This window comes from Strix aluco, chromosome 7 (genome assembly GCF_031877795.1).
Source record: "Strix aluco isolate bStrAlu1 chromosome 7, bStrAlu1.hap1, whole genome shotgun sequence".
Taxonomy (NCBI): Eukaryota; Metazoa; Chordata; class Aves; order Strigiformes; family Strigidae; genus Strix; species Strix aluco.
In genome coordinates, this window is record NC_133937.1 from 8,812,233 (window position 1) to 8,956,411 (window position 144,179).

The 144,179-nt window shown below is 40.2% G+C and overlaps 2 protein-coding genes across 12 annotated transcripts; one reads left to right on the forward strand and one right to left on the reverse strand.

Moving 5' to 3' along the window:
* The first annotated feature begins 2,454 nt into the window (after positions 1-2,454).
* FAM13C (family with sequence similarity 13 member C) lies at positions 2,455-59,863 on the forward strand. Of its 10 annotated transcripts, XM_074830401.1 has the most exons (17): positions 2,455-2,591; positions 3,391-3,429; positions 8,325-8,381; positions 10,114-10,312; positions 17,896-18,017; positions 26,326-26,389; positions 33,711-33,861; positions 34,234-34,299; positions 39,567-39,777; positions 40,734-40,872; positions 42,343-42,424; positions 44,787-44,998; positions 50,595-50,678; positions 53,914-54,009; positions 55,252-55,451; positions 56,980-57,081; positions 57,880-59,863. In XM_074830401.1, exons 4-17 carry the CDS (start codon positions 10,238-10,240, stop codon positions 58,001-58,003), a joined length of 1,728 nt encoding a protein of 575 aa, XP_074686502.1. In that variant the 5' UTR covers positions 2,455-2,591; positions 3,391-3,429; positions 8,325-8,381; positions 10,114-10,237; the 3' UTR covers positions 58,004-59,863. The 10 variants fall into 10 exon arrangements, with proteins under 10 accessions (XP_074686502.1, XP_074686503.1, XP_074686497.1 ...); XM_074830402.1 differs by lacking the exon at positions 8,325-8,381; XM_074830393.1 differs by lacking the exon at positions 2,455-2,591 and having other exon boundaries at positions 3,308-3,429.
* Positions 59,659-118,616, reverse strand: PHYHIPL (phytanoyl-CoA 2-hydroxylase interacting protein like). Of its 2 annotated transcripts, none has more exons than XM_074830405.1 (5): positions 118,474-118,616; positions 71,210-71,406; positions 65,507-65,681; positions 64,414-64,531; positions 59,659-60,914 (listed from the first exon to the last, which is right to left on the reverse strand). In XM_074830405.1, exons 2-5 carry the CDS (start codon positions 71,372-71,374, stop codon positions 60,380-60,382), a joined length of 993 nt encoding a protein of 330 aa, XP_074686506.1. In that variant the 5' UTR covers positions 71,375-71,406; positions 118,474-118,616; the 3' UTR covers positions 59,659-60,379. The 2 variants fall into 2 exon arrangements, with proteins under 2 accessions (XP_074686506.1, XP_074686505.1); XM_074830404.1 differs by lacking the exon at positions 118,474-118,616 and adding an exon at positions 96,203-96,490.
* Between the last annotated feature and the right edge of the window lie 25,563 nt (positions 118,617-144,179).

Consider the following 144,179-nt stretch of genomic DNA (forward strand, 5'->3'; position numbering starts at 1 on the left):
TGTGTTTGTGACCATTTAGACAACTGTAGCTTGGCAAGCTTCATTATTCCTCCTTTTTTTCTGGCCTTTTTATCTTGATTGTTGTTCCCTCTCCCTCTCCCTCTCCCTCTCCCTCTCCCTCTCCCTCTCCCTCTCCCTCTCCCTCTCCCTCTCCCTCTCCCTCTCCCTCTCCCTCTCCCTCTCCCTCTCCCTCTCCCTCTCCCTCTCCCTCTCCCTCTCCTCACTGGAAGCTAAGTGATTCGTTTCAATCTTCCTCCTGACCTAGCAGTAATTCTCTTGATGATACAAACCAAATAAAGAATGGAATTTCTGTGCCAGTTTGTCTGTCAGCCATAAATAGGCAATATATTAGTCAAATTTTCAAAAGTGAACAGCAACATAGTTCTGAATCCTGGTATCTCCATAATATATGTAGATGTTTGCTTTGGAGTTCAACATTTTTGTTGTCAGCTGAGAGCAGGCATGTGATATTTATGTTGGCTTGATCAACATTTGGCAAAAGAGGGTAAGAACAAAACAGGCTAGAAAATAGGAAGCTTTCTAACAGAGAAAGTGTCTTTCCATATGTGTGGTATTGCAAAAATATGAATCACTTAAATTGTTCAGCATAGGAAAGGAAAAACAGATTTAAAAGCCTTTATTTTCAGAATTTCAGAAAGATGTATTTTAATGACTTCAAAATATAAAGTCCTTAAAAGTATATCTGCTGCTCAGTGGTGAAATCCAAAGCTTACTTCACACACAGGCATACCATTATTTTCATCGGGACTTTAGGATGATGACAGACCTGACACTTCCTCTGAATGTGTTGATGAAGTATATCTGGCACTGAGAATTTCGGTATGTTGAAGAGTGATGTTTTATAGCGTTATAGGCCTAATTGACTTTAATGTCTATTGAAAATAAGGAGGTAACAGCAGTATTATGCAGTATTAAGCCCCTGTGCTTGGGACTTAGAGGGAAACAGAGATGCAGGTTCGAGCATCTTTGACTCTACCTTGTAAGGTGGGGTAAGGCCAGGGGTTCTTTGTCTGCTCCAGACTCACCCAGAGCACGTGGATAGGAAGCAGATGGAGGGGAGTGGGGTCAGATGATAGGCCCAAGCCAACGTTCTTGGTGAAATAAGCCTTTGTCCCTAAAGAGAAATTACTTCCTTCTGGGAGAAAAAGAAGAGAAGTAAAGTTATTGTGAGTCTACTGTAGGTCCTCTCCTGGGTCCTGCATCCCCAGGAGCAGGCTGGCCTCATCTATCTGATTGGGAGATTAACTCTGAAACTGGGTCCTGGGTTTAGTTGGTCTTTGCTCTAATGCATTTATTAATACTATTCTCTTTCCCATGAAATGGGAAGAAACTATCCAGTAACACTAGTTAAGCACCTTCTTTAAACAAATAGAAGTTTGGGAGTGACCTGAAATAAACGTACAGTGCTTGCCTAGAAGAGATTTAGCAACAGCTGTATAGCACTGAAGTTCAGACAAACAATGGAAAAGTGATGACGTTTTAAACTTGGACCCAGTCCAAAGCATCTCTGTTTTACAGACTGATCTTCAACCATATTCTGTTACTGGTAATAACAACAAAGCCCTGCAGTATGTTTACAGAGGGCATGAACTAGCAGAGAGTTTGACCTTAACTTTTGCGTGTAGAAATGGAGAAGTCATGTTTACAAGACCGTTTTGTGTTCGCCCTCCTTCTTCTGTGGGTGTGCATAGGCAAGTGGGGAGAAATAGCCAGTCTCTCTTTAATCTCTACTTTAATCAAGCTGTGATACTTATGAATATGATTTTGTCATAAAAAGTTGTGATTCCTCCATTCCACACTTGAAATGCTGACTGTAAACCTAGCCTAACCATTAAAAATGAAGAGCCAAGCACTTAAGCATTCTGGAAGGTATTTATTAAAATTAATATCACATTTTTTAATGACCCCCTCTACTCTTTGAACATGTAAATTGAGTTTTTGATTGCCACAACAGCTAGAAGTGTGTCTTTTGTTCAGGTGCTCTCCTGCAAATAGAAAAACAATGAAGAAATTTGTATTTGTATGGTCAAACCCAAGAAACTGGAAACAGGAGGAGAAAAAATTTGAAATTTTAGGTCTAAGGCAAGATTTAAATGCTAACCATTAAATTTAGCTTTTCTGTTCACCCTTCTCTCACAAAACCTGCTACTCTGTAGGGCAGAAGTCCCTATAGACTGGCTGTGATATTTTGGTCCCCAGGTAATTTGTGCCATTATATAAACGGACATATATATATACACACACAAATATGGGAAAGAAAAGAACAAAATAGTGTGTGCAAGCAGGTAGGAAGGCTAGGAAAAGGTGAAGATAAGATACACAGCGCTGTTGGTGGAAGAAGGGAAATTGTCACGGCTTTGACTCCTGGCTGCTGCTGCTGCCTGGGAAATGTGTGTCAACACCAGGCAGCGGCACAAGCTGCTGCAGGGAGGAGGACGCTGCACGTCTCTGCTCTGCTTGGTGCTGTCATCTGCGAGGTGCCATTGTCACAAACAGGAGGGCTCATAAGATACTGGTGTCTGCACTGCCTTCTCCTCCCCCACTCAAACAGAAAAAAAATCCCCTCTTTGGTATGTAGCAGTGAGATTTTTTTTTTTTTTCCCCGCTGCTGTAAGATTTCAGGATGATCCAACAGTGTATTTACTAGGTTTGAGAGGTGTTGTTTGAGGGGGAATTCCATTGCTGCCTCAAAACCAGCAGTTTACTGTATCCTGAGTTGACCCTTACTGAATATATTACATCAGATCTGAAACCTTTTGTTGCAGGAGCACAGCAGCCTATTCCTTTCACAGGAACGGTTTAATCTATTGCTTGCTGTTGTCTTAATAACCTTTTGCTACTTGAACTGTCCTTTCTGCAACATTATTTTTTCATAGATTCCCCTGGAGTTTGGCCATGAGCTGGGTGTGTAAGAGACCACTAAACAAGAAGAAAAATCCTCTAGAGATCTTAGCTGAGCAACCCTATTTAAGTAATAAAAACAACTGTGTTTGATGAGCCAATTACATAGAGCAACCTTTTAAAGGACAGAATGCCAAATGCTTGTTTGTAAACCTAAGCCTTTATTAGCAGCACTGTTAGAGTTATAAAAGAATTATGATCCCTTTCTGAGCCTCACAGACTACCTGCGTCCCTGTATTAATTCAAAGCGCTGCTGGATGGGCTTTGTGTGTTGTAGGACTAATCCCTATGGTTCCTTGATTATGAGCATGTGCAGAGCAGCCGAAGGTACAGTCGTACATGTAGAGCTAACACACAGAGACTTGCTTTGCAATGCCATGTTTGTGCATGTGTTCCTACAACTGAGAAGGAGACAGGGAGCCTGCCTGCCTTGCTGCCTTATCTGATGTTTTCTTGTTTCTGTTTCAGCATTCAGGATAATTCCTTCAACACGACAGCTTTAGCAGAGTAAGTGAACACTTTAAAGATGTCCTTATTTTTAAATAAGAATGATGAGTTTAGTTACTGTAGCAAATAATTGTAAATAGTATGTATGAAGTCCCAGGCTATCTGTCATATATTTTGATTCAGTTTTCTGTAATCTAAGTATTATTGACTGTATGGGAAGGATTGCATGAAACAGCTGCCTTCACATGTTCTCTGACCATTTAGCATTTACCTTTCTGGGAGAATATATGCTTGATGCACATCACACATGTTTAAATATATGATTTTCAGTGTAGGATAAATCTCCTGTGAAAATATTGCTCATTTCTGGTACTGATGATCTGGACAAACACAAGCATGTCAGTTTTCTAAGAACACATGGTCTGTACTTCCTGCAAGTATTATTAGAAAAAAAAATAATTTGCAAATATTTTGGAAAAAATGACTATACATTATTTAGACAAGCCAAGTACCAAATATGTCATTTCTTTGTAATCAATTCCATAAACTCATTAGAAGGCCTTTCATATATATCATGATCATAAGGAGATATATATATATATATGTTGACTTTTGCTGTTGTTTTACAGAGACAACAGAACAGCATAAGGGATAACATTAGAAAGTTAGAAAGGCAAAGGCTTTAGGAACTATTACAGTTGAAATGGTCTTTGTTTTATTTCAGTCTAAATCACCAAAATTTTGGTGTTCTCTATTATTTTGCATGCTTTTGATTGTTTCGAAAAGCTTCTAGGGAAGATTCTTCAGCAGTAATGTGCCCAGCAGTTTCTCAGGAAGGAAATTATTTATAGATTTGTTTGTGTATTAGGTGAGTTTTACACTGCTAATATGCTCATAATTTAAAAAGCCCTAGCTGGACAGTGAGCTGTTTGCCTAAGTGTTGTGGGGACAGGATACATTATGAAAGCAGGCCAAGCTGTAATTGGCTGAGCCATCCATAAGTGTTGTCAGAGTCACTACAGGAAAAGTAACATTTCATAGGGATCCAAATAATTTCCCTCTCTTATATTGCTTTGCTTTATTTGCTTACATTGCCTTGCTTTATTTAATTTTTATTTAACATTTTATCTTAGTCATGCTTTTTGTGTGATTGTGGCAGATATGGCAAGATTTAATAGAAAATAATAAAAATCATTAAGTATTTTTTTATTTCTTTCCTGTGTTCCTATTAGTTAAGTGAGAAATTGTGGTCTGTAAAATTCTGGAATGCTCCCCCTTCACAGAAGAATAACCAGATTAGATAGTACATTTTTCATATTTTTTTCTTCTCTCTTCTCTGTCCCCAAATACATCCATAGTTTCCAGTAGAGATTCCCCTGGAGCAGCCCCTCTCCCTGCCTTACCCTTAAGGTTTCTTGGGACCTGAAGGTGATGACTTTCTCTGTGGTGCTTCATGTGACCAGTAAGACAAAGGCCAGGATGGCACAAAGGCTGACTGCGTGGTGCCAGCGCTGCCCCTGGGGACAGGGAGAGGGGTGAAGGCGGTGCTGTGCTGTGCCCAGCTGAGAGGCACGGCATGGCAGAGCTGGGGCTGGGCCAGGCATTGCCTGAAGGGTGAATCTCCCTCATTTAAGCTGTTGTTGGTTCTGTTTCAGGGGCTTTAAGTTTTAATCTTACCTTTCCAAACATAGAAGTAAAAACATGCTTGTACAAAACAAAGCAAGTGAACAATGACATCTGAAAAGCATTGTCCAAATGAACAACCTTGGTTTCCAGAGTTGACTTCCCTAAATCCTGTTTAGAGCTTCCCCCCAAAGCCTTTTTTGAGAACTGCTGAGGATACACAATTCTTACTGATTTCAGCACTAGTAGTTTGTGCTGGCCATATCTGAAAATAGGTTACTTTTATTTAGCAGAATAAAGAGAGAGCTTGCCATGCAACTTTAGACATCCTCATCTGACAATTTCTGTCTTTATTTGCAGCAAAGGCAAAATCAGGGTTTCCGGAATGATACAAAATCAGTGATACAATAATTTCAGGAACATTTCTCCAGACAAGACAAGTGCCTGGGGTTGCTAAGCTTTCAGCAAGCCATGCGTGCAGCCTAGTTTAGAATTTGGTCATGTGAACATCTTAAAGGTCAAGTCAGCAAAAAGGAGCAGTTTGCAAGTTGTACTGAAATGGCTCCTATGGAAAGGTGAAAATGGAAGAAAGTTAAAAAAGCTAATCCCATTTAACCAGAGATCCTTGGAAGAAAAATAAAGAGGCAGTACTCTGACCTGACTGTGGCCCATGCCGTAAGTTCAGTAAGGGAGGTACTTACTTTTAAGAGACATATCCATCAGTCAGTAGTTAGATTGGGCACTGAAAGCAAAGGATTCACATCACTGGTTTGCTCAAAAGACATAATTTCTGCCCAAAGTAAGCTTCAACCCATATTAATTTATGACTTGAAGCTGTTCTGGCACATTCTCTGATGTTTTAGGAATGAGTGAGATGCTGCTGCAGCTTTTGGGTTGGTGGGAACTCTTTCTACTGTGTGGCCACAAGCTATCACAAAACTCACCAAACTCTTGAATATCCCTCTATCTGTTACCTATAGCTAAAGTTGGACAACAAGATTTACAAGTTACTGGTGAGAAGGGAAGAGTGTGTGCATGTCTGTGTTGACCTGTGCAGACAGGTGGCATGAGCTGCATTTCTTAAAGAAGCCAAGGTAAAAACACTCTGTGCTTTAATGATGGATATTTGCATTATATCATGAATTTATCTTCTTAGAAGTCCTGCTATGGTCTTGGCCTCAAGCACTGTCTTGTGTGAGTGAGCTTTCTTCATTAATATTTGTTCTTACAAAGAGAAACATTTCTATTAATTTCAGAGCGTGTTGCTTCTGAACTTCATCACAATCTTTTTATTACATGATGGACATAGTCTTCTTTGATTCATTATTGCTTATCTTTCCTACCTACTGCTATCCAGTTATTCAAATACATTTTGTCATGCTAACTTATGTTGTTTTTAAGTTCTGTCTTGTTTTATGACTTTTATCAGTTGCTGGGTGCTAAGTTAGGATCTCTACTTCTCAGGATCACCTTATTAGAGCCAGCTCAGGCAAAGCAGCCGCCAGGGCACTTCCTCAAGTTAAGGAGTATGCACACATAGACTTGGCTGATGGACCTGTGCTCAGTCATCCATCATCCCTCCAGAGTGTTCCCAGTTACCAAAATGGTCTTTCAGGACTGAAGGTTGCCAAGTGTGGTGACTGGTGAGAGGAGGGGCTGAGTGAAGCTGGTAGCAGAACTGCTTCCTCCTCTCCCCTCTTCCTGTGGCACATGCAGGAGGGAGAATTTGTCCCTTTAGAGGGTCCCTGGCCTTTGTTGACTGTGGCTTGGCCCATAGTGCACAGCATGCCTGGTGGCATCTTACCCTGCTCTTGTGTCTGTGCTGGGAGCTCTGTCCATCCAACTCTGACCTTGGCACAGTCTCCTCACATTGTATTTCCTTGCTATGTTTTTCTCCCCCTGAAATTTTCCATCATGTTTTCCATCTAGGTTCCAGGTTCCTTTCATATTGGGCTTCCTCCTTCCCAGTATGTCCTATCCTCACACCTTGCTGGTGTCAGACACCTTGATGAGGTGATTAGTGATAGACCAGAGGGGAAGGTGTGACTGGCATCAAGAGGCAAGGGCAACTAGATTTCTACAGTGAATTTATCAATTTTGTACATCAACCCCTGTCTTCTATCTGTGATCCCGCTGTGCCTTGTGGGGAGAACTGCATCCATTGCAGGAATGCTATGTGATTAGGGGAGATCTGCAACTGTAGTCATACATTCCAGTTGCAAGCAGCAAATGCTTTTATTCATATGCTGATGTATTCAGGAAGTGTAAACACTTGAGTGTCCCTTTAAATATTTTCTGCTGCAGTCTGGCTTTTGATAAAGATACTAGCAGAAGACTGGTGGGAAAGAGGAATGTATTAAAAACCTTGCCATCAAAGTGCAATGCAGAGCTATGAATTAATCACTTAACGTGCTCTGTCCTAAGAGGGGCAATTCTTCTGAAAATTTAACAAGTCAGCGGAAGTACAGGCTGTTTCCCTCATAATGAAGAGATTCCTCTGCCAGCAAACTTCAAGTGATCCAGGCCTGCTTAGTGTCTGTGCCCTGTGAGTATGAACAGAGGGTGAGGAGAGGGCCCCGACTTTTCTCCAGAAATAATACTTAGAAGGGATGTCTGCATATTTGTTAGGAGTGTATGCATATATATGTATGTTTATTTGAAGAAAGACTGCTCATAGGCTTTGCAGTTATATCATTACGCAAAGTTCAGCCGTGCTGCACAATATAGTGTTCAACACTGAGTGGTTAGCATATTTATCCAGACTTCTCTTTTGATTAGGCAGCGTTATGACAATTCTGTTGTTTGTAACTTAAGGGATGTAATTGATTATGTTTCTTTTAGGCATCTTAAAATAGTCTGTTAGTTTACTTTTTAAGACTAATGATCACTTTATAACTTATTTGGGGATTCTTTTTCCTGCTGTACAAAGAATGACTGCTCTACTATAGTTAATATTTTTGTGAGTCTAGGAGAAAAACACCCTTAGCTAATTGTTTCTAATTCTTGTTTTAAATGTGAAGTATACTATAAGCAATTAAAATACAGAATTTCTTGTAATCTTCCTGTAATTTTTATTGTAATATCTGAATTCCTTGTCATCATTATTTCCCTCTGGCTGAAAATGATATACCAAATTTGTGCACTTAACATCTCAAATTTTCTTCTTCCTCTGAGATTTGGACTACCATGGAGCAGCTATGGCATTAAATGACCCCAACTGAGGTGTGAGAAAGAGAAATGCGTTTATACTTTGAGCTGCACTGTCATGTTACTAAAAGATAAATTTCTGCAGCTGGCAGAAAATCAGCAATTATTTTGTATCCATTTTCAAGGTGTGACGGGGATTCAGACTCTGTACATGAAGATCAAGCAGGCAGTTCCAGCCCCAGGTATTCTACTGCAAATTTTGTCTGAAATCCATTGGCAACAAATAAAGCTGTCAGAGTGCTTCTGTTAAACCATTAGAAAAAAGCCTTTCTTCTCAAGGAAATGCAGAATTTCTAGGGTATTACCTGCTAAGGTATTAGTAGTTATAGGAAATGCATATTTGTCTTGTATACTTTTGTGTAAACAGTATTAAGTACTCTTGTTATTATATGAGTAAATATGGTCTTCACATTTCATTTAGATGCAGGTCTGATGCTAATACATTGAATTTTACAGTACAGCAGCTGGTACAAAGTGGTAGTAAGAGGAGTTTTGCAACTGTGCAAGGATATGCTCATTGATGAGTGGCTGTGAAAAAAATCCTTCAAATTGTAATTTAACTGAAGTATTCTTGAGGCATGTGTCTCTCATGGCTGTGTTAGTATACGTTGATTGCTAGACGATGCAACTTAACCTTTCAGAAAGATTTTTAAATCAGATGTTACCTTAAAATTAGCAACACTTCTGCACATTGATGAAATGCCCGTAAGATATAAAGCACCCTACCCTGTAACTATAACAACTGCCTTGGCGCACACTTGCGGATGGCATGGGCAGCAATGGTGTTTAGCTCCATAGGCACCCTGCGAGCATCCATCTGGATGCTGATGGGCCACAGATGGAAAGTGAGTTTGGCAGCTCAGGATCCTTAGGAGAAAATGTTGAGTTAGGAAATTATACTTTCTAAAAAAAAATCTCAGGGGGGTTTAATTCAATAGTGCTTGACTCCCTCAGTTGTGGAAGTTTCACATCAGGAGAGTGGTTGTCTCTCAGCTAACCATTAGGATTTTACCAGCTGAAGCTAACATCTGAAATTTCACCTGCAAACTAAGCAACAGCCAGGGATTTCGGAGCAGTAATGCTGAGCTGCTTATCCTGCCAACTAAGCAGGCAGCCTCTCATTCTGCATTGTGGTAGCTTTCTTAATGGTGCCAGGGAGACGCTCCCAGTGGAAGGCATTAGCCCAGTCTAAGGTTGGATTGACTGGGTGAGGATAAGGCTAGCAAGGTCTTCTTAGGATGGGTTGCACTCTGTAGGCTAGGTAGAGATTGAAAATATCTGTCTCAGATTCAGTACTTACCTGAGCATCCATGAGCAAGTTTCTGTTTAAACCACCAGATGTGCTGTTATACAGGATGACCTTTTCTCCAAACTGGGAGCACATGATACTTGTCCCTTCCACCCAAACACATCTCTGACTGTTCAAACCCTACTTTGTATGCCTACCTCCCTCACTCTGTCCAAAACCCCTCAAAACCAGAGACTGTCAGAAGGGAAGTGTGACTATAAGGAGGCATTATTCTGTGTGACAACATTTTTGTGAGAGTACAACCTAGTGTGAATCATTGAACGGGGAAAGGTCTTCTGCATGAAAAAGACAGTTTCAGATTTTATTTGGGGAATATGAACTATAGGGCTGAAGCCAAAGAGTGCCTCTAAAACTAGTCTTATTTAAATGGCTCCACGGTTGAATGTGTAATAATACGAAGAGTAGTTTAGCTTGTGATTTCACAATAAACAGTATCCTCTCAGACTCACGTTACTAACATATGCAGTGTTTGATGTGTAGACTACTCAACTTGGTAAAATTAAAATGCCATGAATAGCTAAGAACTTGTTGCTGTTCTTCCTTCATAATGTTTTGACAGGTGTCTGCAGTCCTGCCTGATGCATTTCAATTTTATTTTCTTACAGAGATGACGATAACAAAGAAAATTATCCGGACAACGCTGCTGTCTTAGAGGAAAGGCAGCTGCCTTTGCAAGACGCTCAGCAGCACAAGCAGCAGGCTGTAATCGACTATGCTCTAAAGCCTGAAATGGGCAACTTAAAGCTAAGAAAACCTAAGCCCATTGCAAAGCTAGAAAATGGAAAAAGCCATGAGGAAAGTCAGGTAAAGAACTAAATTTACTGAGGGTAGGTTTATGGCACAGTGTCTGAGCAAACATACCTTTTGAAATGCAAAGTGGGACTCCCTGGTAATCCAGGATGTGACTGAGAGCCCACAAAAATCTACCCCAATTTTCAGGGACCTGGAGTCCTGGAACCCTCCTGTAACAACAGACAGTTTCTTTCAGACAGGGAATTGCAGAGAGGGGTGTGTTGCAACTGCTGTCAGAAGCAAGTGGAGTGCATAGCTGAAGATGTGCAAATATATTTCTTCAGATTTCCTGTGACTCCTTGCACCAAATATAAAAATCTTGGTAGTTGCTGTACTTGATTGGACTCTTTCTGTTTTGTTTATTTGACTGAGGATATCTTGCACTGGTATTTTGGCTGCCAATGGAGAGATTTCGTACTTTCTTTTTATCTCACTTTCTCTTTTTTCTCATCTTTAAATAATAAATCTACTCCAGTGCAGATTCTGTTACCAGTGCTCTTGCCCACAGGCTTCCCAGGTTGAACTGAGGGGAGCAGAACTGTAACTTTTCTAAAGGCTATCAAAGAAGATTAGAAATGAAGAAGCTTCTGCTGGTGTCTGTGGAGTTACATTGCTATGTAGACTCCAGAGTTACCACCTCCCAGCAGCTGCTGGAAGTGCCTGTTCTCCCCCGGTGCTTCCCATGTGCACTCATGTGCAGTGTAAGGGGTGGAGCTCTGGTGCAGGTCCCCTCAGCTAGAAATATTCTCATAACCAAGATAGTTGATGTTAACGTTGGTAGATTGTCAGCCTGCAGTAGGCACAAGGCCTGACATCTGTAAATACAGATGTCTGTATTTACATCTTTTTTTTGATGTATAATGTATTTGGCTATATTCTGTCTCTCCTCCCTTCCCGTTTGTGGATAGAAATTTGCAGAGCACTTTCTGAAGTGCTTTGAACCCATCACAGACCAGGAATTCTTTTGCTTCATTTTTTCAAGTTTAGAATGGGAATTCATCACCTTGGATGGCATGTCTTACCTTCTAAGTGAGGAATATAATTTTGAATCCCAGAAGAAAAAGCAAAAGCATATGGCATCCCAATGGTATTAGCACAGTCTCTTTCAGAATATCAATGTCAACTTTTGCCCTAATCTTTTTGCATGTTTTTCTGGAGTTCATCCCTGAGATGAATTAATAATTGCTGATTTTTTGCAACCGTATTGTGTTACTAGGTAATATTATTTAGGCTGCAGGGAGATGAGGTGTGCATGTTATCAGCAGATAAGAAAAATAATAGGAAATATTTCTCTATGAAAAACAAGTGGAGGTGTTATCAGGAAAAGGATAAGAGGATAAGTCCTGATACACAAGGGAGTGTATCAGGAAAAGGAGACATGAAGAAGTCATAAACAGGGCAAGATCTGTCTCATAGTTGCATTTTCAACTACTTCCAAGTCTCCCGTCTGCCCGCTCCCTGTGTATGCCATGCCTGCATCTCTTACCCAATGAGAGCTAACACAGCACACATTTGCTGCTCTATGGTATTTTACGTGGCCTGAAGTGGTTAACTGAAAATGTTGATATATGTTCATGGGAAATTTTTTGAGCATATAATTAGACTGCCAAAAAATGCCAGTGCAGCTTAGATATGCAGCCTCTGGAAGGAAAAGCAGTGTCAGGCAGATAATTTTCACGTGACTCAAGGGCTTGAATTAGGAAAGACAAAAGTGGTCCTGGGCCCCCACACTACCCATTGCTCCCATCTCTGGCATACTGGAAGAGGTAAGATGTGTAGGCACCATTTTATCTCACCTTTGATTTGATGGGAACACTTGAGGGATGAAAACTAGTGTAGAGCTTTAAGTGTAATAAAGTGTAATATACAACATAAACACAAAGCAAACATTCCTGCATAACAGAAACTCCACTCATGCATAGATGGAATTGTATCCTAGTACTGAGAAAGACTTTTTGATGGATATCTTATATCTACACTGAGTTCTGTGGTGCTTGCTGTAGAGGAAAACATTTGCCTCTTGGAACAGTTTGCAGAAGGAAGCTGTTTTGGATAAAGCATCTACCAAGCCCTACATTTTACGTAGCTTTCGTTCTCAGTAAGGATGTGCATGCTTCTTGGCCGCTAGTGCTTGCCTTGCTGCATCTTCAGCTGCCTCAAGGGCTTTTGTTCTTAAAGAAGCAAGCATCTGGCTGCTGGATTTGTTAATGGTGCCTATGAAAACCAAGGCTCTGCTTGCAGAAGAGCTCTGCAAAGGGTTTGTTTCTGGGTGGGGGTTCTCACTGGGATCCTTGGTGGTTTATGACCTCCGAAGCCCTATTGTAACTGTCTGGGTTAGCAGTCCTAGTTGTGAACTGGTAGCAATTGCTTCTCTCCGTTTTGAAGCTGAAAGCAAAGTGCTGCTGTGCTGTTTCTAGTAGCTGTTGTTTATACGTATATGGCAGGTAGTTGTTATCTGGAAAAGTGGACCAGACTGATGCTTTGAAACACTGTGCATATACCTTCCTTTTGTGAAACACCTTGGCACCAAGCCACTCTATGAGATAAACAATGTACTTACAAGCAGCTGGTTTTGAGCTGACAAACAGCAATATCTGAGCACATGCATTTATGAAAGAAAAGCATGATGCACTGCACATGGTGATTAAACTGTTCATCCTTGTTTTCCTGAGTTTATGGACAGAGTGCTTTTTCAACAGTCTCCTCGTTTCCCTACCTGAGTCTATGTGGCATCAGAAAGAAACGGTGACAATATTGCAGTGATGGTATCTCTTTTAAAGGTGTTGCTCTGATAGGCCAAGGAAATGTTTGCTACTTGCTCCTATGTGTTATAAGCCCGTGAGCTGCTTTCTCAGAAAATTGTCCCTTTAAAATCAGAATAGGCTATTGGGGGATAAATAAGTTTGTCACATGTGTTGGAAGCTTTAAAGTCTGTTTGGATGGGAACCAATTTTGTGTGCATTTCTACTAGTGCGAATCCAGGGGATTTCCATTGTAGAAAGGTCACTGAGAGGGAACAGACCACTGTGTTCAAGCAGAGCAAAGGTGGCCAACTTGGGGATGATGGAAAGAGAGGCAGGCTGCTGGAATGCGATTACACTGCTGTACTCCAGTTACTGGGTTTCATCTTTCCTATGGTTTCATGAGCTTCTTTAGTAATTCTGCAATGTTAATCTACAGAAAAAAAAATTAATTGGGATTTATTTGACTTCAAGAGGTGAGGAAGCATATGCTCAGAACATACTCAGGGGTGTCAGTGTGAGAACAGATGGTGAGGAATGGAAAGTCTGCTTTCCTTGCCTAATCCTTTCTCCTGTCACTCACCTTTGATGCACAGTCATGAATATAGATTATTAAATGAGTCATCCTCAAATTCCTTATTGATACTGAGAAATACTTATAAAGTGACACTAAACGTGCTACCTAATAGGTAGAGACAGTAAAAGTTTAGTTTTAAAGTCATATAATCAAGGTAAATGACTATAAAAATGAAATGGTGGCTTGAGAATCAATGCCCTAGAGGTGGGAATGCTGAAAACTGCTGTGTGAAATTTTGTATTTTGAGTATAAATTAAGTGGGAAAATTGCATGGATTTCAAAGAACTTCCAGTAAATTTACATTAAAATTGTGGTTTTAAATGCACAGGCATCAGAAAAACGGATTTGATGTTAACACATTAGCTACAGAAACACATGAACATGTCAAGCAGTCTGCAAGTTCAGTTTTTAGGTATACTCTGTTTATGTTTAAGCCATACCTCACATCGTGGGTTAAATCTGTTCAATTCACTGTCCGTTATATGTACTTATTTTCCTGTATGGACTGGCAATTTCAGGAGGGGTAGGAGGCCCTTCTGCTCAGGACTCAGTCCTGGCTATTTTCTGTATTGACACAGCACCATGAGGTATGCCAGGGCTGTGATCCTAAATGCTGGTACAATATTTGCATGGTGCTTGCATTTGAAGAGAGATGGAAGTGTTTGTGTGTTGGATAAAGCATATGAAGGATGCAAGGCACTTTCTGGAGTTCAAGAGCAGACTAAGCTGCTGCGTAAACACAGCAAAGGTTTCTATGCCTGTACTGTAATTCGGATGCTCTGACATAGATGGGTTATGACATGCTGTGATTTTTTCGGGGGAAATAGGTTTTAAAAAAATTTTAGCTTGTGAAACAGAAGCTTAGTTATTTGAACAAGCGTATCCATGATGGTAATTTTTGGTTGCTTCCAAACCCACGTATTTTTTTGTGTACGAAGTCGATATCATGCAGCACTGAGACTTCTCAGCAATGCCTGAAGATTTCCCTCTTCACAGACTGCTTACCAGATACAGCCTCATTATAGAAGCTTCACTCTCTGCAGTGAAGAAGAAACAAAAATACAATAGAAGACAGCACTATACTGTTAGATGCCTTTGACACATCAGGAATGGATTTCATTGCTCTTAGAAATAGAGGTTCCATCAAGGGTGTTTCCCTAAGGTTACTCTTTAACGCTCCAATGACATAACTTATGAACAACAACAAAGAAAAAAACTTAGAAAAGAACAACCAAACCCCCCCCAAGTCCTCAAACATCATGCCTGCAAGTGAGCACTTATTACCAACATATATTCTTGTCCTCAGCTTTCCCTTTCATCTAGCAGAAAGCATCTTGAATTGCCATGTCCTCTGTGCTGATACTGGAGAGGAGTGTTGTGGAAGAGGTTTCTGCTGAAGCAAATTTACCACTTGAATGCAGGTTTGGTTTTGCAACTCAACTGGACTGACTTTCTTTGATTAACTTAAATAGTACAACACTGAGAGGGCTTAATCCATAAGGTACACTTGCTTAACTTGAAATGCTTGTTTCACTCATTTACATAGCACCCAAAATTTTCTTTTTATGTGTATTAACAGCTTTTGCAGTCAGTTTCTGAAGCTAAGCACATCTATGTCTAAGTGTTGAGGCTATTGCAAGAACTCTAGACAAGGCCTTGGACTGCTATAAGTCAATGGCTGTTGACTCTTTTGGTATCTTACTGTATCCTGAAACCCCATATTGTCATATGATGGCATAAAAAGCTGGGATTCAAGTCCTGACAAGAAATAGCCACTAATGCTACTACAGTCATAAGAAAGTCATCTCCTGAACTACGGTGTCCTGACCTCTTCCCTCTCTCCCCCTAGTCTGCATCCCTCAGATTGACAAATAATACAAATTCCCAGTTTCAGTTCCAGAGGTTTTTCTGAGATCTCACTTGTAGTCCTCCTACATGTCTCTGTTATTAAATCTCTTTGAGAAAGAATATTTTCAGTATGCATCACCGTGATGATGCAGAATTCTTTCTTCTAGCTTTGCTGTTGCCCATATAGAAGTTACACTTTTTAGAGAATATAGTGTTATTCTTTCTATTTTCTGTCAGGTCCAATACCTAGCAAAATGTAACCCAGTCCTTACAAGAGATTCTAAGCACGAATGTAGAAAATGCCTGTTTCTATCTGGAGACCAACAAACCACTGAAGATTTCTGGGCAAATAAAATAAGCTGAACTGGTTCAATCCACTTCCACCTTGAACTTTAATAAAAACTGTGTGTTGACCTGTTTAGTCCCCAAGAGCATATGATAATTTTTATATAACTAAGGGAAAATAATGTTAAGATAGTAATGGAAAAACTAGAACAGCTGCAAAAAACTGCTGTCCATTTGTAACCCAAATCATTATCACCATTTTTGGATAAAATATCATTCATTCAATGTTAAACTACATTAGATAGACATGACGAGGGGGGGAGACACCTGTCCTAGAAGGCTCTGAAGGAGAGAAAGGGTAACAAAGGAAAGTAATGCTAATTAGCTGAGTGAGGCTTTCATTCATTTGCCCTGACATCACCAGCGCTTTGTAACATCCAGTCTCTGGTTTGGAAGTCTGTTTTGGAAATGTGCCCCTTGTGGGTAGTCAGTATGGTTGGAAAGCTTGATTAACCTCTGCTGGGTCAGTTCTACTGCAGTGGCTGATAAAAAGCAAACTAACTTAATGTTAGCACAGGTCTCTTCAACTGGCAGGGAAGGTACTTTCAGCCCCAGGGCAGGTCTGCACTTCATAAATGCAGTGCGGACATACCCCACGGATGGGTGTGTGTGTTAGAGTTAGCACATGGCTGCTTCTTCCTGAGCAGCTTCATCACGATGGTGACAGCTGCTTCTTTATAGAGATAGATTTCAGCACTCTTTTTATGCTCATCTCATAGACTAAGTAGGAGGAATTAACGTTCACTTATGCAACAAATATCCTATAGTTAAAATGTCATCATGGAGAGGAAGTAAAATGCCAGTGATGAGACTTTTTATTTATTTTTACCAGTTGTTTGGGTTTTTTTAGTCCTTTAGTCCTTCATCATTAATTCTGAGCAGTAGGCATTGAATATTTCTCCTGAGGAGACCATTTGGGCAACTTTCTTAAATTTAAAACTTTTTATAAAGTTGACAATTTTATAAAAGTATAATTCAGTTTTGTTTAAATACAGTTTATCTCTAAACAAGCTTCACTCATAATCTGTAAAGATAGAGCAGACTGAGAATGAAGTAAAGGCAGCCACTGTTTTTGTAGATGTAGAATGACCTCAGCCCTCCAAGTTCCCATCCAAACAGTTCTATCCAAACTTCCGACTTCCAGGCTTCTAACTAAGCTTTGAAACTGGAGCAAAATCAGACTCATTGCTTTGCCAGTGGAAGTGAACATTATTGTTTTGCAAAACTCATTGTATTTTAATTTATTAGAATAAAATATTGGATGATAAAGGCTAATAAAGAAGTAGGAAAGAGTCCCACTTTGATGATTACATTTTCAAAGAACTTTATTAAGTTACCCCTTTGAAATGCAAGGGAAATATTATAACCCATTTTATAGGTAAGGAAATTAAGATGTGCTGAACACATTTTGTCACAGCCCTACAACTGGCTTTCAAAAGCTTGGAGTAAAATACATACTTTTCTAATTCCTACTCCCTCAATTTGTTGGACTAAATTGGCTTTTTTATTTTCTGTGTGGCAGGTTGGCTGATGTGACTTTTTTTTTTCCTCACTGCCTTTTACTCCTGCAGTAATACTCTATTCATAAAGCTGTGCATATGCTAGGGAAGGGAAAGAGCAAAAGGAAAAGGAAACTGGTTAAACCTTATAAAGCTTGTTTAAGTGAACTGCATTTGCTTTTGTCAGGCAACATTTTTCTGATAATGCCCAAGTAATAAAATATTACTGACTTGTGAGTAAATAATTTCAAATGAAATGTGAATGTATACATATCCAAAAAAATACTGAACTCTGTGTATAGCACCTCCTAGCTCAGATGCTGACATCTATTATCTAACTAATAAACAGGAAATGGATTACAGTCTGCTTTGGTTTCCAAAAATTTTACAGAGAAAGAAGATACTACTTTGTTTAGAACCTTTTCTAGCCTGTGTTTTCCAGTTGTTTCCAGATTATTACTAAAAAATAACAAGCCACAATCAGCATTCCATTTCGTGGAGCTCTTTTTTTCTTAAAGCAAAATATTCAGTTAAGACTGATTGGTAGTGACAGGGCAATCAACTTTCTGTTTTTGTTTTGTGTAGGAGCTGGAAAGTGCATTGCCAGGCCTCTCAGAGTGGCGGGGGAAGGCTGGATCCTCAGCTAATGACTATGCACAGAACATGGCTTTAAGATGCCAGGAAGCAGTCGTGAGATTTCAACCAAGGTAAGCCTTAGGATGAGACAGCGCATTTCAGTTCTGATTAACTGTAGGAAAGGCTAATTCATTTGCTGCCTTTTGTGTAAAATATTCAGACTCCTGGCTCTCATTGGCAGTTGTGTTCTGCATTTATATGGCTAGAACTGCTTGGAGAAAGTGAAAGGGATGAAGATAAGAATGCAAATTTCATCATTCTTTAAACCCCTTACTTTTCAAGCAGGAAGAACATCCTCAGATCAGAAACTTCAATTCCTCTGTGCCAAGTTTCAAAAATATCTTGGCACTTCTTCTCTTTCCTCTAGTGCTGACGTGCCTCACTCTTTCTCAGAGCCGTATTCTCACTGAGAAATGGGAATGCGAACCCGCACACCTGATTTTAGCATGGGTATGCATTTATGTATGGTTTAGACTCTGGATGCAGTGGCAACTGTGCTTGTTCCAATGCTGTGAAGGGTACAGGGTGTTCAGGTCAGGCATTAGCTGAGTCTTGATGGCAGATAACTCAGCTGAAGATGAAGTAACTCAGCTCTGGTAACTGTTGGAAGTCACAGTTCCTCCTCTGATCCTTCGTGGCTGTGCAAAAGGCTAAAAATGGGGTTTCAACTCGTCCAGCTGGCCCAATCTACCAGCAAAGGTGTGTCCTAAGGATAAGATTTCACTTTTACTGGCAGGCTTGGACTGTGTAAATAAGATCATGTTCTTCACAGCCATCAGTTTTTGGGGCACTACTTTACAAATTTCCCATGCTCGGGTGCTGGTTTGGCCCTGCTCTGCTGTGCACATACAGTCTCAGACAGGTGAGCCAGGACTCTGCTCTTTGTTCTCTGTTCTCTGTCTCGAGGTGCATGACAGCCTTGGTGCTGTGTGGCAGAGGCTCTGGCTCTCTTTGGAGGGACCGGGGCAGCAGGTCCCAGGGATGCTCAGAGGGTCAGGGTACAGCTAGTTGACATACAGAGCTCATTGCCTCCAAGGTCTGTTTCACATCAGGACTAGGTTAGTAGTGACTGTTGCCATCCAACAGCAGTTTGGTGCTTATGTGAAATGAACTGGTTGCCTTCACCACAGCTTTTAGTAGGCAACACTGTAAATGATATTAATTTGTGCTCTCAAAGGAAGCTTTAGCAGAATGACCAAGCATTTAATTAGCTTTCACAAAGAACTGCTTTCACCCTCCAATGCTTGTATGTGCAATTGAGACACTGCATCTCAGTGTTTCTAATTAGCCCCAGCCTAGGAAGCCTGCCTTCTCTTTTTCTGACATTTTTTATGCTAGGAAAAAAAATCACATGGATTTCTTGTAAAGAGGAGCATATTGAGTTTGGAATCAGAGAGTTAGACCTACCTAGTGGCTCTGCTGGTAGGAGGTCTGTAGAGGGGTAGATAATGAAATAACATTGGTTAGTTTTGATTGATGAAAGGAACATGATGAAAGAAACATGGACTTTAAAGATAAGAACCAGAGTAGAGTGTGCATGAATAAACAGCAACTACAGCAAAATCCCCCTGTCCACTTCAACAGTTTGGCCTTTTTAGTTTAGTTTGCCTGACATTAAACCATTGTTCTCTATGCTATTTATTCCTGCTTAACACCGGGGTAGCTCCTCTAGGAAGCCTGCTATCCACAAGTGCTAAGTCTGTTAAATAATGGTACCTGGATTTACCAGGCTAAGGGCTGTGAAAGCATAGTGATCAAATCTCAAATCTTGCCATGTCAGTTTAATTATATTACAACAAAATGGAGGCGACTTTACTCTCAAACCAGGAACTTAAAACATGGAGTAAACAAGCATTAATGCATGGTTGCTGGCCTCACACACACACTTTATTTACTTTAACTGTCTTAACTGTCTTTGGAAAAAACACTGCCACCACCCAGCTGGGGCACGGGAGTTTGAATTACATATGCTGAAGTTACCACTTTCAGTTTGAGGGTCACTGTGTCTGGTGACACCTCTTAAGGGTGACCAGCAGCTTGCCCCATCCCTCTGCTGTCAGTCAGCTTTGATAGGGCCAGAGCAATTACATGCCCATGTCTCAGCTCATGCAGATCGCTGGCTGCTGCATCAGGGTCACAGAACTGGCTCGTGCAACAGGCTGTGAAACACAGCTGCCAGGGTATGACGTCTTGCCTTGTTTTGTGCCTTCTCTGCTCTGGGACATGGCAAAGGTTAAGTATTCAGTCTTGGCAGCAGGCAACAATCATAGCTAGATTTTGACAGAACACATCTGCTAGCCCCACAAAACTTGAGTTTTGCTATCTTCCACCCTGGTTTTGCTAGGTTACTGTTAAAATTAGAAATGCTTTGAAACACTACATCTGCCTAGGATCCCTAACTCATAGACCAAAAGCTTTCCGATCTTTTCAGAAGAGGAGATGGCTATACTGCTGCAGGGGTGCTGCTGGGCAGGCTCCTCTGTCTATCAGATGTGTGTGGGGAGAATAGAAGAAGGATTTATTTCTGTCTCATACTAAGAAGCAAGGTTGATTATTTCTAGTGTGGCTTGTTGTTACTTCTGCTTTAATTTAGTTTCTGCAGACTGCTACAAGCTCTGTCATTAGTCTCACTGGAGTTTAAAGGTCTAAATGCCTCTGGACTGCACAGTTTTTTAAAAAATCTGTTCCAGTGAGTGTGGAGCAGCTAAAAACAGGATAGTTTTAATTTGTTTAAATATGGTTTAAAAAATACTGAGTTATGAATAACTTTTCAGTACAGTCCCTGTTAGGCAGAGCAATCTAAATACAAGGGATGTTCATAAACAGATACGTGACAGAGAAGAACAGAACAGGAAATATAAAAGAAAAAAAATCTACAGAAATATGACTAATAAGTATATGTGTTGATTTTTTTTTTGAGGGGGCTACTTTAATTTTGTGATAACCACTTAAACAGTGAAGGAAAAGATCTAGTGGGATTGGAAGGAAATAGACTTGGTGAAGAGGTTTACAGTCAGAAGAATAAGGGAATACTGTCTTGTTCCTGGCTAAACTATCCCTGACCTGTGAATCAAGGATTTTAATTTCAAGAGGTGTTTATCATGCATGATTTATGAACATCAGCATCAATTTAGAATATAAAATGCCATCTGCATGGAAGGAAACCTTTATATTTTATCACAAGAACATGAATTTCTAATGCTATTGCTTGTGATTACATTGAATACTGCTCTAGTCATTGTGTGTAGTTGGATTTGGATAAGACTAATATAATCTGCACCTTTGAGAGATAGAAGTTATATGCAGGCCTCAGGAACAAATGTTACAATAAAGAGAATTGCCTTTTTTTAACAGAGAATAGGAAAGCCAATATGGAACAATATGTATGATTACAAAAAGCTGCTCATACTGATTGCCTTCCCAAGGGCAATCAGCAAAACTGATGTGGATTGCAGAGCTGTGTACACAGTTACCCGAATAGAGGATGGTGCTTTCTTCAGATGCCTGTGACACAGAGAGGGGGTTGAAACATGGGAATCCTGGGCGGTAGGAATGGCAGTGTTTCTGAGAAGGTTGCATTCCAAGTCAGTGTGGGAACTACACTTTGGAGTTAAGTTTTCTGCCAAAGAAAAATTCCTGAAAGCTCCCCCTCTTCCCCATTCCCCAAATAAAATTGGAGTGGTTTCATTTAATAGGATGGTCCCTGGGTTGGTCCCTAATTTCTGCAGAGGCTGGAGGGTGGCGATTGCTGTCAGGGCTATGACTGTTGTCCAGGAAACCTGGAAATGCTGGGAGCCCTGGGCTGCCCTGGATTTTGGGCTCAGACAGTCTCCCTGTTTCTGTGCTCCCCTGAGGGAGCCCAAGCTCTAGCGAGGCTTTCAGTATTTAAGTTTTCAAGGCAAGAAGCTTTTGAGAGTGCAGTTCAGGTGGGGGCTCTCGTAGTTTCCATGCTTTCTGCTGAACAGCTACAACTCAGGGACACGTGGGAGGGAGCAGGGAAGCTGCAGAAGTGCCGATGTCCCCGCGCCATATGGCGGACGCACACGGGTGAGGCAGACCTTGTGAGGTTGTGTTCCTGCGCAGGTGGCCAGGTGAACAGGGAGAAAACTTGGCCAGATTCCCGCCGAGTCCTGCCTAAGACCTGGCAAAAATTCATCACGACAAATATGTGTCTGTGAGTAGCTCTCTGTCAGTAAATCAGGATTTGCTGATGAAACATTGCTTTGCTGGGAAACAACTGAGCTGTTCCTAAGAACACTTTCTTCAGGAATTTTGATATTAAAATATTGGCATTTATGGTTCCAGTGATACATCTTGTATCAAGGCATGGAAAATCCCTGAGCAAGTTCTTGGGTTGCAATACACTTCAAGAAAAAAAAAAAAAAAAAGAAAAAAAAAAGGAAGAAAGAAAAAGGGGGGGATTGAGAAAGGACAGAGGGGCAAAAAAAAAAGCTTCTTACTGTAGCCCAAGTAAGGACTGTGCCTGGTGAGTACAAGAAGCGCTCATAATAAGAAAAACAATTGTGGCCATCCACAGCCAGCCTTTACGTAACTGCTGTGATTGATGAGACAGGCACTGCTACACTGACTCTCTGTCTGGCTGCTTGTTCCAGCATTTGGAGACTGCCCAAGGAGTAGCCCAGGGTGTATCCAAACAGACGTCGGCCCTTATTGGTGGTGTTTCTTTCATTGCAAAAGTGTACTTTATGTTCATCCAAAAGCCTGTTGCAGTTCTGTATTGCTTTGTAAGGAGTCATAGGTATACTTTTAAAGCATTCACCTGCAGCCCTGTGTTAAGGTGGTGACTATGTTTGAATTTCATAATCCTTTTTGCCATTTGTGGAGATCTCAGAAAGGACCTTTTTGTTTTCCTGGCATTGAAGTGTGTTGGTTGTGCTGTAAAAACGTGTGATGTAACCTCTCGATAGGATGAATCAGTGCTCTGATGCCATACTAAGACCACCCTTTCTGAGCTCTTAACCTGGTAGGACACCCTCACAGTGGGAAGGGTGAAGCCGATTGCTGGGCTGGGGACAGGGAAGGAGTATTGGGCCAGGATAGGCTGAAAGTGAATCTGGAAAAGGGGGTTCATCCCACAGCACAGCGTGTGGTTTGCTTGCCAGGATTTATCCTGACATCACTAAAACACTAATTGGCCCAAGACACCAAGCGTGTGTGGCATTGTGGTGCATAAACACATAAATCTCCTGAGGATGGGGTTAGTGTAATCCAGGGTTGGATTGGATTGAGGCTTGCAAATTACAGAATGTAATGCTCCTTTCTGGGTTCTGTCTGGGACATAAGAAGTAAATTTGCTTAGGTTATCTTCAAACATTTTTCCTAGTTTTTAAATGATGTGGTTTTATTTGAATTTTATGCAAGTTTGGAAGTAATATCATGCATAATTCAATAATTCACATGTTCTGGTCTGCTTTTTAAACAGCACACTGCTCATGCAAATTGATCTTCCCCTTGAAGTCTAGTAGGAGCTCTGTTATGATAATTAGTATTTAGATTATTTTTTTTATGTCCACAAACTCCAAATGTATGTGTTACTGGGTTGCATCTTTGTCATCTGTGCCATGCAGAACAGGATAATTCTGCCAAAGCCAGAGTCTATAGGGAGGGCCTTTCATATTTTATAAAGAATGATATAACATATATTTGAGTAGTAGCCACAGAGTGAATTCCATTTTCATTATTTTACATGATGTAAATTATACAAAATAAGGATTGCCTGCAATTATTCAGAATTTCAGCTAAGGCTTAAAATAATTTTAATGTACTCAGAACAGATGGAAAATTAGGGTTTGTTCCTGCTGCTTTTGAAGTTAATGGATATTTTCTGATTGACTTTTAATGAGTAGGATGCAACGCGTAGGTATTAAATAGTAAGCCCTTTGTTGCCTGATGACAGTCAGATAACCTGCATTTGCCTAGAAGAGCAGTTAATCTTGGTGAAAACAAAAAAGCACACGCCAAAACTCTCTAAAGTCAGATCAGCTCAGCATACCTATATGACTGTTAATGTAAATGGTCTTCACACAAAAATGGTTACTCACCTTAATGATTTCAGTATCTTCAGAAACCAAAGAATGCAAAACTAAGAACATCTAGTATTTTTAGTGAAGAAAGAAACAGTAAAATGCTGGACTTCTGCATCCCTGAAACAGCAGACAAGAACATCAGTCTGAATGAGAGAGATCCTTCAGGGATGCTGTAAACTTTTTACTCTCCAGAGTGCAAGACTCATAGAATCACAAAATCACAGAATTGTCTAGGTTGGAAAAGACCTTGAAGATCATCCAGTCCAACCATCAACCCAACATTAACAGTTCCCAACTACACCAGATCCCTCAGCGCTATGTCAGCGACTCTTAAACACCTCCAGGGATGGGGACTCCACCACCTCCCTGGGCAGCCCATTCCAATGCCTAACAACCCGTTCTGTAAAGAAATGCTTCCTAATATCCAGTCTAAACCTTCCCTGGCGCAACTTGAGGCCATTCCCTCTTGTCCTATCGCTTATTACTTGATTCAAGAGACTCATCCCCAGCTCTCTGCAACCTCCTTTCAGGTAGTTGTAGAGGGCGATGAGGTCTCCCCTCAGCCTCCTCTTCTCCAGACTAAACAACCCCAGTTCCCTCAGCTGCTCCTCGTATGACATGTGCTCCAGACCCTTCACCAGCTTCGTTAATGAGTGATACAGATGTGAATTATGTAGAACTTTGTATAGCACCTGTAAGAACCGCTGCTAGTGTTTAGTTTTTTGTTTTATTTTTTTAAGGAGAGTTCACATTTTCTGTGCATTACACACCCTGAAAGGAGTAATCCAAATGAACACTAGAAGTGTACAAATCTGATGCTTGTTCTTTTCTTCCTTTCCTTTATGTTTCGCTCTAGTTTGATGCACTAAATCACTCTAAATGTTTTTTTCTTCATTAGTGAATAAATTCTTCAGCTGTTGGTAGCCTTGCAGATCCTCTGTTATGTGTTACTAAACCAAACTATAAATATTTCACTCTTTCTTATTACATTAGTCCTTTGTCTCTCCCCATGCTTTTTCTCAGTTTTCTTTAACTCTCTTCTGCTGCCTCATACTGTCCTCTCTGCTGCCTAAAAGCTAGAGATAGGTTGTGAGGCATTAACCTTTTCGCTTCTGTAATTCCATTTTCCTTCTGCTCTCTTCACATTATGGAGACATTTGCTATTAATTTTCAGGTGAGATGGCAAAAATAAGATGTATGTGGAGAGCTACATAGAGATGTAGAGAGGTGCTTGTACAGCAGTCAGCCAAGGCACCTTTCTGCTCAAGTATCTCCAGAAATCACTCGCTTCTGATCACGTATATGTGTATCTTGAGGGAGGTGCAGGCTGGCTGGCCTGTGAGACCTCCCGTTCTGGTGCTAGATGTACCACCACCAAAAGGACTCATTTTTGTTCCTATGTGAATTGCACACCTTGGATCCTGTTTGGAGGCAAGTGGTTGTTCACCCTTGTGTAGATATTTAATGTGTCTATTTTCATAAGGAAAGTGGCATATCCATCATTTCAGTCTTTAAATGTCTCATAAATCTCTGAAGAACTACAACAAAGGCCTGCGCATCTGTCTGTACTGTTTTTGAGGTCTCTAGAGACTTTTAAAACTACTTGGTTTTGCTGGGACTGAGCACAATGGGTTGAAAAATATGAATTATTTTGTCCAAAGGAATCTGGGTTTTGCGTTACTTTTGATCATGTCTGTGAGTGAGTCTCACAGGGGCCAGCAAACGTTGCCATCTTTTTCAGCAATGAGAAATCTCATTCTCTGAGACAGCAATAGTTTTCTTGCTTCAGCTGAGTTGCAAGTCAACGTGTGATACACCCATGTCAAAATTGCAAAACAGAATTTAAGCAGAAAGTTGAAGATTGGGAGCCTGAAATACCATCAAATTTAAATATGGAAAGATTTATTCTTTATGGCTCTGATACAGGAAAACTCTTGTTCCTGACTTAAAGCATGTGGGACAAATCATGCTTAGATTTAAACATATGTTTGAGCTTTTTCTTGGCTTTAACCCTATTAGCTCACCAAGATACTGAGAGCTGATCATGCTTCTGTAGAACTTTTTCTGTGTGCACAGTGAGCCTGGATTTTAGTATCATAGTTTCCAGAACCTCATTCACAGTTTAAATATATTATTTAGGATTCTAGTAAAATCACTGTTGTTTTGAATGAAGTATAAAATACAGATGTAGCTTTCATAGAAATGTTATTTTTTTAATAAAACAACTTTATCCCATAACTTGTAATTTATGTACAGACGTGACGAAAAGTTTGAAATATTTGCAGCACAGATAAGCAATCTATTGAGTGAAAATTCTTGTTTTGTTTTGTAGAATAGATGAAAACACATGCATTTCACCAAAAGAAGCAACTGAGCAATTTAACAGCTTAAATGAGGTAAGCTTAACCAAAAGTTGAAATATGTTACAAATTTTTAATTAGATGTTTGGTTTTTGTTAGTTCTAAGGTCTTGGAATAATGTAATCACTTGAGAATCTTAGGTTAGCTTTTTAATGAATCATTTTAGTCATGTTTTTGGAGAAAAGCTTAAAAATATGATACGTGACTGCTATAATAGTTTAAAAGCCAAAAGCAAGAGATTTTTAAAATATTTAAAGCCAACTTTACGCTACTTTCTGTTTGTGCTCAGAAAAGAATTAAACATTCAATATTGACTGAGTGAAATGCCATCTTTCAAGAACATTTGATTTTTTCCTCATATTACAGCTCAAAGTGTTCAGCTATCAAATACGTTTTGTTTAAAAATAAGGACTTCTCAAGGTTGCTACATCCTGCATAAATAAACTATGAACAGTACAATGTAGTCTAGAAGGTACTCTTGTTGTAAGCTGGGAAGAGGGGAGAGTTGGAGTGAAGAGAGGAAGCAAGGAAAGCCAAACACCACCTGTGACACTTGAAACAAAAGCTGTTTTCACAGGGCTTATGCCAGAAGGATGGTGTGAGAGTAGAGCACAAAGAAGCGGTTTGTGTGATCAAGCAACGGATGAGCCTGGGCTAGATTCTCACAATCAGCAATATACTGGAGGCCAAAAGCAAGCTTTGCCATTATTCAAAGTGGGAAACCTTATAAAGCATGTCCCACAAACAAGGGTATCCACATACTAGCATAGAGTATGCTTAGACACTGCAAGGGCAATGAACAGTACTGGACTTAAATAAGGAGCAGACAATATTTTTAAGTGTAGACTAAGACAACAGAACAGCAGAAGCAGTGGAAAAAAAGAAGGGGAAAAAAGGGGGGAAGGGAAGCCCATTTCTGTCAAACCATGGAAAAGACAGCTTTGTTTCCATCGTGAGCTAGAGAACATGTATGTCTATTAATAGATGCCTGACTTTCATTAGGGAAAACCACAATGTGTCCTTTTAAAGGAATTCAGACTTAATCTTCTCATTACAATGAATTATTTCCTGTGCATTTGTGTCATTGTTGTGCAGCTCACTATTGAAAATCTCAATACTAACAAGTAAGGCACATTCCATGACTGGTATAAGGGAGTATACTCAGCTTCTGTCTAGCCAGTTAAGGCCCTGGGAGAAATCATTAAGTAATTGTTTCTTTTGAGAAGCCCCATTGCAAATAATCACCAAAGCTTCCACTTAAAAGCTTCCATTTAAAATTCTTGTAAAGGATTCCTTAAACGTTAAGGTAAAATATTATAAATAAAACCAGTGTATGATATTAAAACAGATAATCAGATCAGAAATTAAAATAAATTGCTAATAATTTATGGGGAATGAGTAAGGGTTACATTCTGGTGCTTTCTTCTGCAAAATCTTAGATTGTATCTCAGGTCTACTGCAAACCCAAACAGACATGTGTCATAAGAAAATATATTCCCTTCTGGTATTAGAGAAAGTGGCGTCTCTCTTCACTGCTCACCCATGGCGTTATACAGACCCAGGGCATATCTTGTTCTATCTTATTGTTGCTTGTTTGTTCCCCATAAAGGAAGTTTTGAATTGAAAATGTCATACGCCTCAAGACACAAATATTGGCATAACAGATACTGCAGATTTATTTATGGTCACATAAAATATGCCTATCTTATTTTAACCTGAAGTCTCAGATTAAAAAGCAAGGGAGATGCTTTTATACATCACTGTTCTAATGTGACATATAAAAGCATTAATTTCCTTAGAGTGAAGAAATTGAACAGGTTGATATTTGCTCAGTTTCTTCTCTATATGAATCACTTCAAAGGCCACTAAATGTTGAAAGCTTGGATTATTCTCCTTCTCTGCCCCATCTGATTTCATAAATCCAGTAAATCCATCAATAAACTGGATATACTAGAATAGCTGCCTTCCTGTCTTGGAGAGGCAGGAGCAGGCCCAGAAGCAAGGTGCAGCATCAGAAACACCGTGTGTGGGGCAGGGTGGTTTCAGTTTATGCAGAAAGCACCTAGTATAGGCTTTACTTCTCCTCCCTTCTCCCCGTCAGCCTCCAGGCTGAGACCAGGCAGGGTCCATGGGTGGGGCAGGCCTATTCACTTTCCATCTTCCCTCAGTTCTTAAATTTACTAGACCTTAGGATGTCCACAAGGATCTCCAGCAAAGGATGCTGATAATAATAATGCTTTATCAGGGAAATAAATAATTTCTAACAGCAGTGGCTCTCTTTTAGCCGTTGCCAGCTATCTGCTCTCTCTGTGGATATGCAGCGAGCACCGATTGATTAGCAGGTTTGGCAGTGCTGTAGCTTTTGGCGCAGTGAAGGAGAGTGCAGGGCTGTGAGGCTCCATTTGGCACGTTGCCTCCCATCAAGCTGTGGCCCCCTGGACGTGCTGACCAAGACGTCACGTGGCGCTGATCCTGTAGGCCCCATGTGGACACCTCTGGCTGGAGAGGGAGTTACTGATGGCACCTACCGAGAGAAAGTTTGTAAGCTATTTCAGGGGACTCCCACTCATTGCCACAACATTTTGGTGATAAATTGGGAGAATTTATTCATTCAGTATCCTGTTCTCCAGAGGGATTTAGCAGTGTGAGTGTAGGTGTAGGTGTATGGTATTTATCTCTAGATGTAAGAGTTTACCTATCATCTCAATAATTCTTTGTCCTAAGGCCTCAACTCTTGATTTCAATAATCACTGGATGGAAAGAGAGATGGTCAGTGGGGTACAGTCTACAGGCTTACTTCTTTGTAAAGATGGTTTCTTTACTACGGGCTGAGCTTCCTCTGAAAATGGCAATCCTTTTGTACTGTGTTTTCTCCAGCAGGCAAGAGTATGATACTTTAATGACTGTGTTTTCTTAAAGCATTAGCAAAAATATCAAATAGGAGACCTGTATCACACTGTCTCTCTTTCCATTTTCCTCGGACTTTCTGTAAATGTCTTTATTTTTCCATTATCTTTGATCTGGAATAATGCAGGATGTTCTTTCTTCTAGTGGAATTGGCATAGCTCAAGTTCTTTGAATTGTCAGTTACTTTAAGAGGATATAAGAAGAGATAAGAAACCTTTGTCCAAGACAATTCCTTCTTTTTCAAACTTTCAAAATACTATTCTTAAGAGGCAACAATATGGTTATTTTTTCAAAGAAATTTAAGGATCCATTTTAAATATTAATATGTCCTTTCATTTGCATTAGCATGGATCAGGAATTACTGCATCAGAAACCCTAATGTTAGGCACCAGAGTAAAGCTGGAATAAGCATCGAATCTGAAGTATTTGAACTGAGATAATTAGCTGATATAATATGCCATAGCTTAAATTACTTCAGTGATACTGGTTTTCCATGTAAGAGCTTACTAAAATTTATGATGGTACCTGTCATGACCTAACATTTCCCTCTCTATGTATTTTAGCTGTTTGTATTTGCTTCTAACATGTTTTGCAACTTCTTTTAAATTGCCCAGTTGGGCCCCAGGGGCAGGTCTGGACTGTGAGAGAGTTTTAAGTATAGCATGTCCACAGGCTGGTTCATCTCCAGATGAGATGTATTGCTGAGTGTGTGCAGCGCAGAAGAGTGCAGATCCCCACCAGTGTGGCAGGATGCCTGCAGTCACATCAGGGCTGTACAGGTACTGGAAAGTATTGGAGGATTATGGGGAAGTTGGAAGGGGTTAGTAAGATTTCAAATGAACTTGGGAGGTTTGAGAAGAGGAAGACAGGGCTCCTTTATTTTCCTCTCTTTTTGCTTTCCTTTTGCTGGCAGTTGGTAGCATGTTGGCCTGCCACCAGTGAGCCCAAGGATAGAGGACCTGCTGTCAGTTGCTGATATATGGCCGTGTCCCCTCCCAGAGCACCTTCCTGCTCTGCTTGGGCTGCAGTTGCAGAAACAGGGGCCTGCACTGCTCCTGCCACAGAGGTCCAAGGCTGACAGGATCCAGCCCTGCTGCTCTGGTGTTGCCAGTACTTCAAGCAGCCCTCTGAGAGTGGCAGGAGAGGACAGGCAGCAGGGTCATCCCTACCATTTACTAGGATGGTCCCGTTGCCCATGAGTTGGTGACCCTGGGCAGCTTTGTGCTGGGCCTTTGCTTAAAGCTGTCTCCTTACATGTGTTCCCATAAATATGTGGTGTCTTTTCACGGATAGTAAGTGCACCGTGGCAGTGCCATAGTACTCAGCTGTGTTTTAGGAGTAAGATGAGGTTGATGGCATACTCCAGATTGATCGTCTCCCTGGTAACATCAAAATGATCAAAACTACTTTCTCTTTTTCTCCCTACATCAAGTCCCTGTCAGGGGCACATTCATGAAAATATATAAGGTATATCTATTATTATTATTATATGAATTTTTTTAGTATTTGGCAGTGACTGGAAATTTGCCATCCACCCACCTTCCACAGATGGGTGAAAAATATCACTTAGAGCAACTGAATATAAACCAGCTGGTGAATTACAGCATAAACATTGCCAAAATACAATGTTTAACAATGCAGTCTGTGGAATTCTTTTTTATAGTGAACTTGCCATAAATATTAATGTATCATAGTGATACAAAGTGAATGTATTTTCTTGGTATGGGATTTTTTTTTGTCAAATGCTTGAAGTAACAATTTGTGAAGGTTAGGTATTTTTGTCAGTTATTTGCCTATGTTCTCCTTATTGGTATGTTCTTCTGGTATTTACACCTATGTTCTCCTTACTTGCCATCAGCAGTTCTCATGATAAGGTCTGGGCTGGGATCAGAGTCCTCACCAGTTTGTAACTGGTATGGTCATCTTTTGCTAGATGACATTAATGACTGTAAAACACTGCCCGTCTGTTGTGATAATTCCATAGCCACTTCATTTGGGTCTAGCTGGGATGAGAGGCAGTGGAAAATGAGGCCTGTCACGTCATGAAAACCCTTCCCAAAACAGTGCCATGGGTATGGTTCAAGTCGGCACCCTTCCCTTGACGAGGAAAATTCACTGCCTCTTGGAAACTGTTGAAGGTGAGATAGTTTCCATCATTCTGTTTGTATACTGAAGAAAGCCCTGTAGAGAATTAAAGAAGACTTTGAAAGTACCTCATAAAAGATGCTCAAATTGATGGTAAGAATTCTACTAAATACATCAAAAGCAGAAAGCCAAGTAAGGTACTGCTGGGGCTGCTGGCTGGCTGTCACGTAAAATGGGCACTAAGGTGATATGGCTGTAAGCAGAGAAGCTGAGTGAATTCATTATATTGGTGTTCACTGACAAAGCCCACGCTGGGGACATTTGCACACCTGGTATATTCTTTGTAGCAGACAGGTCAGAGGAGTCAGATCAGTTTGAAGTAATATATGTAAAATATTGGACCAAACGGTGTCAGTAAGTGACAAGGAAAAGATGCCAGTCATTCAATAGTCCTGGAGAAACAGGTGTGAAGGTGAAGCACTGCTGGTCAAGATGAGTAAATTATCCTTTCAAATGGCAGCTGGGCCAGAGGATGGTAGGCTGTTAATGCAACCTGTACCTGGGAATAGTAAAATTATCTTCTGCCTCTCTATCATGCCATATTTTTAAAGAATAGTATCTCATTTAGGCATTTAGTTATGAATCACTGCTTGATCTTGCAGTCACTTCTTTCTCGGTACTGTAAGATGAGATGTCAAAATGTATCTTGACAACAGATGAGAGGAACTTAATTCTAAAATAAACATATAACGAGCCATTTATTTGCTCACATGTCGTTAATATTAAGCTGCTTCTGATAGGAATGGCCAGAGCTCCTGTTCACTCTGGGACCAGGAGAAGGAAGGTGTTCCTGTGTTTCCTTTTTGACCTAAGCTGAGGTCAAAGTCCAAGTGTTTGATTGTAACCTAACCTGTTTTGTGGAACGGGATACAGATTTTGAAGCACTCCTGGCAGCACATAGAGGGCGGCAAGATCTAGTTATGGTGATCTTGTGCTTTTTTGAAACTTCCCTATTTTGAGGTATCTCCTAGAAAGAACTACTTTCTGCTCCCTTTTCACTGCCTGAATTCTATAAAAGGAATGAAAGGATCAAGGCTGAAAGTCTTCCCTGCTGTTCTCAGCCAAATTAGTTTTCTTTATTTTTTTTTAACCTAAAAACACTGGCATCCTTGGGTGTATAAAAGGGCTGTATTACAGTAAAAATAATGCAAAGATATTAAACTACTCACTATATAGGTGACATATTGTTACACAAAGGAAATTATTTCAGTAAATAAATTCATTATTTCATTAAATGAATCAATAAGTTGGTTTCAGGTTTTTGACAGAGTGGGGAAAGGAGCTTTTCAGGGTATAAACTTGAATTTTTTTTCTGTTGCAATTCAGATTTTTTCTCAGAAAATGCTATTCACAAATATGTACCATTTGAGTGACAACATTTTATGTATATTTGGCGTGTGCCAGCTGTGTGATTATTAAGACAGCCTTGTGTGATTTTGTTTTATGTTGCAAGCTGTATCTCCCTTGAGAGAGGGGAGCTGAATGCGTGGGGTATCGGTAGTGACTCATTTTGCCCAGTCAGATGGTGATTAGGGCTTTCACAGCATTTACATCACAGCAAGATGCTTGTGTCAGATTGTACAGCTGAATATTGCATGCAGCACTAAAGATTAAAATAAGAAATGGACCAAGCATGACACAGTAGCTGGAAGTGATGCTATAGATAACGAGCCTTGTCCTCATTGATTTGTCTGCAGCAAGTGACAATGATCTGTTAATTTTACCTTTGCAGCGCATAGGAAATGATCTGCTTGCCCTGTAGAAGCAGCAGCATCCTATATAAAAGCTATGTCTACATAAAGAAGTATCTCTAAAAAAGTCAATTAAAAAATCTCTCTTCCAAGAATGTCATGAGAGAGCGTGTTCTCAGTAACTCTTTGTTCACTGCTGAGTACTGCACTCACTGGCTGGAGAGGGAGATTTGTTTTTTTATGAATGGTAAATGGGGAGGGACATAATGTCATCAGATCGTGATGTCAGCCCAATGAATGAAATACTTGCTTAATGTATTGCTTCAACACCAAGAAAAGGGACACCATCTCAGTTTGGCTTCCTAGAATAAATCGTCTTTTGCTGACGAAGTCATCTTTCCCACGTGTCATGAATAATCCATGTAAATTGGGACTTAAATAACCAGAAATCAGGAAACTCGTGGAATAGGGCACATTTGTTCTCTTGCACATCCTCTCAGAGCTGCTAGTGGAACACCCCTTTGCAGGCGCTGCTAATGGGCTCAGTGAGTTGAAGAGCTATCGCTGTATTCTGTTGCTCTCTATCTAGCCCAATGTTCTGCTTTTGTCTGCAGAATTCTTTGTTGAAGCTACAAGCCCTTGAAACCGATCTGTGCTCTGCGTTTCTGCCAACCCAGGAAGAAACTCCTCAGCTGTCGGCACCCAAGGATCCAGCCCCTTCATCAGTCCAAGCCAGCGTGCAAGCTGATGGGGCCAGTTGTGGAGGTAAGCGATCATGTCATGATGTGTTCTCATTTGCAATTATAAAAAAGCCTTGTGACTTGCAGTTTAATATCAGATTTGCAGTCTTCTAGGAAACAGTGCAGAGCTAATGCAAAGCACCATTTCCTGAGGCAAATGCTGAGTAATGTAAAAAGGGGTGATGCCTGTTAAAAGAATGGAAATTAATGGCTATAACCTTCTGTTTTTCTGAGAAGGAGTTTTGCTTTCCAGACAGGTTTTAAGAACCCTGTTTATTTTCAGTTTTAATCTGTTTTTTTTGTTCAAGTAAATTCATGCTCTGTACTTCCTCTGTCTGTATTGTGTGAGATCACCTGCCATATCATGTAATTCTATTTTTGTCATTCTTTTTGTCAGAGCAATATCACTTCATTTCTGCTATTATTGATTTTAATTTAATGCATCAGCAGAGAGATAGTGAAGGTGAGTTTTACAGCATGTGGATTTTAATCATTCATGAACCTGTATTATTATCCACCTGGGCAAACTGTGGTGTGTTCTTTCTCCCTCTTTTCTCAATATGGAAACCAGTCCTAGCAAATAAATAGCCCTAAGGCTCAGCACTATTTTTGTCAATTCATAGCTTGTAGTCACAGGGCTGGCAGAGTCGTGATGCTCAGTAGAAGAGGAATCACTGTTGGTGAAAAATAGGTCAAAGGCAATATGACTAATACATCTCTCAGACAAGTGACATGAATACACAAATACTTAAATCGTTTACCATGTATGGTCCAAATTAAGGCAGATTGGTCAGTAATCCCTTTGCAATTGATGCTTTGTGTCAGGATTAGGGCTGGGTTCACAGGAACTTATTTCAGAAGCTGTTTGCTCAGAATTTTCAGGAAGAAATAACAGTAAGCTATTTACCTAGGAAAAAAAAAATCAGAAATGATAGTATTCTACTTAAGAAATTCTAAAGTATGAGGTTTGCATTGCACAATTAGGGAAAATGGTATGTAGAATCCAAATTATTAGAAAGATGAAGGAATGTAAAAAATACTAAATATCCTAGATTTTAGGTTTAAAAAAAAAAAAAAAAAGGATGCTTTGGCCCAGCTAGACAAATATCTTAATAGCTTTTGGATACAGGTATAGAACTTGCACTGGTGCTAGACCCTTGGTGTGGATCTGAGGCAACGACAGATCTGGAATCTGTGCCTCACAGGCAGAGACATTTTGCAGCCCATGCAAAATCTGCACTGACTCTTTTCCTTTAAGGCAGGGTGGGTTTCTCCTCCTTTTCCAATAGCTTACTGAATTATTTTGATCTGGTAGTTTCATAAGTCATTGTTAGGATGGTTCATAATTGTTTCCTTTGCTTATTTTTGCCATTTTGAGTGAATTTTCTTTTAATTCATACTGCTAGTGACCCCTAATTCCAATACCCTCTCTAGGTCCTATTTGCCTGTCTCCAGCTACACAGGCAAATACGATGCTGTAGCATTTCCCTCACACAGTTCAGAGTATGCTCTGTCACTCCAGCCATTCAAACTTGTGCTTTAGTTAAAGCTTACCTATTTAATGGATTTTAATGTATGCTCATTCGTGCTAACATCTGGTTTGTGTTTTTTTTAATAACTTGACAATTTGCATAGATAGAGCTAGTCCTAATTCTGTCTCTTAAATTACTGCTGAAATCTTCTGATACACTGAGTTGTCACATGGGACTGTTGGCTATTTCAGCTCAAACTTGGATGGAAGTCTAGAGATTTGTACCAGGCTAGGAACAGAGTTTATAGAGAATGTGCCATACAGTATGTCTCTAGTTATTAGCCTTTGCTCACTGAATCAGGCAATAAAAAAATTTAATATTACCCATGTACAATTGTATTATCTTTAAAATAAACATGATTATGAAGTCTATTTAATTTCTTTTGTTTCACATCCCAGTCAACAAAAATTAGAAAAAAAATACATTATATGTATGGTGAACAAAGCTAAAACAGTGTAGTAAAATGGCAGGGTATTTCAGGATTCAAATTTTAAGGGGTGAGCTGTAACTCTTATCACCGAGCAAAATCAGCAATTTTCAGTTTACTTCTGAATATGTAAAAACTTGAATTAGAGCTGGCAAAGTGAGATGATAAAAAATTGCAATGGGTATTAAGCGAGTTTTTTTAAGGGAACCAAAGAAAAGCAGAGTGTGAGTAATTTCCACAGCTTTTGGATATGAGTATATATCAAATACATGACTTGAGCAGTGAGCAGCTGAACTTAACTACAAGATGTTCTAAATGTTTTTTAAATTAAAGATCCTGATACTGGCATTCACAGATGTAACATGTTGAGGGATGAACACATTACAGCTGCATATTCTTTTTATATACAACAGATTTCAGTGTATTATTGTTTTACTTAAAGAATATCATATACAGAAATACAGACTTGTACCATATGACTTCTTGTCATATCATTGAAGTCCATGTTATGAAGCATACCACATATTATATTAGATCTTGGCTTTAAGTCCTGTGGTGAGCTCTTGTCAGTGCTAAGCTGGACTGAGTAGATGAGAAGGAGTAGATGCAGGCCAAGGGGCAACTTACCGGCTAGACGTGGCTTTAGTTCCCAGTTTTGGCAAAAATAGTGGTTAAACTAGATCAGACACAAGAACACAGGTAGATGTTTGGTCAGTTCATGGGCTACTCTCAGGATAATGCTTAGTGTCTTGTTTAGGATCTATGCAGAACTGGAATCAGGATGATGGCCCTAAGTTTTAATTAAAAATGGCGGTGGTTATAACTTATCATCAGCCTGAGATGTTCCGCTATTACAGTAATTTGGCCTCATAAATGAATTAGTTTGAATGACTTGCTGACCACTTCTGGACAGTAGGTAGCAATTTAATGCGTCTGTAGTGGGGTTGGGACTAAAACCTTTCATGGGGTCATACCAAAGTTGCACCAGTTTGCAAGCTTTAGTGGAACAACGCTGTCAGGAAGCCCTGGTGCCAAGGAAATGGAATAGGCCTAGCGTTTGGGAAATATTCCCAAATTCACCTGGCATGCAGGTTGTCTCCCTTTCATTTGCTAGCTGAATAAAACACTCTCCCTGAATTCTCTGCAGCTCTGTGTGTTTCATTTTACACTGGAGATGCTCCAGCCACTACCTGTCTTACCTGGAGTGTTTAGTCTTGAATGTGTACTTTTCTTTCATTTCTGAGACTGGGTTGGGCCTAGTAAAATTGCCTGGTTGTAAATGTGAAAAGGAGCAAATGTCTGTGACCGGATAGTTTATCAGCAGTATGGGCTGCCTCCTGAAAGAGGAGTACTTCTAGGTCCACAGAAAATCAGAGTTCAAATGTTGGAAACTTCTTTCCTGTACCTATCATGCACAGACGGGCTGATTTTTTTATAACATCATTTTCCTTTCACAGTGAGGAGAGTGCTACTTAATATGACTATGAAAGAATTTCTTCCTTTTAATAACAGAGCATGAGAAATAGTGAAACTATTCTTAGTCAACCTGCTTCACAGTGGTGATATGTTTCTTGAAGTTCAAAGAAGATGAAATAAAAAGAAGGAAGCCAGTTTTTTCTCATTGACAATATTCTTTTTCAGAAATAAAAAAAACCACCACCAACAACAAAACAAAACCCAACCAAAGCTTAATTTTTTAAAAGTCTTACAGAATAAGGAAAGATTACTTGCCAGAAAGAGACAACACTTCTGTTGGCAGAACAACATTTATTCCAGCTGTTATTATTACTGGTGCAGTGTTCTACCCTTGCTTCTCCCAGATGCCTTTCTGAATCTCTCTATGGGAGGATTTGAATCTTATACACAATTTAAAAGTTTTGAGTGTTGCTCTGGTATCTTGAAGTGTTGAATTTGACCTACAGAGTATGAAGTACTTACAGGAAGGTGCTAGGTTAGAATTAATAATCAACGACATTGTCTCATTGTGAAAATGCTTAACGTAATTATAATTGGTGGTGCTGTTAGAGTAGATGAACTTAGAGATACAAAAGTCATGTGTATCTTTTTCCATGACAGACTAAACTGTAGTTGTACAATATACAATTGGGTTTTTTTATTGTCTGTAAAGCATAAACAGGTGAATAGTGCTTGATAAAATGATATTTTAGGCCATTATAAATATTTTTTTTGAAATCAATAGTTGCTTTCTTTGAAGGGCGCCATTCAGAGCTGGTTTGTCCCCACTGTCCCAGTGCAGTAAAAGGGATTTGTAGCTTCAGTATCTGTTGGGCAGAGGTCAAATAAAATGTACTGTAAAGGTTCCATTAAAATCCTGAAAGAAATACCTGCTTACCACGGGAATGTTGTGTCCCGTGTACAAAGGAGAAAATGGAAAGAAAGTGAAGGTGAAAGAACTTTTCTAAACCTGCCTGCTCTTTTGTGAGTAAATCCATGTATAGTTCTTCTTCTGTGCAGTTTTAGGCTTCCATTGAATAAAAAGATTCTGTGAAATGTATTAGAATGCATGTTATATTGCAAGTGTAATACTGATTAGAAATAAAATGCACGCTGCCTGGAAATACAAAATAACAGATATGAATTCAAAGGCTGTATATATACATGGGTTTAGAAGAAATAAATAAGGTATCTGGTGTGAAATATTATATACTATGGAAACTGATGTAGGGGAACCTGAGACAGAAGAGCACATTCTTTGCTTTAACATATATTAACCATTTTGGGGGGAAGAGCTTTTACAAGAGCATGGAGTTTCTCCCTAAAAGTATAATCCGCTTTAAAGCACAATCATCTCATAGCAGAAATACTGACTAGGCTAGATCACCCTCACCCACTTTACACACTGAGGGTGAGGAAGAAGACTCAATGGTTCTTCCTGCTAATGTATCTGGGTACAGCAAAGGGATGATGAACTCTTGGTATTCCCTAGAAGTAGGCTCAGTAATGTGCCTGTTATTTTCCGTGTTACCCATAAACAGAGTCAGTGTGATGAGGTTCACCAATTCCTACTTTTTCAGTCCAGTATAAATCATTCTGACTTCTAGCTTGACCATCTCTATAAAACAAATTTTACCTTTTGAGGCACCTGAGGTGAGGTTTCCATTTATAGTCCAAGACAATATTAACCCAGTATGATGAGCATGACTCCTCCAGGTAGCCGTCACTGCACACCACCTTGAATAACTACCTTGAATGTTTTTGGTTGTTGTTATTTTCATATCTTGTGTTCTTTAGACCCATGGGTATGTTACTTCAAACCTTAACAAAATTCTGCAGGATACTGCAAGCAACACTGGAGGTTCTTAGCATCAGGACATATTATAGTTTTGATCTGCCTTTCTCTTGACCAAAGGACTAAATCCTAAATCACAAAATTAAACTTGTTTTGTACATCCATCATCTTCTTCAGGAATGTGGCTTTCAAAAGCAAATAGATCTATGAAAATATAATTAATGTTACTATTCTGGGAAACTCTTCGTCTTTATATTATAGTTCATAGTTTACAAACACATGCATCCACCTTCTCCTGTGGAACTCAGAAATGCTCTATGTTAAGCCAGTAACTGTCCTTTCTATTGTCTCATCCTCAGTAGTATGTTCATCCTGCATGTGATACTTTGCTGAACTATTTGCTGTTTACTTTGCATACGTATGCCTTGAATATTTCTCTAAGTATAGACCTGTATTTATCTAGGTAGCTAAATATCTTGTCAGTGACCCTCAGGCCATATTGGTTTATTCTGTCTTTCTAGAGCCTGTGCCAGCCCACAGAGACTGGCAGAATGACACGGACAGCAGCCCACAAGAACATCACTCCCTAGGGACCAGTCGACTGCTGTATCACATTACGGACGGAGACAATCCTCTTTTGTCACCACGCTGCTCTATCTTTAGCCAAAGCCAGAGATTTAATTTAGACACAGAGTCTGCCCCTTCTCCACCAAGTGCTCAACCCTTCATGATGTAAGAAAATATATTTTAATTCTTATATATTTTAAATAATTTTTGTACAATCCACAATCTTTGACTTTTTATGTTTTTTTCAGTTACTGTTATGTCATAAACAAGAAGTTTTCATATTGTAACGTATTTTGACATGGTTAATTTGCAATACCAGAAATAGTATCTAGCATTTTTTCAGTCATAACACAGTACAATATTATTTGAAGTCTTTGTTAATTATAGTTAGCAAGGACAGTTTTAAATGTTAGTAATTAGGCTGATGAATAAACATAAGATAGAGAGGGCTATCAAGGTATAATACTAAAAATTTCAGCTGTAATACAACTATAGTTTGAGTCATTCACTAGATATGAGTGTCACAGAACATATGAACAGTCCATATATGTTATCTCTAGAAACCAAGCTGTGAGTTTTAGACAGAAACCAAAACTTTCTTAAAAGATTATATACAAAGCTGTCAGCTGCATATGAATAATAATCAGATCTATTGATCTGCAATTGCAAAAGATCAGAAACTAAACTGCCTTCAAAATGATAATGTTTATTCCCAGTAATAAAAAAAAGCTCCCTGAGCTTACTTTTATAAATCATGTCATTACAGTCTCCCATTACAGTTGGAAGATTTGTGAAGTAAGATGGGGGTGTTAAATGTAAATACTGAATCAGGTTGTGACCTACTAGATTAAACTTTTGGAAAATATTCAGAAATCCCTCAATTAAAAAAAAAAGAGAGAGAGTGAAAGACAGATGGTGAAGCCATTAGCAAACCCTAGGGGTAGCTTCAAGCAAAAGCAATTATTTTATGCTTCTTTTGTAAAACTAAACCGTCTATATCCTGTGAAAGAACCTAGCTGCAAATTCTGAAGTGCTAGGAAAGTATTAAGTGTGCCTGAAACAAGGCACGGTCCATTATAGCCAGTTCTTTGATCCAGCTACTATCCTTTCGGCTTTTGCAGGCCAAGAAGTTCTTCTAGATGTAACTGTGAAGAGTGCAAAGAACCACAAACAGTAGCACAACTTACCAAGCATCTTCAGAGTCTTAAGAGAAAAATTAGGAAGTATGAAGAAAAGTTTGAGCAAGAAAAAAAATACCTGGTAAGATAATAATTGAAAAGATAAAGGGAAATGCTACAAGACGCAGGCAAGAATCCCAGTGTGTTTAAACTTATGCAAAACAATAGGAGAAAGGGTATTTTTGGTAAAATGATATAGAAAAATCATCAGTGAGGGAATATCTTTTTATCATCTTTCAGTGTATGCAGTAGTTCTGAGACTCTAATTTACATTTTCTTTGGATTACCTTTGTTGCAAAATATCCATACCTGTGTGTGAGAAGCGTGAAATATCCATATTTGTGCAAAATATCCATATTTGTGTGTGAGAAGTGTGAATCAGTGAAACATAGCTGACACGCCTGTGAACCAGAATGATTCAAAAGATGAAAAGCTACTTATTTACTTGGTAGAAGTCATTTGCTTGGAAAATGTTGCTCTGCTGTGCAGATTCCTTCATTGAGGCAGACTCCTGTAAACCTCCAAAGCATGGGGCTCAGTAGAAGCTGATGGCAGAAATTAGAGGAATGGCGATTGGGATGTATTGCTGGTGGGGCGTTGATTGAGGTCAATGGTGTGCTCTGTGCAGTGTATGCAAGATCATTGCTCCCATCAAGCTAGTTTGTGTCGTGTGAATTGTGCAGTACAAACATGTCAAAACATCTGTGATGCTAAGGATGTGTACAATACGAAACAGGGAAATTTGTGATGTTTTATGATTACATTAAAATGAAAATTAAGTAAATTGTGTATTCCCTTTTAATCTCATCAATGGCTGCAAACATACATACATTTGTGAATTGTAGTGCCCTATGGTCATTATATGATTTTAGGAGTAAAATTTCATACCTAAACAGTCATCACACTGGGATGAGAAAAGAAATTATTTCAGAGGTTTAGTTTTGCAGAACTGTTTTGCCATTTTAAATATCTGAGTTTTGAAGATCCAGTGTAACTTGATTTTAAATTGGAGGCAATTTCTAAATGCAAAGAAAGAACCGATATACAAAGCTTTTGTTGTTTGTTGCTTTTGAAATCACTCTGTTCACAGGGTTTTTTTCAGTTGATTAATTAAGCAGTTCAGTTGAAATTTTTAAAGTGCTTTTTCCCAAGAAAGTCCCTGTCTGAGAGCAGTAAGGGCTTATCTCTGCAAGGGGCAGAGTACTTCGGTTACCATCCTGGAAATCACTTAGGAACTTGACTAGCATTAGGTATTTGATCAGTCCTTTTGAAGTCACTGAGATTACTTATCCAATTAGTCAGGGACTTAAATGTTTTTTTAGGATCCGAGCCAAAATACTCAGATCCATGTAGCACTGTGCCACAATGGGGAGAGGTAAGTTATGATAAATTAGTACCATGATCAAGCCAAATGCTCTGCATGACACTATGATATAGTGCAGTTGGAACTACGGACATTTTTAGCACACCGTGCGTGGATAGGTTTTTATATGTTTGATTGTATAACCATCAATTCCTTCTGGTTTATTCTTCCTTTTTTCTTTACATTCAGCCTTCACATGGTGACAAGACTTCCAATCCTGAAGTTCTGAAATGGATGAATGATTTGGCCAAAGGTCGTAAGCAGCTCAAAGGTACATAATAGCATGTCATTTCAAGTTATTGCTGAAGCTTTTGGAAGTACGAGTGTACCTGGAATATTTTAGAGTTAGTTTTATAACCTCAGTGCTCTGCTTATTTTTCACAGTGCATGGTAGTAAATCTCCCAATGACAATAAAGGTATTAGGTGATATGACTTACCTTGATTCCTGAAAGCAGGGATTAAGGTAAGCCAGTTCAATCCTCATAACAAGACCAAAAAGGGGAAGGGGAAAAAGAAATTGTCTCTCCCTCATCACTAAAAACCTTCATGCAAAAGGCAATGTCATTCTGAATATTTTTATGAGTGTCTGAAATACAGAATTGCAGAGTTAAAAGTGTCTTTGTAATAGTACAGATATAGGTGCAAAATGTTTCTTTAGGACTGAGGTTACACAACTCTAATGCTTTTATTTTTTTGATCTTTCCTTGATACTAGATTTGGTCTTGAGGGTCAAGTTTTGCCCTTGACTGTATGCATACCACTCCATTAACATCTGTGGATATATCACATGTTTGCCCTCAGGGAGAATGTAGCCAAGACTGATTGATTTTTTTTTTTAAAGGCTATTTATAATTTATCTAAATCTTCTTTTCCCCCTTTATAAATGTATTCTCAATACTAATTAAATTGTAGTATTATCTTTCATCTCTGTTTTGGATATAGTTAAGAATGTAGATATAGAGGGTGTGATTGTGGTAAATAAAGAACTAGAAACTCATCTTTCAGTGAATTTCTTCTGGAAAGTTCTTCCTTAAATACTATGCTGCATGATTACTAGATTTTTTTTTTTTTTTCCCTTGAACTTTGTGTTACAAATCCAGGAAGGGCAAATGAGAGGAAATGGCCAAACTACATAGTTAATTTTCTGAAAATTATCTCTCTCAACCATTGGATTCAGCCATTTCTTCAGCTAGCCAGGGCATCTAGCTTTCATAGATCAGCCTCACCTTCACATCCAAAATGCCTTGATTCTGTGAACACTCTTGATTTTATTATCCTGAATAATGACACTGCTTTTAAGTGAAGCAAGATTCATGAGGCTCATGAGACAGGTGCGATAGAAATGGAAAAACACTCAAACGCTTGTAGGTCCTTCAAGTTTGTAAGGCTCGTCCATCCTTCCTAGCTCTATGAGTTTACTAAAAATTACTATTTTTCCCTACAAACCTGGCCTGTATCCTCAGACTGTCACAGCTAAAAAAAATGTTACTGTTTCTGCATGGATTTCAATAAATTTAACACATTTGGAGCCATCAATCTCTTACCTTGCCCAGGGTCCTTCACCAGACAGGGGTATGCTAGGAACATAGCCTGGTTTTATGGGAGCTCGTTCAGACCTTAATTCAATTTCCTTGTTGCTCTGTGCTGGTTCCTAGAGCTCCAGGGTCTTTGGCTTAGTGTCAAGCTAATATACTTACATACTTTAGTGCATCCAGGCAGGCTGCTGAGTGGGAAGCTAGGACACACTCTAACCCATATGTCTTCTGCTGAGGGAAGTGGCTGATCCTCCTTGTGAGGAGCCTGGTTGGGATGGCAATGCAGCCTCTGGAAGGGAGGGTTACGCTTTAAATTGCACTAGAGAAGAGCAGGGTTGGTTATGCAGACCTGGTGTACGTGGCTCCAGCAGCCTGGCACCTGGCATGGCAGGCTCTGGAGCACAGCTTAGCCTCCCCGGCCCTTCTCAGGGGAGGGCCTTCGCTCTCCTCCCCACCTGCACAGCAGCACAGGAGGGCAGGTGAGCACGGCTGGGGTGAGAGTGGGGCATGTGGCTGAAGAGACACTGCCTCTCATCCAGGAAGGTATCTGTGAAGGAGTACATCCTTAGAGAGCAATCCTCACAGCAGGCTTGGGCATGTTCTTACTTGACCAGACATCAAATCAATTGAGAGTGCATGGGTTTCGTGAGAGAAGGGGGAGAGAGGGAGCTCTGCTTCCATATCCTCCCCCCTCCCCCGCAACCTCCCACAAATATTCTCAAGTGCTGTTTGTCATTTTAAGCCCCTTTCCTAAGATCACTCCCACTGAAATTCTGCACTACCCAGACCCCACTCTTTAACCCAGTGCCTCTTCAGTCCTCACCTTTTGTGTCAAAGATGGCCTTGGAGGAAAAAGAGAAGTACCTATGTACTATAAGTTCCACTGGCTTGGACACATCTCATCCCCTTGGATTTCGCTTTAACCAGGTAAAAGATGTTACATGTTGAAGTGAAGCAGGGTTACTTTCCTACACAACTGTGGTATGATAATAATTGTATGCAAGACATAGGGATGATTTTTTTCTCTTGTAGCGTCAGAGGAAACTTCTTTGTAAATATTTCTAATCTTTTTAGTTATCAAATAATTTGCCTTTCAGAGCTGAAACTCAGAATGTCGGAAGAGCAAAACTGTACCTCTAGAGCACCCCAAAGAAATGATCATTGTGAAAGCACTGGGACCTCTAAAGAGGCTGGGACACAGGAGGCCACAAGCATGGAACCAGCACCCTCAGTAGAAGAAACCATGGATAGTGTATTGAGACGATTAAAGGAGAAAAGACAACACTTTAACCTTCCTGAGACTATTAAGGTATTTAACTAGTATGGCTGTTTCTTTCAGAACTTTATCATTTGAGGCAGATATTAATTAGCGTGCAGCTGTCTCAGGGTATGCTGGTGTGTGTGCATCCTGTGTCTTCTGGCACTGCAGTGCATTTTCTCTCTAAAAAGATGAGAGCTGTGAGGTGGTATCGACAGCAAGTGCGTATTCCAGTGTATTGAAGATGGTGACAGCAAAAGCAATCCTATCTTGAGTCCACAGAAACTGTGTCACTTAAAACGTCCCTGAAGTTATTTTGACAATGAAGGTCCCCTCTCACCTGAGAAATCCCAAAAGCCTCTGCCCAGTCGATAGCACTTCACTAAGATCACACAGACAGCACAACCATCCAGACTGCTTTGTCCTTCTGATCTTGTACGTTTACTTGTCCTGATACTGCCTCTGCACTTCCACGTTCTCAATTACTCTTCTAAATGTAGGAGCAATATTCCATGAAACATGCTTGCTTGGCTGGGCAATCTATTTTTGTTTTTAAACTAGTACATATTTTAAAATTCTGCTGTACCTTCACACTACTGACACATTATAGGGTCTGTCTAGAGCTGTTCTGCAATACATGTTGCCCATAAAAATATGGGGGTTTTTGGCTATTTTTGCTGTCAAGTGATTGCTATTCCTGATGCTATACAGCCAAACAAGACAATAAATTCTGTCCTCAAAGGTACCTAACAGTAACATTTAGACTGTGGCTGATGAATGAAAAAGGGAAGGGGGTGAGGGAGACAAGGAGGAGTGAGAACTAAATTCTAAACTGTGCAAGAACTGAGAAATGATTCTGGGTGGATTTCAATGGCAGAAAGTATCCAGCAGAGATAATTTTTATTTTTTTTTGTTTTGCTTTGCTTCTATTCTTGTTTCTTAAACAACTAGTTACTGTATAAAAACCAGAACTGTGCATAATGATTCCATGCTTCTGAGATCTTGAGCTCTGCATACATGACTGATTTTTTAATTGTTTCTTTTTATAAACTACTTTTTCAAAACATGAAATGGAAAAAGTGTTTCATAACCATAACTCCTTTGTGAGAAAACAAAAGATGACAACAAAACCATGCTGTTCTGTATATAATCCTAAAATCCCAACAGTGCAGACCGTATGATAATATTTTCAGTTGTTAAATGTTTTTTATTATGCAAGGAGTGAGATCAGATGACACCAAAACAGATGTCAGTGAGGAAATCCTGTCCAGAAAAACTCTCTTATAAGAGTAAGTTGGGTATGTGTCTCTGCCCCACTCATTTTTTGATTAATTGGACGACTTCTGATTTTCCAAGAGACCCTCCTGAATCTGTGCAATGGCAGTGCTGGTTTGAAATATTCTCAGACAGAACTCTATAATGTAAATTAAATGTTTGCAGAAGTTAATATTTTCAAAGTTTTTTAAAAAAATCTTATTTATTTTCTTCTAGTATTCTTGTGAGAACTTGTGTTGAGAGAACTATCTGTTAGCAAAGCTGTTTGATAATAGTTACATGAAACTGCTATGGAACAGAGGCTTGAAAAGGAATAATATGAAGTCAAATTGATCTATTTCAAAATTACATATTTTAGTGGGCCCTTAAGTATAACACTGAAAATGATTGGGTTTTGATTATGAGTCATCCTGGACATTTGGGGGAGAATGAGGTTTATAGCACTGATGATGTGAAGTGAATCAAGGATGTCTTCTGGTTACAGGAAAGATCAGAGGCTTCCTTTCAGCTACATGCAACTTTGGTGTTACTGTAGATATTTTTTATGTGCAATGTTTTATTTTGTATATAACATTTAGATTCTGTACTAGAATCTGAACTAGATTAATAGCAAACTGATAGCAGCTAAATGTTTCTTTTTTCAAGATGTAGTTATTTTGGGCAACGTTTCCATAAAAGCCTGCTCAGTTCTCACCTGAAGTTCAACTGTGGAAAGTCTCTAAGGCCCTGTTGAAAAACAAATGAGAGAATGTGTGTCCTTAACAGAGGTGTAGAGTAAAATCCTGAACCACCCAGTATGTCTAAAGAGGACAAACCACAAGATCTGAATATGAAACAGCAGGACAAAACACCCCTCCTGCAAAAACACCTGTGTGTAAAGTTATTGAATAAGAAGATGTAGAGAAAATTGGGATTGGCTTGTGAATGAATCAGTAACCCAAAAAGGGATGGCCACCTGTTACTCTTTGTGTCACTAGCTCCTTGTGCTGGGAGCTGGTGATTTATTTAACAGTTCACCTAATTTTTAGTAAAAGGCTTCAGAAAAAAAAGATTAAGATCGTGAAAGTAGGAGTTCAGGAGCCAAAAGGCAAGTAGACATAATTTTAATCATATCACTCAAAAAAACTCCCAAATCCCAAAAATGCAAATCCAAAACCCAACTCCTGACTTTTAAGCCAATCTGAATGTTTAATGTCCGGGGATGTAGTTGCTGCCTCAGCCACGTGGAGGAGGAGCAGCAGCCCTGGGGCCTTCAGCTGTGGTTCGCCAACGCTGCGGGGCTGCAGTCAGACTTGGCCTGACCTCCAGCTGAAGTAAACTGGCATTGTTCTATGGATGTGTCGTCACTTGCTGCCTTTAATTTTTTTCTTACGATTTTTGTGTTAAATGCTGCTTTGTAATACGCCACCGCACATGCCCACGTGGCAGACTTAGACTGGGAACCCAGACTCAGTGCCCGCATGGACACAAAGTGCTGCCTCTGAGAGTGAGAGGCCTCCGCCAGGCCCAGTCCTCGCTATCATACTGTCTCTCCTCAGAATTTGTATTTTCTGCCTGGAAAAGCAACAGCGAGCTTAAAAGAGATAAGCATTCAAGGAACTGACTAGTGAGGAAGACATCTGTATTACAATATTCTGTGTGCCTTCGTCCCAAGTTATGCAAACCAAACTGCTACCTTAGCTTTACGTGTAGTCTCCTTTTTCTTTCTTTATATGCAAAATGCAACTTTTGCCTTATGCTTATGCAAATGTTTGAACATTTGCAGTCTGTCCCCCAAGGCTTTTCTCAGACTGGTTCCCTTTGTGTGTATCTGTCCTCTCATTATTGACATGCTTCAGTTCATCTTTTCCTTGGCAATGAAGCAGAGTTTTTATTTAATTAGCATTGAATTTCATGCTCCTGTATGCAGCCTACAGTCCTAAGATGTCTCAGACAATTCTATAGTTTGTGATTCCACGTGCCTTCTCTGATTTTGAAATTATCACCCACTTCAAACTTAGCTGAATGCAAACCTGTCTTGAGACTGCTAATAAAATGAGCTAATGAAATAGGCCCAAATGTTAAACCCTCTTGAGATCGTTTCTCGTGTGTAAAATCAATATTAATGATCACCCTCTGTTTCCTCCTAACCATTCAGCTGCTCCAGGCTTAATAGTTTTTGAGAGAATTAACCTTGTATTAATTGTAGAACTAGCAATAAATAAACAAATTAGCTTCTTTATAATACCTCTGCATTCTAGTTAGCAGCTTTTCTCTTAATGTGAATGATAGATAATTTTGGAGTGATTAACTCAGGCAGACCTTTAAGGCGTGATTAGTGGTTCTGCACTGTTTTTGCATTTGGGCAGCAAACAAAAACGGTTTTGCTCCTGCTGAATAGCAAGGCACTCTGATATTAGAAGACCAATACTTCTTCAGGGCTTGATATATTTTTAAAAAAGTAGAGGCTAATTAATAAAAATACTTCTCCAAGTTGCAAATAAAAAAACCTAGTCATTGACTTTCTGCAGAAAGGCACCCCGGCCCTCTGCCCCCCAACTCCATCGTTCTTCACATTACTTCATTGTGTGGGATGAGCTCTCCTCCAAACCGCAGAATGCTTGGCCCTAATTCATACAGATCTGTCGTGATCTGGCAGAGACTGAGGAAAATGGCGGTAGCTTCACATGCTCCTTGCTATTCCCACCCAGATGAAAATATGCAAGTGTCAGGAGCAGATCTTCTTGGGAAGAGGGTGAGAGGAAGAGAGAAATACCCGTTAAATTGTGCGCTCCCTGCAGCAGACACCTATACATATACTGGTACATCACCAAGACTGACAAATTGCATTGTTGAAAAATCAACATTCTTATTTCTGGTAGCAGTGAGTCACATGGTGATTTCTGAACAGAAATAAACTGCTAGTGTCAGGTGTTCAGCCCAGAAGAGCAAGGACTGTGTGACTGAGGAAGAAAGCCCACCTCCATGCCCATCGTCACTGAAGGGCCTTCACTTTCTGCAGCTTCCCCACAGCGGTTCTACAGATGCATACTGTCCAGCCGTAACTTCCTGCTCGCTGATCAGATTATTTTTCCATTTCATTTTAGAGAGCGCACCTTTTTCTAGTATGCTCAGCATTTATGAGGTGTTCACCATAGTATCACCATGATTGGATATTTAGCAATTTCATTGTGAAGCTATCATTCCATTCCATAAATGGGTTGTGTTTGCATAGCTGAAGCTTTCTGTTCTTCATCCCTTACCAGCCAAGGAAAATCTATTTCATTTTCTTGATGAATAATTAAAAAGTTGAAGAATGTCATCTCTGCATTTTTGCAAGTTTCTGAGTATTTTGTCTAGAATGGTGGTTGTTTTCATTTGTCACAGCTGAATCATAATATATAATGGAGAATGCTAGCTGTAATTTATGAACTGATCTGGCAAATAGAAGTTAATAGATCTCCTTAATCTTGTCCTAGCACAGATGAGAAAAATATTTGTTACAACAATTATTCATAAATGTTACCTAAACATTCCAAAATGTTCTGAGAAAGTACTGCACTGATATCTGTGGGACCTCAAGGCCAAGACCTTCGACTCATACGCTGCAGTTGTCTTTTGTGAGCCCACCTTGCCAAAACCCAACCGATGAGATATATCTCATGTGCCTGCAGTTTGCCAGAGATATTCAAGCAAAAACCCCTGCTTGTTTAGACTTTCTGTCAACCGGTATTCCCAGAAAAAATTTTCAGGTGCAGGCTCTGATCGAGCAACACACGAAGATTCTTGCCTTATTGACCAAGACCATAGGTTGTACCCTTGGAAACTTTCCAGATAAGGATGCGGTGTTCTGTCAATAGCCTGATACCACTTCCTACTTTAAGCTTGTTAAATTGCTTTTGTAGAATAATAATTTTGAAAGAAACCAAGGCAATAAAGTATTAGATGTTTACATAATGACAGTTAAGAAAAATAAGATTCCAGCCTTTCAGTACATTTTAATTCATGCATCTTTCTCCAGAAGAAGGAGCACAAGTTCAGGCCCCAAAGACTCCACTTTGGCCAGACAAAGTAAATACAGGGTATTTTCCACAGGTAAAGGCCTAACCTAGAGCCTACTCTAATCAGTAGAAGTGTCTCCGTAGCTCTCATCAGCTTTGCATTAGGCCTTGAGAGGTTAAGATGTACTTTGATTCATTTAAAACTTCAGTCATGTAGATTTGGACTCTGTTCTTGCTAAGTTAATGCCAAGTCCCCATTGACCTCAGTGTGGACAGAAACAGAATTCATTATTAATGTTTATCTGAGGAGAATAGATTATTAAACAGATATGTACCTGTACCCTTGTCATGAAATCCTGACTCATAATCTTATAAATAACTTTTTTAAATAGGATATGACAAAAAAGCAAATGGCTTTGGAAAAAATCAATCTTCAGAAATGTCTACTATATTTTGAGAGTATTCATGGACAACCTGTAAGTATACCATGGAAAGATAGGTAAATTAAAAATTGTCATCTAACTTCTCTAACAAATATTTTTGGACTCATATATTAAATACATTTAGATGAATTTTACATGATTAATGTAATTTTAGTTATTTCAAACTAATCTTCAGGTTTAAATGTTAGTGCCTGATACTGATGAATTTGGTTTCTATTTTAAAAAAAAAAACCCACGCAAATTTCTAGTGGCCCTGTATCTCTCTTCGTGATTGGAAGCTGCAGGTTTTGATGATAAAGGTGGAGGATTATATCTCCACAGCAGACTTGGCTCATGCATACTGTAGCTCTGCTATGACGTATGAAAGGTTAGAATGCTTAGCTGAGAAAGGTTTATAGGGCATTATCTGAGACATGGACTACAAAGATGACATGACCTGTCACCTGTGTTTTCTTTTATCTCACAGCAGGACTTAAAACTATTAATTAAAATCCTTTCAAGGGACTTCATTGCTGAATGTAGGTACAAAACAAAAAATTGCCACCATTGGTGAGATGACGATTAGAGAATTTGTCTATACACAGCTGAGGAATTTCTGTTGGATGTCTATGTCTGTATCCTTGTGACCATCTCTTTCTGACTAGTAATTGTTGTGGAGGAAAAGGGGAGTGGCACCAGCATGTGTCCAAAAATATGCCAGCTGTTAAAATCATTGTGATCTCAATCTGATCTCTCTGCATCTTGGATAAAATCATTTTTGTCCCATCTTCTTTGGGCTTGGAATGAGAGCTGAGGGATGGAGAAAATATATAGGAAGGGTATGAAGAAATTATATTTCCTAAGGAAAAGAACAAAAAAGAAATTGAGTTATTAGTGCTATACAGAGGGAAAAGAGACTTGAAGATTCAACGATAGAAAAGAGAATAATAGGGTATGCTTTGTAGCATGGGGTTCAGAAAGGGTGTTTCTTCTCAAGGTTGAAGCAGCACTATAACCAGCTAAGCAAGAAGATGCTAACTGCATAAGGAAAGAGGTGATCAGTGATACTAAGCTGCCACAAGGGAATCCTAGGTCTGACAAACAGCTCTGACTTAAGGTCACAGAAAGCTCAGGGACAGTCAAGAATTTAAAGCACGGAAATGGAAGTTAGGGAACATAATCTTTTGTTGTTGAAAATAAACAAGCAGTCTGGAGACATTCCACGCAGTCTTTGCATACTTAAATAATCATGTCTCTTAGAGAAGCAAATTTTAATCTTTGTATCTATATCTATGTATTTTCCTGAGGGAAAGGGGTGCAGAATCTGCATGCACCCTGGGCACCAAGAACAGCTGGAGAGCGAGGCCAGCGAGGCCCAAGCTCAGTGGCAAGCACAGGCCCTGTGCCCCCTTCAGGGCTGGAGGGGCCCTGGGAAGAGAGATCCTCTGGGGAAGCTCACGCAGTTTGTAAAAGCCGGGGGGTGATGGCTTGGAGAAGGCAAATCAGTGACCGCGCAGGCAGAGGCACACTGGAGACATTAGCTAACAAAACAGGTGCCTCTCTGCTGTCAAAGAGGTGTTCCAGTGCAGAAAATGGATGTTCAGAACACTTGAATGTTGATTGCTGAAGCCTCAAGATTCCCTACTTTTGATGTTTGAACTGAGCAACCCATGACATGCCCTGTCATTTAACAAATATCACACCATAGCATTTTCGAAAGGTTAAGCTGAATGAAGTGTACTGAGATTCCAAGAAAATAATCAGGAATTTAGCCTATTATGAAAAAACATTGGTGGTTTCTTGTGTTGTGGGTTTTTTGGTGTTTTTTTTTAAAGCAAATAGCAAAATTCAGTCCTAGACAATGTCACAGTTGTTGTAGAAATCTCCTTTGGGAGTACAAAGAGAGAAACCATCAGAAAAAATTATTAAATTGCTGCATATTCAGAGTATTATGACTACAGCAGCCTTGAAACCCAGCGGAGAGTGCTGGTGACGATGTTTGCCAGGCTGATGTACAGTATGGATGAGCGCCAGCTTTACCCAGACTCACCTGAGCAAAGTCAGACAGAGAGGGCACAGACTAGGTTTAAAACAAAAAAATTATCTATTCTGGCCTGTTGGCATTTCCTGGGGCTCCAATGTGTTACAGTCAAATGGAACAGGAAGACTGGGGAAGAGGAGTAGGTGGGACAGGCAAGCCCTGGCATTCTGCCGTGAGGCATGCCTCTGGAAACAGTCCCCAACTACTCCGTCAGCAGACACATGTGGTACCATCAACCTGCATCTGTCTACTGTCACCCTGACTCCTGCTGACCAGGTATTTGCCCGTTTCTGAGCAACTCTGGAGTACTGTCCACACCATCAGCCAGTCTGTGTCTCTTCACGCCCCAGCGTGTGTAGCTGGGCTTCAACGCAGTAGCGCAGCTGCAGTGCCAAAGGACAGTGACATGGTACCTGGGGGATGCTGCCAGGCATGGGAGTGGAGGAGTAGAGGCTGATGGTGGACTGGTTTTCAAATGACCCTGTTTTGACTTTTAATCACTGAGGAACATGTTTTCTCTTTTGGTTTTTTGTTTTTTTTTGTTTTTTTTGTTTTTCTTGTGGGATCTGCTCTTTTTTCCCTGAGTACAGTAAGGCAGTCTACTGCACAGCTAGTTTCCATAAGGTTTATTTTTGTATTTACAAATATCTGTGGCTGGATCAGGCTCTTAATACCTGATCTAAAATAATATTCTCCTCCAAATCAATGCTCCTAGTGCTCATAAAAGAGCAAGAGCAAACTAAATGAACAGACGGTTAATCCCAGTGGTGGAAGGCAGTTCCAGCGGGGGATGCACGCAGCAGGTCTGCACGGAGCCAGCTCACTCACTGAGGCTCCAAAGCTGTATTCTCAGCGCTCTCCACCCCTCTGGGCCGCTGAGGATATTGTCCCAGGCAGACCGTCGCATTATTGTAGGTGCCTGTTGCCATTATTACAGTTAAGTGAGATATCAATGCGATGCACAGTAGCAGCATACCTTCCATTAACTCTTACAACTCTACTGGCATCTTCAGATGTGGCTCAAGGAGGTGAGGAATCCTCACTGGTTATTTTCCATTAGAAACTAGATTGCCATTTCCTTATTGTATGGATTCAACTACAGTTCCCATGGAATATCCATGGAAGCAAAATACACATGAGGTCATATTCTTCTAATAGGTTTCTCAGCTTTACAGGAGCAAATGAGAACTTTATTTTTTTTTAATTTTTAATTTTGGAGGAGTATATTTTGTTATGATTTCTCTTTAGGTAACTAAGCAAGAAAAGAGTCTCATGAAACCTCTTTACGACAGATACAGAATTCTCAAGAAACTTCTTGCAACTCCATCTCTGATCACAACAATTGTAAGTTGGAAAGAATTCGTATCCATTGTCAAGAAAATATACTAAATGTTGTGTTTGATTTGGACTGGTACATCAGTTTGACAGCAACAGAACCACTATTTGAAGAATCTGCTCAGTGGTTAATACAGGATGCTGATATTTCAAATGGAGCAAATGCTCCCTAAAATCCTAAGTGTCGCAGAGGTTGCAATGTATGGCAGCAGTTTCTGAGGCAATCACCTCAAATGACCGGGTAAGAGATCAAAGGCTGGCATTAGTTCTCTATTATGGCTAACACACGTAACACAGAACGAGCCTTCTCTCTCTCTCCATGAAGCACTATGTTGTCACTGTATCTGTCTTCTATATTTTATTGACAGTGCTTTTATCAATCATGTAGCACATAAATATAGTTTCTAGTACTTTAATAATATATCAACGTAATAGTCTCGCTTACTGTATATCAATTACTGGTCTCACTGTGAGTAGAGGTAGTGGAATCTGGCTATCTGGAAGTTAATTAACCTGTCTCTATCAAAAATACTAATCTAATAGTAATTGGGGATGGGTTGATTTTAAAAACTATGTAATATTGCCTTGTTAGATGACAGTGGAGCTTTAGATTTCTTTGAAAAATCCTAGTGTAAATCTTTGTACACATGGACATGGATATTTTATTTAAAGATTTAACTGAAGTTCTCTTATTACTTCTTAGGAGTTTTTATGGTTAGACCTTAGTTTCAAAAGTTCAACTTTTCATGAGGGTGAAAGGAACATGAGGAACAGAACGACATCCCTCTATGTTGGTAGTTAACATTTGTAGCTATAAAACCGTGGAATTGCTACCTCCAATTCTTGTTACAGTCAGAACTTCTGGACATAATACAAATAGATGGTACATAAGAGGAGTACAAGTTCCAGGAAGACTGCGCTGCTTACACAAATGCAGAATGTTCTTTACATCTTTGCTACTTATAAAGGCTTTTGAGTAAACAGAAGGAAATTGCTGGCTGGAGATACTCAGAAGCAGGGCCAACTTCTGTCCGCTTCAGTCACGGTGGACAATACACAGGAACTCAGTGAGCCCCACGAGAGGTCTCATGAACAATCTCACGTAAACCTGGGTAAAGCTTTCAATATGTGTAATCTATTTCAATGAATACATCCAGGAAGTTAGATCCTAATTCTTTATGTTTGTCATCCCATTAATTGTTAGTATTGTAATGTAAACAACTCATTTAATAACGCTTTACATTTTACAAGCAGGAGGAGGAAGACTCAGATGAAGACCATTCTCAAAGTAGCCATGAGTTATCATCTGGCCCAATATCTTGCCTCCCTGTTGATGAGCACCTGTGTTACTCTCAGGCGGAGAGTGAGCCTGCATATGTTTCACCTCTGGATGAAAAAAAAGTTTTCAGGCAAACAGCCTTGTCAATGTCCAATTTACATGAGGCAACAATGTAAGTTCTGTCTTTTTTTATTCTTGAATGTTTTAAAATATTTCATGTAGACTTTGTAAATGAAGCATGACCCATACTTACTGCATATCAATATTCTTTGCCAAAGGAGTGATTCAATGTTTTCTTTTGGGAGAAAAGAGGCAGAGGATAGTTGTTGCTCGGGCAGCATACCTGTGGTTCGAGCTATTGATTCAAACAACTTTGTGCCAAGGCCATGAAGAGAAAGGTGGGGGAATGTAAGCAGACAGGAGAAATAACTACATATACAGAGTGGTAGATATGACGTAATGACATAGCAAAGATACATGGACCTACCTATAATTTCTGCAAAATTTTTAGATACCTAACTACTTACATTATTACAAAGCAGTCATAAAACAAAGCACAGTTCGGCCAAGCAGGGTAGTCTGCTCCTCTGTGTGTGCGTGCTGGGAGTGACTGTGAGTGATGTAAAACTGCCAGACACATGAGGCATATGAACAGCACCAGGTGACTGAGTGAAGGAGCACACAATACATGGGAGGCCGCTGAATGCCTGTATACTCAATTTCTTGCTTGCATAGGAATACTCATTAGTGCCTGGATGCCCAGAGAACTTAGCCACCCCCCTCCTACACTCTGTTATAAAACCAAAATAAGGTCGCCCTCCTCATTTGTAGTTAAGAATTTCAGGCTGCATGAGACAACAAATCTCAAGATGCACATGGGCTGTCATCACGCAACCCTGAAACCTCGCGAAGAGAATGCCTTCCAGGAACAGATGTGTTCTCATAGCTTATGGGATGGTAGTTTTTTCCTGTGGTTTGACCGACTGGGAGCATTAAAGATGCATAACTGAAATGGACTAGGTCTACCAAAACTGAGACTCAAAAAAATGTCTTGGCTTTCTATGTAACTCAATGATGTATGCAATAATTTGGTCACAAATGCTGTGAAGATATTTCTGTGCATTTTTGTTATTATGGAAAAAAAAGTACTGTCTACATATGTCATAATGGAATTCTTTCTCTGCTTAAAAACCTTATTCTCCAAATACCAGCTAAAACATGGCCTCTAAAAATGCTGATTCTGGGTACCACTAGCATTTCCACTGCATCACAGTAATGGTTGGTAACAGCTGCCTTTAGGAGTAGGGCTTGGATGTTGACTTTATTTATTCAGCCAAGGAGATGCAAAGCATTTCCTGTGAGATGTGGAGCCCTGCCAACTCCATTAATTCCACACAGAATTAAGACCACTAGCAAGACTCAATCCTGAAAGCTTTTCCTCCATGTGGCCCACAGAGTCTCTGCCTTCACTTTATTAGCAGGGTGAGAATACTAGTAAAAGGGAAGGAGCACAACTGTTCATTGCGTGTGATGGTGCAGCCAGTTATATCCATAGCTGGAGGGATGTGGTGGAATGTCTTGGGGCACTGAGTCAGCGCCTGCCGTGGCCCACAGCAGCAGGCTGCTTATTACCCAAAGCCACAGCCTTTATAATACTTCCAAGCACATGAGGGTTTCATGTTCTTGTCTGTGTTTTACAGGCCTGTTCTGCTTGAACATCTCAGAGAAACAAGAGCAGATAAGAAAAGGCTTCGCAAAGCTCTGAGAGAGTTTGAGGAACAATTCTATAAACAGACGGGAAGGTAAATAACCAGCTCACCATAAGCCCTCTCCTTCTCCCCTTTGGGCTCCTACGCAGGCGTGCTTGTTTCTGCGAGGGAGGGTACTCCTAGGTGAGCAGGCCAAAGAAGCTGCAGCTAGGGACTGGTAGCTACCATGGAGGTGTCTATGCCTGTGGAGATGTCCCTCTCCCTGCTTAGTTCCTCAGGGATGGGTCTGGATCTGGGGATCTTCCAGGACATGCCTGCAATGGGATAAACCCTGCCTCAGCACAGGGACTTTCCTGAGCTTGAAGGGAGGCTCCTAAAGAGTCTTTCTGAGGATGTTGATCTGCAGGGATTACACCTGGCAGTTGGGCCATTTTTAAAGGACGGATTTAAAACCAGAAGCTACCACTTCTTTCACCCATAGATAAATACTGCCAAGTTTTCACGCTTTGTTTATCCTCCTCCCTTCATTTAGCAGATTAGCAGATTTGTTTGCTGAAAACCATGGGGGATATGGGCATGCAGTATTCTGGTAACAGTTTTCAAAGCACTATGTAGTAACTTCTCTGCACATTTGAGAATGAAGTAGTTATGCCTGCATAGCTGACAAGAAAGAAAATTGCTTGGTATATGAAAATTCAGTCATTTAAATACTCTTATCTCATTTCTGTCCATTAGAGCTTTTTGGTCCTGTCAAATTATCTTTAGTCACCTACAGTTAGGAAAAAAAAAATTAATCCAAACCAACCTTCACTGGTTGTTGCAGAATTAATTTTAAAGACTGCTTTTCCTCTTACTTATAAAAGTGATGGCGCTTTTATTTGCTTTTCATAGGAGTCCTCAAAAAGAAGATCGGGTGCCAATGGCTGAGGAATACTCTGAATACAAGCACACCAAAGCCAAAATCAGGCTCTTGGAGGTTCTCATCAGTAAGCATGACATTTCCAAAACGATCTGAAGTGAATGGAATGCCATGATATTGTTCTCTAGCAAAAAACAAAAAAACAAGCAAACAAACAAGTAATGATAAAGAGGAAGTAGTTTTACAGATCTTGGTCTGCTGCACAATTATTTGACACACTGAGATTTTTGATGCACTTTACCAATTATACTAGCTGGGATGAGAGAGGACAGCAATATGAAAGCATATTAAGCATGGGTGAGTGGACTATAGTATATATTTTTTTCCTTTTGAAAAAGCCTTGAAGTAAGTGCACTGTGAGAATATTGAGAATTAAAAGGACACTGAAGTATTGTAGATGCTCAGTTTGACCTGCTCTTAGTTTTAAAAAGTGTGAGGAAATTCTCTCCAGGTTTTCAGTACATCTTTGTACATGATACAACGTACCAGACATTTCTTTCCAGAATTAACATGCACTACAATTAACTATTAATGTCAGTTCTCAATGTGCTGATTCACTAGATTAAAAAACCCCATGAACTTAAAACAAACGGAGGAAAAACTCATGGACATACTCTATCTTTCAAGACAGAGTTGCCATTCAATTCCAGTAGCTTCAAAGAAAGGTGCATACAAAGAACCAGTGCCAGGATTTGATCTAAAATTCTGAGAGTAGAGCAAAGTGATGCTGCCTATGCAAAAAAAAGAAGGACAGAACATGACTGCCAAATGGAACTACTGTTTTTTTTAGAAGTAAGAGAAAATGTTTGGCAAAGTGAAATGGATAGTTTACTGGGAAAAGATAAAATAAATACACTGGCTGCTGTCCTTTTCACTATGGTTCACAGGACCTGGCGCACGGTACTTAAAAATTCAGTAAATAGATCGATTACATGCTAATTTTAATTTCTGTATTCAACTTTGCACTTTATTTTGCCTGATGCTATAACATTTGCTTTTCTAACTACCAAAGCTCGTTTAGACGCATGCACTTTGTAAAATGTCGAAGTATTTCTTGTGTTATAAATTTCCACATATATATATTAAAACAAGACTAGATTATTGCATTATGCTAAGATATTTTGGATAGATAAAATACCTGGTATATAATTGAGTGTCACAGTTATCTGATGAGGAACGCTAGACTAATTGTTTACTAAAAATAAGATTATAAAAAGTTATTTTTCCATTGGAATTATGCATCTTTCTTAACTTTCAGAGCACCACACTTTGTAATATTAAGGAGATTTTTTTCACTATTTGTGATAGACCATTTGTGTGAGAAGTGGACTGTTAACAGAAGGATTATCAGTGGGTTTTGTATTAGAAATGAAAAGCAGGGACTCTGGGAAATACCTAGCCAAGACATAAAGGAAGGAAGAATTAAAAAAAAAAAGGGACTTGAATAAGTTGAATCACGTTTAGTGTTTTACTTTAACTGTCATTTTGTATTGACCACATAGTATAAGCAACCTGTTTTCTATCTTGGTAAGAAGATTTTCATTTTATAAAGCCTATTATGTACCTGCCATGTTTGTATTTATATTGTATGTAATGGCTTGGCATGATTTTGAAGACGTACACATTTTCAAGTAGTTTGGAGGAAAAAGTATGAACACTTAAAAAGGAATTTTTTTATTTCTCAGAGGTTTGTTGTTTCAGTGTACTGACTTAATAATTTATAACTTAACTTTTATGAATCAGAAATGGTCTCCTTCGTAAATCTGTTTTAATTAAAGTCATCTAGAGCAACAGGAACAGATACAGAGCTATTTGAAGTTTACAAACTACATCTTTGATAAGGGAAAATGATTTCATGACATATGTATACAATTGATATTAAAATGTAATCTATATATTCTATATGATTGTATAATATTTTATACAACAGTACAAATAAAATATTTTTCTATTATATTTATTATGTCAAGACACAGTTTCTGTTTTCAGTTAGCTAATATAAATAACATAAATAACACTGTCAAACAACACGTTGGAAGTGCTGACATTTCTAGGCTCTGAAATTTAAATCATGCTGCAATTACAACCTTTCATGCTGTTTGGAGTTATCCCAGTATTTGTTCAGTAGTTAAAATGAATGCATATTTAAACACCATTTATAAGCCGTTATTTTTATTTTGCTAAAGCAGTTTATATAGGGATTTTGTTATGTTTGGCAAGAAACAGAAAACAATTTTTGCAGCATCTAGGTATAAATGGTTGCCAGAAAGAAATCCAGGACTTCTAATCATTTAAAGCATCGAGGGGACAGAAGGGAAAGAGGGAGAGAAGAAATACTAAAAACGCTATTGGAGATTTTGAAGACTCGTGTTTGCTTTTGGTGACAGCGGCATGTGCATGCTTCTGACAAAAACGTCTGACTATGGAAATGGGCAACAGAGGTTTGAAGGCTCCTAAGTAACGAGGGAAGTTTTAACGTCCAACACTGATATTGCAGGTCTTGCAGCTGGGATCTTTCTTTGCATTTGCAGTAGACAAGCTCATTAGTTGGTGACCAGTAATTTCCGCAACTGTGCCGAGGGAGAGATCCACAGGATCAGTGTAAATTACTTCCAAAATAACATCCTGGGCGTGATGGTAAACCATGACACCGTCTTCTTCATCGCAGGTCAGAAATTTATTATCTTTTATATTTAGCTGAGGAAGGCGCTGCTTACAGAATTCGTCTCCCGGTGATCCAACAGGGGCGATAACGAGAATGACGTAGTGGTAGGCTGTGTACATGCAGTAGAAGTCTCCAAAGTACAAGTTAGTGTTTGGGTTGAAGAGTTTTTCAGCTGCAATCTCAAACCTGTATCTTCCATACGGTGAATCTTGGGGTGGCTTCCCAGTGTTAAACTCAGTGTTGCAGCTAAAGAAGATGCCTTCCAGCTTCCCACTGATCGGAGAGCCATGGCTGCCACTGTTATCCTTAACAGAGGGCTGCATAGCATTCCCATGATGCTCTCTACAAATGAATGACTGGTATTGTTTATTTTGTAACATGTTAAAGAAAAAGTGGAAAGTTAGGATGTCATGCTGTTTGGTAACAGTACTGAAGGGACACAAAGGAAAACTGTTAAACTGAAAACTGTGGTCAGCATCACGATTGTAAGACCAAGAAAACCATTGATGCCAGACTCAGAAAGAGCTAGAATAACTCCTGCTCAAGGGGAAAATCTGCTTTTCCAGTCTGGCTTCTCTGTCAGCTGCGAGCTGTGTGGGTATTATATGCAGGCAAAGAATAGCACAAACAAAAAAGCCCCCAAACCACCAATATCTTTAATTAGCTGATTTGTTCAGCTTTCCACTACCATTCTAACAATAAACACATTTTAGTTTAATCACACGTTGAAAATTGCAAGTCAGTCTCAATATGCTGAATATACTGTTTGTTAATGCCTATTGTTAGCATAGGCAGGATATATTTCATGTAGAAAACTGCCAGTGAAAGTTATTTCTGAATGATATTTTTCAGAGAGCTTAGAGGAAGGAATGTACTGTCTGCCATAGTTCTTTTCCCCCCAAATGATAATTTCAGGTCTAATTTGTCTACTGCTGACTTCAATCAGAGCTGAGCTGGGCAATTCAGTTAGTTTCCACTTTGGTTGGTATCCAGCTTCTGCAGTCACTAGTCCTAGGGGGAAAAAAATGTACGAGACTAACTTTTTTATTTTCTTGCAAGCTGAGCTCAATTTGGTTCCAGTGAAAAGAAACATTCAATGTAACAAGTGAATTTTTAAAACCCTAAATCCCAAATTGCCCTCAGCAGCATTAGGCTGCGAAATTTAGGAGAACAGCTGAAAACACCCCATCTAATCCTCCTTAGCACCTGAGATTTTATGTATAGCAGGATGGTCCCCAGCACTTGTGCCCCACACCTCTCTGGAAGTGCTGTAGTGACTGCTCTGGTGCTCTCTGCGCCTGCAACCATGGGATACTAGAAAAGGAAACATTGCCTTTTTTAAGTCCTGCAAAACACCAGATTTACTAGGCACCCTTAGACAATGTCTTTAGACACACTGACAGATTAAAAACGCATGAGGCTATGGGGCTGGACAGTCTTACCTCCCCCTCTTTCTTTAGCTTTTATTCTTTTTTTTTCTTCTTTCCGCTCTTTTTTTTTTTTTTTTTTGAGGGAAGGGGAAACTAGCCAAGACAGACTGTTCTCTCTCTGCTTTTAACAGCTCCAGGTAAAATGGTGCTATGTGGGAGAAGGTTCTACTTGATTAAAGCAGGAGGTAGCAGTCAAAGCAAACAACTTCAGTTTATGCATACAAAACAGCTCTAAATAAACCTACTAATGTCTCCAACTGTGGGGCTTTTTTTCATTATTTATAATCTCCTCAGCAGCATATCTTAACTTGACTCTAAGATAAATTTCAAAACTTTTCTGGGCCATTCAAATACTACATAGTTATTGTCTCAAGCCCTATGTCACAAGGCATTGATGGGAGGGGTGTACAATTGGTATTTTTTGACTGAAGCGATTACTAGGGAGAAATAAAATCAGCTTGAATAACCACCGTCTCTGCAACCTGAAAAGCCAGGCTTCTTGCAGTCCCATTTCTGTGGCAAGATAGTGACATCCAGTGGCCAATTAGGCTAATTATAGGTCAACTCTTCCCGGGGATCCGAGCTGCTTCATGGCCCTCCCAGCCAAGGTAAGCAGCGGTGACATGAACACCACTTACAAGCTCCCACTTCAAACCCTACATTTAGGGGTTGCTGCCTTAGCACCGTGCCAGTTGCTTGTTTGCCAATGCTACTAGAGCTACTCTATATGCTTTTCCAAGCTTGTTTACTAGTTATGACACCGCTGAGGCCATTGGCAGGCATGGTATGATAAGGAATTCTTCCTAAAAGGAAGCATGTGGTTAGGGTTTTTAGCATAACATTCTGAAGGGTGTATAGTGGAAGGACTAGCCCTTGTGACCATATTAGTACATTTCTGATCAGAAAAGGTGACCAGCAGACGGTTACAGGTAGTGTAGCTTCATACTGACCTGGTAAAACCCAGATTTTTGTCTCTAACTCAATAACAGAAGGGAAAACAAACTTATCTCCATTTGTATCACACCAAGGAAGAATGTAACAGGAGGGAGGGGAAAGGATACAGTGCAATCCATTAGAGTCACATTTGGCAGAACAAGGCCAAAACCACAGCTATAAAATGCACCTCAGCAGCACTTTTCAAAGCTCTATAAACACAAAGGCAGGTGCACTATGATTACATAGCTCAAAACCAAGCTCGATGAGAATCAGAACCACCACAGGCATCTCCCTTCTGTGGTATCTAGTCTGGGATGGCTGCAGAGATTTACGAGGTCCTCAAAGAGCCTCAACAACTGCAATTCATTCTCTACCTCCATTGAGGTTTGCAGCTCTGTCACTATGTGCAATAAAATAATTCTTCCAAAACACAGAGGAGAAAGAGCAAACCCCATGCTCTGGAATATACAAACCACTCCTGAAATCAAGCAGATATTCATGACTACAAAGTGGGAACCAAGGGTGGTGGAGTCTGTTCACTGGAGTTCAACTCTCTTGAGTATTTTTTTTTTCTTCACCAGTTTTAAAAAGCTTTCAGTTCTAGACAGGTACTAGTGTGACACCCACATAAATCTGGAATTACGTGGTGCAGCAGCAGCCCCGTGCACCTCTCACTGCACATTAAAGCAGCGCAGTCAATGCTGCCACCCTTCTGGCCGTGCTGAAGCTGATGTCGACACTCCGCTTACCTCTCATCCGTGCTCTTCTAACGATGGAAGGTTACCTCTGCGTGGTGGCTGCTCCTGCCCAGTCAGTACGTGAGCTTTCACTCCTTCTACTGAAAAGTCTTCTTTTCTATTGTAATGACGCTTCTGGTTGTGTGTGTGAAGGCACACTGGGTCTCCCACAGGAATAAGGAACCTACCTCCAGCTATCCCGTTTATTCATTCCAGCTGAAGCACAGTGTTGTCAAATTGTCTAAACATCATCCCCTCTCCCTCCCCACATGATCTGTAAATTAACAATCAGATTGCAGAGCCCCAGTTACTACATTTGGGCATAGAAATGTGGTGGTTGTACTTGGAGAGCAAATACTTATATGTATCTGCCTTGTATGCAGGCAAATGCCTATACACGCAGTTGTGCACTCTTACTATTAGACATCTCTGAATTTCTTAGTACAATAGAAGTATCTGGCTACTAAACACTCCGTTATGATAACAGACACTGTGTAATCAGGCTGGAGACCCTGTCAGTACTTCAGTTTCTGCTTCAAAATGCAAACTTGTATTACCTAATGGAAGCGCTGAGTTAAGCAAGGTGGAAGAAATGAGTTATATATTTTTTTTTCCCTTCTGAACTGGCAAAAAACTATCCAGACATTCTGCTCTAGCTTTAGCACAGCTGCCTCCATTTATTTATTTTCATTACTCCCTTAATTTGCCAAACAATTTTGCATATGTTTACTTTCTTACCTGCTATAATCAAAGTATTCTTTGTGCTGATTCCGATAAAAAACAGACAGTTTAAGCATACGGCCTGCAATCACTTCAGCTTTTTCCAATAGCTGTGTTAGGTGAACTTTTGAATAATCTGGAAAGAAAAGACATTCTGCTAGTATGGGGGGCAGGAAAACCCACAGTACTCTCCAAAATCTACCCAGACGTGCAGACTTAAAATTGGGAACAGGGCCTCACAGTAACATGCCTCACATCATGCAGCAGCTGTCCAGAAACCATATAGCCCAGCACCAGTTTCCAACAGTGGCAAGTGACGAATGGCAGGAATGTGCATGTTTGATGCCCCCCACTCCTTTCCCCATGAATAATCTGCAAGTCCACAGCAACTTTCAGCCCAGGTTTTCCTGTGTTAGATCTGGTTTGCTTGTGTTTGGGATTGCAGAGGAGCTCAGAACTGCCCTCTCTGGCATATGTCATTTCATGTTGTTTGCTACAACATAACCCGGTTCAAGTCACGCAACTAAAAAAAGCTTGCTTAGGGCTCAGCCTAAAGGGCGTCTCAACCAACATGGGATTCATAGAGAGCTCGCTTCAGCACTCAGCTTTCACACAGGCAAGCACACTGGCACTGGGTGATGAACATCCAAAGGAAGAGACTTACAAGTCAACTGATCCTTGAGACAGGGTGCTGGTGGTGCTTAGGCTTTGCAGCACGCAGAGAAGGGAGAGCAGCAGAATGTCTTAAGCAAGCTGTCTGTTAGGGAGCTGCCACTCTGGCTTTTCTCCACAGGTGCTAGTAGCCAACAACAGGCACACAAGTGGCCCTGCTCCACTGGGGCTCTCCAGTCTCCTTTCCTAGCCTGGGACAAGCAGTGGTGCCAGGCACAGCCCTCCAGGGCAGCTAAATATTGCTGAATAAAGGGGCAGTCCAGCTGCCTCTCATTAACGTGCCCAACCTGAGCACATACAAAGCCTAAAGGTGGAATTCCAGTTTCCAGGTGTGACTGGCACTGCCCAGCTAGCACTGGTAGGTGGCTAACCCCGTCAGGCAGCGAAGCTGGCATTAACTGCACGCGCCCTGTGGTGCATGTTTCCACAGTGGTATTACCTGCCGTGCAAAACTCGATGATTTCACTCCACTCAGAAACAACATAATCGCCATCAACCTGCTTCGATGCTGTCTGCACTGCTACCGTGTATTCTGTTCTTGGGCTCAAGAACCAGTGCCCACGGACTGTCATAGGCAAAGGAACAGCTTTGGCCACCAGTTTAGTGGGTACGTCCTAGTGGAAACAAAAAGACAAAACACCACACAAGTCAGCAATGCAGCCAGACCAATCCACCATCCCTTCCTTCGTTTTTTTTATAATGTAATCCCCAACCCTGGCTCTTCTGTGTAAACCTTAGTTACTGCTCACAGTCCGTTGGTGCAGCAAAGTTAACAGGATGGCCGAGGACAATGGTGTAAGGTCTGCTCTAAGAGCTACCGTGATAACTTTCATGCGTGAGTTTATTATTGGTCACAAGTGACTATAGACTGATAATATTTTAAGTAGCCCAAACACATAATTCAGACTAGGGCCATTTGTGCTTTAGTATGCAAACAGAGAAAGACACACCACTGAGCACAAGGTTATCTTAATTTAAGAGCTTCTTGTGCTCTCGTTGCCATTGTTTTCTTTCAGTCAGTGTAACCAAACAGAGTTCCTTCTGCCATCAATCAGTTCACATACATTGCTGTTGGTATCTTCCCCAGCAAACTTCAACAGAGAAAATTAAATTGTTGCAGAGTAACTTTGTGTATTTTACATGTATCAAAATACCCTTACGTACAGGAAGATCCACAACAAGCCAAACACACATCTAGATGTTTGTGCCTGTCTTGCTTCCTACCCTGCCACCATTTCAGATACTCCGGTTTGCTCTTCCAGTGTAACCCATCATAGTGAAACAAAGAAGAATAGCAGCTTCTTGTTGTTGAAATACCTAATTTCTACAGTACCAAAGACTGCAGCACAGACCACCAAGGGGAAGAAAAACTTGAAGAACTGGACAGTTTATGCTAGAACAGTGGGTGAAAGGACTCACAGTGGAGTTGAATGATTCTCTGCACGGTGTACCCCAGGAGCTGTGATAGAGTGAGAGAGATATTTACTCTTGAATATTTATCAGTAATCACAGAAGAGTAAAATGGCTGTCATGTGAAAAGTGGGCATTTTAGATAACATCCATAGCTGTCCACCTAGAAATACCAGTCCGTAGTCATCCACCTATAAATACTAGCACAGTAGCCCCTTAAGGAAAAAAGAAATAGAAAAGAGACATTTTCTGTTCATGATCTGTAAGCAAGACCTGAAAGATTCTTTTTGTTTTGCTTGTCCTCCATTATGGAAAAATATGTTTCTTTTATTGCTTCTCTGTCAGCAAAAAAATATTCTTCAGTTTCTCTATTAAGAAACTGTGAAATTAGCAGCTTGTGATATTACAAAACTGAAATGTGATTGACTGATAATCAAGGATAAGATTTTGTTGTCATGATTTCTTTTTTACTAATTCTCATTTAAATCAAATAACAGTTGGGAGAAAACTTTCTCTGTAAAAGATTCAGTTGTGCACTCTGAAATAAAAGTAAATAACCTCAGCCAGCAGCTAAGCACCATGCAGCTGCCTGCTCACTCCTCCCCCCTCCCAGGGGGATGGGCAGGATAAAAAAAAAAGTAAAACTCGTGGGTTGAGATAAAAATGGTTTAATAACTAAAATAAAAAACAACAATAATAAAATATATTAATAACAATAATGGTAATGAAAAGGAACATAAAAAAATGAGAGAGAAATAAAACCCAAGAAGAGACAAGTGATGCACAATCAACTGCTCACCACCCGCTGACCTGCCCCTCCCAGCCAACTCCCCCCGGTTCCTTTGCTGAGCGTGACGTTCTGTGGAATGGCATATCCCTTTGGCTAGTTGGGGTCAGCTGTCCTGGCCACGCTCCCTCCCAGCTTCTTGTGCACCTGCTCACTGGCAGAACATGGGAAACTGAAAAGTCCTTAACTTAGGATAAACGCTGCTTAGCAACAACTAAAACATCGGTGTGTTATCACCATTATTCTCACACTAAATCCAAACCACAGCACTGTACCAGCTACTAGGAAGAAAATTAACTCTATCCCAGCTGAAACCCAGACAAAAAGATAAGAGAAAAATTACAAGGAAAAATAAAAGAAACCCGAAATGACATTTAAAGCTACCACCCTGGAACTATATTGCAAAGGCATCCCACTGGACTGGATCTGCTACTGCTAATGCAGTCAGCAGCTGCTACCGTTACAATCATTAGTCTTCCTGTCATCTTTTCTTCGGCTGTAGTAAAAACTGCCTCCACCTGGGTCAGGTCTCTGTGCCCACAACCCAGTGGTGGTTTTTGCCCCCATTAATTTTGTCAGTTTTCATGTAACATTAAAAGCCTCATTGTCCCCATGTGTCAAAGCCTTACCTTCCAGCTGTATAGCAGGAAACTGTTCTAACTGTACCAAAACAGGGGCAGACTACCTAAAACCACATTAAATAGAGGGTTTTATCTCTTGCACAGCTGGGGAAGAGGGGCAGATATGATGCTTTTTATGACTATAATCTAAGCAAACACTCTTTTTTTCTTTTTTTTTTTTTTTTTTTTGAGGTTGCTATACTGACCAAGGTTCAAATCTCCATGTTGAAATTTCTCTGGGGATTCTCCATTTCTTCCTTTCATCTCTTTTCTGCTTTAGCTCTCATTCCTGGCCGAGCCCCCAAAGAAGTGCAAAGGAGGTTATATGCCAGCTCAAGGACAGCCAGGATGCTGGAGGAGCAGATGGCTGCTCCACCACCAGCACCCACCAGACAACTCTAAATGTATCTAGACGCCAATAATTTCCAAGAACAACCTGGAAGCACCAAATAACTAAGCAGCAAGGTATAGAAGTCACACTACCTCTCTCCTTTTTGGGAAACGATGTCTGCTTTGCAGTCCCTTTTCATTGCCAAAGCAGCAGCTTTCAATTTTCATCTTCCTTCCCTTTGCCAGGTCTGCTTGTAGGACACATCGTGGGAACTCAGCACACCCAGGTTCTAGTCCTAGTTTTGCTAAATATCTGAGCCTTGTTATTACATGGGAATAATCATACTTCCATATCTTAAAAAAGAGGGGAGGTATGCAAATTGCATTGAGAACATTAGAATTCTAGTCTTTACATACTACCACCAATACAAGCCTCCTACTTCACAGATATGATGACAATAAATAACCAAACTATATGCACCCTAAATATATTTTATATATTTGCCAACAGAAAAAGTGTTGAAAGGATGAATCATTCAGGTATGCTCTCCTGGGTACACAAGGAAACAAACAGCCCCTTTCATGAGGTACAGCATCTACCTAGCAGGTTAAGTCTACATCCCAAGTCCCTTGCTCACAGCCATGGGAGCAAACTGAGATATATACACTAACTCTCTACAAGTTAGAAAAGAGTTCAAGCTGGTCATCTGGGTTTAGCACCTGTGAGAGAGACAGGCACCTGCCCACAGTGATTTACCCTAGCCGTAAGCTAAGTAAGGATGATTTTTCTCCCCTGAGGATGCCCATCTTCTTCCACAGCCTGACTGCTGGATGACTCCTGAAAGTAAGTCCCAATGCTCTTTTATATAACTAAGTGGTAGGGCTCACTCCTTTTTTTTTTTTTTTTTTTTTTTTTTTTTCTTTCTTTTCCCTAAAAGCTTTGCTAGGAGAAGGGGCTGTGATATCCTCCACCTTTATACAACAGCTTTGTTATGAAGGCAGTGGATGGGTGGGGGCTGACTGAGGAAATCAGCCAGATTCTGGGAGGATTCAGTGCCTGGTGCTGCAGCTGCCAGGGTATCGGCTCCCTCCCCAGCAGCTCTGCCACTGAGCTTCAGCTGTGAAACCCATATATCTATAATGTGATAGGGAGGAAGGATGCTTGTCTCTAACCATACTAGGGTTAGGACAAATTTTGAATCTGAGCAATGTTTAGTTTCTCAACAAAAGCTCATTCTAGAAAGTGTGTTAAAAATGACTTAGTACTGAAGATGCAGGAAAGCAAACACATATGTGCTCTGGCACAGATAGTTGTTCAGTCTGTGCAGTTCTCTTGCCCACCATGTCTGCTGTCTGCATTTCCATCATTCTGGCCAGGGGAAAAAACCCAAAAAATACAAAAAAAGCTTTACCAAGTCACTACCACGATTAGTACCAAGAAATTTTAAGTTAATTCTGACAAGACACCCAACTTATTAATCATTTTAATTGATAGACTTTAGTCTCCTCTTCTTACAAAACCAATTACCTCTCTCCTTTGACTAAACACTTCATCACAGTAAAAAGATAGGGAATTGCTGAGAAAAACAAAATAAATCTAGTGGCTTATCTTTATTACACTACCAATATCCTCTTTTTTTTTTTTCTTTCTGTTTTAACACTAGTCTCATCACTGTGATATAGATTTTGAACTGTATATAATGTTTGATCTGCTAGGGTGGCTCTACCTTTTACAAAAACAAATTTTACAACTTTATACCAGTTTGCACATGAATAAAAAACCACGTAGATTAATGAAAGAAATGTAAAAGAATCCATCCCAGTAAGCATTTATATGAGAAGGTATATTTATTTCTGCAATATAAAATGGGAATTCAAATTCAAAGGCTGTCAGTCCAAAAGTAATAACATTAAGAAAAAACAAATATACCATACTTTATTTGTTATTACTATTAGAAATGGGTCATATAAATGCCTATTATAACATTAAATTCGGTAGTGCTTTGCACACTGGTTCCTAGCAACTACATCGTCTTGGCCAAACACGTAAAATTCTCAATTTCAAGCAGTAGTAAGTGGTTTTTTATTACACTTAATGCATATGTTACTTCCAACCACATTAAAAAAGTCAAATAAGTAAACGTGAAAATTATACACCTGCTATTAACAAAGTCACAGAAAAAAATACTCTCACGATAAAAAGACTCAAGAGAAACTGGTGGAAATATTTCCTGGTTATCCCACTAGCTTATAAACCAATAGTAATTTAGGTCCTGATAGAACTAGAGCTCTTGTATTTGTCCGGATGGTTATTTGTGCCTTGGCTAACTGTATCTTTTAGAGATACTGCCAACATTGTTTTTAAATTTGCAGATGATTGTGTTGTTTAATCTTCCGTCTCATTCCATGTTTCTCTAGACATCTCAGTATTTCAACTATTCTGAGGTCAAAGCAAATTTTGCTGGATTTGATAAGTACAGATTCTGCATTGCATTCGATATGTCCCTGCATCAGTGGCTTGAGGAAAGAGGCCAGATGAATATTCAGGTCACAGTGCTGAATGCTGCAAACTAAAATTGCTGGAAGCCTTCCTGGAAGTGCATTAGAATTTGTGACTCTTCTGTTGAAATGACATGTGTTGCTCTCATGAGTCTGTCACTGAACAAGGACAGGCACAGAATACATAAATTGTTTAAATAATGATTAAGAACTAGTCAGGAATAAAAATGTCTGTCTTGCAATACATTGTACAGGTTCCAAAACTGTTTTCAAATGAAATAGAAAAGGTAACGTTCAGTTCTCTATAAAACACGCACATAGGCTAGAGATGGAGAAGGTATGCTGAATGAAAAACTAAAGTCAATCAGATTAATCAAAACCCACCCTTGCTGGATGTCCAACACCTGTTTCCCATGGTCTGGCTTCAAAAGGTTAATTAAACACTGAGATTCATCTGTGTAAAGTATTTCCACCTTGATTTTTAAATGAAAATTACCTTGTGTTTAAATTTGTTGGAATTCTTGTTTTCTTTCTTGTTGAGATCGATGAAGTAATGAGTAATGCGGTCCTTGGATTTGGAATCCATGTCCCAAGAAATCTTGAAGGAATCACATGTGATGTTACTTATTTTGATGTTATGTGGGACTGGAAGTTCCTCCATCTCTGCTATCCCACTATCTTGTGATTTATTCCCTGCATAAAAAATAAGCACGATTCATTCAATTAAAGACCTATTAGATATCTGTTTTCTGTGCTTCAATACAATCACATCTCCGAAAAGCCTTTCACAAAGTCACTATGAGGTACAAATATGCAAGTCTCAATGTTACTGATGGGAAATATTGGAAAGGGATGAAATTCCTCATGTGAATAAGCACTAATAACATGTGAAGAGACTGCACAGACTGTCCAGTATCACAGCTGTTTGTGAATAAGAAACATCAGATCATCATCAGAGCATCATCTGGCGCTACAATGTTTAGTTAAGATGCCAGCAACGTCCAAAGTTAACATAATGGCCCTGTCCATACCTATCAGTGAAATAAATACAAATAGAAATCACATTAATCCTAAATTTATAATAAATTAATCCTATTTTTCAAACACAAAGTAAAAACAAACTCTTCAAGGTTTATACATGGGGTATGTATACACATATATAAAATACTGTCTCCTTCACAATGAAACAATTAACAGTGATCACTTTGTTGAGACACGGTAAAAGGGCGCAACACCAATGTAGTTTTCTGGTCTCTACTCTCTCTGTTCTGTTTGCCCAGTTGAGACCCTGCAGTTTTCTTGGGAAGTTTTTTCTAATTTCTCTAAGTGCATATGGTAGATGAACAATTGACCATCGAACCCAAAAAGCATCACAGGTTCTAAAGTGAGGTCTTCCCTTAGTTCCCAAGGCAACCTTGTAGTAGAGCATTCCATGAACACTGAAATTCAGAAACTTTAGGAGATCTTGCACTACACAAGACACAAGTCAAAAGTGAACAAGCAATAAAAAAAGGCAGAAAGAAGAGAAAAATGAGTGGGTAGAAAGGAAAGAATAGAGGAGATGATGATGCAAGAGAAGGAGTAAAGAAACAGAGCATAAAGAAATAAAAATCAGAGGTTGGAAAGAAACAAAGGAGAAAAACAAGTCTGTTATCTGTGTAAGAAAGAGAAGAAAGTGCCCAAATTCTGTCCAGATGAGGAAAATAGGAAGCCCATGTAGAGATGTGAGGCAACACATTGTCAGAATTATTTTTAGTCACATCTAATCATAGAAAAAGTCTTCATACTTCCATCATAACTGATAAAAAGCTGGGCAGAGAAGGTGAGTCTAGTCAGTAATAGTAACAAAAATTTGACTCAGAAAACATTAGGGACATTTCAACCTCTAAGAATACATTGTCAAAGAATTGTATCAGCACTAGCAGCATCTCAATGCAAGAATATTAAGGTTGGCCTCATTGTTCTAAATTCTTTTCATGGACATCTGAAATTCAGTAACAGAGTCTGTGAAATCCACAGATTTCCAGCTAGTATTCTGAATAAAGTAATTTTACCGATGATTTCAATAACCAATAATAACACTTTTCTATTTTTGTTCCATTTCATGCATTTACATCCAACAGGTTGTCTATTCTTCAAACATCCTATTGCTTTTTTTTTTTTTTCCTTTTTCAATTAAATATCAAAGTCAGATGGTGCATGGTCTTGCTCAAAATCCCACCCTATTTGTGCCATCCACAATGACATTTTCAACAGCTGCACTGGCTGCAGAAATACCAGTCATTACTGAAAGCTTTCTGTTCGTATGAAACACACGGTTAAGTGCTTTTCCCAACATGAGATTTCAGAAAGTCAGCAGGGAGAAAATGGCATTGCTCTCTTTTGTAAGCGTTCTGTATTTGACAAATGACTGACAGCTCTACCAGGTACACTGAAAAGGCTACATATGATCACTCTTCCAGGAGTGAGACTCTGTGTTTAAGCAGAAGATGGAGTGATGCTGCTGAGGTTCTCAGACTTGCTGGAGAGCTGGACAGACTCGGATCCCAGCACACCAAATAACTGAATAAAGACCTGAATACACATGCAGTCAGGAGATCCAAGCCATATATATCCACAATATGTTAACCTGTAACTTCTTTGCTTCAAAAGCGAGCTTCCGTACTCCACACCTATGGGCCTTAGCCGTGTTACAAACAGTCAGGGTAGTTTAATCTTCAGGACACATGTGCAATAATGACAAAAGGTAACAGAGATGAAGAAAGATTTTGGAGCACACTGATGACAGTCAAAGAGCAAAAGTGCTTCTGTAAATGGGTATTGTTTTCTGTACAATTCTTAGAATTAATGTCTGGCATACATCATTAGATGTCTGCACTCCTGATCCTCTTAATTTCTTTGCTTAAGAAGTGAACAAATAGTTTAAGTAAATGTCTAGCAGAAAATCTCCAGGTAATTTTTTGCAACATTTTAATATGTCTGAGAAAAAGAAACTACTTGTATTACTAAGTGCTAAGCTATCCTCTTTTTGTGACAGAACAAAGTCCAAAATCTTAAAGCTGAAATCTTTAAAGCTCTTTGAAAGTGGAAAAAAAATCATTTTACAGATTTTGAAATAGAAACAGAATACGAACAGAATATGAAATAAGAAAGTAAAATATCTCACAATCATCACCAGCAAGCAATACTCCAGTTTCTTTTCTATTTAGAATATGAAGTACTGGTGATATTTGTAATGCATACTTATATTTTGATACATATTTGTGTAGCCCTGAATGTCAAAATCCATTGAGTTGACAGGCAGTAATAGGAACCTGATAATGATACATAGTATTGACAAGGATGACGATGATTCAGTATTGATAAATGGTGACTTTTGAATAGCAATCAGTGTACCGTTGCATGGGAACAAGGAAAAAGAAGGACAGAGCACAAAAAGCATGCTCTTGCTCTCTTAGATTTGACTGATCCTAGGAACCAAACATGCAGGTGGCCAGCTCTGCCCACACAGTACGCACCCTAGCACCCAGACCACCAAGAAATTCTGAAGAAGCGTTCTCTTCTAAAGCGTAAGATTTAACTCAGAATCTGTCCCCTGCAAAAACTAGTGCTTTTCAATGTTAGGAACAGCATTCTGTCCTGAGATGTACTGGAATAGGAGATAATAACGTGAGATACAGTGCTTGACATCACTGCACTGTAATTAACTAGAAAGACATGAAGGTGACAGGATAGCACAGAAGCAGAGTAAGAATATCCTGTCCAGCCTGGTAATGTATGTACATTCCTTATAACAACTACATAATGTGGAATGTTTCCATTAGAGTTTATCAATATTCTAAAATTATTACAATTACTATAAAATATAGTTATATAATTATAAAACAAAGTAGTAAGAATGAACAGAATTTTCAACAGCAGAAGGGTAACTGAGCTAAACTTGGAGGTCAGGTGTTTAAGAAACTACTACTATCTGCTGTTAAAGTGGGGGTCTGTAATATTGGCAACCAAAGCACTTAGAAATACGGGCTGCTACAAAAGGCTGCTTAGATAAAACTGGCAACTTCAGGTGTGTGGTAAGTGAAATACAGGTGTCATGGAGATCAAAAACTGACAGATACAACTGACTAAAAAGGTAACACATTTGCCTTTTTTCCACTTCTGCTTTGGTGAATATTTTGAATTGGTTTTCATACTGGAAAGCGTGTCCACGTCAAGCCACTTCTTTATACCAGGGTCAATTTAAAGAGTAAATCAAGAGCAAATATGACGTCTACTAAAAGCACAAATAGCAGCTGAACTTACTCAAAACCAGCACATAGTTGCCCTAAAGCACACCAAAACTCCACCCGAAAGAAAGTTACTACTGTTATGGATGTGAAAATACGTGGAGAAGCCCTTAGAACTGGCTGCTTTCATGTTAGTCGCTTTGCCACTTCACTGAGGCTAAACTGATCTTTCTTTGATGAAATATCACAACACAGACAAAAATTGAAAATGAAAGTGTCATAGGAAATGTTGCTCTCACCAACTTCCTATCAAATGAAAACAGATCAGTGTCCCATCAAAATGGCTACTTCATTTTGCACATTCGTGTTGCTTCAACACTGGAAGCCACTGTGGGACTGGATAGTAACACTGCTTTCAGGTCTCTTTTGAGCAGAAACTTATCGAAGAGCTAGTAGTCAAACAAACCTCGTCTCCTCTGCCAAAGAAACTAGGCGTGTCATCCCTGTGCGCTGCTGAAACACCTCTGTTTTAACAAAAAACAGGTCACATTTAGGACACACAAAAGGGCCCAGGGATTCTTGACCTGTATAATAAGAAGTCCAAGACCACTCGTGTGTGCATAGGTCACATTGGAAGCATAAGACTTTAAATTTCTCCAAAGCCAAGGAATAAATACAATATGCCAGCTTTACTGAGATCAGCTGGAGAACTGCAAGATTAATGCTTTATGCTCTTATTCACAGGCTTATCTCTCTCTGCCATATCAGGAGTTAAATTTCAAGTTAAATTGTCTAATCAATTTTAAAGCAGTTATGATACTCACTGCTGCAGCTGAGCCAAAATGCTGGCAAAATTGGTAACAAAACAATTTTATTTATATACACAGACACACTTAATTTAGTACTCTCATTATATCTTCTACTTACATAAATTATCTCTGAATGGGGAAAAAAAAGGCAGAAAATTCCCATTGAACATTCATGGCTTTCATCTGTCACTACTGGAGACAAATGTTAAGACTTGGAAATTGATAAGATCACACTGAAAAGATTTGGAAAAGGATTTTTTTTTTTAAATTTGCCTCATCACTCAAAACAAGCTGAACCATCAGATCTGCAGCAGTGGAAGGATGGTGGAAAAGAACCTTAGCACAACCTTTGACTGGTAGTTACTAAGCATTCACAATCACTGTATTTTTGTAAGTTTACAATACTTGATCTTTTTTTTTTTTTTAGTTCTAAAAATGCAGAACTTCATAGCAGGGCAAGGGAGTATGTGCCTACTGATTTTTCATTTCACAGACCAACTATTTATGTTATCCACAAAAGAAATCATGAAAGGGCTAATTTGTAACCCACCCTCTAAACATACTTCCAGCTCACAGAAGCGAGTGTTATAAAACTAGACCAATAAAATAATATATTTCTGGGTTCCTGTGACCTTGCTTATAGAAGATTTGACTCTGGTATTATCTTGGCAAATACATTCCTGCTATTAAGCATTAACAATGGAAAAAAATTAACTGAAGCAGTATGATATACATGTAATGAAGATATAGAATCCCCATACATAGATCTGTATTTCCCATCGTTTGAATGCAATTCATCATTTGGCAACATTAAAAGGTGGGCTCATGCTCAAAGGTTGTATACCAGACACACTGCAGCAGAACTCCAAAGTATTCAGAACTCATGCAGTTTGTATTCAGCAATCAAATCACACCCCCCTTCCTGTAACTCCATCCGTAACACTAATATGCCACCTTTCACAGCATTAACTATGTAGCTTGCTGCACTATGCAAGCATAAAAAATTATCCAGCAGTCAAGAAACAAATTCACAGAAAACAGAACCTGCAAATGACTGAACACAATGACATAATAGCTATCCATCAACAGGGAAAAAAACTACAAATATTACAGCCGTAATGAGTGTGATTGCTTGTACTCAGTGTGAACTGAATTCGTGAAATATTCATTCAACTGCAATGATGTCCATTAAATCTGGAGAAATTAAAAGAAGGCAAGGCTGGGTGAAATCCTTTTCTCTGCTGAAGCCATTAAAGTATCCCTTCAGTAATCATGGATGACGAAATGTAGCTGTAAAATATTATTATTTATCTGCAATTTTGACTTGGATACTAGGGGGAATGACCATCAAAGGTAATATAAGATGGCCTTTCAGATTGCTATTTCCCCTTCAGGGGATCCAACCAATTCACGTATTTGTTTGATATCTGGACAAAAAATATTTATTCATTTTATATGTGGAAAACATTTAAATATCTAAACAGAATTTGGAATAAAGGGGGGGTCTGTTTGAACCATCACTCAACCAATTCAGAGCTGTCCTACGTAGTGGTGGAAAGTTACACATCCCTGAAGTGACATAAATGCACTTTATATCAGAGCCCAACCATGCCAGGAGAACAACTGACAGGAATAAAATGGCTTTTCCTTGCATTACTTTAAAATCTCTTGTCAACTGTGTTTCCTGCTAAGTCTTTGTCCTTCTGTCCCTCAAGATGCAAATTACATCAGCTTAATGAAGTGCAACTTACATTTTCATTTAAACCCATTAAGAACCCCCCTCAACATGTATAAACAGATTTGCCTCTTTTGGCATCACACTGGAAAATCTCCAGTTGTACAGACAAAGACAAATCATCTGGTTCTAAGTTTCTTTGTACTCAGGGATAAATCTTCAGCGTCTTTAGAGTCATGTTGTGGGAAACATGGACTTCTGATGCTTCTGGAGCAGACATTCAGAAAAAAACTATTATGTTTCTCCTAAGCCGCCAACACCATTGCCATGGATCTTTGAAAACATGTTCCCAAAGGCTTCATAAAAACATTAAGGAATTTTGGGCTGTCAATTAGTATTTTGTAAATCTCATGCTTGTCCTTGCATCTGAAATGGTTGCTATTAACAAGTTTCTTTATCTGAGGATGAAACTCTCTGCATTTATTATGGCCTAGGTTTAAAACAAAACACAACACAGAACAAACAGCAGAATGCTTGTTAGTGATGGCTATTTCCAGTTACAACCCTGTCTTTTCCAGCTGTAAATTACACTGAAATATCCTAAGAGCTCACTAGTCTAGCTACCACATTCTCAGTGGAGGTGGTGACAGCTAAGTACTTGAGGACTGCAGTTTCTTAAACTTTGATTTCACAATTATTTGCAAAAAACATCTGTTCAAACCCTCAGTTTAATTTTCCAGAAGACATGCATATATTTAGAGATTTCAAATAAACACAGTGTTAAAAATCATGGAATCCAATAATGCACAAAGAATCTAACTGAAAATACGGAATGTCACTACTTCTTAAAGTCAAGGCACTCATTTAAGGCTCAATTAAAAAACAAACAGCAAAGTAAATAACAGGTCCTACTCAAATTCTCTCTGAAGACTGGATGTTCTCTGAATTTAGCTCTAGCAGCAAGAAAGAAGAAAACAGTTCAAGACACTTTCAAAAAATGAGATCTTTTGACATTTATATGATGAAAAATGGTTTTGTGATGGGGGAAAAAAAAGATGATGGAAAATGAGGTGACACAAAACACATATTTTAGGGGGACTATACAGACAATACAGAAAACTAAGCCTATGTAACATGCCAAGCTCCTGAAGAACCTCCACCTCTAACGCTGACCTGTGGCCCAGGATAGAAAGTTTGCTACAAAAAAAGCCTAGGTTCAGCAGTAATTGTTCCATTCATCCAAACTGTGGCTGTCTGCACTAAAGCAACTCAGAGCAGCCTCTAGGTTGCTGCAATTTTTTATGGCAGGTAAGACACCCAGAAGCTACTGAACTAACCAGGAATGCCAAAAGTACAAGGAAGCCCCAGTGATACCCCACAACCAGCAACTGGGAGGAAAGCCAGCGGAACGGTCATCAGGTCACTTCTATATCATCGCAATATTCTCCTGCACTGATGCAATTTCACTCATCTGGTTCACGTAGTTTGGGGTTTATCTGGGCTGCTGTCATGCAGAACATCGTGCACTAAGTGCTACACTGTACTGTCCTTAGAAAGACACACAAGATATTAACCCCGCAGTTACTTCTGTGAAGTGTCAGCTCCATGAAAACCTAGGAATTTGATAAGGGAAATATGACTAAGGTTTGTGAGCCAGAAAATAATCCAGGTGAGACTGTACCCACACAGCACAAAATTAAAAGCGAACGCTGGATCCTTAATACATTCTGGGAAGAGATCTGAAAATGAAGAGGTATGTAGATGAGGATGAGGCACAGAGGAATAAACTAGAACGTGAAGCAATTTTTGAGACCCCAAAAGATCAGGTTTACATTATACACAGATACCAATAGCACATGTAATAAACATACCAAAATAAAAAAAAAAAAAAAATCTTATAATACAAATCACGTTTTTTTAAAATGTCACCTTCTTCAGATCTTAAAATATATCTATTGGGGAAAACAGGAAACATTTTTCTCAAGTTAACAATTCCAATACAATGAGAGACATTGGCTATGACCTTTTGAAGTAAAAATGTTTGATGAGGAGATCAACTTCATAAAGAGCACCTAGGTACCATGACATAAGAAACCCTCTTACTAGATACCAGCAAGTGAAAACAACTCATTTAGAAACAGTAACTCCCATAAAATGAACAGAGAAACATCTTTACACCTTCTGAAACAGAAAAATTCCCACATTTCCTTGTCTTGGTAATTCAGCTGATTGGTTATATATCAGCTCTATAAAGGTAAAATACTAAGTTTGTAATTCTAGAAAACTGATACAGACTGACAATATTTGAGTGCTATAATTCAGACTGAATTCTCCAACTTACTGTGGAGGTATTTTATTTCCTCAACAATTCTTCTTTCTGTGCAACCATCCAAAGTGACAGGAAAGTGCCAGGAAATTATGTATTAGCTGCATATTTAAAATTTAACTAAGTAAAAATACAATATCATATTTTTTCTCCTGAGCTCTGGAATGAATGGACCCTGTCCAACTGTTAGCTATATAAAATTGTTTTACAGGACCAGTACACTATGTCCCTACCAAGCAAATAATTAACTTGAATATCAAGAATTTCAATGTCCACTGCAACACCTTGTTCAAGACAGACAATGAAATCGCACAGAGGAAATACAAATACAACAACATTTACAGAATTATCAAATCAAGGCTGTTATTTGTTAGGCCATGTAAGAGGCACTTCTCCAGCACAACTATTCTATTTCCAAGTTCAAGTTGCTATCCATAACCACGTAAGTAGCATTTATGCTTTATTTGTGCTTCTTTTCATGTACAAAAATTGAGTGAATAGTGTCAGACTCTTAAATGACTCTCTTATCTCCCCCATAATCCTGATAAACTAACTCCCAATACAGATTTTTATATAAGCATATTTAAGAATATTTTCTAAATAAGTATCCTTGTAAAACCAATTCCTACATTAGATAAAGAGAGAATGCCTGGCTCTATAAATCCTGTTAGAGGGATAAACCCCTCTAAACCTTCTCATTTCCTCCCATGTCTGATACTACTGTTGCGCATTTTCTAGTAAGATAATGTGTACTCTGTCCAAATTTTAAAAAAATAGTTTTGAAAATAAAGCATTGCTTGTTTATTACCATAATAAGTATATCTGTATTTACTGAGAGTTTTTTTAAATGTTCACGTACATTCAGATTCTCTTGTTACTTGCTTTTAATTCAAGGCTTAACTTAGCTGTTTCCTACTAATCTACACTGTTGACTTCAGCAATAATACTCCACATTGCAAAACAAAGAGAACACAACTAGATTCTGTGAGCACAACTGTGCCTTTAGTACAGCACCTTCTTGAGCAGAGAGGGTTCTCTGAGGGTTCCCCAAAACTGTGCCTACATAAAGCACCGAGCAATCTCCGGATTGTCTAGTTTCTGTCTTAAAGAGTTTCTCTCAGCCTCTTACAAAGGACTCAATTCTTCCTCTGTCTCACATGGAGAACAAATGTACTCTGCAGTGGTTCCATGATTCAAATCAGGAGCAGCCCAATATCTCAATCCTGCCACTGACAGCAACAAACGTGCCGGCTCTTAGTTCCCACCGAGCAGCGCCCCGCTCGCTCCCAAGCCTCGTTTCTCACTGCCTGCTGTCAACTACAGGGCTGAAACCTTGTTCTGCAGGCAGCCTCTCGTTTCACAAAGACGGCTCAGAGACTCAGCTGCTACCTGACAGGAGGTGTAGTACAACAACTGAAGGAGGACAGTGCATAATGAAAGAAAAGCATTCAGCAGAGTCTTGAAGTTTTGCCATTTGCTTGAATACTAACTCAACTGAGATGCTCGTTTGCCCTTAGCCAAAGCACTTGACTATCATGTATTTTGAGATCTTGTGCAGACGGGACTTCAGGGGCTTAGTTTCCTCAAATGCGTATGTATGCTTTCCACTAACACCAACGGGAATACACAATGCAAGTGTGTCAAACCGGACAGCTAGCGGTAACAAAAAATGTGTTACACTGGTATATTTTGGAATGTGATTATGTCATCAGAACTGCAGGGCTCTGGTTTACAGCTCAAGAATTCTTTCAGTAGACACATTAGTTTCAACAGGAAATCAAGTGTATCTGAACAGAGGTTACTATAATTAGTAGCAGAAATCATATAGTCCCATCATAACATTTCTGTGGAATATAAATTTTGGCTTAGATACAAAAGAGTGGATTTGTTGGGCCACATATACTCCTTCAAAGTTAAAGCTAATAAACCCCAAACATTTCATTGCTTCTTAAAAATTGTCACTAGATACAGTAATAAGGAAAAATCAGGAACATTCACTCCTGCGATAAGACCACAGAGGTCTGTGTAATTACACCCGGAATAAATTTTATCCAAAAAATGCATCCTCTAATTCAAAAGTAAAGGCTACTGTTCAAAAGATTTTATACATATGACTTGCAACTATGTTCACGTGCAATACTGTTATGATGTACTACTGTGGAAACCACTACCGAAAGAAGAAAATACTAACAAAGACCAACATCAGCCTTGGGCGGTGAGTCTCCTTGGGCTCACTTTCAGTGAAGAAAGGCAGTTTCCTAAATTGGATAATCTGAGCACCTACAGTTAGCGCTCACATTTAACTTTGCCCTGGAGGACTCTAATTCTTTTCAGAGACTAGAGAGGGAGGTCACAGAAGTTAAGAGCTATCTGAAGTTACCATTTGTAATTATTTCCTAAACTACATTCATCAGTTCTCATGATGTACCAACAGCCTCTGATAATTTGCAAGATTCCCACCAGAGAGAAACAAGAAAAAGAACATGGGGAAAAAAAGTAACTATTATGCTGCACGAAATTTCTGAACTCCCACAGCAAAGGAATCTTCATCTCACTGACTCAGAAATATCCTCTGGACTGATACTTTAAAATGGATAAACTTTTCAAGAATAACTTACCTGAATTTCTGTGTCAAATATGTGAGTTTTTCACTTATCCCTGCAATATTTTTCCTGAAAGCACTAATAGGACCAGGCATCTCAGGACCATTTAAGCTTGAATGTGGATGAATTTGTATCTTGCTAACTGCAATTATAGCTAAATTATTTAATAACAGTAATTTAATTATTTTTAATTAAGAATAATGCATTCAATTGCATCATTAAACTAACTTCTCAAAATAATTGTTTCCTCTTTTGTTATTACCATAAAGAAAATTCAGATATATCACTGTGAGCTGTCCTCTGTTGTTATCAGCCAACTGTTCCAATTCAGTGGCAGTTCTTCCTTTGATTTTTGACCCATCCTTACTTGAAGTAAAAATTTAAGTAACATTTGGTAACATCTTCAGAAGAACCTAAATGATTTAGAAAAGTCTCACTGAAATCAATGGGATATAAGCTGAATTACTTGAGAGCTTCTGAAAATTTGACTGCAAATATCTAACAATTCATAATTATAGTTGAAAGCGATTGTGGAGGCAACACATGAGTTTCACAAATTCAAAGCATAAGACAAAACCTGGCTGAAAATCTGATCAATGGCAAATATGGCAAAGCTGATCTTATTCCTTCACTAAGATTAAATTCTTATTGGGTATCCTGATGTCTTGGAAGTATTTTGTATTTATACTTTACACATTCAAAACTAAACCACATTTTCAGAATGTCAATTGCAGCTAAAACCCTAGATTTTCTGACAGACTGAGTACTAAAATGGAAATAGATGCAAGTTCCTGTTGATACAATTACACCTTTTTATAGTTTCCCTTACTTCTTACTGATATTTTTTTTAAAAAAAAATTTATGAAAACTGGATGCCTCTATGCTTCTATAAAGTACTTGATCCACAAGGCTGGGCCACTATTACCCAATTTTTCCTCTTTCCTTTTCACATTCTTATAACACATAAGTTGACAGGTGTTAACTCAGTAAAATGCTAAGCTAAACACGCACATGTGCACACAAAATTTAATCTTCACTGTGTTAAAAAATATATGGGGAAATTATGAAAAGGGAGGAATTTCATTATCAGATAAAAATATGCAACTGGAAGGTTGTGAATAATCGTGTAGGTACACGTTTCTTCACTAAGGACCGGGAAAAATGTATGACACTAAAAAAAAACCTAGCCCAGAAGATTAAACTGACAAGCCATGATGCCTGTTTTTCCCCCTATCTAAGAGATGCAGATCTACTGATCCTACCATGCTCTAAGGACTGACCAAATCTTTGTGGTAGAGAGCTGAGGAGAAGTGGTGGGATCTCCTTTTATGACTCATGACTACCAAAAACAAGTAAATTGAATTGGCCAGACAAGCTGAGACTGAGTGCAAACACCAAACATCAGCATCTTGCTCCTCATCCTATCTGCTGAGCGACTTATATATGCAAAAAGATTTATACAGATACACTGTACACTAAAGCTCTCTTAGACTGCTTATACTAAAGATGTGGTTTTATTTTTTACTGTACCTTGTCATGTTGAAGTTAAATAAGCTTCTCTGCAACCTTCTGTGGAATGAGAATCACAGTGTGGCAAAAATAGCTACAGCTGCACTACAACTCCTTCTGGCACACCACTGGCTTTCATGCCTCCGACCGTCAGAGCTAGGCTAGGGCAATTCTACCTTCTTGAAATCAAATGGGACATTATAGTAGATCGCAAACACTAAGCCACCACAGTATTTACTACTAATTAAAGTAATGCTCCCATTTTGTTCAGCACAGCAAGTGTACAGTGCATGGGCGGTAACTGGCTCTTCTCAGCATGTGTTGACTGCAAGATGCATTTTAAAACCAAATTTTAATTAAAATGAGCATTTCTCAGCTGCTGAAAGGGAAAGAAGGTAATAAGGGTTGTAAAAAGCTCTAAACCATCTTCTAGCTTAATTTAAATATAATTTAAAAATTAAAATGAACTTTACAGCCACTTGCATGTACTAGAATTTCTGTATAATGCATACCTTCCATTACATGGAATTCCAGATTTTGAAAGCAAGTAACTACATCAGAAACACTACTGTGAAAGCAGATCAATTTATCACATGTACTATATTCATTTAGCAGAAGCCCACACTGTCAGTTATCTATGCATCCTTATGTAATTCTGACCATACTTCAGACTACACTCAGACCCATTGTGCAGTGTAGTTTCAAAAGGATGCTATCTCCGTTCCATTTTGCTGGAAAACGGGGAGTGACACTTTTCAGCAGACTGCCACCCTGTTGATTATTAAAGGGGCAGATTTTGGAGCAGGAAGGGATCTGGAGCTTCTTATGGCACGAGGTTTTTCTCTTCTGATGAATAAACAAGTACAGCTGCATCTGAGACTGTGGAACTGCCTATGTCTCCAAGACTAACAATGAAAGAAAAGAGATCTTGTAGATGAAGGCACTGACTGTATGACCCTGGACAAGTTGCTTGGGGCTGGATTCTAATCCAAGTTACACTGCTCTGGGTCGCTGGCCTAATTGCTCCAATGCTCTTCATCTAACACAGTGTAACTGAGGGCAAAGCACTGGCCTTAATCTTCTACTGCTTTTAATATTAAGTGTGTATTAGAGAAATGAGTGGCCTTTCATGATTTGTGCTTTCACATGTCACTAAACAAAAGTGAGAGACAAACAAACACTTTCATTTTAGTTTATTACTATGAACCTCACGCTCATACTTGTTTACCTCATTCTTACTTGGCTGGCAACGACTTGTGCCATTTATTGCAGCTGTGTCTCAGTCAAAACCACAAATGCATTCTCTGCTCCAAGTTAAGTCATGTGAGTTTAAATCCAGTAAGGAAAGGCAGCCTTGTATTCACACAGGCTTTAATTTGACCTGCCAGCTTGTCTGAAAACTGCAACTGCCTTGATGGCACAAGGATTTTCATTTGAGACCCACTTTTCTTTCAAACAAAGGGAAGCCCAGAGAGAAAGGCAAAACTCATCACTTGAAGGGCAGCAGAGAGATCTCAAGGCTGGGGAACACAATTTTAATAAGCATTTTTCTTGAGAAAGTAGGGTGCTCAGCATGAGTGGGCTTTTGTAACCCACTGGACACCCTGGCAGTCTGCAGCATGAATGAGCGTTTCTTTACTTCAGCACACTGGTAACTGCTGTGTGCTTTTCACACAGATCTCTTGTAAGAAGTAGGATTTGGCTCTGGTTTACACCAGTTTGTGCTTTTTAACTGTGATTTGAAATGTATTACATATTCACAATAGTTCAGGAAATTCTACTCTGTAACATACTATTTTTCTTAATTTAATTTTTTGAAGGTTTCAGACTTTCTATTTGTCAGGCCCTGACAAATAAAGGATATAGGGGTTTTGAGAGCCTTTTTTGGCAGGAGCTGCAGTTGTTCTGTTTTGTTTCATTTCTAGCTGGTTTCCTAGGGCAATCAAGCATTGTCAAGGTCTTTGGATGTGGGTCTGCCACTGGTTGACTTTTACTAACTTATGAACTCTGACCAGAGTAGAGAGCTCACAGATAACAGGTTGCTGCCAGTTTCATTAAGGTAGGCAAGCATGCAGAAATAAGACACAAAAAGTCTTCTGTACTCTTATCATTCAGGCTATCAAAACAGTCATTGGATTGTAACAAGTGATCAATCATGGTCATGGTAAGACAAAATTGAATTATTAACCTATAGAGGAATAGCTGCACAACCTACTACAAATTCACTAAGCCAACCAAGTCCCCTTGGGTATGTTACTTTAAAAGAATTCATACTTAGATTCGTTTTTCATCTTTTGGACTTAGAGCATCTCAAGTAATGCTTTCCAACTTACACTCCCTACTATATGAGCTAAATATAACAAGTATACTAAAATATACTGAAGAATTTAGTTTCACTGTATGGCTTCCATCATCAAGCACCGCACACTTGCATTAGGGCTGACAGCCTCAGTGGCTTGCTGATGGTTTGCCCAAGGAAACAACCCAGAAACCAGCTGAGCATTACAGAATATACAAAACTAGAAGGAAAAGAATCAGTATTTAATTTTTCACATACAGGACCTGATTCTGTCTTCCCTGCACTTGTACAGTTATGAGAAAGCACCAGACATGTTCCTACTACACAGGTCATGCTGGGGCACCTGGCTACCTAATGTGTAACGAAACTGGAAATGAAACTCTTCATACTCTAGCAAGGCTCCTATACTCAGATCCCTGTCAATCAAACACGATTTAAGAACTCCATGCTCCCTAAACAAAGTGACAAAGTGAGGTACAGAAGCAACATATTCAACGGGTCAAGGTTCCAAAGCATGGTACAAAGCAGTTCACAGCCGGAGGAAACAAAGAAATGTACCTGGAGTTTCAGGTGTCTCCATCTAGGGGCGAAGAGAAAGTCACCTCTGCACATAGGCAGAGGTGAGGCAATCCCAGTAAACGGTGTGTGAAGTCTTACTGCTCAAACCTGTCCTTTTACGAAGGGTAAAGTGGTAGCTGTGTCAGGGCACAGGTAACATGGGCTAAAATTCCAGTATGTTCCACACAAGAGGGACAGAACTTTTCTGTGATGTAATGGATTCAGTGAGCAGATAGGCTTGGGGATTTTAAATTCCTGTGATTAGAGATATGCCTTGAAATTACATTGAAAGTGTAAAGGCTAGAAATTCATCAGAAACATTAGTGCTCTGAAAGCCACATGTTTACTACTGAGCATTTATATTAAATTACCAGCATAAATTCCCTCATAAAAGTGTAAGTGCATAATATTTACTTTATGTCATCAGATGCACCTTAGTAGCATTAAAATACAATCTGCTGCACACTCTGTTCTTAATTTTATCCCTTAGTTTATATAAACTCATGTATAATTTCCCTTTACATAAGTTGGATTAAAAGGACCAATGACACAGCATGAATCACTCCACTGATACTGGTATACTAGTACTTATGTCTGGCCAAGATTGAAAGAGCCTTTTAACATCTTTTTATCCTGCTGAGTTTGAAGTCCATATGTCTTCAACTATGAGTACACATAGAAGTGAACTGCAAAAAAACCCAGAATCTTTTAAAAATGTTATTTCTAGCCCCAAACTAAAGATAGAGGAAGTACAGACAAACTGCAACTTAGAGAAATTCCAAATTAGATGCCTATCTGTATGAAATAAGATAGAATACACACAACAAAAGTTAGGAAAAACCAGCAGCTGTAAGATCTTAATCGTGCCACGTTACAAACACAGATTTGTTTTTCCACAAAGTCTGAAGCCAGTGGAATAACTCAGGGAATAAATTTATGGGATGCTTCTGACAATTGCAAACTGCAGAATTCTCCTAACGAGAGTGCACTGATATACAAAGCTTAACACAGGAATGCCTCAAACTATGCTTCTCCTAGAGGTGCCAGCTGTGTCTGACTTAACAGTATTGGAGAAATAAACTCCAGATGCCACTCCATACTTGGAACTAAGAAAGAGTGCAACTCTGATAATACTTTTCGTCATTCTGCAGGAATGAAAGAGTAACACCAAACTAGTTTTAAGGTTTCCCTGTCTTGGCAGCAGCTAGAACTGTCAAGGCTCAGAGAAACTGCTGTTAGGTTATAAAAACAGTATAGCTAATCATTGTTTTTGAAAACATCCATGCAAAACAGCTTATTCATTCAAGCATAAATAAAACAAGAACACTCTGTGAAAACAATAAAATAAAATTGATTAATGATTCAACTACAAACACCACTGTGAAAATTGATCCAGCTACAAACACTACAGTGAGTTCTAACCAAACCTTCTGTGCTGAAGGAAACATTTTCAAGGTCAAATAAAGGATGTCCCACTGTATAACAGAACCTAGTGTGGAAACCACAGGAAGTGATCCTGGAGCAGAGCCTTCTTTAGTTCCAACATCATAAACACTGTATTTATTCATACTTTTCTATAGCAGTGATATATTTTATACATGTATCACATATGGGCAGTGTCAGTACTATTTTTTCAGGCACATTCATAAGTTTTTGAAGAAAGCAGGCTGCAAGTAAAATGCTTAAAACTTTTATCAAAAGAGAAAATAAGACAGAGTGGATGATTCTGGGCTGTGTTCAGCCTAAATTAAATATAGCCTTCCAGGTCACACAAAGCACAAAAGGCCATGTGTGCTGGCAACATGGCAGACATACCTACTGTACCAAGTGGGCTAAGAAAAACAAACCCAGACTGCAAGGACTTTTAAAGATTACCTCCTCAATTGTGGTTAAAGATGCTGGCACTACTTCAGCAGCACAAAGGGAACTGAAAACTACCTTATTCAGGAAAGCTGGGGCCTCCAAACCTGCTATATAGAGACCATGAATAATAAAAGTTGGAGGAAAGTACAAGGAATGGGTAAAGGATCCTTCTAGATTTTGGAGGAAAAAAATGGAAAGTTAACGAGGCAGAGAAGACCCAGAACGAAAACCCAAGGTCAGGAAGACAAGCTTCAGCAAGCCTTTGAAGACAACTGAACACAACACTGCCTGACTGGAACCCATTCAAAAAATGAATGATTAAGTACTACAAAGCTCTGAATAAGAAGGCGATATAGTCGCTCCTCCCTTCACCTTACGTGACAAAAGCGATATTCTGCTTGTTCTAGAACCTATGGCTCTGGGAGAAGGGACCTCACTGAAAAGCTGATGTAAAAGCTGAAGTGGCCTGTAGGGCAGACTCTGATCTAGGTTATACAGGCATAACTCCAGGGTAAATAGGTAATTCAGAGAAGCGAGTTCAGAACAGAGTTTACCAGAGGCGGCAGAGCCATCAGATTAGTAGGCTGAGAAGAAAATTGCTACATCTAGTTTAAGATGGAAGATGAAACAGATGAAGAGGATACTAATGGCTTAACTCTTACTCAAGAAAAACAGGTTTTGAGATTTGCAGAAGATATATGAAATTTTAAGTAGGGGTTGGCTTGGCATTCTGGCTTCTCAGATACTGGAGGGAGTAGAATTTCTCTTCCCTAAATGATTCCTTCTGTCATTGTACTTATTAAGAACTACTGATCTGCAGGGCTGAACATTGGCTGGCAGGGATGAGACTGATACATGGCAAAACAGCTAAGGAGTTCAGGTGTCTACTGGGCTACCACAGATCCTGTGACTAGTTCCAGGCTAAATAAGCATCTTTATGAATGATGTGTAAAGAGAGATCACACTTCTATATTGCAGACATTAAAACAGAAGGAGCTGCAAGCACAAGATAGCTTAGAAACATAGGGAGAAAATGATAAAATGGATTCTGTTACAGGGTAAACAAAAGAATGTGTCTGGGAACTATAATCTGAAGCAAACACAAAGAAGAAGGGAGACAGTACTGTTTGAAAAAACCTTGATTATAACAATAAGTAGAAATTAACTACAAACCCCACATTGCACATTTGAATTTCAACCTAGCAATATCAGCATATAGCACTGGGAGAGAACAGTGCCTCCGTATGTGAATCTGGCATAATTACCCATCAAGCATTTCAGCTGCTTTAGAAAGGATCTAGAAAAGTTTCAGTGAAGAATAATTGAATCAATAGGGGCACAAATAGAATACCAGGCAAGATTTAAATAGCTAATAATATATAACTTGGTCACTGCCAGTCAAAATAGTTAATAATCAATTACACAGATTTGAGTGACATAAAGCTCTAAAAGGAGATAAGCAGGGAGGAACATAACTCTAAAAATGAGACAATATAAAGGAAGAATGGGGATGAGTACATTTCTTGACACAGGGATGTTGAATAGTCAGTTTCTAGCAAAGCCTCACCGTTATTAGTGGCATCATTGCTTATGATATGAAACAAGACAGGATAAAGTACTCGCAACGGTGAGCTGAAGTGAAAGACATAAGCAAATCATTGGTTTTCTTCTTTTCTAAAGATAATTTATGAAGATTTCAAAATAGCTGCTCAGCTCCATTTAGTATTTTTCTGTGTCCTAACAGTAAGGAATACTACATGTGAAAATCTTAGTGTCTGGGAAGAATGTAAATCTAAAACCATATTAAGTACTTTTCTTTGCAACAAGAGAGCTTTTGAAGCTATGTACTAGATTTTAGCTCCTACCTGAAGCAGCATTATTGCCTGCCACAAAAAAAAAAAAAAAAAATTAAGTTCAGCCAGGTTAGAGGAAATTCTGTGGAAGAAATACATTTCTTAGTTGGCCATTCCACCATTCAAACCCTAGAAAAGTGATAGTTTGCATTTTGAAGAGAGTGAATTTAAATCTCCAAACCTGCAGTTTGGGAGAGGTATAAAAACAATGAACATGCCTCTGAATTTTGTGTGCTATCAAAATATCACAGTTAAAAGCACCTCTCTATTATGCTGGAAACAAAAATATGAATTGTTTATTCCTGTGCTGAGAACTCTCATAGTTAAAAAAACCCCAAACAACTATGCAAGTCCAACCATTCAGGACACTAAGAATTACTATGAAATTTGGATCTCTCACGTTGTCCTCTGTGTGGGAGTCTACCTAGAAATTCAATTTTTCCCCATCTCTGAGACTTACAGGATAACATTTCAGAAACAGCAGCAATACTGCTCTCTAATGCCAAAAAAGGGATTTGAAGAATGCATCCCGAGACTGGATGACGCCACGTTATCCCTTCTGTTTGAAAGGCAAATGTGTACGATATGGCTGTGAAAACTCCCATTTACAAGTATCTTTCAGAATGCTCCAATAAGTCCAGCAGAATAATAAACTTTTGAAATAAGTCAGAAAACACGAGGCATGCTCAAATTACATGGAAAGCCAAAGATGCGAGTTGTTTACACAAGACAGAAATGACATCTTAGCTTGTATGATGTAATGCTTTTATACAAGCTTGTTAGACTAAACAATTTTGATGGTGTCAAGTGTTTGGAAGGTGATGAAATTGATTTATGCAACTGAAACTGGCAAAGGCAGCCATTCCAGTTCTGATCCTGATACCCAAATACATCAAATATATGAAGCGAACACAGAAAAAAACTTTAAAAGCACTTCAGTGAGATTGTACAGTTCAAGCTATCAATAGTTAGAAAATATCAGAATGAAGCGTACTTGAATAACCTTAAATTGGCCCCTTTTTTTGTTCAGATTATGATATAGTCTTTAACTGCATGATTACATACTATTTTTTCCACATAAATTCTGACTCATTCAGCATACATAATGAATAGTGCGTCCATAATGAACTATTTTTCTTGTAACAGCTATTTGCTATTGTTCAGTGTGTAGTCCCAGGACTTATTTGCTACACATTATTCATATTCTGCTCTGAAGACAAAATTATGAATTTCATCATGGGGTTTTTTTCATGCATCTCATGGGTTTTCCAGGCTACTACAGTGCCTGGCTGCTTAACAAACATTCATTAGTTTATTTTGAAAACATCTCTGTGAGGGGAGGCAATCATGCTGCTTCCATTTTACACATGGAAAACTGAGGCACAGAGACCTTAAAAGATGGTCGCTAGCTTTCAGTGCCTATTTAAGGTGGTTAACATCTGTTTTCTCAAAGCATTTAGCACTGTGCTTTGTATTTTCAAAGTCCTACTCTCACTGAAGTCAGCTGCAGCTGTTGACTCTCAGTACCCCTGCAGCCCTGATACCATAGTATCATTCTTTGCTGACAAATGAACAAGGAGAATTTGGTATCCTGGGGTCATGAGTGGCTTTGGAAGATGGCATGTGCTGATACACACTGACCTTTCGCCGGCTGTCACACCAAAACATGGCCACTTCTTCCCTGTTCCTTGAACTTGTACTTGTCCCACACCTCCTTCTACTCCACACTCACTCTTTGAAAGTCCTGTTCTGCATTCCTAAGGCTGTCCTTTCAGTCCCAGTTGGTTTGATCAGCACGTCCTAATTCCATTCCTTTACTCCTAACCTCTGTGGTCTAAATTGATCAGTTCCCCCCTCCACATTCTTGTACTTTCTGTCTCTTCTTTGCAGACAGGTCTCCAGGTTTACTCTTCACAGGTTCCCAATTCTCATTCCATCTCCATTTATCCCATTTATCTAATCTGGGTGAACGCCCCCTCATCTTTTTTTCCCAGTTTTACTTCCCTGGACACCCTGCCTGAACTTGGGTTTACCTCCCATGCTCCTTCATCTTCTTCTCCTGTTCCCATTCAGGGTCATTTTGTCCACTTCTGCCTCCCCATTTAATCTAATCTTCACAAACATCCCTAGCTTCTGAGTCTCTCCTGTTCCTCCACCCTTGACCAGCCACAACCTCAGCCTCTATTCGCACCTTCTGGGACAGGTTTTTTTGCCCCTCTCCACAGTCTGTGACTCCCAAGTTCCAATGTCCTCGTTGAAGGTTTGCTGCTCTGCTTTTCTTCTTTCTGCGTTTTGATAGGTATCTTCCACTTCCCAGCTGTCTGTGCTGACTGTAAGAGCAGGGAAAGCAGGTGACAGCGTCCCTGCTCTCACTCTGGCAGGACCCCAGCAGCCAAAGTGCAGTATCTGTAGGGGGAGCGCTGCACAACCACAATGGGGAGCTTCAGGAAATTCAGCTCCTAAAATCTAAGACTGTTCTACCAAGTCTGTGGGAAGCACAGTTTTTTCAAAGGCTTATGATCTTCTGTAGTTAAGATATATTTTCATAGAATTGGCCTGCTCATGACACAAAGGACATCCACCTATTAAAGTTTTAATCCCTAGGTAGGGCTAATATAAATTTTATAAAAAGGTCACCAGAATTTTTAGCACAGATTAAACAGTCTTTCCTGGGCTAAGTTTACAGAAATATGGCTGCAATGTTCAAATACACCAAAGGAAAATAACAAATGATACCCTTTTTCCTATACACAAAGTGAGTTCAGCAGAGTTCTAACTACGTTAGACTGTGCAATACACTAATACTAAGCTGTGCTAGTAGACCCACCTAAAATAGTAAGAAAAATTAATGCAAGTTGCCTTTATAAATAACAGAGAATGCTGAAAATACGAGATGATAATTGGCTTTACAGTGTTGCATTCACTTTAAACCAAATATTACCGGGTGTTTTGATTTAAAAAAAAAAAAATCTCCAAAATGCATATATTTGTTCTATTTGACATTTGTAAGTGTTGAAAATGGTCTTGATTCGTTAAGAAAGATGACAGTGCTTGCAAAAAAACACTGAAAGAAACAGGAAAAAAAATCTAAAAAGATATGAATTGTTGTGATATTATTAATTGTTCACTGGATTTCTGCTCCTGTATATACCTCCATAGGAGGCATAACCCAGTTTTCTGAATACAAAATGTTTCAATATTAATTTCCTTGTCTTAGAAAACAAAGAGAAATATTTTGTTATCTGTATAAATATTCCATTATTGCTTATGCTTATACTGCAGTATTGCCTGCAATTCCAAACTAACTGTGCTGCAGAATTTGTCATAGTTGGATATGTACTGCTATCATTTCACTGGTTGCCTTTACAGTTACTATAGCTTAGGCGTCAAGGACATTTTCAAAATACGAAAATCTAGCATATTTTTAATTCACTACGGGTAACATATTGATATCACAAAACTATGATTAACCTCAGTGATGCCAACACATCACCTTAAGAACTACATCTTTTACATCAAAGATAGCCTAAAATAAATTGTAAGTATTTAAAATATAAATGCACTAACTAAACCCATGTACACAATTAGGGATCTAAACATGTTGCGTATACATTTGAACGCTTACCTAGAAAGATTAATGCCTTAACCTTTGCTGCTTGTTTTTATGTTCACATTAAACCAAGCTTTTTGATGCATAAGTGCCACCTGTAGGAAATACCGATGTATGCTCAAGTGCAGTCTTGTGCCAAATTAGGCACCGAGTTACATATCTTACATGTCCAATATAGGTGTCTCCTTCAGAAATCCAACCATTTATTGTAGGAAGCAATGATCCTGTATGATAGGGGCTTACTTGATGAAGATTAGTTTGTAAAGCCAGATCTACAGGGAAGTTGTTGTTTTCCAGTGAAGCTTATTCAAAAGGGAATTAAAATTAAAAATACTTAATTTTTCCATTTGTTTGTCTGTATGACACTATTCCATAGAAATCAAGCAATCCTTAACCACAGTATGTTGAACCAAATAGAAAAACCAAATAGATTAACACAAAATACTTCACTACAATTACTTGGGGTAGACAAATATGAAGCACTGCAAAATTTATCTATTTTATCTCTAGTATTAATAAAAAAAATACACGTGAAAGTGTTTTAAAAAAGAATGGTCTAGCCTCCACTACTATAAACATAGTTGAGTTTCTCTAGACAGTGAGTTAGGCATGAGTGGATGTAAGTGCATATTAAATCTTAATCCAAACATCAAAAAAATTCAAAGAGTTTCCAATGCAGCCATAAAAATAATTACTGAAAAGACTTTTCAATGCCTCGTCAATTTCTTGAATATTTCAAGAAAAATAAGAGCTTATAAAAATCCAGCATTTAAAATATTAAGTCTAAATAAGAGCTTATCAAAATCCAGCATTTAAAATACTAAGTCTGCCTAGGTCAAAAAGTGAAGTATTTCATCACAATCACAACTAATTTGCAAAAAAAAAATCACTGACAAAGCTGGACTGACTCTTTCTATAACCATCGCCTATAACAGTTATGCTCCAAAAATACACTCACAAGAAGGAAATAGTTTAATTAATTCAGCTGTACCATTCACTGACACAGTATCTCCATTCCTCGGTATATTTACCAGGTAACATATATTCCACACCTAAAGTACATTTTGCATCAAAAAAATAGAAGTTTTTTGATATAGTTTTTGATATATTTTTGATAATACAGTGTCAGATGAGAAAATGAGAATAATGTGGTATATGAACACAAATTATATGCCACTCTACAAGAGAATACGTTTGTATTGTTTGACTGTCCGTTTCCCTGTTCAGTTTTGTCACTCATGGTTGTGCACAAGCGATATTACGCTCTTCTACCACAGCCAGCTTTCGGTGTTGTTTCACGCACGTAGAATTGTTTTGGCTGTCCCTCACCACCGCCTTACAGTTATCTGGCTGCTTCGACCCAGATCATCCCTAACATCCATCCGCACCTGCAACTCTCAACCCAAACTTCATCTGTCCGAGGTCTAGCAGTGCCTGCCGGGGGAAGGGCTGCCGCTGTCTCGGGGCACTGCGGGCTCTCCCCGGGCTCTGCGCCCGCCCGCCCGCCCGGCCCGGCCCCGCCGCCGGCGAGGTGCTGTCCGCGGTGCTGAACCGCGGGGCCCCGCCGCCTCCCGCGCCCCATCTTGCGAGCCCCAGGGCCGCTCCACTCCCCGCCTTATCGCTCGCACAAGCGACCGGCAACAAGTTTCGCCGTTAGCCCACGCCAGCCTGCAGGTTCGCCCGGGTATTTTTAAGCGCAAGAGCTGCCCTACAATACAAAGGAGTTTGGAGACCGCGGGTAACAAAAAACCCACCAGGGCCACTACCCCGTCCCTCCATCCGGACCCCGCAGCGCCCGCTCCAGCTCTCCCGGTTGCCTCTCCCAGCAGACAGCCCAGCGTCCATCCCTGGCAGGGGCAGGGCTGTGCAGCAGGCTCGCCCAGGGGCAAACGCACTGCAACGGCAGGGATGGCTCAGGGAGCGGCGGGTTTCCCTCCCTTCCCTCCAGCAAGGTGCAACCTTCTCTCTTTCCTTTTGTTCTCGATGGCAGGAGGGTGGCGGCGGCGGCGGGAGGGGTGGGGAACACTTGCACCTACAAATACATGGGGGATAACAAAGGACCACACGCCGCGGGGATTAATTTGCATTAGCATCCATGGGGGCAGCGGCAGCATCTTGCGTCGGCAGGGATTAGCCGTGCGGAGCCCGGACTCACCGTCCCTATCGCAGAGCTGAATCGCCTCCAGGCTCAGGTTCTTGATCACCTCCTCGCAGGGGCTAGTGGGGCTGCTCATGGTGTGCGCCAGGCGCGGAGCCTCCATCGCGCCCCTCGCCGCTCCCTGCTGTCGCGCCGCCGGGGGCTGGGGCTGGGGCTGGCCGGCTCCGCGGCGGGCGGTGCAGAGCGGAGCGGCAGCGCTTCCCGGCGCCGCCCGGCTGGGCTGGGCTGGGCTGGGCTGGGCCGGGCCGGGCCGGGCGGAGGCGGGCGGGGAGCGGATTTGTCGCTGCAGTCAGGCGGGGAGGGGGCAGCAGCGAGGCGCGCGCCCTTCGCGCCCCAGGCTCCGCGTTTAAAGGGGCCGCCGCGCCAAACCGCTCCCCTCCCCCACCCCTCCACCTCCTTACGTAACGGCGGCGGCGAGGAGCCGAGCCCCCGCCCGCCGCCCGCGGCCCCCGCCCGGCCCTGCCGGACCCGCCCCGGCCGCGGCCGCGCTGCCCCGCACAGCCCGCACCCGCCCCGGGCACGCACCGGCCGCCTTCGCGCGCGCGGCGACCATTAGTAGCGGCCGGCGGGAGGCGCCCCGGAGGGCGCGCGGCGGCCCGGCCCGGCCCTGCCGCCTCCCCGCGGCCCGGCCCTGCCGCGCCGGTACCGTCCCGGCAACCGGCCGGCCGGGGCTTCACCCGGCCGGCTTCGGGCGCCGCCGCCCGCCCCTGTCCCGCCCGAGGACGCTTTGTGTGGAGGTTGCTCCATGGCGCGAGGGGAGTCGCATCGACCCCCTAAACCCCAACCCGCGGCGGTCAGCGCTTTTCCCTGCCCTGAGCACACACCGCCACAACCGCTGTACATAAATCACACCGAACTGCAAGGGCTGCGCGCGCTCGCTTTGACCCTTCAATTATGCAAGAATTTGAAGAAAGAAATATTAGCCCTTGTTCAATTGATAAAAGCTGGCAGAAGGTTATAGATGGCAGGACAGGGCACAGGAATGAGCCGTTCCTGGCTGCCTGCCCTGCACACTTCCCTCCTGCGCTTTTTGTGGAAAGGAGAAACAACCCGCAGTGTACCGGTGCTATTTCTACAGAGCCTTTGTGAAAGCATTTTTTTTTTTTTTTTTAAATCATGGAGAAACAATTCCATCTCGGCAGTTTCAGGAACAAGAATGGGGCCGGAAAAGGCCGGAAAATTTAAGTAAAGAGTAATAGGAGAGTAAATTAAAACTTGTGCAGCACTGCACCTTCCGTGGCTGAGACAGCCCAGCTCCCTCAGCAGCTCCAGGGCTGCAGGCTGGACAAAGGAGCAGCCTCAGGGGCTACGACAGAACAGCGCTTTCTCCAGGTTATAGACGAACTTTGGGATCAAGCTCAGCATGCTGGGATGGGATCACCAGTCTCCAGATAAAGTGGTTTCAGCCCATTTCCTACCACACATTACAATAACCATTCCTGGCACCTCTATGTTGTTTCACTAAACCAAAAGTGGCATCATTTGGCCATTGATTTTGAGAGACCAGCACCGTCTGGTCTGAGAAACACAAGTTCATTGCACACAGGCCCCCAACAAGCTTGAGGCTGCGATGTTTCTTGGTCAGCACTGCATGCCAGCCAGTCCGAAGAGTCCCTAAAGCTCCCATTTCCCATTTTGGAGCCCCAAGACCACCCAGACTGCTCCCGGTCTCCACTGATCCAGTGCAGTAGTAAGCTCCATGCGCAGCCAGATGTTTGTCACTCAGAGGTGGCTGTCCACTGGACTTTGGAATTATTCTATTCTTTGTGATGGTTTCTAGGGACACTAATCTGAGGAAATGAGTTCTGGCGTTACCTTTCGCAATGCCACTGCCAAGTGCTGCTGCCTGGGAGAAAGGAACAAGTTTGAGGAGCCCTGACTCCTATGACATGACTCCTATGACACCTTCAGAAATCTGTAGTGCAGCATGGGGAGAAAGTGCAACACTGAGCACCCTTCCTGCACTGTCTACTCTTTGCCCCCTCCCTTCCTTGTTCGCCTTCTATTTTTTTCTCCTCTTTGTCTCTGATGTTTTTTCACCATGAAGGAAAATGTGTGCAGAGGGGTCAGGCAGAGGAGAAATGGAATGAGTGGGAAGGAAACCTAAAGGAAGAGAAAATGAAAAGAAGCGATAACAAACAGGGAGGGAGAATGTGAGTCAGTGGGGAGGTGGGAAGGGAGAGGAATATATGAATGAATGCACAGACAGAATGAGGACAAATGGAGAATCTGAGAGGAAAGAAATGAAAGTGGGTGAGACTGCATTCATCAGGTTTTAATTTTGGCTCTGACAAGCATTCATTCCTCGCACTGAAGCAAAATCTTTCTCCTCAATATTGCAACTGCTCTTAGCACACAGTCATCTCCTACATGAGGCTGGAAAATTTCTTTCTCTGAAGACGGTGTATTTAGTCTCTCAGCCTTATGTTCCACATTCATTCTGTTCCACAGTGTGGCAGACGCTTCAGCAGCTCACACAATCTTGTTACTTCTTTGCTACAACATTATATAAAGTCCATTTGAAGCAGACCCTGTTCTTGAATACTGAGAGGATTCCCATTTTATTGTCTCTGCCTCTATTTTCTACACCTTCCTCTCCTCTACTTTTTATTCTATGCAACTGAAACCAGGTTTTTAAGAACGGATGGATTTTGCATAGCTCTTTGAAAGCAGACAGCTTTGGGGATGTTCCCATTCCTCCAAGGCCTCCCATTTCTCAGCTGCCTTATAGCAATAACTCCTTGCTGAGTTATATCTATCCATCTCCCCACACCATTACAATTTTTTTTTAAAGAAAAGGCTGGTCAAGGCTACAAATACTGGCAGACTTCAGTGGAAGAGTAGAGAAACCTTTTCCACAGATCCGCTCTTCTAAAGCATGAAACAAGCCAGACCTGCCTGAGACAGCATTTTGCAGAGTCACACTTCAGACTTCATGCTTCCTTCAGCCAATCGCTACTCCCATCACCTGGGCTAGGGCTCAAAGGTTTTTAAAGCTCAGATTACTCCCAGATGTGATTCCGTGCAATCACTTGGCACTGAATTTAGTCCTAGGTATTTCAGTCTCAAAGCACACAATACTCTCTTGGTGTTTTTCTTACCTGCAAGAACTGTACTCTGCTTGTCTTAACAAGGAATAGTGTTGTCTGAGGCACAAGCTACGTTTGTGCTAAAGGATGACAGAATCTCAGTGTACAATCTGAAAGTTTGTTCTGTGATGGATTATCCCTGACAGTGTTTAGCAAAAAATGTCACATATCACAAATATGGGTCAACATTATGTAACGGGAAGTCTGCCAATGGCAGCATAACATTAGAGACAAGAGAGTGTCAAATGTTTAGAACTGCAAAAGCTTGCAAAGAATTTGCCACAACAGCAACCTTTCACACTTTCAACATTTAGATAAATAGGGTAGTACCAATTTCTGTAGTTCAACACAAATGTGTCTGTCATTACTGCAACCTCACCTAAGGAAAGAGAAGCAGCATTTTCTAGCACAACACAGGTAACACGAGCTGTGGCACACACCTCTGGACTGTCTAGGTTCAACAATCTTGGCTCTCGTGCCTTAGCCTGGCATTCACAGCCCCTCAGGTAGGTCACCAAGATCTTGCTGCAGGGAGACCACTCTATGGCAGACAGGCGGAGAGGCTGGCAGCCATCCAGAGAGGTGCGTGGCTTCTTTCCTAAAAGCCACAACCTCATTCTAGCCGTAAGAGCAAGAGGAAAAGGGGCTGTGTGCTCCTCTCCTCCCCACCAACCAACCCACACCCCATTACAAAGTTCTGTCCCACCTATGTCACACTCCATTTTGGGAAAACTGCTCTGCAGAGCAGAGTACAGCACTAAGCTGTGAGGCAAGCCCATTCTTCCTATTCGAAAACACTTTTGTATTTCACAGTAGCAGGTTTCTATTTGCAAGTTATAAAAGAAACCTCCTTTCTCAGACTTCAATAAGACTCAGAGTTCCAGCTCTTCCTTCCCACTTGGGAATGAAAAAGCCTTGTGTTATTGCTCAGTGGACTGTGCAAGCAGAAGGCAGAAAGGCTACAGACATTTTTCAGGAAAGAAAAACAAGGAGGAAATAAAGCCTTTTTTTTTTTTTTTTTTTTTTCTATTAATATGTCACTTTTGAGGAGAAAAGCAAAATATTAAAGGACAGAAGGGTCAAAACCAGTATCTAGCATTTGGGTCAGTCCTAAAAGAAGCATTGACTAAGCTTAGCAACTAACTCCTGAAATTTCATGGAAAAAAATGCTTTGCAATTTCGCAGTCATTCTTTGTCTTTAGTGGACATGTCAAGTGTTTCAAGCATGCAAAGCCACATACTTGCAAAGGATTGTGTGCAAGATACTCTTGAAATACCATAGGACTGAAATAAAATCCACACACTGCTGGCAGAAAAACAAACAAACAAAAAAAGATTTAAGACCCTAAGTGAAAGCCGTGACTATGTACAGTTAATGTGCAGTGCGACACAGCTTCCTTTTCTACACGGAGACAGACATTGATGTATGACAATTTACAGCACTAGGCACAGTATCTCACTGGGTACCTCTTTGTTTTGTTCTCAGATAGCAAAGCAAGAGCCTCCTCAAATGTTCAAATGAGGAGGATGGTGGCGCATGTCCCCCTTTTTTCTCTGGGAAAATCTGCAGAGCAGCAGTGTTTAGTCTTAGCTCTGGAGTGAGTCTCCCTCCCTCTTTCTCCCGCTCTCTGCAGAGGTAACAATGGCAGCCAGGCACCCTGACACTAAGTCCAGCAGTGAGGCTGCAGCTGTCTGGGAAAGGCGTCTGTCTGCTGTCTTCTGCTTTGATGTTGCTCACAATGCTGGGAAGCCCTTGCTATTTCTGGGAACTCTCCAGTGAGATGCATGCAGTAGTTCATACATCTCAAAATGTCTCTCCCTTCCCGGTTATGAAGACTTCATTTCAGCAATTGCATTCAGTTCATGCATTCAGGCTTTTCTTGCAAGGCCATAAAGCATACTTTAAAACGTCAAAGATACAATTCTGAGGTAATCTTGTGACTTCTGGTGCCAGGGGACCTACTCATGAATCTGTAGTTTTTTGTACAGTATGATGTGAAAATGGCTTCTGTATGGGGAAAAGCTAGTCTACTACTCGGATAAAAAGACAATCAGTCTGGAAAAAGGCAACCAAGGGGATATGTGACAGAGATTCACTAAAGCACAAGTAGCACAAACAAGGCAAGCCAAAGTCTGACAGTTTGCCAAGTCTCCCAGTACAACAATTAGAGGGTGTCAATTGAAGTTAATAGCAACTAGCTTCAAAATAAACAGAAGGAGGTGGTACTTAGTGCAATTTGTGTTTGAGTTGTAAGGCCAAAGGTCAGTGTCAATGCCAAAAGTTTTCATTGGTTCAGGGAGAGCCTGGAAAAGTTAATGGAAAAGAAATCCTTTAGTTACTAAACCCACAAGTGATTCAGAGCCCCTAAGCTGAAAATTATTAGAGTCTGGAGAAGAGTTACTGAAGAGTGTTATATGTGCCTGTCCTGCTCTTCATCTTCTGTAAACATCCATTTACATCCACTGCTAAAGAGACTAATATACTGGTCTAGGTAGGTCTTTGGTCTGACCCAGCACAATCAAGGAAATACCCTGGTATTTAAGCCTTCATTCCTTACCACCGCCCCCACCACCACACTGTCCTCAGTGATGAACACTTCAGAGTATGGAGCCTTCCAACTGCATCATCTGGGTGTGCAACTCCCAACCTACTCTGAGCAACGTAAACAATTAAAAGGAAATGTTCCTCTCAGATAAACAGAAAGATATCAAGCAAATTATCTTTTTATTAATGCTACTTATGCTGCTGCTTTCTGAATTCCAGTTTTCTGATCAGCTTTATAAAGCCTGAATAAGCATTTAAGACAGACAAATTCTTTCACAGACAAAAATAATGTATTTGTAGCTTCATAAAATTTACTCGTTGCCTGATGGGCACAAAGTTCTGTTAATGCTTAGCATTATCATTTATTAATTTGCTTTTAAGTTGAGCCTCACTTTATTAGATCCATAGCATCCCTAAAGAACAACTAGGACCTTCTGTATTTCCTCTCTCCTCTGCTGTTAATCATTCTTCTTACTTTAGTAATAATTTTCACAATTAATTAGTGCTTTATCCTCCAGATAGTGAACCGTATCTTGATCTTTAAAGGATACTACCATCCGCTTATCCCTGACAATGCTGACTGCTACTCAGATTTTCTTTCTGTCTACAGTTCAGTGGCCACCCTGTGATACCTTTAAGTGAATTTTAGCCCAAGCTGACTTGTTTCAGTAATTCCCTTAAGATATTATGTGGCAGAGTGTCAAATGCCTTTGTAAAGTCTTGATGCTATTCTGTACTCTACTAATCTTCTGGCTTCATCTCAAAAAGAAGTGGAGGGATAAACATTCTAATTTGTCTGGTTTAGTTTACTGTAGTACACCTGTGTCATATCTAGATCTCATTACACTGTTCACCTCCATATGAATACATTTTCCCCTTCTGCTTTAATATTTATAGTATTTATTTCAATTTGGAGCCATGCCCACAAGACAATAGTTTCCATAGTTACTCTTAATTCAATTCTTAAAGACTTGTAACATGCTGACACTTTATTAATCTCCTGATACTTCCTCAACTCTCTGTGGGCTTTTTTAGCAACTAGTTGTTCCATCAGTTCTATAAATACCCAAAGGGACACCTCAGATGCATTTGTTCAAGTGATGATATTTCGTTATGTGTTTCTTAGTTGCTTTTTCCCAGCAGTTCACAATTACATCAATGATTTCTTAACCAAGCCATTATTCAAAGTTTAATCCCCTTCCCAATAAACTTTATGGCAAAAGTCCAATTAGCTTTAGTGGGAATAAGAACTGGTCTCAAAATTCATCTCATTACAAATTAATTACAATTAATATTTTCTTGGTCAAGTCATTTTGCGTTATTGTGCCTTCAGGACTTGTAACACAGTCTCTTCGTATTATCTTCAACCTCTTGGCAACAGTTTCAGTGTATCCTCACACTGTCCCTGTTTTTCTCATGTGCACTAAACTTGGAATATAAAAGCCTGTTTTGGTGACCCTCCAGTTTTCTGTTTCCAGCGCAGTTCATATTTTACTTTCACTTGCTTAAGTAGCCCACAGTGACCCATTCTCTCTTCAGTGTTTCCCATTTTCATTGGAACACATTTCTGCTGGCTTTCCATTACAGTGTCTTCTCAAGCCTTTCCTACTGCCCTTCCCCTTTCCACAAAGGCTTTTCTTAAACTCTGTCAACCGATCCTGTGAATTAGATTTTTCTCATAAGACTACATCCTTCCATTGGATGATGTCAAAACACTTCAAAGACAGCCCAGAAGGAGGTACAGTTCAGTAATATATGAAGTTAATAAAGTCTAAGTGACTAGTTCCTCGATGTCATCTACTGATCTAGTTTTCTTATAGAGCTTTAAGCTTTTTGTATAAACACAGACGGTCGTTCTAGATTAATGCTGCTGCCTGTCAGTTTTTGTACCATCAAGATCTGCTATGACTGAGGTGACATGACAAGACAGGAAAGACACCATTATCTTATCCCCCACTGCTACCATGAACACAGCTAATTAACTGCTAAGGAAACAGAAGGAAAATTATGTTAAATGACTGAGAGGAGGAACACCCAGACATTCCCTCTCCTTGGCTCAGAGCCTGGATGTGTAGTGAGACTAGTCTTAAATTTCACTCAACTCATAATCACTTACTACAAGATCTTACATTGTCTTTCAGATCTATGATCCACAATTAGAATTTCACAAGGAAATACATTAGAAACACCAATTAAGATCTATGTTTTACATGGTTTTGCTCTGTTAGGAATGTATGCCCACTTAGCTCTCATATGCAGGCAGATTAGATAGAGAAAGTATACAAAGAGACAATAAAGTGACCGTTAGTTTATAGTACTGTTTTGTTAGTAACATCCACAAGCATTTCAATTAAACCATGTTCTGCTCTGGATGATGTCCTATCACCATTACTTGTGTTCTGAATATACGGCAGCCCTGCAGTATGTTATTTATTGATATTATAGCAATCCTTACAGATTTCTGGTTCCTCTACATACACAGTGCTCCACAGGACTTAAAGTCACTGGAGGAATTGTGGCATTCTATGAGCCTTGGAAATCATAGAACTGGTTCCAAAATCTGTAGTGACTGATTCACTGCTCCTGGTTCTTAAACCAGACTGTGCAAGAGGATAGTTGCAAAATCCCCTTTAGCCTAAGGAGCTTATTTGCCTTAGGATCTTTCCACAGCCAGTGGGGAGTGGTAAAATCCTCATCAGAGTGTCTCAATGGGAGCTCATTGTAGGTGCTCTGAGTTGCCCCAGAGGAAATTTTTTCTCTTGATTCTGCAGAAAGCTGGGGGAGAAGAACATCCTGAGGCTAAATCTAGTCTCTGTGAATGCCCCCTAAATTATTCTTATATGTGTTTGCAACAGCCATCTCTGATAATCTGCAGTATATTCTGGAATGAGAAACGAGAACAGCAAACAAATATGGCAAAACTCTCTCTCCCTGGCTAACACTAGCCCTTCACCTCCTTGTCCAAAGTTCACGGGGCTTAATGTACACATGCTCACAGGGACAGTGCTGGCTGCAAAGCAGAACAAGTAGTCATTTATCCCAGCACAGCTGTTGCCGAATGACAGAGGTCTGACAGTGTGATGGAGCTCGGGTCTGTTTGCAGACTTGTCTGATCACTGCTTATCTGTGACCTGATGAACTCACATCAAAAGCCCATCATCTGTAAATTCTTTTTTCTCTAATTTTCTCTTTTTCTTCCATTCTAACTGCTTACCTGATATCTTACATGAGCTTTTTTTACCAAATTTACTAAGTTATTTCTCTATTTTTTTTCCTTGAAATACCAGTATTTTTCTTCTTCTCAATTCTCTCTGTTACTTTTCTCCATTTTTAGCCTAACCTCATCTACTCCCCTCTGTTTCAATGCCAGGTTCTGATTAATATATCTCTGCATAAATCCAATTTAGCCACTGACAGTACTTTTTAAGGTTTGACCACATGACATCCACTTGGTCATTCTGGGGCAGGGAGGGGAAATGAGGTAGAGAATAGCAAAAAAGTAAAAACTGCTTTCTGTGTTGAAGCATTTGTTTTCATTTAGTGAAACTACATTTTCTGGTGTCTTGTCCTTAGCATAACTATTTACAGTAGCTGCCACTAGACAACAAAGCTGTCTTTATGGTGGAAATATGAATTTGTGCATATAAGTGACAGAAAAGTTTTACAATAGCAGATCCAGCAGAGCAACAAAAGTAACGGTGTAAGGTGGAGCTATACAGAGTTTCGTACTAAATGCTAGTCACCTAGTCCTACTGTTTTGTGTGGGCAATAGCTAGACTGCTACAGTTTATTTCTTTAAATTTTTGGAACAGTCCCTTTTAAACATATTTTATAGCTGTAGCTCCATCAAATTAATTTAGAGATTGCACCAGCCTAATTGTACACACATCTACAGCAATCTAGCCAATGTCATACAAAAACTGAACACAACCCCCCCTTAATTTCTGTGTACCACTAAAGAGCTCCTGCCAGGAATGTATTAGCCCTGGTATTAAGACAGTACTGAAACCTGTGTGTATTTTTGGAGCAGAGACAAATGTTCATTTATAGTAAAAACTCTAGAAACTTATTAATGCGTTGGTGTTTACATTCATAAAATTTATTCAAGCAAACTTATTCATAAAAAGCAGATATGGCACAGAGTGAGCCTAAGGAGAGACGGAAAATTTAAATTCTTTAGCACAGATCAAGGACTATTCACATTCGCTTAATAGTGCAATACAAATCAGTGCCACTGGCATTAAATTATATCCAAATCCTCCATTCTCTGCAGAGAGTTTGAGGCCTGAGCAAAAATGCTTCATGACCACTTTTTAAATCATCTACCCTGTGGTTTTGTTCTTTCTTGAAGTTGAGTAATATATCACTGTAAACTAGCAGAAACAAATGAAGTATAAATAAAGCTAAATCAGAGGGTTAATGAGATTAGCAGCTGTCAGACCCACAGGCTATCTATAGCCTGACCACTAAGTCTTATGCCCTCAGAAGTTAATACCAGGGCCATCACAAACACCAAAAATGCACAACTGGCCTCTACCTGAATTGCAAGCAAACCTTCCTGCTTCTAGCACGGGAACAGTGATGTCCGATAAAAACATGACAGCAAATAATTCATGGAGAAAACACGAGAAGGTGCTCCAAGATGTTTTCAGGGCTGATTCTTATGCTTAGGAGGGAGAAGAGATGCTTACTGATAAATGAGACACACATTGGGAAGCCCTGTTGTAAAGGCAAAGGTTGGTCCCCCCACTCCTCTCACCAGGTGGTTCAAAACTACCTTCTTAATTAAAACTTTCAAAAAATGATCTAAAAAAAAAATATATGCAGTGAATATGACGTCTAATGTGGGGAAAACCAAGCTATCTGGGTCTTGGTTTTATTTTGGTGCACAGTGCTTCAGCATTTGAAACCATGCCATCTAGAAGTTATGAGAACAGTTGTTATCAGCAAGCATTATTAAATAGCAGACAGTTTGGGCAAAGATGCTCACTCCCAATGTGCGGCTGTTTGGTTGCAGAAGGCACCTGGGGGGTGCCAGGAGTGTCAATACAGAAACAGAAGCAAGCAGTGGGATTAGACTACAGGTGGTTTGGGGTTTTCAGCACGCATTAAAATGACTGCCTGACAGCACCGTCTAAATGGAAATATTATGCAAGATTTATGCAAACTGTGAATTCATCTTGGAGTAAAACCTCCTTCCCATATCTTGCTGGGAGAACCACTTTATCGACAGATATATTCAGATTGAAATAGATCATGCAACCAGTTTCAGAGAGAACGTATGGTCTTATCCCTATTTTCTCATTTTGGATTTCTTCACCCTCTCTAGGGATGATGGTCTGAATTCCTTGTACTGTCAAACTCTTGTTGACCTCAACAGAAAAATTGCTCACCTAAAACCATAGCTGAGCAGAGGAGCCAGCTGCCTCTCCTTCAGCCAGTTATTCCCAAACTGAGTTTACAATCCTGCATGCAGCTGCAAGGCAGGCAGCTGAGAGCAGGGTCAGTTCTCCAACCTATTATGTGGTGGTTCCACAGGCTGTGGGAGCAAAAGCTTTGCTACAACAATAATCATGAGTATCTTCTTTCATTGCTTTTAAATTGTTTTCTCCTATTCCTCCCCCTCAACTAGCCATGGAGTCTTATTACTGCTTGATCCATCTGAACCCTAAGGCAAAGTTTTCAGCACTGGGCACACTCCTGCCGAGAGAGTTTTGTATGAATTATAAAGTCAGGCCATTCAAATAGTACATCAGTTCCCTTCCCGCAGGCTGTCTTCATGAACGCTTATTCATCTTGAAATGATGGTACGCTAAGAAGTCACTTAAGCTCTTAAGCTTCCCTGATCTCATGTCACAACTTCAAGAACAACCAAAAGGGAGAAGGAGAATGCTTGGAAAAGCATAAAAACAAAAACTGTAGTCAGAAACATTTCTGTTGCTGCAACTGCTGTTAAATAAAGAGATGACAGATAAAGCATAACAGTACGTTCTGCTATATAGCTCATAGCAAACTTTGATTCAGTCCAACATTTTTGTCACCAAAAGATTATTGCTGTGGTGTCCTCCTTGTTTTGGGAAAGTAGACGAACAGATAGAAAGCCCCTCTGCATGCACCCTTCTAGAGACTGTAAAGGAGGAGAAGCAAATAGCAAAGAGATATCCAGCCCTCTTCTATTGTGGGAGGACTGTTGGCTATTTCTGACAAACAGAATATTGTTCTGGCAGAAATGTATCTTAAAAATTATTTTTTCCTGTCATTACGTTTAGCAGCATTGGTAGCCTTTACAAAGCACTCTCGTATTTCAAAGATAACGTTACCACATAGATGCTAGCTGTGCACTTCCAAAAAGGCTAAGCAACACATTTCTTACAGCCTTAAATCGTGTCTTCCAGGCCTGCTGGAGATCAGAGGGGTTTGCACAGGGGAGCAACTAAATGCGAGTCACTTGTAAGGTTCTACCTGCTAACTAAAGAGCAGACAAACACTGGGAGGCTGGGCTGGAGCTGCGGGCACACAGCATTTCAGAAGTATAGCATTACTTTTCTTTCTCTCATGCCCTCTGCCACACGCCAGCAAGCAATCAGGAGCACGGGAGCAGCTGACCGCTTCTGATGCCAAGGCACTGTATGCAGTGGACTGCAACAGCCTGTGCTTGCCAGCACTTCTCAAAGAAAAGGAGAAGGCAGTGTTCCTCTCAAGCCTTGTGTGAGGGCGGGGGAGGGAAGGGGAGAGGAAACCGCTCTCTGTACTCTTTATCCTCTCATGGGAGCTAAGCAGAGGAAGCCAGATTTGGGAAAAAGTATGAATATGAGACCATGGCAGGTTGTCCCCTTCCACACAACACAGCAATTTCAGGAGTGCTGTCAGCCACGACGCCAGCTCTTGATGCCGAGTTCACACGGTTTGGGAAAGTGGGCAAGACGGAGGCAGAGGAGCCCCCTCCTCACTCTGAAGCAGTTTCTTCCCTTCCCAGGGCATAGCGCAGTGGCTGGGACAGCCAAAGAAGCACACACACAGCAGAGGGAGGTGCTCTCAATACCTCTTTGCCCTTCTCCTCCCCAAAGTGCTTTCTCCTGCTCACTCTCTTTGCTTACCAGTGGTTGCTGGGGGAAAAGAGAAGACGGAAGAACAACAAGGGGCAAATATAACTTGCCATTTCCAGAGATGACACAGCACTGCTGCAGGGATCAGCAGGCACATGCTGGTCACGCTCCCCTCCACGAGGACAGATCAGGGACACAGAGAGAAACCATAACTCTTAGGGATGAGGAGTCTTCAGCTTGACATGTACATCATGACTGAGTACCTGGTACGTACACCGCAACTGAGCACCCCCTCCCCACGCCACCCTAGCTCTGGGTCTGCAGGATCCCTGAGTGGGAGGAGGCTGGTGAAGAGAACGGACTCCACAGACTGCCATCATTCAAAGGCAGTTTATCAATTGTTTGAGGACCTGCCCAGGTCAAGTTTGATTCTATTTTCAGAGCTGCATAATGACTGTTGACAACATCTGCCCACGATTGGCAGCAAGCATGGATGAATACTGTAAACAACCGGTTTCCAAATGTACAGACACGTGTCTCCTTTCTGCTCCAGGCAGCTGGTAAAAATCCATTGATGGTGGTTGCTGTTTAATATGGTAAATGATTTTGGAGATTACAGTCTTCTCTTATGTAATCTCCTTATGTAAGGACTGAGAAAGAAAACATGTGAAGAGCAGAATTTGAACAGAAAAATGGCAGGGGATCTAGAGCTCAACACAGGTGTTGCCATCTTGAAAGTCTTTTCTGAATATCCAAAGCTAATAAAAAGCCAACAGAAATAAAATTCACCCTCTTTTAAATATACACAAGAAACTTAAAGAAGAGTTGCATCTCACCACAGAATCCTGTGTGATCATCCATTACCTGGTATTTAGCTAACCAGATATTCAGCAAATCAAATGGGAGGTAACTAAGCAAGTAAGTTTCAATCCTGAGTAAAAGCAAAACAAAACTGAACAAAAAGCTCGAAAATCTGGAGCCTAGAGATTGCAAATGGGTTGTTCCTGGGGTAGGTTCAGGCTGGAGAAAACCACGTTGTTCTTCCTAACCAGCTACCACATGGTGACACACGCTGTCTGACATTTTTTGCATGCTGATTTATGAAACTGTGCTGTGCTACTCTGCTCAGTCTCCTTGTGTGCTGTGTCAGTAGCTCCTGCTGTAAGTGTATTGCTTGTTGCTCCTAAGGAAGAGTGCATTCATTCATTATTGCTCATTCCTCATAAGTCATGATTGTAGTAGAGAGAGGAAATGACTTAAAATGTTTAAAATCTTGATGGCAGAGAGAGGAGAATGTAAAAGAACAGAAACAGAGAAGGGAAAAGCAGCAAGAGTAGCAGAATGGATGGAAAATGTGGAGAGGCTCTTTTGTCCGTTTCATTAATAATTCTTACTGTCTGCTCTGTTCCTTTCTTTATCTTCCTTTGCCATATCACGTGTCATACCGCAAGCTTTAAGAACATTGTGCTCAGATAAAATGAAAAAAAGCCAACACATGCAAACCTGAACATACCAGAGAGATTAACAATGTTCATGGGTGGAGGCTGTTTACAGTAATGTGAGAATATCTCAACAAGTTTCATACCTACAGAAAAAAGGTCAAAATCAGGAGATGGTCTGTCCTGTCTTTACTTCTGAGCATGAGGCATAGACGGCTCACAGATTTACAAAAATCAGTAAGTGATGGAGGCTTTTCACTGCTTTTAGATGAGATTTGAATTGGTTCTTAAGAGAGCTGAGAAAATACTGGGAAAAAATCCACCAGCATTTGCTCAAACTTTTTTATTAATTGAGTTCAATGGTGTTCAGTTCCTTCTGTATTTGTCCTTCATATACATTCTAATGAATGAATTTGTTGGCGATAAGACTCACAGAAATTGAAATCAATATGCAAATTATTCAGTGAAGGACTTGGAATAATGCATTGGTAAAGACTGGATTCTGAAAGAGAGAAGAAACTAATGAAATTCACCTTTGCTGGGCTGCTACACTAGTTATAAACAGAAGGGCTCATATCTGTTTTGTTTTTGTGTTGTTTTTTTTTTTTCCTATTCAAGAAGCTGTAATTCTGAAACTAGTTAACATTAAAATGTTTTTCTTGCTGGACTTTATCAGCCTCTCAAATGGAAAAGAGCCTACACATGCATATTTTATCAAAAACTTGTCCTTTTTTTTTCTGTTTGCATTTTTTCCTTAAAATGCAAAATAGGGATTGATGTGCATTTCCTTGGCAGCAAGATCAAGGCCAAACTCGAGGAAACAGTGACTCCATTTACAATGAAATACCACAGGCAAAACAAATCCAAACACAGTACTTGCACCTGTCTTCTCTTAAGCCCTGCAGAATAGCTCTGAAATGCAAGGTAGAGAGAACGTCCAAAAAGAGGGAAAGCAAGGAGACAAAAAAACCCAAAACCAGGGGAAGATAAAATGCATGTTCTTGTTTCATGGGGGAAAACCAATAATGATGTATTGATCACCTGTCTAGATTCAGTCAATTAAGAAAACGAGACTTTCCCATGTTTATTACTGAATTACCAAATGCAAGTAGACCTGTTACGAGAGCAGCTGATGACGTTAACCCTACTGAGCTCTCTGTCTCTGTTGCTCAGTGCTACTGTCTCACACACCAGCGCTGGGAGTCTGCTGCTTTACTGTCCTATGCCCAGCAAGTGAATCTCTTTGTGTGTCTCACTGGTGCTCTATATGCAACCGAGTGCATCATACTTTAGACGGACTCCTTGAGACAGCTCTGGAGAGCTGGTAACCCACAGTGTGCAGATACATGCTTGACTGAAATTTCTAAAACAAGTGTTCTTTGTGGGGCAGATGTCTATAGCAAAAAAAAAAAAAAAAAAAAAAATAGTTTTTAGAGCATTTTGCTATTGTCACACTGAGAAACACAGAGATATGGGGAATTTCAAGAAGCTAACTTTCTGCTCAAGGATATCTTTTCTATTAATGATTTTCTTTAAACTATCTCTGCAATTTTTACAATATTCTTACAGTGCTACTCCTCATTCCACTTGCTGTGTTGTTTTCCATCATAAGCAGCGAGTTGGCTGTCTGGATCTTTTCATTCACCGTGACGTTAGGTACTTAAGCCTAAGGCCTCAATGTCTTTCGAAAGGTTGCACAGGGTGGCAACGCTTTGGTTCTGAAGATGAAATGCATCCAGGCACTGAATTCTGAATTTCAATTATTTCTTGACCTATGCTGACAATTTGCAGTCTTTTTTTCTCCACTCCTTCTAGGAGGGAGACATTCAGTTGTCCAAATATTTCTTTTGGACAAAAATATAGCTTAGTTGCAAAAATAACTGAATGTATATGAACAGCAGACCTTATTTATAACTGCTCTGTTCCATATGTGATTGATCGCCTCCAGTAAGGGTACTTAAATGTAGCTGAGCTATTTGTGTTGGAGGCAGTGGCTGCAGAGCAGTATCATTTGGCAGTTACCAGATAGCTGAGCTTTCTTAGTGCTCCTCTGTACGTGCTCCAGCAGACATTATTATTTTAAAAGTCGCTAATACTGCTTATTAGAATTCTGAAATAACAGGTTTTTTCTACTTCTGCAAACTTTTTGCTTTTTCTTCTCCACTGAAGTCATGGTTTTCCTTCTCCCCCTCTCAGCCCTCTTTTGTCAAGTTGCCTTTTTAATTAATTCACCTAATAACACAGCATATGCAATATAAATGTTTTTTAATTTATACAACAGCTATATATTTGTCAAGTAAGGAATAGAGTGTAAAGAAAAGTGTAAGGATAAAATACCTCTTACAAATCCCCTAAAACAGAGATTATGTTCTTTCTTCCCAGAGTGATAGCAAGAAGGAAGTTCACTGGCTTTGACACACGGGCTGAAACAGAAGGATCCAGCCCAATTAGCCTCGGCGTAATAACACAGAAGGATTTTCACAGGGAGACATTCTAAAATGACACCTGGAACTTGAAGGCACCGTATTTCAACACTGCTTAGCATAATTAGTTTATACCCATTATGACACTATCTCAAGTAATTTAAACATTCTATACCCTGAAATGATAAACAAATAATTTGGCAACAATCTGGAGGAATGCTTTATGTGCAGCAATCCCTGAATAAAGCAAAAGAATGAAGTTATCAGAGTGTCTGAGCTGCAGAAGCCCTGCTGCTTTAAGAGATGTATGTGTGGATGTCTCTTTCTAGACTTTGCTTCTAAACTATCAAACATATTCCTAAAAATAACATTACACCAAAACATGGACTAGGTCAGAAGGGAATACTGGTAAACACCATTGCAATGTAGAGACCCTTCAGGTTTCTACTGAAGAGTAAATAGTTCCATGCAGCTGTGAGTACACAACTAGAACTGCTGAAAGGATTAATTATGGCGTACTCATGTTTCATCTCTCCGATAAAAGTCCTACTGAGAATAATAAAATATTGGATGGCAATGGATTATAACATCAGGAGTTTTGGAAGCATTCAAACAGTGACACTCCAGAAGAACTCCTCTTGACTTAGTACACAAACTCCAGACAAGAATGGTACTGCTGGTATTTCGAAAGATGTTGACATGTCATTTAGATATATTTTGGTATTCTGTATTTCTATTTCAAAACACTGAAGTGGTCATTGAGTTCTGAAAGGTTGTACATCAAAAGTTGTGGGTTCTTCACCTCACATTTTGATGTATGTGTTACAACAGAGTATGACTGTTACATGCCTCTTGTTCATCACAAGTCTATAGAGTATAAAATCTCTCCTGATCAAAATAAAGCTTCATGGACAGAGAAAAATTATTATACAACCATAGAAACGACATGCACCAAATTAAGTTGAATTTTTTCTTTTTTAAACATGAGAAATGTAACTCCATTAGAAAATTGGGTAAACATACTTAGAAGTAAAAAGGGACAAACGTTCAAGTCTTGAATATGCCCTTCAGCATATTTTGGAGGTCAGCAGGCAGACACTATCTTAGGTCTGAGATAAATACTTCTAATGATGAAAAGTTATCAGAAATTATTGTCACCTCCACTTCTGTGTGCTCAAGAAGGCAATGCAGCTCCCATGCTTTGGCTTGATGCAAACATACCATCATGGGCTGGAACAGCACAGCCTATGAGCAGGAGTGCAAAAAACAAGTGTGCAGTTTAGATACAAATGCTGATTATGGAAGTCACCTCATCTTGTTACAGAGAAGCACCGTGCCATGAGGAGTCTTCTGTAGTTGCATGTTTCTATAGTGACCTAAACAATGTGTCCTCCAGCAGCCACTGCAGAAACCCACTCCTTGGGTAGGATGGGAGGTAGGACCTGTGTAACTGCAGGAAGACATCTGCTCCATTACAGCTGTAAGAATAGTTGTCTGCCATATGTACTGCATACAAGTGCTCATTTTAATTAAGGTTTAATCTCCTCAATCTCTGCATTAATCCTTGGTTCTCTTTCATTATATTCCCACAGACCACTCCAGGGTATTTTCTGGCATTGAAGAAATCTTAACTTTGCTGGTTTTGGTCTGGTTTGACAGGCTCCTGTATATCCATCTTCATCTTTTATTTTCTAACAGAAATCTGCTAAATATGGGAGGCAGAAAAAAACCACCAGTGTTTGAGCATTAATTGGATGAGAATGGTAATTTGTGGATTTGCCGAATAGCAAAGGTGCCACTAGAGTGTGTAAGTGGGCAGCTGGCACAGTAGCTTTTGCCAACATTTGCGTCAATGTGGGAGTACAGCAATATGGTAGCTGTTAACATTGTACTCAATAAATATTTCATCATATGTGAAGATATGACTAGCCTTTTGGAGGAAGAAGCTGAGTATTCTCTGCATCCGCAGCAGGATTTTATGTGTAATCCCAGCAAATATCAGCAGGCCTTCATGGGTGCTTAAATACTGTATACATAAAATTGCTTTCTTGAAATCTAGTGTGTAAGGAAACAATGAAATAATAGTGAAATAATTCACACATTGAATTAACTAGGGAAAAACGGTGTAATGCTCCACATGGCACTTTTTCTCATCTAACTCAAACCTTAAGGAAAAACACACAGGCCTGCCGTTGTCAAGCGCACATGACAATTTTTGTTACTATGAGACTTGGTTTCTATGTGTTGCATACGTGCATCCATAAAAGAGAAGCACTTAAGTTATTTCCAAACATTTTTTTTTTTTTTCTGTTAGAAAAGGATGTTAGAATTATTGGTTTAGGACCAAGAAAATAGTTTCTGTTTCACATGAATTTGATACATTTCATAACTACTGGAGTTAAACAACAAACACAATATTGTAGATAAAAACAACACTAGACCTCAGTGGAGTATGTTTCTACAACTGTTTCTTGCCATGAGGTTTCCTTCTGTGGATCTCTTACAACCTTTACACAAAGATTCACTACATTCTTCTGTTAGGAAAAAAAACCTGTCTAATGTTAGGTCTTCAAGTCATGTTCTGTTTTCATTTTGCCGTAACATTTCTCTCTGTGACGAGTGTGTCTACCCTTCTTTCTCCACTTTCTTCAAAGGGCCTTCTTTCTGTGCCTCAGTCTACCACTGCTACTCTTCCGCATATCATCCCTACACAACTACTAATTTTGAATAATTTCTAGAGGCCAATGCGCTCTCTACTTACGCCATATATATTCCCTTAGAAGAAAGTTCTCTATCATCAAAATTTAACATGATATCAACAACTGAAACGTCACCATTTTGAACAGCCAAAACCACTGAGATTTTCAAGAAATTTTGTCTGTGAAGCTTCAAAAGGCTGATTTACAGATGCAAATAGCAACAAACACAGAACTGAAGCAAGCTAAAAATACATGCTATAACACTGGCTTGATCTTTTAGTCCATTTCATTGAAAATGAACACACTAAATTTAATAAGGTGATATAAATTGTTATTTATTTTCAAGACTTATGAAAATACCCTAGGTTAATCAATTCCTCATTTTAATTTCTTTCTACATTGTCCACTAGTATCTGGCTACTAGTATGTACGTGAACCACAGAGTAAGCATGCTTTCCAACACTGAGAAATTCTTAAACAAATGCAACAAAATGTCCTAAAAGCTACTAGTAAAACTAGTTGGCTACTCAGGTGAATAAAGTTTTTCATTCAGTAGTAATGGTGCTTATCCACTCTCCAAACCAGCTTCCAAAACATGGATTCTGCCCACAAAATTTCACCCATGTTGTTATTTTTACGTTCACAAAATCATATGCTGTATTTTATGAAAGAATTTGGGAATGTAAGGTGGTGGAGGAAAAAACGACAGTACTAAATGACAGCGCTATTTCAAACTAAAATGACTTATTAAAGTGCTTCGGCTACTATGATGGACAAAAATGCTCTTATATGCATAGGAAATTAAGTTTTATAGTTTCACATGCAAATATAAGAAGGGCCATTTACACTTTCTTACTGAAAAGTTAATGACTTGCACATTCCCTAATAAAATCTTTCAATAAGTCTCATTAATGTAGCTATTTGGATTCACAGTTATTGTCGTAAGCATAAAAAGGAAGATCCTTTCTCCACCCTATCCCTTAAGCCTAAAAGCTTGAAATTTATATCTGTAGAGAGATACAAAACTGCAACATTCCCTCACATCAAAAACCAAAACACAAAATTGCACCTTCTGAATGAAAATGAAGTTCCTGAAATGTTGCTCCAGAAAGTGAGATACCAGCAGACTGGTTTTAGCAGCAGGCAGCCAAGAAAGACTATGGCAGAGGCAGGTCTACTTTTTTACTGCCAGCATAGGGTCAGCTCACTGCCTGAGAGGAGTGAACAGCTCAAGGGGACGGGCCAGCCCCAGGAAGGACAGAGGGGTGGGGAGCCCCTTCCCAAGGAGCAAAGTCACCACTTCTCTTCCAGCTGGAGACCAAGGCTGTATTGTAAGCTGCCTCATTTGTATTTACTGAAGACGTGAAAGAAGAGCCTCATGCAGCCATCACCAGTCTGGCTGGACAGCAAACAAGTTGAGGGATGAATCTACTACTTGTTCTCTCCCAGGGTGTTTCCAGTGTCCCAAGGACATGGGAGAGCCCCATCAGTCTGAATGCATACACTCACACATTGCTCAGAGATGGCTGAGATGCATCACTGTATCTGCTGTTTCCAGCTCTGATTTCTCTTTCTGAGCAGATACTATCTAGTGAGTTAAGTCTGGCTTGTAGCCAGTCCACAGACAGAGATCCTATCTTGTATATGGTGTTGTATGCTTTGTGTGTTTGATAGTGACAGGATAAGGCTTAAGCCATGGCTGTACTGGCCAGCTGTCTCCAGCATGCCTTCCAAGTACCAAATAAGTCTTAGGAAAAACGTCAATACTGTAAAATAACATTTTATATGGAAGGTACTCTATCATGACATATACAGTGTTATTTTGGACAAATTTTCTTAATCAAGCAGTAAACAATCTTGTATAAGGACAGCTGGAACTTAATACCCTACATAAATAGCTTTCCAATAAGAATTTAAATGAAAAAAATAAAAATCAGTAAATCGAAGCATGCTGACTCATGTGAGATTCATGAAAATGGAAGGTTATATGCACGAATTTGACATAGTGTGGGAAGTGTTGAGAAATTTATAAAGCCAAGTACTATTCACTCTTCATTTTGCAGTGAACCCCTACTCCAGTGGGTTTTAAAATCCTAAGGGGACTTGAAGCAAAAACACTTCAGCTGCACAGTAAAAGCACCTATTTCTTAAATTCGGTGCCAAAATAAATAGTCTGACATCCCACCCAGTAGAATAGATCATTCTGCACATATATAAATAAATAAAACTCCACTCAGAAAACAAGCAACAAACAAATAAAAAACCCTTTATCCTTCAGCATCTGGGATCCAAAGGCATTCACATCCAAGAGAACAAATCATATTTGAGCTTTGTCACATGCTAAAGAACAGGTCTAACCATCTCTTCAGAAGAGGACACCATCTCTTACATCTTCTTCCTGAATCACGTACATGTACTCCCCTCCTCCAAAAATAAATAAATAAACAATGTATTCATTTCATGGAAGCAGCCATAACCTTTTGAACAGATGGGAAACCTGATGGACTGAGATGCAGTGAATCCCTTACTTGCTGTTTTCAGGAAGGGAATCTTTTGGTTTTGAAAGCTGTTTTTAGGCTGTTTTCCAACTTCATGGCTTAGGAGAAGATCAACGATGTAGAAGAATACAATTTTATGTTGTTAAACACTGGAGACATGTGGGAACCAGACAGAAATACTTAATGTAAGCAGAGTAAAAATTTAAAGAAAAATGCACATCAGATTTGCCTGTATAATGTGTATTCCTACTTAAATCCCTCAGTCATTGCATACTCAGGATTGCATCAAGCCATTAATTCTACAATAAATTCTTCTTCTGCTCCCCACAGCATCACTATTCTCTACTTTCCACATATCTGAGCTTCTCACTGAATCTTATTTTCCCTGCAGGCAGTGAGTCATGTTCTTCCAAGCCCCTCCATCCTTGTTTCTCTGCTCTCTGTCACCTGTGTCTGCTAGTTGCTCAGCTCTTTTCCAGTTCCCTTTCCTCCCTCTTTCCAGTCTCCCTCTGCCCCAGGACTGTCGTACCTCGTGCACTGGGTGACTGGCTGGGGTCCTTGCTCGAGGAGCCGCCCTCACTCACGCTGGAGATGGCCACTTCTCCGGGGGCCCTTCCCCTCGCAGAGGGCTCCGCACTGCCCTCCTGGTGCTCCTCCTCCAGCTCCAGCCAGTCCCCTCATTCAGGCAGAGAGAAGAGAGGGTTTGTTGAAAGTTATGTTGGGGCCTCATGCAGGGAATGGTCCTGCCCACTCTGGCCACTAGCCAAACACCAAAACCACCTTAAGCGAAGGGTCAGTAAGGGACCTGGGATGCTACTAGTCCCATCCCAAAGTCAAGGCAGGTGTGAGCTCTGAGCTCTGAAGGCAGCCTGCCTCCCCAAATCGCTTTGCAGTCAGTGCTCCTGGTGACCTCCCTTCTCAGTACTATATCCTCCCGGTACCAGAACTGGGGAGGGTGAGCAGGGGAGAGGAGGAGGTGGCTGCACAACCAGGCTTCCCCTGCTGCCACTGTCATCGTATTTGCATTGCAGGGAGACGATCTGGCTGCCTTTGTGCGGCCCTTTGGCAGGAGCCCAGCAGCCTTTCTGTGCCACTGCTCACATTGTACTGCAGGAGTATAAACACAGGCTTGTCCACAGCGCTCTCAACAGCTCTGGAGGAAATCCATGATCACCCACTGTCAAACAGGCCAGAGAAGCTGGGCTACTTTCTGTACACCAGCTACTGTCTGTATCCCATTTCCCTGTCTCTTGTAGGAATATGGAAGTTTGCCGCTATCAAAGAAATAGGACAAAGGAATATGATGGGACTGCAATAAATATTCTCAGAGTTTGATGCTACGAAATTGTCTTTAACGCTCCACTCTTTCTAAAGATACAGACTGGACAGTGTTTAACATTTTTCAGAACCACGCCAAGGTGCCATGGAGATAAATAAATGAGGCAGAAGATACATAATGTTTGAGAAGAAAAAAAGAGAGTTACTAGTGTGAGAAGAAAATAATTTTAAAACCAAAAAAGACCATCTCTCCAATCCTCTCTCTACCCTACAAATATTCAAAAGCATAAAAGATGTTATCAACACTCTGCTCTCTCCTGTCTAATCTCTCTTTGACAGGAAGGATAATGCTGGAAAACATAAAGACAAGATCTTTCATCTACCTAGAAGTCTTAATACCCTACTGCTAGGCACTATATATGAGCTACCAGAGTGTTACGCTGGCTTTGCGCAGATTTGAGTGACTGCTCAAACTTCAAGGCCTGAGAACACAAGAAAGAGAACAGGAAAAAAATCAGCAAGGTTGGCCCTATCCAAGCTTTGAGATCTCTAGACTGGAAAAAATTCCCCTGCACTTCCTGAACTTAATGCACAGACTTGAAACCCTCTGGCGTCCCTAGCTGAGCATTCTGCCTCCTACAGCTGTAACACAGGTACTGGTCGAGTCTTCCGGATGCCAAACTTCCCTTAGGCCCTGCCATGTACAGACCGAGAGCTAATGTTGCTCCTACAGCATATTCTGGGGAAATCCCAGTAGCTTTAACAGAAGCTGGTATATGCGTTATAACCTCAAAAGACAGTTTTTTCCACTTCCTCTGTTATCACTTAGGCAGAGTTGCTTCGCCTCCAAGGACAGCCCTTTCTGAACGTAGAACCTGAAATCTAGGAAAGAGCAGGTGTGCCAGCAGCACCTCCATCTGCTCTCCTTTGCCTGTCCCACAATGGAGCAGGCAGAGGGGTGAAGGACACATGCTAACATTCTGTAAGATAGTGCTTTAGTTGCCTGTAAAACACAACATGGCATTTCATGAATAACCCCGTTTCCGCAAAGACAAAAGGCAGGATTCTCCTGCTGACTTCCCCATTGCTGCAGTGATCTGCTGATCAAACTCTTTGGAAACTGATGTAAATTGTCTTTATTCCACTGTCTTCAATGAAGCTAGACAAATTTATACCCACTGAGAAACTAATCCTTACATATTACTGCAGTAGTGTACCACTGTACAAAGGAATATAGTTACAAAATTGCAATGCAGATATGGATATGAAAAGAAAAAGAATATTTCTCGTTCCTAAAAGCTGTTACACCATCAGATTTCTACAGGACCATAAAAGCACAAGCTACAGACTTTATTCTATCTACCCTTCCTCTGAAATTAACATTGTTTTAAACAAATTGAACCTTTATAATTCTTTTCCTATCCCAAATCACTTACTATTTCCTGTTCTGCATTTAATGTTTAATAAGGAATTAAATATGTACTCCGATCAAAAAATCAATTTCCTTTTGAATTACCCAAATGTTAAAACCACACTTCTGTTGGCAAAGAGATGGTGCTCTGAAGAACAGAGCCATCTACAGAAATCTTTTTGATAATGGTGTCCTTCTTTCAAATCCAAACATTTCCTTGATGTAGAATACAAATTGAGCTCTAGTGTATAAGTCAGCTAGGATTTCAAAGTTGGCCTTTATGCTTTGCCATTAATTAATTCCGTCCAAGAAATTCAAACAAAGATACAAACAAAAAAGTTCTCTAAATACGTTACATAAGGCATTCAGAATATTCTGATTCATTCCTCTCCAGGAACACAGCAGAGTCAAAGAATAGTGTACACAGCATGTTTAGACTGTATAAAAAGCACTAGAAACTGTAAGAATAGTTTAAAACCCATTTATTTAAAGCTTTCCATTATAAGAGCTATTGTAGAGTATTTGCTAATCAATCTACACTTCTGAGTTCTAAACAATTGCAGGCTTAATGAAGTGTACTTTTCTTCACTTTCAGATGCAGGAACAAAGAGTTTTCTATTAAAAGGGAGGAAATGAAAGCAGAAGGCAGAAGACTTCTTCCAAAAATTACTGAAGCTTCTGAGCAATTTAAATATTGAATAGAAAGTCAGAAACTCTTATTTGGGAACTCTTTTTTAGGGGAACAAAGATCTGAGAAAGAGACTTTCTTTCCCAATACAACCCATGTACAGCTTTAAGTCAGGTGAGATAAGTATTCTCTCTGATATGATGAGGAAAGCCTCCCAAAATCTGTCAGGGAAAACTCATACAACTTACTCCAATTTTTTTTCAAATCTCATTTTGTTGCAACTATCACAACATAACTAAAACAGAAGTTGAAAATTGGGGTCAGTGGTCAGCCAGTATAGAGAAATCTTTCAAGCTGAGTAATCAAAAATGGTTTTTGCTGGGGAGTAAGCAGAACAGCATGGAGTAAGAACACAGCAGATATGTCTATTCAGCCTAAAAGTGAATTAAGTTTTCTTTTTCTCAAGATTAACTTAGTCCAATTTGTATAGAAACACAAGGGAAACTTATACTGTGGCATCTTTGGCATAAAACTTAGTATTCACTCACCTGAAAAACAGATCTGGTAGACAGGGGAAGAGGCAGAGTTACAAATGCTATGTCAGACCAAAAAACAAAGTGAAAAGGAGACTTTGTTGTGTTCCCCACTACCCTACAACGCACAGATGCCATCTCCCTCCCTGTCCCTTCTGTGGCGTTGTGACATTCTTTTATGAGGCCACAAAGCAAAGTTGATACCACACAGCACTACAAGCACCATTAACTTCTGTGAGATTCCCCAAGCCCATTATCTGCTACTCTTAGATCTTTATTCTGTGGAGCCCAACTCACAGAGAACTAATTTCTGGCAGCTCCTTATTTGTGCTAGGATCTTATATGATCGTCGTTTTTGTGTAGCCCATATGATTATTTTATTGTAATTTTATTTACTGTGCAGTAGGACCTAGGGAAGGTCCTACACCAAATGGTATAATTTATATGATTTAATTTCTAACACTTGATTGTAAACATGCAGCATGAGAAAGGAGATATTTGACATTCTCTCAGCTTTTTATTTAGAGGCAGACCCTCAATAGTGGAGAATCTTAATAAGGTTTTAGGTTAGAATGACTTGTAGCATTTCCTGCAACAGTTTCAGAAGATAGAATTCCTATAAGGGGAACAGAAATTAACTCCAGTGCCTATACGGGCACAGAGGAGCATACAGCTTTCTATTTTTCTTTTATCACGTTTATAACTAAGGCTCATGTGCAAATTTTGAGATTTTTTTGGATTTGCTTTTAACATACATTCTGGTTAGTGCAGATTTGTTTAAATATTCATCGATGCCCTTTAGGCACTGAACCACCTGCACTGAAAGGCATAGAAAAAATTTCACTTAAATATTGTAGGAATCAGCTACTGGGAACAATCTAAACCCAAATCAAAAAAAGATCAATGATTTCCCTCTTTCATCCCTGTAATAAATTCTAAATGCCTTGATTCAGCCTTCCTGATTCAGCCTTTCTATTCCACCCGAAAATTGGAGATGCAACTAAACCATACTGTGGCACGTGCCTGAACATACTTCACTTAAATATATCAAGTCCAAAGGAAGCTGTTACCTGCATTTGCATAGCTTATCTATCTGAATAGCTTTGTGGTCTCTCATTCAAGAATTTGGATTTTCTCTGAGGCATGTGGCTTGGAAATTAATCTGACACAGTAAAAACCCTTTGTTATGTAATTGCAAAACTTCATCTCATCTTTCATATAAATATAAAAACTGCTACTTCTGCCTCTCACACTCACTCTAAATATCACTGTCATGTTATATCTTTGCGATGAGTTAATCTGCCTATACTTTGCACTTGATAAAGACAAGAAAGTTTTGCTTGTCTTATTGTTTAGAAATTTGGTACAGTGTCTCTATGGTCTGTAAAAAGATAAATGACTTCAGGAAATGTAACTAATAACCACAAGGATTTTGTGAAGGATAAACTGTGAGTATCAATGCAAAGTTAATTTTCATGGGACATGATCAAGTAGGAGTTGTACCCCAAGTCAGAAGCAAGCTAAAAAGTGTTCATGAAACCATGGTAACTTTTGATATTAACATGGGTTTCAGAGGAAAGAGGAAATTCCACTTTTCTTAAGGAAACAAAGTCCATCTGATCCCACATAGCTTTGCGATGTATAGACATACATTCAGGCACAAAAAGCAGACTGCAACATTTGTCCACGAAAAGCAGTATCATGCCATGAAAATCTGTATTTTTATTGTGACTACAATTTACAGACTACATAGTTGGGTATGGTGACAGATGAATACTTCTGCAGCATAGTGTGGGATGATTGCCGATTATGCTAAAGGCTCTGTAAGAAAGGTTTCCATGACAGCATTCTGTGTATCATTCGTATTTTGGAAGTAACATTCAGTTTTGATCTCTGACTTCCACAGATTTTGCTGTTCCCATGAAACATTATATTTGAGCAGAAAAAAGCCAGGGCTAGCATGCATATTTTACATACAGACAGGAATGCCTGGAAGTGATATTCTTGTGATAAACTGTAGAACTATGTGATAAACCACAGAACTATTTGATAAATGCACCTATTAAACACCTTTAATTACCTTTTCTACTCTCTGGCCAGTAACCATTCTGTCTTGGGTTTTATTCTGAAGTTTTATACTGTTGAACAGGTTCAGACAGCTGGCATTTCCCGTCTGCTGTCTACATTAAAATATAGACCTTTTCTTGAAAACTAACACTGCCTCAAAGCCCAAGAGAAGTTAGTTTCAACCCTGGGCCAGAAAAACACACTCTTCTATACATTAAAATGTGATGGCTTTTAAAGCACAGCATCTTGCTCCACAGAGCTGAGGATGCATTTAGTGTTAAACAAGAGGAGAGAGTTGGGACAGGAAGGGCCTTAAACATACTTCACGTTCAGATGTTCATAAAAGTTGTTCCAAGTAAGTTTTTAATCTGTTCTGCATCTGTCTTATTCCTCCACGTTTGGATGGGGATTTTCCAAGGGGTCTGAAAGAGCTAGCTGCCCAGTTCCTATTGAATTTCAGTAGCATTCCACCTCTTAATTCCAACGTGCTGCTCTGAAGGCTATTAGACATGAAACATAGCCTCTGTACATGAGTTTCAACTAATGCCAAGTACCTATGATTTTTCAAGAACAAGGCCAAAATACAGATCTTATCTGCAGCAGAGGGAGAGGTCCCGTGTAACTTTCCGCTAGTTTGCAACTGGGGACTTTTCTAAATCCACCTATGACTCTAATAAAGCAAACTACACTATCACATTATGCATATCTGTCTGTAAGCATGTATGCACAATTTACATACAATAAAATATCTAACTAGTTGAAATCTCCTTAAGGAGCTTTTCTTTTAACCCATTTGAATTTCAAAGTGTAGCTAAAATTGCAGGAGGATTTTAATTGTATACAAGATTTGAGCTTGGATAAGTGATCCATAGGGATTCTTAATCTTTTGTGGGTAGTCAGTACTTCTTAATCAGTGTAAAAAATAATTCAATAATAAACACAAAGAATGGACAACATTAAAAAAGCATGGATTTTCTAGTACGTTTGGAGGTATGGGACACAAAATTCCCTTCGCTAAGGGAAAGAAGAAGTACTATTTCCAAAGTGCAACTTTTATTAATTGATTTGCCCACATTTCTTAGAGGATTATGAGAAAAATCTGAAGATGTGAATGAACAGTACATCATTCCTCACCTACTCTCAGGGACAGAGGAGACACCTACCCACACACTCCATTCTTAAAGTAAATCCCAAAGTGTTTTTCTGTGTAAATGTCAGTCAGGAGCATTAGCCACTGGTGTCCCACTTCCATGTATGTTCCTCCATTTCAAGCTCCAGATAACCCAATAACATATACTAATGTATGTTTCCATACTTACAAATGCTTATCAGTAGTCCTGCACCATGTCAGGAAAGCAGTTTTGTTGGGGCATGGCATGGAAATGAGCCTTTGCTCCTGTTTTGAAGAATGTACAGATTTAAGTTGTGAAAAGCTTGTGTGTAAAGGATGACCTGATATCCTTTGGGAACATGTAACATGAAATTAGAGCTTCCACTGGAATCAACAAGAGCAAGGTGCACCGGTGGCACCACAGATAACCCAAAGCAGAACTTACTTTGTGCTGAGCTATGGTACAGCCGAATGATTAACACAGAGAGAATTTATCTGACAGACCAGGGCTAAGAGAGTCTGAGGCCCTTGGCACAGCCCTAGCAGTGAGGGTACTCCATGTGGTAGTAATTTGTCTGTCTCTCTAAATTTACAGCAGGAGAAGGCGTGAGATAAAGTCCTGAGGAAAAACACACAGGTGAATTAGGAAGAGGCTAATGTAGCTACTGTAGCAACTTACTTTATCCAATGCTAGAGGAAAGCAGCACTGAAATCTTCTTCAGGGTCAGGTAATATGCTCAAGAGAGATGCTTGGTTCTGGTAGCTTTTTTCTTCCAAAGGAAAGGGTGTGGGGGTTTCTGAACTTGTAGCCAGATCTGCTTTGCTATTCACCTGATTTCTACCCAAGTCTCATCTTACATACTTGTTCCATGTTCTTTGCATAAAGTCTTAAAAGGAATTTGGAGAAGTTTGGTCAGGGGGAAGAGGCACGGTCTTCCATTTTTGAGGAATGCTGGTAATCACAAGAACAGGCAATAGTGAGATAGTTGATGGGACACCCCTGGAATCTATGTTATGGTCCTGCATGTAGTGCTGTACCTTGATACCTCAGCATATTTATGAAGTACAGAGCAGCACTCACTTCCATACCTAAGGTTTGTTACTTTACAAGAAGGAGCAACTGAAGAGGGAGACAAATGCTGCTCAGCCACTGTCTTCCCCATTTTTCTCACCAGGCTTTGAAAGTGGTCCTTATCCTTGCCTTAAGTATGAGATAGCCATTTTGAGGAGAAAAATGCATGTAGGCATTTGCAGACTCTTTGGGATACAGCAAACTGCAGAATTTCCCTAGGATGCATGCACTCTGAGCCCACAGAGAGGGCTTGCACTTTGCCCTGCATCCCCAGCTCCAGAGACCCTTCTCACACAGGGCGGTATGTTACATGCCCTACAAGTCTGACAACTGGCTTCCCTCTATTCCACAGTCCTCTTTGTAACATCGCTTCAGAAAACACCACCTTGCATAAACCCTGGGAAGACAACTGAACAGAAGCCTACAGTCAAGGGTAAAATAACACTGTGCCAACAGCATGTTTTGATGATAAAGTGTTACGAAACAATCTGGATATATATCATGTTCCAGCCAAAGTCACAAATAAAATTGAAGTATGAATTAACAAGCTGTGATGGAAGCCAAAGAGGATTTTGGACTTTCTGCCTTTCTGGATATCCTGGCACCTGACAAGCTTTTGAGCTGGAGGAGGCTGCCTCACCTACACTGGCTCTCCTGCACAGGGAAGGCTGATGGAAGGCTGCAGAGGGCAGGTACAGCTGGCATCCACAGGCAAAAAGCACAGCACATTGCAGCAAAGTAGAGCATATAAGTGTGCAAAGCATTTAGATACTTTATTTTAAAAATTGAGTGTCACTGAAAAGTGAAGATAGATGTTATCTTGGAGTTTTACTTCTCTCAGAACATGTTGGCAGCATAGGCCCTGTTATTGTGTACTTAGCGTACAATACACTTAGCGTACAATAAGCGTAAAAATAAACTGCAAAGTATGCCAATATTTCTTCAGCTCAGAGATGGGATTCCCTTCTATGTTTTCTTTTTCTTTTTCTTACCAGTGAAAAGTGCAACGATTACTTGAGCTGTAGAAAATACACTGTAAACCCCCAGCTTTCAAACTGACACCATTTTATAGAAGCTGGTAAAGTTCTATAGCTCCCTACTTGTTTTGGCTCCTCTGCCTGGCTGCAATGGGAGCTAGCTATGTAATACCTGATACCTACAATTCACTCGGCAGCAGCTATTCTGCTTTTTTTTTTTTCAAAAGAGAATACCATGCAACTCTAATCAGAGTTGATGTAGATCAATATGAGCCTTTACTTTCATTATATTTAAAGGGACACATGATTTATTGATTTGTGTATCAAATTTTAGCATACGTATTTTCTGTTTTGTCTGCAGTCAATCTGCTATAATGCACAGTGGATCAGTAGACCCAAATGTCATTCAGTACAAAAACAGAGTAATACCAGTAACATGATTAAGCAACTATATTGGTATAGGACACAATTATTTTATGTTATCTTCAAGTTTGCAGTATGTAGAGATCTCTGCTTGAACACAATTGAAATAAGTTAGTGCCCTGAAAAAATCATTAAATCTGAACGTCTTTGCTTTCAAGGGTTTTATAACATTGCTGCTTACTGGACTTAAATGTGTTGTGCTATTTCTAGATATTTAAAAAGAATTTAAAATTAAAAGTTAATTTATCTTGTGGTGTTGATAATTAGTTGAAACCAACAAAGAACTGGTTAAAAAACAAAGGCCACATACAGTGCTGCCATATCCTTTGCTTAATATGCCTTTTTTTTTCTGGTTTGGTTTTTTTTTGGTTTTTGTTTTTTTTTAACAATGTGGTCTGATTATACATCTGACATGAGCTGATCACTAGAGTCAGGAGTTAGTTGTGATTCACCTCACAGGCTATGTATAGACAGATATGCATTAGAGATTTAACCTAACAACTATCTAGGCTGCCTCTACAGTTAATGCAATCGGACAGGCACCTCGCTTTACCCCATCCTCATCTTGGGATCCTCTCCAATGACCAGCTCCACCTACATGGCTGACCTTGGCTAGATACCTGAAATTTATAAAGCCAAATACAAAAGATACGAATCCCCATTGCAGTGAAAGCTGTTGATATTACTTAAAATCAACTTTTCTTAATTTCACAGGTTTGACCCAGCCCCAATACCTCTATTCAGTGATGCATTACAGCTATGTTCCATGAGATTAGTGCATTCTTAGTCGCAAGTACAAAAGAGACTTGCAGGATCATGTCCTCAGTCAGAAAGGCGGACCAATGTTCACTTGTTAAAGCTTGTATAAATCATATGCCATCCTTGACAGCATTAATCTACACAGTATTAAGGATAAAGAGCAAACCTATAGCTGTAGTGCCTCTAATGTATGAGAGGGTCTTTTAGCACCTTTGACCTTTCATATTCCCAGTTGAAGTGCAGAACTATTATTCAGATTTATTTCCACTTGAAAAGAAGGAAAAGGAATACAAAACATAAGGTCATACTTATGAATGACAGTCTGCTTGTCCACTATGGAGGTGTCATTGCCCGCTAATAATTTGTTTTTTCCAGGGCATAAAGCACATCCATTATATGTGTCCTGCATATTAGCAATGCTGGAGTTAGGGACAGAGAACACCAATTTTACTTCTGCTATGTGAATGACTCACTGCTGTTGTGTAAGCTTGTAAGCATCTTTGCGTGAAAGATGAAGGCATTTTAGATGAGCCCACTTGACTCAGTGCTGTCTTCTCAAGCTTGAGAACACTGTACTGAGGAAGTCAGACTTGAAATACAACAAGATTTGAGCTAATGTTACTAGAAAAGAAATCCACCAAAGATCAGCTAAGAAGTATTCTTTACTCCAATACACAGTTCAGCTTGGCTGTGGAAATGCCTCCGGTTAGGATTTCTTTTTGAACCTTCACTCCAGTTATGCAGCATTCCTGAGGGCAGGTGTGGTCATTCTAAATTCATTTTAGGTAAGTGATAGGTCTGAAACATACACTAAAGGGCAGCTAGTTTCATGGCAATATTTTTAAGAAGTTGTTTCAACAATAACAGGTCAATCAATTTCTTCAATTATTATTTGCAGGTTTAAAGAGAAACCTTTTTTTTTTCTGCTTCCATTTTTCACTGAACTTCACCTGTCAGGACTAAAGTGTGCTCATATGAATCCCCCCTCACCACCTCTGCCCAGCACGGCTGTCAGACTTGCCATGTCGGCAGCTGAGTGCACTGCCACTGCTCCTGTCCTCCTCTGCTCAGCTGCACCCGCAGCTTGGACTGCTAGGGGAGGAGAGGAGCTACCCTGGGAGCCCACGGATGCCCTGCCTGACAGGCCCTTTGCTCCAAGATCCCCCTCTCCTCTTTGCAGCTACTGGCCATGCCCCCACATATAGCCTGATGCATGTAGAGGAGCTCGCTGGCTCACAGGCAGCACACATGCTGTGCCTTGGGGAAGGTGGTGCGTAGGGAGCCCGCGAACTGAAGGGGTCTAGAGGAGTCCCATTTGTAAGAACCAGTACATTCCTTTGTCACAAGACTGAAAGTACGTATGGCCTCTATAAACTTAGAGCTATTATTTCTGGCACTGCTTCCCACTCTCACCAATCCTAGAAACTGTATTAGCAGGTACTGCACACATTTCAGCAATCACAGTCAAACAGGAAAAATCTTGCAAAAATGTATCATCTTACATACTCAAGTCTCGCCTAAGAGACGACACAAGGAAGATACTACAAACTTGAGAGAAGAAACTAGTTTAACAGGCCCTTATTCTTTAGTCATCCGGAACAATGTGTTTCTCTGTTGGCTTCGCTTCCCTGGGCAACTGTGCTGAAGCTGAAACACTTCCTCCACACAGCCCAAATGCCGGTTTCCATTTTGTAGAGCTACACGATTCGATTTGCTTCAGTGGTTCAAAAGTTCAATGGGGAAGAGCTCCCATGGAGAGAAAAGCGTGAGCAGCTCACGCTAACAAATGGGTGCTTGCCTCTGGAAAACAGCACATGTCTGTTCACATGCATCCAAACCGCAGGCTGCTAAAGCGTCCCACCAAGAGCGAGCCTGGCAGGGGAAGCGACTTTACAGACCTTTGAGTCACCAGGAGTAACACAAACAAGAGCCAGAAAAAACATTTTGCTATTTAGAAGGAAATCGTTACATAGTGCTTGATAAAGTTTATTGTACCAATTCATGGAATGGGGAGGGAAAACAGTACCCAGTTGTTTGAGGAAAGCATTCAGATGTAAAGTCTGACCTCAGCTCTGTGTTGTTGTTGTGACAGGATAGAGACAAAAGGATACACAAAGCCCATAGCTAAGAAAGGGGAAAGAAAAGCTGGTAGATGAAAAATCCCAGCTGCTGCGTAAGGACAGTCACGATGTGCGAGTCTGAAAGGAATCACCCATGTCCAAGACCATGTCCAGGGCAAAAATTAGTACAAAGGCAGAAATACTTGTGAGGTTTCAATTATTGTGCCTCGCTAAGGTCAAGCAAAAGTATTTTCGGAGCAAATGAATAATGGTAAAACATACAATTATTCTTTTTCACAAGAAGAGCAGGTCAAAGCAGTGTTATTCCACAAGCACTACACATCACAAAGAAATACTGTCCTCAAAAATGAAGTGTCTTGCCCTGCTCCTACTGGAGTCATAGACCTCACTAACAGAGAAGAATTAGACCTCTACAGTAAGCACAGATAAGCAGTTTTCCACACCACTCTACTACATTTAAATGGCATCTCTTATCATGAAGGGTTTGAAAGATATTTAACACGCTCTGCAGTGTTAACAGGACTATTCAGCTACCAATACATGCAAGCTTCTCTATCATGCCACATCAACAGCCAGCGCCTCTGCCTGGAAATGCTTTTCTGTGGTGGGACCCTCTGCCTGGAAATGCTTTTCTGTGGCGGGACAGGAGAGCTCACAGGACGCAGGCACACCGCTCCTGCAGGTGAAGAGCCTTGCACCGGGCCCTCCCTGCACACACACTGCCAGCTCTGCCCCCAGCACTCGCATTGGCTTCTCAGAGAGCACCTTAGCAACTTCACCATCTAGATTTTACTTGACAGGATATTTTACATATAAACCCTCCACACTTTCTTGTGCACACACCTCACTGCTTGGGGGAAGAAGCATGTGCGTGGCAGATGTTAGCCCCGATGCTCTGCAGCTCCTGGAGGCACTCAGGAAGGGAAAAGGGGGGGGGGCAGGGCGCAAATCCGCATCGCCTGGCAGGCAATGACGTCCTTGGTGCTATATAATCCATCTGTCCACTCAAAGGTACACTGAAACCCAGTTAACCATGAGACTTTTCTGAAGCACCTCTCCCTGCACATGGTTTATGGAAGAACTTCATGGAACAGTACATCCTGGGGCACCACGCTGTGCATAAACTACCAAAGAAGCTGCACAGCCTGCTGAGCTTGAGCAGACCCAAAGAAATGATTTAGAGCTGAAGTTACCTGTAGGGCACTCCCAGCCTTTTGAGCCCTGTGCTTAAAATGTCTGTTTATGACCTCTTTTTTTTTTTCCCCTCAACATAATATGAGATAATTTGAATGATGAAGCCAAAGGCTGGTAGAGAATATCATGAGGTCAAAATGTTTTATGCATTGTGGTTGGGAAAAAAAAAAAGAAAAAGCACTTACTAAACTCTGTGGTTTACATAAAGTGCTCCTAGTGTTATTTTTTAAAGGCACACTAGTACTAGAAATATTCAAGTTGGGTGGTCAGTATTTTTATTTCAGTCTCAAGCAACTGGTGGAAAATAGGAACAGACAAGCCATGAAGGCTTAAGTCTACCTTTGGCTGCTTTTCTGGCAAGAAATCACTGCTCAGTCTGAAAATGCTGCCATGGTCTACAAGAAGAAAACTGTGGGTGAAAAGGTATCTCAGTCAGTTTTAATGTACGAGGCCTTTATCATGAACTAAGAAAAAAATCCAAAACCACTGAGGGCACTGTGGCATTTTTTTTTCCCAGACAGTAACAAGACTCCTGCATGTTGCTATTTGTGGCTTATTACATGTCTGTGCATCAGGAGCATGTGAATTTTGATTTGTAATTGTTCAGACACAGGACAGGAAACCTGAGCCAAGGACAGGCTTTATTTATGCTCTGAAACTGCCTTTTTTGCTGACCTGAGATTGTTGAGAAATGGTCCTCAAATCCTGGAACAATACTCTGTGTTCTCATATCAAACAAGCGGCAAATACACTAAGAGGAAAATTATGTCAGAAGGTACCTTTAGCCACTTTACTCACTTTCAACCTCTTCCCCCACTTTACAAACAAAAAATACAAATGTTTCTAACTGTAAGGATAGCAAAGCCCTTGAGAAATTACCCAGGAAATAACTGCTGCAGTGTTTAAAGAGAAGCTTAAACAAACACGTATCAGAAATGTGTTTAAAGCTGCGGAAGCTCAGCCAGAGCAGCTACTTTGCAGCTGGGGAGACAGGGGACAGCTGTGAGGGCTGTCAGGGCAGCACTTGAAGGTGAAAGAGCCCAACATCTCCTCTTGCGCCTTCGCCAAGACAGGAGCTTTGGCTTATGCGCTGGGGGAACTCCCAGAACTGACAGCCTCTAACCATCCTAACCCGAAAATTTAGCTCTACCAAGATGTGTTTTGTTCATTTTAGCAATAAAAACCTAAGGGAGATCAAAAGGAGAATAATCACCACTCAGCATAAGTCATGGGGTGTATTCAGAAAGCTTTGTAGGTTCAGTCAGGTTCAAACCAATGTTTAGCTACTTTGCTGACAACACTGTTTTCCCTGCTTTCTTGTTTTGAGTATTCGTACTTCTTCGGTTGCACCTCAGCTACATGTCTGCATAGCATGCCATCTCCCTCTATGGTTGTGTTCCAAGAAAAAGAAAGACTGTGCATGGGAAGAACTGAAGAACTCTACCTCGTCCTCAGAATCTTTCATCTAAAGACTTGATTGCATGCGAGAGGTGCCTAATGCACACAGGCAGCCATTTTCTGCACTCACAAACACAGCTATAGCCGCTCTGTTTCTAGAGTTCAGCTGTGGTAGATTCATCTTAAGTACTGCTGAGTTCCTTCCTCTGCCTGCAAAGGGACAGTTCTGTGTCCTCATTTTCCCTGTTAAGATGTTTTTGAAAAACTCCCCCCACTATTTAGCACTCTGAAAGCATGCTGTCTCTTCAAGCATAAAATTCTGGCACTGATATAATCTGTGGGTTTTTATACAGTAAATTGATCAGATTATTTTGTTTAAAGCTATTGTTCTACATACAATCAGAGACTTCTGGCTCTTGAATTTTGGCCTCATCACAGCTAAAATTCTGAAATAAAGCCTATATAAATATTTGCCCTTTTAGCATTCATTTTGATTCTAATCATATTCATAGAGTTTGTCTTATTGCTTTTTTAAAGAAGAAAAGTACTCATAAATCAGATTAAATAGATCACTTTGCTACAGTTTGGCCATGAATTTCTGTTCTACAGAGCAAGATATTACTGCCAGATTTTTCCTGCAACCTCTGTAAACATTTACTTTACTGTCCTATAATTGCTTTAACATATATTTTTGGGCACAAGCTAACTATTATCCCTTAATTTTATTAGCAGGAAGATTCTGCATAATGTTCAAACTCCATAAAGTTGTACACTCATTCTTGTTTATTTAAATATCCCAATCGGTCTTAGCAAATTCAGTACTGTGCTCCACAAACAGGCTAACCTACATCTATCAAAGTGAGCCTTGCAATGAAAGACTAACAAGTTTTAGGAGCATACCCCAAGCCCATTCAGAAAAGATCCTTTAAGCACATGCATCTCTGACACTGATTTATCCAGGAACAGTGTTTGCGCGTTCACGTCTGGGGGCAGATTTTGGCTTCAAATTTGGGTGAGATGAATGGCTGGCAAATTAATATATGTCTGGTTCAGAAAAATGGAGTTCACCTTTTTCTGAACAAAAACAAAATTCATTTTTGGATCAACTTTAGCTTGGGGACTGACTCTCCCCACATTCACACATGTGCTTTGGCAAATGCATTTTGCAGTAAACTAACTCAGGACAATGATATGGAGCATTTTAACTCTGTATTGCTGGTTCAGATGAATAATTTTTCAGTGTGTTCATAGTGGCAGGCATTCTCTTTTCACAGCGTATGTAGCATAAGTTAGCATTTACTGTGATGTGAAGCCTACACACTGCAGTGCTGTAATGTTTCTGAGAGCTAGGCAAAGGCAAGGGAGGGGAAAGGACAGCAAGCAACAGTAGAGAGCTCCAAGCCTGCAGCAAGGTGTAGCTCCCAATCTGCATGCACCATGTGTGGTTTATGTAAGATGTAGCACACTATTTGAGACCACTTATTTTAAAACATTGACACAGAAATTTATCACAATTATCATGAATTATTGCCTGCCTTGCCAGTTTCTGCAGTAGTCAGTGAAGAGTTCTGGAGCTACAAAAATAGTCTCAGTGCAATGGATGGTTTAATGTGGTTAGGACTGAAACACTGGAAAACCTACAGTATTGCTAATTCAGTGCAGCTGCTCTGCAAAAGCATGCATGGCTTTGGTAACCTGGCTTTGGGGTTGAAAATGCAGGGTCTTTCAGAAGACACAAATCCCAAAATTGAAATGTGAGAACTGATATACTACAAATATCTTTTGCTATACGGCACACGTGCATCAGGAGCTATCTGAGATTCTCTAGCGCATCAGTCAAAATTCCCTCCAGTGTCTGCTCTGAAAATACTTTTTTAAAAAAATCTAAGTATACATTGTCAAAAGGCACCCCATTTTTACCAGAGCTTTGAGGAAAGGGAGAAGGAATTTATCAAAAGCATATTTAAAGGAAGCCTCAGAAATTTTTCTAACTTTAGAACTTTTTCCAGAAAATAAAATAATGTTTCAGCCAGTTCAACTTTTTATACAGCAACAGAATGTGCTAGAGTTCATCATTATACCCAAATAGTGATGTTTCTAATGTTCCAACTCAATATACAAGTGTATCTATTCTAGAAAGATATAAACAGAGGGCCAGAAGGGTAACAAGCAGATCATGTAGCCAGACCTGCTTACTAAAGGCTCCAGAACGGAATCCAGTGACTTCTTGTGAGACTAAAGCAAGTTATGCTGAAAGGCAGTCAGTAAGGAACTGGCTACTTCAGCAGAATATCATTTTGATGCCTTGTTCCAACTGTAAATCACTGATACTATTAAATATTCGTGTCTTACCATTATGCACTCATCTGGCTTCAGCTTCCAGCCAGTGATCCTCCTCATGCTTTTCTCCACCAGATTCAAGAGCCCATAGAACCCGTTAAAGTATTTATATGCTCTAATCAAGTTGCCTCTCAAGCTTCTTCCTGATAAACTAAATAAATTGAGCTCCTTAACCCTCTCCATGGAAGGCATTATCTCTAGTCCTCAAATCAGTTTGGGAATTCTTACCACACTCTGCTGTTTCCTAGCTGCTGCTTTTTTTTTTTTTTTTCTTTTCTCCTTTTTTTTTTAACCACGATCAGATCATCTTCCGCAATACCAATTTGCCAAAGGTACATAAAACAGTATCACCCAATTTTTGCTATTTATTATGCCTCCTTTAGCCATCTCTGGATTTTTTTTCCAGTGCTGAATACATATTGGGACTTGCACATGGAATACTATCTTAATTGCCTGTCATATTCAGCACTAGGCACAGCGCCCCTTTCCATACATGTAGCTGGTAATCCTTGTTCCTACAGATGTATTCTTCCAATGAATCAGTTAATCAGTTTGGTAAGTGGCTCAGATATCTGTGATACCCTGCTCATCCTGTTAATTAATATTCTACCAATCATGGTGTTATCCCATTTTTAATGCTTACTCTCAGATTATTGAGAAACTGCGCCTACCATTTAGCCTGTTCATCATTCACTGAAGTGCACTTTACATGTTCGATGTTACAATACTAAGTGATAAAAAAATACATCTCAGTCAAAAAGTAAATTTACCTCAGAGGCTGAAATTGGGTTTGTCTGACCACATTAATTACACTCATTCTTCAGTTCTCTCTGTCAGGCATTTTTTTGCATAAGATTTTTCTTGCCTTTCTCTACAAAATGAGAATTTTTCTGGTTTTTGGAAATGTCACTAAGCAGATCCCCCGTCCTTGCAAAATGATGGTGATATTCTTGATCTTTTCTGCTCCTCTCTTGCATTTCAAAACTTTTAATGTATGTTGTTTGATATTCCCCCACTTTTTACATTCTGTATTTCTAATGTCTTACTTTGTTTTCTCCTAAAGTAGGATATGCTTTTAGCCAAACCAGTATTTTCACATTGCCAAGGAATATTGGCTTTTTGGCCATCTAGAAAAATCTTAGAGATCTTTGAGATTCCTTTGACGTTTTTCTGAGTGTGTGTACACATGCACACACATGTCATATTTGTCCTGTTCTTTAGCTCTGATAAAGCAACCTTGGGAATCAGCCACCATTGACAACAGTGGTTGGGACTGATCGTCTTTCTAGCCATCATTGATGTAATTAGGACACGATCATCAGCTTCTGTGTGAACACTGATTTTTGGCCCAGCAGCTGACTCCCTCCTTAGAAATTAGGCTCAAAATGCAGCTATTGTGTATAAAGAGCAAGAAATTTTGAAATAGAAAATTTGGCTTTGTGATTAAAAACTTTAATAATGCTCCACTTTGGGTGCCTAAGAACTCGAACATATGAGCTTAAGGCTCAAACTGACCTTCTCCCATAAACCCTGGTGTTTTTTCACCACATTTCAGAGAGGGACTTACGAAATTGTGTGTCATGTTCTCCCATTTTATTTATGACCCACAAAAGGTCTCCCACCAATATCTTCTGATGGGCTTTGCAGCAGTAATGCATTTGAATCAGAACTATTCTGTTCTCATTTGCCAATTTAATACAAGCAAAGGTTTCTATAATATTCCCGTTAACAGACACATGCATCATCAGAAAACAAATTCAGATCCATCCCCTTCCACGTTCCTAATTTTCCCTAAATATTATGTGAATTCTGTGCAGACCAAAGGCTTTTGATAAACTTGACAAATTAAATGGTTCCAGTTACCCTAGTACAGATTGCTCCATTCTTTATGGCTTAAAATCCTATCTGTAAAATCCATATGACTTAGAAGCACTGTCACAGAAAAAAAGAATAAGCTGCTTACAATAGTTTGAAAGTCATATTAAATTACAGTAGAATTTAACAGTTTTTCTGGAGGAAATCCACATGTGTGTCAATCGTAGCAGGTAGAATTGGGTCTCCTGGTTATTTATGTAGTTGGGGTAGAGAAAAAATTCACTGCACAGGCTGAAGCCGGGGGGGCAGCTGCCGCAACCCCCACACAGCCCTCCCTGGCAGCGCGGCAGCCCACTGTGCTTCTGCAGCTCTCCCACCCGCCTGTGCTCAGGGATTTTTTTCACAAGGGAAGGGCAACTGGAAAACTGCTAAGCCAGAACCCTCCACAGTCCAGGGAATTTTTCTCTTACTGTACTGTCCCTAGGTGCAAAGCTGCATAGTCTGTTTTATGAATGACTAATACATTGTGTGACTATTTCTATTTTTATTCCTCGTTTCAACTGACAGATTATATAAATATGATGCTACAGCTTTACTTACAACACAAGAAAACTGAGTTTTCAAGAAGGTTAATCTGGAGGCTCAACAAAGAAAACAGTGACAGCAGAGAAGAGCTAACATGAAGAGGAGAAGGAGACTCAGATCAGTGTGCAAAGGTGAGATCAGGAGACATGATTTACTATCTATTAGCTATGTAATTTTTACCAGTAATTGCCTTCTTTCATTCTCAGTGTCAAGTGACACTAAGTGTATGGAGAGACCCGATAAACATGAGGTTGAAGAGGGTTAGGTAAATCTTGTATTCCCTTCCTAAGTGCCAAGGCCCTGACAAACAAAATAGTCCTATTAAAAACAGTAGCCTTGGCAATCCCAGCCAATCATTAAAATTGTCAGCTTCCTGATACTTTTCCTGATTCTGTGCCGGCAGTTGCCAGGGCCTCACCGCTGACGTGTGGGAGGAGTACTTTGATCAGCACATAACGGTGTGGTACCGCACAGCTCCCTAACTCTGCTTTGAGCACCAGCTTCTCCCCTGCTTCAGCGAGAGGCCAGAACAGCCTGCATGCACTCCCAAGGTCAACATGGGAGAATGGAAACCATCTCACAGCCTGGAAAAAGCAGTTTTGCATTTAAGAGGTATTTCACTTGCAGCTTCTTTACACTGTCAATTGCCAGCCTAAAATGACTAGTTAATTATTGTCAAAAGTCCAGCTTTTCTGCAAACGCACGCTAGCCCAATAGCTCAGGAACACGCCGAACATGACAGAAGAAGGATATTTAGCAAAAATTGGTGTGTGCTTCGATACACTGCTGCCTGCTGAGTATAGTGAAGCATTGGGGGTGCTTTTGTGTTTGAAAGCAGCTTTGTGCGTAAGAGCAAAAAACATGCCCTGAAAATGATCCCCTTTTCAGGTGACACAGGTGGTAGGGGCACATGAAAATCATGCCGTGCATTGCTTGTTTTTCCCTGAGACTGCATCAACTGGGAAATTATTTCAAAACATCTGATATAATCAGAGAGCTCCCATCAGGCTTTCAGACAAGGATGAATGTCATCAAGCTGAGCCATGGTATCATCACCAGTGGTTAAATTGACAGCATAAAATGGAAAAAAAAGATGAAGAAAGAGCGGAACACCCATAATAAAAACACTATGGCAGACAGATAATAAAGAAATTTTGTTGTAGCTAACAATGAATAGGAACCAGCATCTGCACTGAAGCAGAAAAAGCAGTGAGTGAACACAAGAAGACCAGTGACTGTGACTGCAAACTTGCTGAACTCATTGAAAGCCATGACAAGAAAGGTATAGGCACCTTATGCAAGATTTATGATGCTGCCTGCAAGAGAAGGTTTGAAGCAAACACTGTCAAAGGAAGCAAGCAAGAATTAAAATGATATTACTTAAAACGTGGGTAAACAAAGTACACTGGCGAATAAAGAAGCCATGGGAATACCATAGGAAGTATCCTAGACATCGGGGCAGAAAAAACGGTATCAGCACTTTGCCCTACACCAGGAATCATGAGGAAGGGACATCGACAACCAACCACATGCCTGGTCAAGTAAATCAAGTTTTCTACTCATGTATGTCACAGAAGGCTTCAGCAAAGAGGTTCTCGTGTATTTTTCACCCTGCTGTGCTGTCTGCATTTTAGCTAGGAAACCACAATTCAGAACAGAAAGGTAGAATAAAAATGTGAAGCACTCGTGCCAAAGTAACAAAGCAGAAAGCCTGAGAAATAGCGTTTAGCAAAATACATGTGCTGGAGCAGACATACATCTAATCCAATTTTTAAACCCCCAGTTTTCCCAAACCAAAGCCAGAGAGAAGACATAAGCTGAAATACTGTATTATTTCTTTCTTTTAATACATGCTTTGATCAAAACCTGAGATGAAATTTCTGTGCTGTAATTGGCACTACTCAGAGCATATTTCCTTTCTGAAGTCAGTGACTAGTTGAAATATCACTCTCCTCAATGGCCTACAGTCACTCCCTGAAACAACAAGCTACATGGGTTATTTTCAAGGCCTGTTATTACTTTTGGCTGTTGCAGAAATTTTTCACCCATGGTTTTTCAAATTGAACTGGACATTTTCAACTGACATGACGAACTTTAGGCAGGGTGTCTTGAATCCCCACCTCATCCAGCCCTCATGCTGTCTGAAGAATTACCATGACCAAAAGAGGCTGATTTCCTTTCATAAGCTGCAGCCATAGCAAGCCAGCACTGATTGCAAGGAACAGGAACAAATTCCTGCTCATGGGCTAGTTCCTGATGGACAGCAGGAAAGTACTTTCTGCAAAGGCCTCCTATTACACTAGAGTAAACCAAAGCTGTGCTAGTAAGACAAAGAAACTTTTACTGCATCCACAAGGGAAAGAAAATGTTTTTTGCACATCTCTTGACAGTGTTTAGGTAAATGCCTTGCCCCCAAACATCCCTGTTCTTCTGTCCTCTTACATTCCCTTTCAGCAGTTCTCTGCACTGCGTTGGTGGTACCCCCCTGCTCCATTTTGTTAACTCTGTCTGGGAAGACAACTTGTTTTAGTGGGGTGTGACCAGCCGGTTATCTGGCAAGCACTCATAAAGACTCCAATCCAAAAAGCCAATCTCTTCCTAGCTCCAAATCTGCAAGGTTTTAATGAGGTCTTGTGGGGAAGCAGCAGTTATCAGAGAGTCATTAAAGATGAGGACATCCTCGTATAGCTACTAATTGCTCTAGCTCACTAGCTCGTGGTGTTTGTGAAAACTGGAGCCTGCCAAGCAATGCTCTCAATTTAAATTGTTGCAGTGCTTTGTGCCTGCCTTGGGACTTTCCCATTCTGCCCATGAATCAAAGCACATCATGGATTTATTTTCTTTTTTATCATGACAGAAGAGACTTATTCTGCTGGGGTCTGTGCGTACCCTTGCCTATATAAATATTCAACTACTGAAAGCTATGCTATTGTAAACTTTCTGAGGAATAATTATAAGGGTATCATCAATACTATGTTCCTGTGTAGTGTTTAACTACTGGACAACACCCTTTCCAAACATCAATGTGGCAAATATTTTGCTGCTGCAGCTCTGATTAAAATTTAGAGTAAAAGCTTAGCCTTTTAAGAAGAGATGTGGCAAATCACTACTTGATGAAAATGTATTTCCTCAGTGAAGTCAGAAAGCCTCTGGCATGTATTAGTTTTGATCTTACTAAAAAAAAATCTGTTGGATTCATCTGCTCATGCTTTTTATGCATGCAATAACTTTCAGTTTACCCAAACATTCCTTAGTTCTACCTTGCAAACTCATTAAAATATGGCGCTTGTCATTCATAATCTATGTTTCCAAGTTCATGTTTGAGGGTGTATAAATGAAGGACTAGATAGATCAGAGCTGTTAGTTCCACTCATTTTGCTTGGAAATACGTATTAGAATCAAGCCAGTATGTTTTGTCTCAAGTGTTGGAAAATTATCTCTCAAGCTGCACTTCTACAGGCAGGTAACAACCTGAGAAACTGAAGCTTAAGTAATTCCATTAGAAGCATTTGGGGGTAATATTAACAGAGAGTTTTGTAAATTAAACACAGTAAGAGATTTTAGATCTCAGAGGGACATTTTCAGAACAGGCAAATGTCAAGAGATGCCCACCTGCATCTGCCAGCTAAGCATGGGTGACACTGTGAAAATTTACCTCCAGTCCTGTCTTCTCCTCACCTGACCTGCTCACTCAGGCAGCAGATGGGACAGGCACCTGGCAGGCACAGGACTGACTGGTTTTTACTTGTTTTCTTGGATTTTTTTTTTTTTTCAATGAGAATATTTTGCCAATATGAATCGACACCCCAACCAGCTTTTTGTAATTGCAGACTTATTGTAAGAGCAGACTTGAAGGAGTGGCAGATTCTCGGCAAAGAAGATCTGAAGGAGGAGAAGGGCTCTGCTCCAGAGCGTGGATTTTCCTTGAAGTGTCCCACTGGGCCATCTGTGGTCTCTCCTCTGAAGCTGAAAGTGTTTTTGAAATAGCAGCTATGCAGATGCCCCACTCTGATGCTGAGAGTCTGCGTTAGTTTATTTCTAGAGAAATAGCTCAAAGATCATCTTGGCTGAAAGACTGTCTAATGTCCTTGAGGGAATGAGCATGGTTAACAGCTTTGCACTACAGAAGGGTCAAACTTTGACCAAAAGGATAAAATTTACCTGATTAGAAAACAGTGTGTTGTATGGTTCATGGTTACGAAATAATCCTTTTTTCCCATGCAGAGGGCATCAGAAACTTCATGCGCTACTTGCAAAAATGTGAGACAAACACCCACGTGGCTATAAAAAAAATCAGAAAAACAAAACCAAAAAGCTCAGACTGTCCAGGTATTGAACAGAAAGCCCAGGAGACTCGCTCATGCTGCTGTGGTGGCACTGGCTGAGTGCTTCATGTGGTCACTCACCAAACTATCATGAGGTACTGGCTTGCTGCATCTCCAGGCAGCTGTGTCCCAGCTGAGACTCAGACTCCCATTATGCTCTGACACCCTCTTCCCACTGGAGGATGATTTTGGTTTCCAGCTAAATCTGCAGAAAATTTATAATACCTGTGAACTAAAATATTTTTCATGGCATTTTGATTATGCCACAGCTTTTTTGGAAGGAGTAAAGTGACAGGTCATCACAGAAACAACACGCTCCAGAAAAGCAATGGTTATCACTAACTTTCCTTTCCTAGTCCCTGAGGGTCTGACAGTCTTAAGGAAAGTAGGATTTCCTTTGCCTCTCTGGGTTTCTCACTGAGCTGCTGGAAATAGCTTGAGAGAGCAAAAGCCACAGTTGCTTTTGCAAAAACCCATTGCTACTCTGCAAGAGCTCCCTGATGGGCTCTCATCAGCCATCCTCAGCAGGTACCTGCTAGCGGCGTTGCCAGGGTGACCTCTTCCCCAGCAGTCTGTCATCTGCCGGGAGAGCCACAGTTTAGCTCTCACTGGTTACAGCAACTAGATTTTGACAGAATAGCACTTTGCCAACAACCCTATACTGCAAGTCTTTAGCAAGCTCCCTTAGAAATGGGAAGCAAGGAACAGCCTCACAGTCAAAATGGAGTTTTCAGTCCCATGGAAGGCAGACAGAGCTCCCAGGTGCAGAGTCACGCTGTAAACGATGCATGGACACAACCTGGGGTGGCATCCCACAGCTGAGATGCAGGAGCACCAAAACATGAATGAGCAGCATATAGTTCCTCAGAAATCTGCTGGGAAAATCTGCTTGCACAAGGTATTAATTCAAAAGCCGAACAACAAATGCATTTGCAAAATCAGTGTACAACTTCCAAAGCAGGGAAAGGAATGCTATTTCCCTAAGTGCGCTGCATGGTGTGGGGTGTTGTCACAGTACTTCTTACTAAATAACTTCAACATTGTATTACATAGCCTTCTATTATACTTGAAATGGCATCCTCCCTTATAAATATTCAGCAAGACACAGGTCTTCATTCTGCATCCTAGAAAGGACTGCACAGTCCCTCTAGACACGGGGCTGGGGTCAGTGCTTCAGTGTCAGTTTTAATCAAGGGGCAGTTTTATTGTATACAAGTAGGTGACAAGCAAGCAAATACATCTGCTTCCAGAAATTATACGACGCAATAAGGCGAAACCAAAAACCACTGTGTTTGCAGGAGGGCCCATAAAATAAAGACAAAACAGCTTCCATGCTGTAAGAGAGAAATGGTACAGAAGCAAGAGTAAGCTTAGGGCTGCTTCTGGAAAGTAATTTAACACAGCAGTCATGATGTAAAACTTATTCTAAACAGTGCTGAGAGGATCAAAACAGAATTGAGGCAAAGAGGAGAAATGTGGTGGGGTGAGTTAAGGGAATTAACATAGCTAATAAGAAGTATGCAGAATAAATTAGCTATGATAGCTAATTTATCTTCAATAAACACATTTATATGTAGGCTTAGACGAATGAAAGGGACGAGCAGATTTTAACTCTCTGCAGGTAAATGTTCTCCGATTTACATTCATACTAGTTCTTGTGCAGCTATATCTACGTTAAGTTATAAAGAGGATAACAAGTCCTTTTCCTCAGCAGCACTGCAGAAGGAAAGGAGGTTTGTCGAGTCACCAGAGAGAGTCATAAGCTGTGTTGCTCAGGGCAAGTCACTCAGCTTCACTGTGCTACCTCTTGTATGTGTGCCTGAGAGACAGAAGCTCTCAGCCCTCAGAGAAAATGAGTACTGCTGCACCTCAGATAGGAGGCAGGAGATGCAGAAGTCCGTAAGACAGAGACAAGCATCTGAAGGACTCTAAGGATAGGCATGAGGAAGTGGAAAGTGAATTTTCCTCCTTGGTTCATTCCTTAAAAAATTTGTGACCACTGATACTTCATATTCTTCCCCTACTGAGGGACGAAAGCACAGACTTAGGGGCTGCAGCAAGGAGAGTTCCCTCCTTAAACCAGGATCCAGGTGCCCTGGAACATGGTGCAGGAACCACAACAATCATCACAGACACCTCAAAAAGTTTCTGTATAAAACAAAGGAGAATCTCTTTTGATGACAACAAGCCTTTCCAGCCCTCCAAAGAGAGTCTGGTGTTCAAAATTAATATTCTGCC

Excerpts from the sequence above, each read along its gene's own strand:
- FAM13C (XM_074830393.1), top strand. The coding sequence starts at position 3,368 with ATGTTTTCTTGTTTCTGTTTCAGCATTCAGGATAATTCCTTCAACACG. Across the intron at positions 8,382-10,113 it reads GCAGGCAGTTCCAGCCCCAG|AGATGACGATAACAAAGAAA; the intron begins GTATTCTACTGC and ends ATTTTCTTACAG. Across the intron at positions 44,999-50,594 it reads ACCTTCCTGAGACTATTAAG|GATATGACAAAAAAGCAAAT; the intron begins GTATTTAACTAG and ends TTTTTTAAATAG.
- PHYHIPL (XM_074830404.1), bottom strand. The coding sequence starts at position 96,308 with ATGGAGGCTCCGCGCCTGGCGCACACCATGAGCAGCCCCACTAGCCCC. Across the intron at positions 71,407-96,202 it reads TCAGCTCTGCGATAGGGACG|GGAATAAATCACAAGATAGT; the intron begins GTGAGTCCGGGC and ends TTTTTTATGCAG. Across the intron at positions 60,915-64,413 it reads GAATACTTTGATTATAGCAG|AGAGCATCATGGGAATGCTA; the intron begins GTAAGAAAGTAA and ends ATTCATTTGTAG.